This window comes from Nilaparvata lugens, chromosome 6, assembly GCF_014356525.2.
Source record: "Nilaparvata lugens isolate BPH chromosome 6, ASM1435652v1, whole genome shotgun sequence".
In the NCBI taxonomy this organism is placed as follows: domain Eukaryota; kingdom Metazoa; phylum Arthropoda; class Insecta; order Hemiptera; family Delphacidae; genus Nilaparvata; species Nilaparvata lugens.
This window is the reverse complement of record NC_052509.1, coordinates 19,845,155-19,963,058: the sequence shown is the minus strand read 5'-3', so window position 1 is coordinate 19,963,058 and position 117,904 is coordinate 19,845,155. Positions and strand designations below refer to the sequence as shown.

At 33.5% G+C, this 117,904-nt stretch overlaps 3 protein-coding genes and 1 long non-coding RNA gene across 7 annotated transcripts in view; 2 read left to right on the top strand and 2 right to left on the bottom strand.

The window, feature by feature from the left end:
• LOC111052781 (PP2C-like domain-containing protein CG9801) overlaps positions 1 to 26,792 on the top strand; it is a 44,199-nt gene extending 17,407 nt beyond the window's left edge. Inside the window, exons 4-8 of the mRNA XM_039431382.1 lie at positions 5,913 to 6,216; positions 8,497 to 8,771; positions 16,877 to 17,078; positions 18,972 to 19,160; positions 19,904 to 26,792. Of these exons, the coding sequence (XP_039287316.1) occupies positions 5,913 to 6,216; positions 8,497 to 8,771; positions 16,877 to 17,078; positions 18,972 to 19,160; positions 19,904 to 20,250 (1,317 nt within the window). The 3' untranslated portion in view covers positions 20,251 to 26,792. The remainder of the gene's footprint in view (positions 1 to 5,912; positions 6,217 to 8,496; positions 8,772 to 16,876; positions 17,079 to 18,971; positions 19,161 to 19,903) is intronic.
• Positions 26,578 to 36,517, bottom strand: LOC111052782 (myosin regulatory light chain sqh). The gene is made up of 4 exons (XM_022339564.2): positions 35,934 to 36,517; positions 33,444 to 33,642; positions 30,591 to 30,820; positions 26,578 to 27,818 (listed from the first exon to the last, which is right to left on the bottom strand). The coding sequence occupies exons 2-4, from the start codon at positions 33,631 to 33,633 to the stop codon at positions 27,714 to 27,716; spliced, it is 525 nt and encodes a 174-aa protein (XP_022195256.1). The 5' UTR covers positions 33,634 to 33,642; positions 35,934 to 36,517; the 3' UTR covers positions 26,578 to 27,713.
• Positions 36,518 to 38,824: 2,307 nt separating this feature from the next.
• LOC111061266 (anion exchange protein 2) lies at positions 38,825 to 88,689 on the bottom strand. 3 transcript variants are annotated; one of them, XM_039430348.1, is made up of 21 exons: positions 88,430 to 88,689; positions 79,077 to 79,291; positions 76,559 to 76,700; positions 72,716 to 73,022; positions 71,513 to 71,690; positions 70,224 to 70,429; positions 68,994 to 69,050; positions 66,525 to 66,674; positions 65,653 to 65,850; positions 60,968 to 61,072; positions 58,561 to 58,774; positions 57,458 to 57,676; positions 56,028 to 56,176; positions 54,759 to 54,953; positions 54,067 to 54,200; positions 50,624 to 50,801; positions 48,801 to 49,057; positions 47,621 to 47,835; positions 44,744 to 44,952; positions 43,462 to 43,632; positions 38,825 to 42,260 (listed from the first exon to the last, which is right to left on the bottom strand). In XM_039430348.1, exons 1-21 carry the CDS (start codon positions 88,672 to 88,674, stop codon positions 42,183 to 42,185), a joined length of 3,822 nt encoding a protein of 1,273 aa, XP_039286282.1. In that variant the 5' UTR covers positions 88,675 to 88,689; the 3' UTR covers positions 38,825 to 42,182. The 3 variants fall into 3 exon arrangements, with proteins under 3 accessions (XP_039286282.1, XP_039286283.1, XP_039286284.1); XM_039430349.1 differs by having other exon boundaries at positions 79,110 to 79,291; XM_039430350.1 differs by lacking the exon at positions 68,994 to 69,050.
• Positions 88,690 to 94,843: 6,154 nt separating this feature from the next.
• On the top strand, positions 94,844 to 101,089 carry LOC120351829. Of its 2 annotated transcripts, XR_005571563.1 has the most exons (4): positions 94,844 to 95,116; positions 95,786 to 95,971; positions 97,646 to 98,157; positions 98,691 to 101,089. It is a non-coding gene; the product is annotated as an uncharacterized LOC120351829 (long non-coding RNA). The 2 variants fall into 2 exon arrangements; XR_005571564.1 differs by lacking the exon at positions 98,691 to 101,089 and having other exon boundaries at positions 97,646 to 98,675.
• The last annotated feature ends 16,815 nt before the right edge of the window (positions 101,090 to 117,904 follow it).

Genomic DNA, 117,904 nt, shown 5'->3' with positions numbered 1-117,904 from the left:
GTCATTATAACGTGGACCTCACTATATATTACATTGCTACCCTTTCTTTCAAGATGGCGGATTTTGGCATCAGGATACTAGCCGACTTTCCATTCTGTGGTTCACTCTGTGATCAGGTTTTTTCTGAACTAAAAAAAACACGATGGAATGGATCAGTGGCTTTGAACGCAACCAATGATCTACTTTTTTGTTAACGATTCACAATTTAAATAATATAAAACTATTATAATATGAAAGTTATACGGTCATCAGCAACGTTAGAAAAATTATAACATCTGATTAAAAAATTATTAATAAAACTTCATTAAAAGAGTTGGAACATAGTGTCTCGAGAAAGAGACCTTCCGAACATAGAGTTTGGAAGACTTGTCATTCATTCAAGTATTTCATGGTCAGCCACAAAATTTACGTTTACCAGTTATTTTCGTCTATTCGTTAAAAAAATAAAGTGAAAAATTAAAATAAGATACATTTTCATCAAGAAAACGTAAACTGTTGTGTAAATGCTGGAATAACTTGATTGAACATTTTTCCCATGACTTGACGTTCTATGCATTACAAAAATGGAGTGACAAATTGAAATAAGAAACTCTTATACCAAGAAAATGTAAAATGTTGAATACATTGTAAATGCTGGAATAACTTGATTGAAAGGTTGTTTCAAGTTGCTTATTTACAAGATGATGACTGTGAATCACATGATGAAAGGGTATTCCCAGCACACAATGATTAGGAATCCTGTGTTATGCCGGGATTCAGAATAGCATAATCGCTACACAGTGTATGGTAAGAGTCCATAATTGTGTCTTTTTCTTCCTGTAGCCTATTTTTCTTGGCCCTTAATCTTTTCAATTTTCGATTCTTTCCTGTCTTTGTGTAATGTTCAGTAAATTTCTTGTATGATGCATATCTTAACCAATCTTGTCCATAGTCATTTAAATTAGTATTCTTCTGAAATAATATTAGAAGTTAAAATAGTAGCTTATTTTCCTAATCTTTAAATTGTTGATAAAACTTAACTTTTCTAAAATCTATCCATTGCTGTGTAATAATTGTTTGCTTGCGGTATATTTTTTCATCATGTATTACATATTTAATCATGTCTATTTTTTTTTTAGGTATCATATTAGGTAATTAGGTTTTTCAGAGCAATTATGTCCCATGTTCTCATCTTTCATTGCATATTGTGCCATAAGCCATATGTAATTAGGTTATAGTTTTCTTCTGGGCTTTTAACCCATTTTGCATTTTATTTTTTCTTTGCTGTCCAATACTTTGGATTTTTGGTAGACAAGTAGGTGTGATTCTTTTAGAGGTGTGGGCGTGAACCACATACGGCTGGACTCGATTATCTGACCTACTTGTTTGCGATATAAAAACCTTAAGACTGCAACATCAAATGTTTGTAAAACCTTTTGCATACTTTTGTTTTTGTGGTCCGATACTAGAGTCTGCTATCACATTGCCTTACAGACATCTAGGAACTATCCACCCAGTCACAATAGTCAACATTTTTTCCTTCACCAGTTGTTTTTGTGGGAGTGATAGCTCACAATTATAACAAATTAGAGTCATACTTGGAATTTACAAAATTCCATAGTAGTATATTTTATTAAATATACTTCCTCATGAAAGTTCAGTACTGACATGTAGGATAGGCTCTAATTAATCTTTCTCTTCTTTGTATTGTTTTAGGGAATTTATTTACCCAGTTTTCTTTTTCTCTTTTTTGTATTTTTTAGGGAACTTATTTACCCATTATTCATCTTGATCGTCTTTGTATTATAATCTTGAAATGTTTGTACTTATTATACAGTCTTTAAATTATAAATTATTTTTGTTATAATAAATAAACTTCAAAATTTGAAAGTATTAATGAATTCTGTAGCCATATATATGTGATGTATTAATGAAAGTTAGCTTGAATAATAATGTTTTCATTAAATAAAAACGTTGTGTTATATTATAAATTGAAATGAGTTAAAGGCTAAAATTTTTCTAAAGTGTTTTGTAATATATTTTTTTTAAATTTTAAAACTGTTTGTTCTATAAATTTTGATATGATTGATTATCGTTTGAAATGGATGCTGGAGTGTATGTAGAATTTTTAGTGGGGTTTGTTGATTAGAATTTTGCTGGTATGTGATTGTTTTTTGAGATGGAAACCCATTATTGCCTAAAGAAGGAATAACAGAGGTTATGACTTAGAGAGGCAGTAATGAGATAATATTTTTTGTGTTGATTACTTATGTTGATTGCCGTAGATGCAAAAATAATGATTAATAATGTTGATTGCCATAGATGCAGATTACTTATGAATATTGTTTGCCTTTGAAGCAAAATATTATTGATGTTTTGAATGGTTTCTTGTTTAATGATTGATAGTAAAGTTTTGTCATGAAATGTAGCTTGTGTTCAGAACATTGAAAAGTCGAAATAAACTATAGTATTCAACAAACGATGATTAACAATATTAAATAATTTGCTTTTTATACAAATTTTGAACACAAAATTAAAACTAAATAATTTTGAAACCCTGAATGATAAATCATAAATGTGAAATGAACTTGCTATATGCTATAAATGAAATGTTATATTAAATGGTAATGAAATGCAGATATATTATGAATGATTGTGAATAGAAGATCAATTGTCTGAAATTATTGAATATATATTGAAATTAATTTTGTTGTGATGATCTGATGTTTTTTACAATTTTGATAATGATACAGGGTGTTATGAAATTCTATTTCTATTTTGAAGAATGGATTAAATTTTGATATTGAACAGTGAATAGATGGAAATGAAATTTTTTTTATAGTGAAAATTTATAATTGATATCTCCATATTTCACAATTTATGTATTGCTGACTGTATAATAGGATGTTAACAAATTTCATTTTTATATATACTTAAAAATAATTTTCATGTGTATTAGATTGTATTGATAGCCTAATCAAGATTTTCTTCTTAGTTTATAAGCATTTTAAGATAACAGGTACAGCACAGACATTAACATTGAAATAGTTATCATGTGAATCTCGAAATCAGCAACAAGTGAACGCCATGAAGAGTGTTAAGAACATTTGGGTGATTTTCGAACTAGTGTGACATAACTACACCAATGTCTACGCCAATAACTACGCCTAAATCTACGCTGATGCCTACACTAATAACTACGCCAATGTCAACGCCAATAACTACGCCAATATCTACACTAATATCTACGCCAATAACTACGCCAATGTCTGCGCCAATGCCAATGCCAAAATCAACGCCTACGCCAATGTCAACACCAATAACTGCGCCAATGCCAATATCTACGCCGATGCCTGCGCCAATGCTGATGCCAAAATCTGCGCCAATGCTGATGCCAATGCCAAAATCAACGCCGATGCCTGCGCCAATGCCAATAGCTACGCCAATGCCTGCGCCAATGCTGATTCCACCGCCAATATCTACGCCAATGCCTGCGCAAATGCCTGTGCCGACACCAAAGCATACGCCAATAACAATGCCAACGCTTATTGCTGACTTTGTATCTCAAACGTCAACACTACTACATTACCTGGAGGTAATTGTCATCCATGTTCACATTTGCAACTTTGAATTCAGAAGAACAGTCACAGTATCATGAAAGAATTGATTCAAAAATCCTCTCCTAAATTATTCTGTATGCAGAACTCTAAACCTTGAAAGCCGAAAATATCAAAAAACCAAACCTTACCTAAATTAATCCTCACCTAAATTAATCCTGTATGCAGCGTCTATCTCTTTTCCAAAAAACGAATTACATTGTCATTTCAAGCCTGAAATGTACATTGTATAATTACAAATATGATACAAAATTTACGTGACTCTGTATCGAGTTTGGAATGCAGCCGTCTACTACAAGCATGAGGCAATGCTAACTGAGATGTCACCTGCATCGAGTTTGGTATGCAGCCGTCTACTACAAGCATGAGGCAATGCTGAGATGTCACCTGTATCGAGTTTGATATGCATCAGTCGACTACAAGTATCAGCCCAACACTACATGCATTCAGATCAGCCCAACACTAACGTCATCACATTGGAGTCACACTTAACTGAAAATCATACTGAGTGCCTTAACGGACTGTTTTCCAAAATGTGCATCGAATAAAATCAACCGCGTCAATAGTGAAAGAAATGAACATTTTTTGATTTGTTGAGGTTTTGTGTGAAAATTAAATGTAACAATTCATCAATTCATTTAAAAATAAAAATATATAATAATAATAATAAATTTTTTATTCAACATACTAAATTTTTTTTATGCAATAAAAATTAAATTTTTCTATCTATTAAATTTATGTGCAATTTCAAAAAACTATTCTTTACATATTAAACTTTCTGTTGAGATATTTTCCTTTAAATTATAAGCTAAATCAAAAGTAATATTGATATTCTATATTTTGAAATATTGTTTGGAAACATATAACAAACGCTATTGATGAATTTTTATAATAATTTTCAATATTATTGGATGCCATGTAATGTTTTTCTAGAAAAAATTGTTACTGTTCTCAAATTTAAATTTCAACAATTTTCATTAGGGTCAATGTAATTTTTTTTCTTTAAATTTTCAAACAGTAAAATTTTTTTATGTCAAGAGGGGGGTATTTGTAATATTAAATTTTTTTTCTCACATTGAAATCGAATCTTCAATTCGAGATCTATGGAACTTTATAGTAAATATCAGAGTCATCAATAGACGGACAAACTTTTCGACGGAGAATTTTTTATCGTAAATGATTGTTGCATTGTTCCATGGTGTCACCGGGGCTGAGAAACAGAATAAATAGTTTATTTAAATAGAGAATATATATGAAAGTTTAAAATAACAGTTTCAAAATAAAGTTTTATTGAGAACAGATGTAGAATGTGAATTCTAAACTTGTAAGTTATAATTTTTTGGTGACGTGTCTGTAAAATCTATACCGAACAAGGCGTTGGCTTTGTGACTTGTAACTTAGGTTTTTCCTGTTCTTCTTCTCTAGAAAAATGGCTGGCTACGTGTGTTGTTGTAAAATTTTGCTCTGAATCATTTTCGTTTATTAATGTTTTAAATTGAGTTTTAAACAAATTTTAGTGTTCTATTTTGTTCGTAATTTGCTATTTGTGTATTCAAGCCAATAGCCACTGTTTTTCAACTGTAAACTAGATAAGTATTTTAGTTCGTAGTTACTCTAAAAAATTAGGCTTATAAGATATAGTTCTTTGTGTATTTGTATAAATTCATCTGAAGATTATAAGTTCATTTGCTCTGAAAACTGGATTTCTCATTCATAGGCAATAGATCCATTCATAATTTATCAAGAATCTATTACATTGGAGCCGACAACTATCCTTAGGTTAATAGGTGTTAAATGCTATTCCAACCGATTTAAGGAAAAATTGGTTGCACGGCATAATAAAACAAAATAAATCTTATAGCACCCTTTATTTTTAAAAAACTTTAAAATAGTTGAACAATAGTTTATAACCTGAAGATGGTGTAAACCGAAACTAGTTGATCAACTATTTTAAAGTTTTTTAAAAATAAAGGGTGCTATAAGATTTATTCTGTTTTATTAATTTAAAAGTAGCCCATGTCAATAAGTGTTTTATTTTATTATGTAGTATTTTTATTAATATATCTAGATTGAACACTGTGTAAACAAGGTAAATTAGCACTGGTTTTCAAACAAGATTGATAACCAATCATAAATATTTATTTTATAAAACAAATTTTATTGTATTTTAAACATCATCATTAAATGCAATTCTTAAGGTTAAAATGTGTAAAATTATTTAATGATTATTACAATCTTTTAATAGTTGAAAGTTTTGATAGAAGTCAATTTAATTTGTTAATAAATTCAAATCATTTGACAATTTGCTACGCACAGTTTCAATCTAGTTATTATTCTGGAAAAAATAGTATGATTCTTTTTATTCCTTCATTTTTTATTTCAGAAACAAGTGTCGCTGATATCGGTGACTCGAAGCCAGACACTAAGGTGATACCACCTCCGCCAGAGTATGCAGTCGACTCGGCTGCGCCTGACATCAATGAAAATGCGCCAACCATTACCACGTCGATGACACATATCTCCGCTCAATTAACACCCACTGATAACTCTGTGTCAACTCTCAATCCTATACAGAAATCCGAGAGTGTGCCGAACGCTAGTGATAGATTCCATCAGGATGGTAAAACTATTCATTTATTTATTGGATAAATATTATATAAAATGAGAGAAGAGTACTGGTATGTTTATTTGCTTATTCAGACTGAAATTGTAACTAAAATTTCAAGAAAACAGGAAACATCATTTAAGCTTCCTCAAATATTGAATTGTTGCAACACGTAGAACTCCAATATTTCTTCTAGATATTTTAGAATTTATGCTAAAAAGTCTCTAATCTTAAATTGAAAATTTAGTATTTTGTTTTTGAATCTTTTCATAATTAGCATTATTGTCCTGTACTCTAGTTGGTAACGTCACACATAGTGATAGTTCCTCACTCAGAGACCTGTTGTAAACGGTGAGACCGGTCAGTCATCGTGGCTCTGAACGAAGCACGTTTTGGTCGTTGAACGATGCATACACTCACATGCAGCGCTACTGTACTTGGAATTGAAATCGGCCATTGAGGAGACAACCTGGAAGATTTTTAAATAACAAAGACCTTGAATATTTTTACATAACAAAGACCTTGAAGATTTTTACATAACAAAGACCTTGAAGATTTTTGTAATCTACAATATTACAAATATTTATATTAGATAATATTTCACGTTAAAATACCTTAATGGCAGCTTTTAATTTCAAGTAAGAGCTAGCATTGGGAAGGAGGCATAGGCATTGTGGGTCTATACCTCTTTGGTCTAATTGATAAGACAAAAATTATGTCAAATCCGGTTCGTTCACTGATCAGCTTATTGTACTTTTCTACCGATTGAAAAGAACGTAGAGTACCTGAACGTAAACAGACATTACTGAATACGAGGTTGTTTACAAATAATTAGCTCCATTATAATAATGTATTTGGGAGCAAATAAATTCCTAATTACAAAAATTCAATAACATTCAAAATATCTTACAAAGCATTTAAAACATTTCCAATCACTTGATGGTTTTCCATTTTAATTGATTATACAATTAAATAGGTTAGGTTCTAGTTTTGTTTACAAATATGAGCAGCAGAGGAAACATCTGTCAGTCATGACTCATGAGCCACCGTTCAGCCACAGAGTACATACAGAGTGGAAAGTATCAATCTAACCAAGACTTGAGTGCACCTAGACCACGACACGTGACTGCACCATATTGTTAGAAATTAAAACTACCGCTATAGTGAGGTCCACGTTATAATGACAGTATTTGATTAACTTTGGTGTTCTACCCTCGTATTCTACCCTGCTTCTTCATTCGAAAAAGCAGGTAGTACTATCCTTTTCTAGCTTCACAACAATGCCAATTATGTTTTTGACTATGTAGATATATAATTAATTGAGGCAGAGAATAGGCAACTTTATTCTCCTATCTTTATCCACTGTCATTATAACGTGGACCTCACTATATATTACAATGCTACCTTTTCTTTAGGATAGGGCGTCAGGATACTAGCCGACTTTCCATTCTGTGGTTCACTCTGAGATCATGTTTTTTACTGAACTAAAAAAAAAAAACACGATGGAATTGATCAGTGGCTTTAAACGCAACCAATGATCTACTTTTTGTTAACGATTCACAATTTAAATAATATAAAAATATTATATGAAAGTTATAAGGTCATCAGCAACGTTAGAAAAATTATAACATCTGATTAAAAATCATAAATAAAAACTCATTAAAAGAGTTGGAACATAGTGTCTCGATAAAGAGACCTTTCGAACATAGAATTTGGAAGACTTGTCATTCATTCAAGTATTTCATGGTCAGCCACAAAATTTACGTTTACCAGTTATTTTCGTCTATTCATTAAAAAAATAAAGTGAAAAATTAAAATAAGATACATTTTTATCAAGAAAACGTAAAATGTTGAATACAATGTAAATGCTGGAATAACTTGATTAAATATTTTATTTCCATGACGACGTTCTATTTATTAAAAAAATGGAGTGAGAATTGAAATAAGAAACTTTCTCCACAAAAAGGTAAATGTTGAATAGTTACACTTCATTTATTTGGGCTACTTTTGTTCAAATTAATAAAAACAATATAAAAAATTATAGTACCCTTTATTAAAAAAAACTTTAAAATTTAATGAATAATTCTAAGTTAAAAAAACTTAAATTAAAAAATTAAAGTTTTTTTAATAAAGGGTACTATAAGTTTTTATATTGTTTTTATCATGTTGAATAGAGTATAAATACTGATTATGGTAGTGTCATATTGTAAATGAGAATATTTATTTTATCAATTTGTATGTAATTACTTTCATGTCAAATAAATAAATTAGAATTTGTGATGTGGTTGTGTGCAGTGGCGGGTGCGAGCGACTGGTTGGCAGCAGGGTCGGCTGTCGCCTACGGCCGATCGACGTCACTGTACGAGCGCCACCCCGCGACCGGAGTGACGGCCGGCTCGCCGATCGCCGACTGCTTCGCGGTGGTGGCTCGCCGCAACTCGGCCGTCCTTTGCCTGGCCGACGGCGTCAACTGGGGCAGCAAGGCCTGTCTGGCCGCCCGCGCTGCCGTACACGGCTGTGTCGACTACCTCAACCACGCCATATTCTCCTGGCCCATCACTACTACCACTGTCAGTCTGCTTTTCATCTTATCATCTATAATAATATCTAACAATATTGATAGATAATAACATTATATATTATAGTAATATATAATATCTACCACTTGAATTCACATAAAATTTAAAAATTAAAGTACCCTTCATAACATACATTTTTTTTCTTCACAACATGTTTCAACTGTAAAGTCATTTTCATATATCTATCAGTTTTTGTACAGTATATTCACATTTTCACAATCATTTTGTACATATTCAACAGTTTTAAGTATTCAGTAGTCCAGTCAACAAAAGATTATAGAGGGAAAAGTTTGGAACACAATTTTTGACCCCGCAGCTCTTTTAAGGATAGTAAAAGTAAACTTATCAAAAGTCGTCACTACTACCCCCTGTGCTAAGGGGGTGGGGGTGGTTTGAAAGCACCATATTTTGTTTTTTTTTGCACATATCTTGAACAATATGCGTCTTCCGGAAATTTGATTAGAAAACAAAATTGAAGCTTACAAATTAACCTAAAAGTTTGAGTGTTGAGTGTAAAATCTACAGTTTAACAACAATAGATCAATTGAGAGGGAAATTTGGAGGAAACGTTTGGAACACAATATTCGACTTCGCAGCTTTGTTTGGACTAGTTAGAAGGTAAACATATCAAAAGCCCTCATCCCTACCTCTTGTGCTTTAGGGATGAGGGTGGTTTAAAAGTTTGGTTTTCTCATTTCTGGGTTATAAGCATGTATCTTGGAAACAATGCATTTCAGCGACATGACTAACTGAACAAAAATGAAGCTAGATAAATTTCCTACAAGTTTCGTTTAGTAGAGTTTTGTGATATCTGATATCTCCTTTAGTTTTCAAGATATTCACTTTTAAAAGTGTAAAATTTTTGAAAATACAGTTTTTCTTCCAACCTTTGGCACTTTCAGGGGTTATTACTCAACAACAATGCATAGAGAAATTGAGTTTTGGACGTTGGGTTGTAGAGGATTCAATTCTCGTTAATTTGATATAATAAGTGCGTTTTGTAATTTGTTATAGTGCGTAGATTAGATTAGGATGCAAGTGTCGGGTGGGGTCCGGTGCACTTGTTTCATGTCTGGGTATTGAGAACTATAGAGATTTTTCAGACGTCGCCTTCATCTGGTATTCTGAAGACTATAGTATATTTCGCACCTAGGGTCGAAAATGAGACTTTTCCGGCTCGAAATCGATTTTCAAGTCCGAGGCCGTAGGCCGAGGATTAGAAAAGATTGAGAGCCGGAAAAACATTTTTTTCCTACAGTTACGTTGAAAAGTGGCCATTGCTGCACTGATTACAGAACGCAAAGAATCATTTTTCCGCTCTAGTGCGGGAAAAATTTTTCTGCACTCCAGATTTGCAACATGGCAACGCAAAATACTTAGTAGGTTATATGGAGCAACAGTGCAGCAAAATCAAAATGAAGTTGGTAACAGTGACTGCTGTGGCTGCTATAGTGAGCAGAGGTGCAACGAAGCACAACGCGCTAATTATTATTCATTATAATTATATTATAACCAAGGACAACGAGGACTTTAGGATTTTAGGATTAAGGTTTTTATCAATAATAAAATTACACAGAAAAACATTTGATGTATTTCAGGCAATTTTACCCATAATTACCCACTTTTCATATTCAATGGTAACTGTAGGAAAAACTAAATGTGAAATACGTGCGCAAAGTTCCTCTGCTTCACTCAAGAAACCATTCCGCCCTCGCCTACGGCTCGGGCGTAAACGTTTCTTTCGGTGCAGCAAACTGACACTTTGCGCACTAGTTGCACAAATAACTATTGCCCGTGGTGCGAACGCTATTTTTCGCCACACAGAAAAATATACAATATATATATGAGAATAATTTATTGTTCATTAAGCACTTCCGGAAGCAAAAGTGGAAGGTCATAGCTCTAGCAAATCTGAGGTAGTCTGAATATCAGGAAATTGTCCAAGTATTTTTATTTTTTATTCTGATTTGTCTAAATAACTCAAAAGATTATGTTCAATTATGTGGGAGGTTGAGTTTATACTTTTTTATTCTTTCATATGACAATAAGATGATATTATTATAAATGTTTTAATTATTTGAATAATAAACACAAATAATGAAAAGTTTTTTGATCAGCTGTTTTAGCACACTTGAAATTTGGCCAATCTGAATGTCAACGTCAACAATGCTTGTTGTCATCGACTTGAGAAGTTTAGGTTAGAAGTTCTATCCTACTCTGAAAATCAAATTTGGATAGTTTGTAATATATATCTTATCTGTATTTCATTCATCCAAATAAAATGATAGTACATTATTGCAGAATACTTTATTCAATCCTAGAAGCATAAACTGATTCCGTTTCATAAATTATTTGTAAAAACGTTCAGCACCATGGATATTGCCCAAGTAGTTCCAAAATTATTCACCATGTTTCGTGATAAACGAAGTACTATGAGGTTTGAGGTTAGATTCTATTATACTCTAAAAATTGAATTTGAATAGTTTATAATATCTTATTTGTATTTCATTCATCCAAATAAAATGATAGTATATTATTGCAAAATACTTTATTCAATTCTAGAAGCATAAACTGATTCCGTTTCATAAACTATTTTGTAAACACGTTCACATCAAATCAGAATCAGCTGACTTCAAGGTTATTTTACAGCCCTAGGGCCGTAAAAATTTTACCGGCCTGGTCAGAAAACAATCATTTTCGGCCTCCATATGACGCACGAAAACCAGCTCATTACATCCAAGTGTGGCGAAAAATATTTTTCGCCACACTTGGATGTAATGAGCTGGTTTACGTGCGTCATATGGAGGCCGAAAGTGATTGTTTTCCGACCAGGCCGGTAAAACGTTACGGCCCTAGGGCTGTAAAATGACCTTGAATAACAGCTGATCGTGTCCGATCTCACAAAAATCATAGAGATAATCTCATAACGACTGTAATAATCTATATAATTATGTATCGTGAATCGCGGTATCATGTCTATAATATATTTTATGAATTACTGTTTCATAATTTAATATTTATTATTGCGTTCTTGATATCAAACAATAGAATACGATGATATCTCCATAGCCTCAACAATATAATGTTGGCTGCATTGTCCATTGTCACAAAGGTAAGTATCGCAAGTCTTTAAAAGTGAAGAATCGAATTTGAAATCAAAGTACAATAATTGTATCAATATTTAAAAGTGAGGTAGAGTAATAATTGTTTCTTTTTTATTATCGAATTCCACTTCTTAATGCAATACAATCAACAATAATAATAGGAAAATACAGCAGAGATCTAAAGTTTAAGGTAAGCCTACTGGTGAAACTCAGCCTTGACTGAAAAATTCCTAGTAATTTTTCCGTAATTCATTATTAAAACTTTTAGATAATTTTTCTTCAATATCAAACCATATAGAGAAAACATTAGGCCCACTCAAGATTGAATCTTCGAATGTTTTCTCTATGATTTAACTATTTTCAGAGCAATATTTTGTTGTGAAAATGCCGGCAAACCGACTTCAAGTTTGCCGCTATAGGCTACACTATATTATAGAATTATAGTAGCCTACATACGTTACCTGACTTACAGGCCTCTTCGATTAAAAATATGCAATGGCCGAGAGCGTAAAGGCGTAAGACATCAGAACTCAAAGCTCAGTGAATTACAAACATGATCTAGGTTCGAACCTCGGCAGTGAATTACAAACATGATCTAGGTTCGAACCTCGGTCAGTGAAATTTTTTTTTGTCGATGAATTTCGACTTTTATTAGCTATTTTTTATATTAGTTACCGTAATTTAAATTTCAATCAATTTTTTAGATATATTTTGAGACAAAACTGTGAAATATGCAATTATATTGATTTTTTAATCACATTATTTCAAAATAGTAATGAAAATTCTATTCGTCCATCTATCCATGAGATATTGCACCAGGCGCAAAGCGCGAGCTATAAAAATTCAAACAATTATTCGAAATATTAATAGTATAAAAATATTGTCACTATTGTAATTATTAATTAGTAATATTGAAATTATTGACAGTGAAAGTTGTCATAACCAAGATTCAAACTATCAAAATAGGCTGTTTGAATTTTATTTATTTTTTATTTCTTATATATTGGGAAGTTTTTTTTTGGTGTGGCGAAAAATAGCGTTCGCACCATGGGCAAAAATGTATTTCCGGCTCTCAATCTTTTCTAGTCCTCGGCCTATGGCCTCGGACTTAAAAACCGATTTCGAGCCGGAAATATCTCATTTTCGGCCCTAGGTGCGAAATATACTATTTTGTACTTAGCCTGAATACTGAAGCCTGATTTAATTGATCGATGTACTTTAGCCTTGAGTTCGCATGTGTTTCCTACATGAAGGCTTACCCCAATAAGGAATGCACTTGATATTTTTTTTCATGTTTGCTATAAAATGTTTGTATATTGTCTCATTCCATTTAAGGCTGTTCGGTACACCTTTTTATTTTTATTTAAATTGGATAATCTTTCTCAATATAATTGTTGAGATCATTATAAGAGTGAGAAAAAGTGGCAACTGAAATTTTTAAGTGGTTTAAATGCGTTTAAATAAAATAAATACACCGTGATTCAAAAAGAATACCACAACTTTGAAAATCTGTATTTAATCAAGGAAACATTATAGAAATTTGGGTTATAAATCAAAATGAAGAGTATTAAAATAAGTTTTCCCCCACTAGAAACAAGTTCACAAATGTTCAATGTGACCCCCTGCAGACACTCGAGTGATATCAATAAGATACTCGAACCCGTTGCACACCCTCAGTGGCATATCGGACTAGCAACCACAGTAGCAGCTGTCAATGGACTAACCTATCTAGAGATGGCGGAGACTTGGCTGTTCCCTAAACTCGAAGAAGAAGCACGTGAATTCATATTCCATCCAGCAGGATGGATCATCATTGGCACTCATCTGTCCGTGCCTATTTGAATGAAAACTATCCGAGGCAATGGATCGGCCGCCCAGCAACTCGAGACAGAGCACTTCATCACTGGCCTCCAAGAAGCTCTGACCTCACCCCCTGCGATTTTTTTCTATGGGGGTACGTTAAAGGTAAGGTGTATCGACCGCCTCTACCAGCTAACATTGAGAAGCTCAAACAAGAAAAAATCTGGTGTGGTACACTCACACTACTTTCCTTGCTCATTGATCTATAAGCCTCATTCTTAAACGAGGATAATCTAGGGGAATAACATTATGCCGATTGGCGGCTTAATAATTTTATTAAAACTACGATTATACTATTGTTATTGTTTTCAGAGTACATTTTCCTTTGTTTGAATTATGAAATTTAAGGATTTTTTAAAAGTTGTCAAAACAGCTGTTCTACAAATAAAATATCGACGTGTGTGTTCTTTTGAATAAACTGCTCTACCCACCTACCTCAAGCACGAGAAGGAGGTTACAAAGTAAATTTCTCAAGAATGGGGTGGACCCCCTGTTAGTTTCTCAGGAAGGAAACTCATGCTAGTTTATAGAGCTGATATATAACTATACAGGGTATGAATTTGAAAAAAAATCGGTCAAGTCATTTTTGAGAAAATCGTGAAAAACATGTTTTTATTTTGCGATTATCCGCCATTTTTCTCAAGAATATTACGGAGCTCCTGCAATTTTCCAAGAAATGAGACTCATGTCAGTTGATAGGGCTTATAAATAGCTATCCATGGTAAAAATTTGAAGAAAATCGTTAGAGCCGTTTTCGAGAAAACCGTGAAAAACATGGTTTTTTAGTGATTATTCGCCATTTTTCTCAAGAATATTACGGACTTCCTGCAATTTTCCCAGAAATGAGACTCAAGTCAGTTGATAGAGCTTATAAATAGCTATCTAGGGTATAAATTTGAAGAAAATCGTTAGAGCCAGCCGTTTTCGAGAAAACCGTGAATAACATGGTTTTTTAGTAATTATCCGCCATTTTTCACAAAAATATTACGGAGCTTCTGCAATTTTCCCAGAAATGAGACTCATGTCAGTTGATAGGGCTTATAAATAGCTATCTAGGGTATAAATTTGAAGGAAATCGTTAGAGCCGTTTTCGAGAAAACCGTGAATAACATGGTTTTTTAGTGATTATCCGCCATTTTTCACAAAAATATTACGGAGCTCCTGCAATTTTCCCAGAAATGAGACTCATGTCAGTTGATAGGGCTTATAAATAGCTATCCATGGTATAAATTTGAAGAAAATCGTTAGAGCCGTTTTCGAGAAAACCGTGAAAAACATGGTTTTTTAGTAATTATCCGCCATTTTTTCCGCCATCTTGAATTGAATTTTATTGAATTTTTTATTGTCGGGTCCTCATGGTATAAGGACGTTAAGTTTAAAATTTCAAGTCAATCGGTTGATTAGGAATGGAGTTATCGTGTTCACAGACATACACACACACACATACACACACACACCTTAATTTTTTACTTTCCTTGCCCTATTACCATAGGTAAGGAAAGTATTGCTTTCCAAAAAAAATTAAGGTACCCTGATTTCAAGTTTTCTATACGTTTCAAGTCCCCCTGAGTCCAAAAACATGATTTTTGGGTGTTGGTCTGTGTGTGTGTATGTGTGTGTGTGTGTGTATGTGTGTGTGTGTATGTGTGTATGTCTGTGAACACGATAACTCCATTCCTAATTAACCGATTGACTTGAAATTTTAAACTTAAGGTCCTTAAAAGAGTGAGAAAAAGTGGCATCTAAAATTTTTAAGTGGTTTAAATACGTTTAAATAAAATGAATAAATGCACCTTGATTCAAAAAGAATACCACAACTTTGACAACTTTGAAAATCTGTATTTAATCAAGGAAACATAATAGAAATATGGGTTATAAATAAAAATGAAGAGTATTAAAATGAGTTTTTCCCCACTAGAAAACAAGTTCACAAATGTTCAATGTGACCCCCTCCAGACACTCGAGTGATATCAATACGATACTCGAACTCGTTCCACACCCTCAGTAGCATATCGGACTAGCAACCTCAGTAGCAACTGTCAATGGACTAACCTATCTAGAGATGGCGGAGACTTGGCTGTTCCCTAAACTCAAAGAAGAAGCACGTGAATTCATATTCCATCCAGCAGGATGGATCATCATTGGCACTCATCTGTCCGTGCCTATTTGAATGAAAACTATCCGAGGCAATGGATCGGCCGCCCAGCAGCTCGAGACAGAGCACTTCATCACTGGCCTCCAAGAAGCTCTGACCTCACCCCCTGCGATTTTTTTCTATGGGGGTACGTTAAAGGTAAGGTGTATCGACCGCCTCTACCAGCTAACATTGAGAAGCTCAAACAAGAAATAACAGCAGCTATACAAACTGTTACGCCCGATATGCTACTGAGGGTGTGCAACGAGTTCGAGTATCGTATTGACATCACTCGAGTGTCTGGAGGGGGTCACATTGAACATTTGTAAACTTGTTTTCTAGTGGGGAAAAACTTATTTCAATACTCTTCATTTTGATTTATAACCCAAGTTTATATTATGTTTCCTTGATTAAATACAGATTTTCAAAGTTGTGGTATTCTTTTTGAATCACGGTGTATATAAATAAAATATGCGTTTTTTTCGCGATTGCCAAAATAAACAAGTTATCGAATTTACAAAAAATGTTACTTTTTTATTCATGAAAAAAATGGGGAATAGAATGTTTTAGTTTGGAAAAATTCATTTTTTGAATTTTTAAGAGAATAATATAGTTGAAACTGTTTATGATCTGGAAAGAAAACGGAATCTGGAAAGTTAGCACTTCAACAACCCATAACTCGCTTATTAAACCACTTAAAAATTTCAGTTGCCACTTTTTCTCACTCTTATAATGATCTTAAAAATGATATTGAAAAAGATTATCCAATTTAAATAATAAAAAAAGTGTTACGAACAACCTTCAAACTTGGAATTGTATAAAATGAATTTGATGTTTGTTTAATGATGCTGCTTCATCAATTGAAGTCAACTCTTATAGTGTGATCAAAATTAAGTAAATGCTTCTAAATCTAAAGTATTATTCCTTCAATCAACTTTGTTTATTTTTAATATAATATTTTTTCATCTCAATTTATCAACCATTGATTGGTTTTGCAGGAAGTGTTTGTGGCTCTGCTAAGATCGTTCCATGCGGCACATAACCTTATTCTGCAAGAGGAAGGCTTGCTGACCACTCTGACTGCTGTCATAGTTCTACCTCTAGCCACTCCCGACCGTTACGTTGCTTGCGCCTGCAATGTCGGCGATAGTCTCGCTTATGTCTACAGTCCTCGGCATGGTGTCAGAGAAATAACTCAAGGTCAGTTCAACAATAACATTTCAAAATATTATATCAGTCTGAATCAATTTTCAACCTCATCAGTTATGCAATGAAATGATGGTGGAGTTGCGTCGATTCATTCAGCGTCAATGAATATTATTTTGATTACCCGCTTGATATTTTTAACAAGTTCATAAAATTTGAAAAATCATCATACTTGTAAATGTAAAAATATATTAAACTCTTTTACAGAAAATATATTTTATAATATTTTTTTAATGTCAAATATGTTTCATCTAAAATGAAATGTTTTGACTAACTCTTGCTCTAGTCTGAATTTTATGTCTCATGTGAACGCTGTAAGTTTTAGAAACGTCTTGGTGTACAAGTGGCTGAGACAGTCCACCGGCCATGATAGGGTCGTGACATACCAGTGCTTTCGAACATTTCTAATAAAACCTTCAATTTTGTTGTCAAGTTGTTATTGTAGATGTTAGTCAAACTTTCTCCTAGAACAGTGCGAGTTATGGAGATAACTAGTTGAAAAATATTTGAATTTCTAATTTATCAAAGAAGGTACACTTAAACTAAAGTTTTTAATATACAACTCGAATATATGTTATGCAATGAAATTATGTTGAAGTTGCGTCGATTCATTCAGCGTCAATGAATATCATTTTGATAATTAACTATAATTAGCCGTTTGCTATTTTAGTTTTGCAATGTTCATAAAATTTGAAAAATTATCATACTTTGTATTTTTTAATATTCGGTCGGCCAGGATAGCCAAGTTGACTAAGGCGTTGCACCCTTCAGTCTGCTAGTGCTACCTGGTCGCGGGTTCGAATCCTACCGAATCCCATCGAATAGGCAAGGACGTTCGATTATCTCATATTTCACCCTCTCACTTCCCATTACTCAAGCACAAGCAAAAAGCTCGTGTGGGCATCATCCGCAATAAATACATATTTAGATTGTTTTATAATAATTGAAATTCAATTAATTCAAATATTATAACAAATTTATATCATATCAAATAATAATAAAAGCACTTTCAAATTGAAATTCAATTATTGTGATTCAAATGCATTATTTCTGAAGACTTCCACACACAGCAAATATTGTATTGTATTGAAAATTTTATAAATGTTAATGCAGTAGCAGCATAGACAAAGTAAGAAGATTTGTGGTAGATCTGTAGATAGACTAAGGTTAGATCTGTGATAGCAGTTATCAATTTGTTATAGTTATCTCCTCTGTTGTAAATATTTACTTCAGAGGCTTTAATAACATTTCTTTGTAATTTCGTTCTAATTATACTTTTTATACTGAGGGCCATTTGCATTGTAAAGGCTTAAACTTGATTGAATCAACTGGTGGCTTAGGCCGGTTGCAGACGAACCATAATCGCATGTGGGATATGGGAGCAATTATTTTCCTTCTGTGCTACCACAAACGCGGCGCATACGGAATGCATTTTGGCAGGCATGGCAGTGGTACTGATACTTCCTCATGACGTTGCGCGCTGTGGTAGCGATTATTCTTCTTACGATTGTGGTACCACTGGTTTTGAGCACTACGCTTCCCCTAGATCTGTACCACAATCGCAATCGCTGTGTCTTTGAAAACACCCGAGTATTATAAAAACACCCGAGTATGATACAAACATGTGAAAACTGTTGCACTAATGAGCGTTTTCTCGAATGTAGTGTGAAAGTCTCTCCAAACTCAAAATGAACCACATTATAACAACGATTTTATATGTTTTCAATCCAGTTAAAAATGAATATTATCGTTAAAACTGGCACTGTGCAAAGGGTACTAATTATGCCCAAGGGCACTAATTGTCAGTATTCTGAACTTACATTGACGTTGTTTCCATTTGTGGCATGTTTTTATACGATTCCTTATGTATTGTTGTGTTTTGTTCAGGTTCGCATGACCTGAACCGGATGCGGGACATGCGAGACGCCCTGGGTGCCCTGGGGCCGGTGGACGGCCTGAACCCCGAGTTGGGCAACCTGACCTGCTCCATGACAGAGGTCGAGCCGGGCGACATCGTCTTCCTCACCTCAGACGGCGTCTCCGACAACCTCGATCCCGTCGTCGGCAAGTTCACAGGTCAATTTCAAACTTATACCAACCCTACAATAGTAACATACAAGAATAAAAAGTTCAATGGCATGTTAATGAATGAGGACGGTAGCGCTACCTGTTGCATGATACATATACAAGCTAATACTTTTCTATTCTTATTCTGGGATCCATCTAATTACTGGTATTATTTGAATGAAAGAATTTATTTTTATTCGCCAAAAACAAAAATCTTAACACAATAATAAATACTACTGCACTAAACTAAAGCACGTACATAAGAACAATACAGGTGATTTATTTTATTAAAAATGACATTAAACATTATATCATTAGCCATTAATATCCTTTTTTATAACATAAGTGATAATAATTATGAAATAAAGATTTGATTATACTACAACAGTAACTATGGTTTATAGTTATTATTATTATAGTCCCACGAGTACTGTAGGTGAGGCAAAAGGAAGATTTCTTGTGTGCCAGTGTGAGTCATAATATATTCAGTTTAAATATAATCAAAGTAAGATAATAGCTTGAATGTTTGCTTCTTACTTCATGATATTGTATTGAGAGTAAGGTTGATTATTATTCTTACTTATTTTCTATCTCCAAGTTACAATTATTTATCTTTTGTAATTCAGTTTTTTTTATCTTCTTAATATTGTACAAGTTCACGATCATACATTAGTATTGTGAGCTTCAAGTTCTTTTGTACAATTGATTTTATTCTTGTAAACATTATGTGATTATGATTTGGTTTGTTACAGGCCTTCCGAACGTGGAAGCGCACCAACGCCACAAACTGTCGCTGCTACGCACTGAGGACCTGCTGCGTAACGGCGTGTCGGGTCACGGACCGCCCTGCTCGACAGCGCGCGAGGTCGTCTCGCTGTTGATCGACTTTGTGACACGACTGACTGCCGCCAAACGCAAGATGCTAGAAGACGCCGAGCTCTACCAGGACAACGCCGAGGGACCGCGCGGGTCCCGCGGCAAGCAGCGTGCCCGTCGCAGGGAGGTGTGTGCCAAGCTGGCCATGGTCCCCGGAAAGCTGGACCATGCCACCGTCGCTGCCTACAACGTGGGTGACCTCGTCACCGAACCGGTTAGCTGACCCACGTCCATCGACAGTATCGATCAGCTCTCTCTCTAGTAGCAAACGAGGAGTTTTAACGGTACAGATCTTGACTTTAATTTGGGAGATATAATTCTCTTCTTGAGTGGATAGAGTTTTCAAAATGAAACATGCATTTTGGGTCTCTGATACGTCGATAGCATCAATGAGCTATGTCTCTCTTTCTCTCTCTCTTTCTCTCTAGTACTCTAGTAGCGTACGAGGAGTGAAAACGGTACAGATTCTGTCTTCAATTTGGGAGATCTATTTCTTTTCTTAAGAGGATAGTGTTTTAAAAATGAAACATCTATTTCGGGTCTCTGATACATCATTTGAGTTTAGCTGACGTACGTCTGTTGATATATCTATGAGCTCTCTCTCTATTAAGTAGCCTATTTGGCTTACCAGAGACCAAAAATTAGAGTTTCTTTCTTTAAAATTCCCAAATTGAAGAGAAAAAACTTCTACAACTTTCACTCCTCTGGCTGCGTACAGACTTTAGCACCAGGAACACGCGTGTTTCACTTTTCATCGGCTGATGCTTATTCTATCTTTACCTTAGTGTTTCTGTACAAATACAGATATAATAAGAATAGCATCAGCTGATAAAAATTGAAATGCGGGTGTTCTTGGCGCTCAAGTCTGTATGCAGCTAGAGGAGTTTTTTCTCTTCAATTTGGGAATTTTAAAGAAAGAAATTCTAATTTTTGGTCTCTGGTAAGCCCTTGCAGGTTAGCTGACGTTCGTCTATCGATATTGTCGATGAGCTCTCTCTCTCTCTAATATCGTACGAGAAAAGTTGAAATTTGACAAATTCGAACTTGAGAAGTAGTGAAAGTGGTACATATTTTGTCTCCAATTTGTGAGTTTTATTTCTCTTCTAGGTTGAAAATAGACGTTGAAAGAAAGTATACCATATTTTACTGTACTAGGCAAGAAGTACAAAAATAAATACTAGGGGGAAGACTTGATAATTTCACTGTCGCCGCTGAGTAGGGTGATTGAAATTTTCAATTAGGAAGAATTTAGACATTATGTTCTATGAATGTCATCTCCTCAATCTGTTTCTTCATGCTTTATATAAAGTTTGACTTTATGGTTACCATCTAAATTGCTTGATGCTCCATTGCACTTTATAAAGAAAAATAATGTATTTAGCAAATTTACATTATCCATTCGATAAGAACCTTACTTTGCTATAATGCTGACGCACATAGTATAGCTTTAAAGTTGAAAAACTTTAAAAACTTGATCACAATGTTGATGATGAATAATAATAATAATGTGTTCCTTATTAAACGTTGAACAATAATAACAATTATCTGCCCTAAATTTTACCTTCCTGTAATAATTTATTAAAGTGTTGGTTTATTCCATGAAATAACTTCGATTATACTTTATAAAGCAAAAATTAGTGTGTGAAATTGCTGTTCTGTTGTGTAAAAATTATATTGATACAAAATAGTATTTCGGTGAAATATTGGTCATAGCTGATAAGAGTAGTCTTTAGGGCTACTCTTGTATATAAATAAAAATAGAAATCGAAGTACCCTTCTTAAAATTAGGTATTTAGTGACAACATGTTTCATGTCATTATCATCACTTGATAATGGCATCATAGCCGAAACATGTTGTGACTAAATCATTTTAAAAATGGTACCCACTTGGATATCTATTTTTACTGATAAGAGTACTATATTTCCAATATATTAACGTAAGAGAAAATATATCAGCAATAATATTGCAAATCTATTATTAATAAATTGATGTTCTATGTATATTGTTTGTAATTTAGGTATCGTAAGTGTATGAAATTTCGCATCTTGAAAATGATGTTTGATGTTACTTTTTTGATTTGAATAATTTTTGTCGCATTATGTTATTAGTTTAGTTAATTAATTAATCATTAATTTAGTTTCTGTTGAGTTCAATGCATAGTTTAAATGAATAGTCATACTCCATAGCCGTCCATTAATACTAGTCTATAGATTCATGCAACAGTTCAAATAGATTTTATATGTTGAATTATTTAGTACTAATATAGTATTTCTATAATTTTATTTTGCGAATTACCGTTTTTTCTAAAAAAAGTTAATCTGTGTTTGTACACTGTATCCTTGTAGTAATTATTAACCACATTATTTCTCTTTCAAATTTGTACATTTCTATTCAACGTGTACAAATATTCAATGTTATAATTGAAAGTATTGTGAACATTTATATTATTGATGTTAGATATATTGACATGTATGTTCGTCAGAAACTTGTTTATATGTTTATCCCGTTTAAAAATGTATTCAATGTTCAATTCTCTTTCTATTGTTATGCAGACTTGAAATAGCTGCCATTAATAATTATATTGAAATCCTATTGTTATAGTATTAATACTCACTGCCAATAATTTGAAATATATTTTTTTAGAGATCTTCTATTAATTCCAGTCTGACACTATGTTCAGTCAATTTCCTGGTTGGTTCACAGCTATAATTGCGGTTATAAAATTGTATCAAAAATCTAATTTTTCAAAATTAATTCTACTTTTAATATTTACATTTATTAGAAGCCGTCAATTCTGATGAATAATTCCAGTCATTGTGAAAATACTGTGTATTTGAGTGTAACTTATATACTGCTAAGTCACCTACATTCAATTCGCAAGATCATTGTGTGATAGCAGTGCAAAAAGTTGGTTCAGTCAGATAATATTGGGGCTGTGCTACTCTCATTGCAAAAAACATCGCTCACCGAGACATGAAGTGTGAGAATACCCTGTTGTTGACTAGAGACTACTAGTAGAGATTCGCTGAGTTTGGGATCTCTGGTATTGTACGAATAAATGGGGGAGGCGAGTTGTATGGGAAGGGCTTAAAATCCGCAGCTAGCCGATATTTGGTATGTGGCGATGATTCTCTACATCATGCTAAACGGTATCTTATTTAAGGGTCTATCAGTAATTAAATATACTCTAATTTCTTCCCCATATTGAAATTTTCCAACAAAAATTGAATATTTTTTCAGTCCAGTGATTTGCTTTCATCTTGAAAGTTTTTCATTCTATTATTGTCCTGAAAACAATTCTATTATTTCTTTGCATTTTAATATCGTATAAATAATTTTATCTTGACATAATTTTGTTGATAATTTGAAGAACTGAAGAATCATGTTTCTACAAAGAAGTGTTTCGCGCACTTATGTCAGGTGTACTTTTGTGAACCATATCCTCTCAAACAAGTATTTAATTGTTTAAATTCGACTGCTTGATTGTTTATTTAAGTTTTCATCTTTGTGGTTGTTGAATTTGTTGATTCTAGTTACTTGGCATCATTTCTATTCTATGGTTATGCTGTAAATGTAGAATACAACGTGAAGATCTCTGTTTTAGTTTTCCGCAGGTTTTATTCAGTTCATCTGAAGATGATTATATGAGTGTGATGATTATATTATAATATTTGTGTAAGTGTCGTTGGAGTTTCTTTAAATTTAGTCTTTTCTTTAGCTCCTGCTGAAATGAATAACATACTAGAATTATTGTCAAGAATAAAACTAAAATTCAAGTACTCTTACCAATCATGTGTTGAAAATTATCATCTAATTAATGTTAAAATACCCTAAAAAGTTGAATCATTATAGATTATGTTATCAATATAATGTATTAAAAATGTAACTATCGTTTCTATATTGAGATTTTACTTGAGTAATATTATTACACTATATTTAAATATTTAATATGGATATATTTTGTAGGAGTAGATTTATCGTGAAATAGTTATAGTAGGCTATATAAAAATTATTGTAATTTTAGACTTTATAGTTTATCGAGGCTTACTCGTTAAAAGAGTGAAAGATTTAGCTGTGATAGATTGCGAGATATCCCATATTCTATACCTTTTTTAAAGTACGGTATTTTAAAGATGTATATTTTCTAATGAAACTCAGGATTTACGGATAAATATCAGTTAGGATACAAAATATATTCATAGTCTCCTTGAAATATAATAATCTAATATCAATAATATAATTACTCTATAGTTGAAAAATATTAGATATTGGATTGAAGAATCTATCTGACTTGTTCAACATTCCGAAAAGTGAATATAAAGAGGATAGGACATTGTTCATACAGCCAATTGCCGTTGTTCCATTTTGAGAAAAATAGCAGCTTACCGAAATTTTCCAGTTTTTATACTCTTTAACATTTAAGCACAACTTGGACGATGGTTTTAAAATTTATCTTCTAAACTCTACAGCATCAACAAATTATTTAAGGATTGAATGCTGTTCGATATTAAAATCTTCTCTATAATAAAATTTAGTGTGTCATTTAAGAGAGAAGACTCAATTTTAATTGATAAACTGTATATCAATATCTTATTCCAATACGATATGTTCAACTTATTATATTAGCAACGCAGTATAAAATCCAAAATGTGCTCTTGATGATTTTAGAACTTGATGGATAATTCAAGTAATAGTGATAAAATAGTACTGTAGATAAAATAAATTTAATTCAACAATTCCGTCACAAACTAATAAGTACCTACGTTTTCATGCATTATGAATGAAATAATATACTATAAAAAAGAACGTTTAAATAGGGATGTTAAATGTTCAACTTTCTCTTATTACAAGCTTTGGGCTTTGTTCCTTATTTCAGAGCGATAATTTTGCAATGAAGTTTTCTACCTTTAAGTTTCATATCAAAAGATTGTTTGGAGGTTTCAGATTCAGTAGTAGGCTATTATGAAGCTCAAGTTCTGCTTATGGATAGCTTCCTCCTGCGGTACCTTTCAAACTGCTTGTGAATTTTATAGCTTGTTTAGTACCTGTGATTTCCAAACATTCCTATCACTTGCTGAGCGACTAAAAATATTACAGGCTTATCCTAAGAAATAGCGAGATATCAAATTAAAAAAATGTCTTTGATAAGTTGACGTGTCTTTGTAAAATTGCACTCTCTTATGAAAGTACGATATCTTGAAAATTTTCCCCATGAAGTAACATTTGAAGTTTATTAGTAACTGGGCCTTTTGGAGAGCGGTTTTAAACTTCGATTTTTATCAGCATACTGTTATTTTGAAATATTTAAATTTTATATTTATTTTCAACATTCCATTTCTCACCTTTGTTCTTCTATAATATATTATTATATTATGATTTTCCAAAAGTTTTGCCTTATCATAAACTAATGCTTGAAATAATAGTCATCTTAAAAAAAAAGATTTCTCCTACTTTTCATAAATGTTCTGGATTCAAATCGATAATATAGTCTTGAAATTTTAGGATCAACACAATTTCAATGTGTCTTGAGAAAATCTTTTGAAATATTTACTTTGTTAATAAACAATTTAAATAATGCAGAATATTTAAGAAATTTAAGATGATTTAGATTCTGGATTTTCAAATAATCTAAGCCATTATCACTAGTCCAGAAAATATAAGAAAAATTATTTTCTATTAAAAAAGTATCTCTTTTTAGAAAAACTATTTCCGTTATAACTACTTTCGTTTTCGATATATTCAAATTAAAAAAATAAAAATATAGCCTATATTGAATACCTAGTTTGAACATCCCTTTTGGGAATAATTAGGTGTTGTTCTCAATAATATTTTTTGATGAGATATATCCTTTATCATTTTTACCTTAGTGTACAAGTGAATAATAGGCCAAGTGTCATTTTTTATTATCTTTGAATCAATGTTCCTGGTGAATGCTGAATTATAATATACCTGCAATACACTAATAGGCTAAATGTTTTATAATGATCATTTACTCAAGGACAGTTCAAAGGGCATTTATTTTAAGAATTTTATTACAATTCAATTCGAGAAGCGTGGGAGATTTACTGTATAATGTTCTGAGTCGATGCTTTTTGCTTCTATAATCATTTCACGTTATTATTATACAAACTAAACCAGTAAGCTCAATTTCTCAAAAATAGAAAAATGAGTATAATTTGATACAAACTAATACAATCTGTGTAAGGACTCAGCAACTACAGTCTGTACCCATTCCAAATTTGTTTGAAAGAAAATATAGTTATACACAATAGTGATCAGGCGTATAATATTACAACCAAATTTCAATATTGGAATAATATTTTCAATAGTATTGAGATTTTATCCGAGGGTTCCTTCTGAAATAAATTTCTTTCAAGTTTTTCAACTTCTTTAAAATTAGCCCTACAACTGTTCTTGATTATTTAATTGTAACTATAATTTGTATAACTTATAATATTGCTCTTCCAAATATATACAGGTGATATTATTTCATTGATAGAACTCAAATAAATATAGGATATATCAATATTGTTCATTCATTACTGTACCTTGATGGGAACTAAAACCAATTTATTGGTTAAAAGCACAACTGATGAAGTACTGTAGTTTATTAATATTTACTCAGTTTCTCAATATTTGTTAACAAAACGTTTGTATCCTTCTATATTGTAACATTTTTTTTTATAATCAGTTACTGTTATGTAAACAAGTTGTAACAACTCTGTATAATTTTTGTGTTGAATAAAACGTTTTTTATTATAATACTATAGTGAGTTTCTTTGTTAGCCTAAAATATACTGGAATATAATATTATAAGAATTGAAATATTCATTGTAGTGAGACGACTTTGAACAGTCAGCATTTCCAGTGCTAAAGAACACTCAAGTCAAGTTAAACTGTCCAAGCACAAAATAATTGAACCTAAATAGAATAATAGTTCGGTAGGCTTGCTTATCAATGTCTCGGCTATGTAGGTTCTCATTAGAAGAAAATATATATCAATATAAAAATAACTTAGAGTGAACTATTAGCCTCTGGGTCTTGATATACTTTCTTTTATTTTAAATCAATACCCAGAGAAGTTTATTCTGTTGGTAATTTGGAAGCTTGAAGACCTTTTGATAATACACATCAATTATTTATTATAAAATGAGTACAGAATACCGAAAGAGGATAATGAGAAAGGTAAAGGTAATGAAACATATTTAAAACACAATCTCATTATATTATCCATTATAATGTATAAAATATTTTTCATAAATATTTTACTAAGATAAGAAATATATAACAATATAGTAGATCAAAGTCTAATTTTATATTAGTAAGTATAATTTTTCAATAATACATTATCAAAAAGTTGATGTTAAAAGCCGGGTGAATCGTTTGGATGGAAAGAGAACATAAGTACAGTGGTAGTGAATAAAACATCAAGTTTCTCATAGGAAAATAGACCATAAAGTGTCTGGTAACTGAATAGAAAAAATGAGAAATACTTAGAAGGTGGCTGAGTTCCAAGTGACAAAGTAGAACCCTAATAGAAGAAATCTTGGCAATCAGTGTAAAAGTGTGAAAATGTTTTCAAAGATATACCCTCCAATAAAATGAATTTATAAATAAATGCAAAAAATGATTATTGCTTGGCTTTAAGTAATAAACAGTTGGATACATCCAATAAGGTTTTACTTCTACTGTTCGTCCTTATCCTTCGCTCCATGCTTCAGAATGCGTGTGAATTCAATGTAATCGAACATACCGTTCTTGATTGGAGCCTCCCGATACATTTCATCAACCTGTAAACAAGTCACGGCAAATCAGACAATTTGATTATTATTATTATTATTCAATAGGCATCACTTCATCATCATAATCATCATCATTATTATAACATAATAATAAGATAAGCAAAGGACATCACTTCAACATATAACCATATAATGGTTAACATAATAATGGGATAAGCAAAAGATTTCCATAATAAGGACAGTTAAAAAGTAGAATGTCTTGTTAAGAAGTAGTAGCTCAATGCTCTTTATTGAGTGCATTACGACATTAATGAGAATAATGTTAATGCTATCTAAGCTAAATTATAATAACGAAGAATATTGCAAGTTTAGCAACTTTCACCAGTTTAAATATTTAAATTCAAGTTATCTCCATATCACAAGTAAAATAGTATTTATCATTATTAATTTGTAAATTCTAGAATAATAATAATTGATGTTTTAACACTTATAATTATAACAAAACAGTAGTGTTGCTTGATTGCGTTATTTGAAACTACTTGTACACTAGGTTATGAATAAAAGAATAATTATTGAAAAATAAAATCTTTAGAAAGTATTTTAATAAAGTTAGGCATGGAAATTTATTATAATACTGCAATAGAAACAAGATTATTTGTTGGGATAAGCTAGGCCCGAGGATAAAAATGAATTATTTCATTTCCGATACGGAAACAGTCAAGAAATGAAATTAATATTATACTGTCAGCATTTATCAATAACATCAATGCTAACAGTTTAAAGCGATCTGAGGATGAAATCGCTCCTTTACTGGGGTGATTTCAAATAGCTTTATTCAAATTAGTTGTGAGCATTTCTCTTACAAATTCAAATAAACGCTCATAACAAACTAACTGAAGTACCATCTTATGAATACTAAAAGATGCAAGAATAGATGAAAGTTCAAAAAATATTATGAAAGAAGCATGTAATGAATTCTAAGATATGCTGGAATATATAAACTTTGAGAAAATATTTGAAAGGAAGCATGAAGTCTAACTAATAACAGCGACGTTTCAAGTGATGTAATAGAGTTTTGTGATTTTGAGTAATTAATTTTGGAACAGACTATGATTGTTCAAATGAAGAACCGAACTCATGGGACACTTAATACAAGGACTGTCACAAAAACACGGAACCGTTCGCATAGTGCTTTATCTTCCCGAAAATATCTGAACATGCTGAGTATGAGTACTACTTAGAATCGTCATAACCGTTTGAAAGGAAACATTTGAAAAACTAGTTTCGATTTTACATCACCATTATCAATCTTTACTAAACCTACTAATATTGAATGTTTCGGTAACCAGAAACTATTTTCTAGTTGGTGAATTTTTTGAATTGATTTCTTTTATTAACATTCAAGATGCAAACTTTCTTGGCAATGTTTTGGGATCAAAAATACCTGTGTTTGAAAATGCTGACGAAAAAACCTTTATGAACCAATTTTTAATAAAAATTCTGGAATGAATTAAGCCCGTTTTTCATTCCTAATCATTCTATCATTACGATAAGATGAGATATTTTATTCCCACAGCACATCCTCCAATATACAGTTAAATAACGTCAAAATGTATTTATAAATTAACAAGTGGTTGGGACAATTTCAAGTTTTTTTATTCAATTAACTTTTATTGCAATTTGAAAATAATCAATGCTTTAATTTGAATAGATAGCAAATGCGTCTTACGTTTTCGAAGTAGATAGTGAGCTGATTGTTGCCTGAGGAAACCCTTTTTGGGATAATTATTCAGAACGGACCCTTACGTTATTTTTTTTTCAATCAAATGGAATGCAATAATTTACTATATTACAATCACGAGTTTACCAAGGGGTTCTGAAAATGAACAGAATAGTCCTCTAAAAGCTTTAAATTATAATATATATTATTAAAGCAGCATATTTTACAGTGTTCCATGAAAATTGTAACAGCCAAAGATCATAGCTTTTACATTAAATTTGCAACAATGTTTTTGAAAAACGCAAAATAATATAATTATAAATGTTGCAGTGCTTAATAATAAAAATATAAAAGATATACAAAAAGAAAATACAATTGACGAGATATTCTATAATACTGTATCATACCCAATGATTGCAGTGTAACAACTAAAAAAACTATATATAACTATAGAACAATCAGCCAAAATCTAATTCTAAGGATATGGTTGGAAAGAGGAAAAAATTCTTTATTTATGAACGATCAAACTGTTTGAAATTTGGCTTTGAACTCGACGAATGTATTTTCTTCAACTTTGAGCGCTCATGAAAAGTTCAAAACCGACAAACAAAGGAACAAATTATAAGAAACTTACTTCCTCTTTCCAACCTCTTTCTTTAGATTTAGATAGTTTTCAAGTTATTGACGTTTTTCAAAAATATCAAAGAATCTATATATCTCGAAAACTAAGATCGATATAAGAAAATTTTACTGGACATTTTCTGTTACAAATTTCATGTAGAATCTATGATCTTCGGCTGTTACACCTTTCTTATTTTTTTAGGAGTGACAGTATTCGAGTGGATTAGATTTATAATTAAGAGGCCTGGGTTCAAATCCTGGCCCGGGCCAGATATTTTTCTCGGGCCACTCCCGTGTTTCGAATGGACACGTTATATCGTTATACAAGCAGTAGTTAGGTAATGTCAGAGGCCCTGATATTGATCAGTTGCGACCTGAAACCTCTTACGCCAGACCTGAGCCAGCCAGGTCACTCGATATTATTATACACTTTTCTTGGGTCACTCTGTATAGTATTGTGAAAAGACGTTTGCACTTACATCTTCGTCGGTGAATCGATCTCCCATGGTGACGAGGAGCTCGCGCAGTCGCTCCTCGCTGAGGAAGCCGGTGTTGTCCTCGTCGAAGCAGCCGAACGCATTCTTGATGACATCCTCGGGGTCAGTGCCCTGCAGCCGCTCGCCGAACAGCGTCAGGAACATGGTGAAGTTGATTGGGCCTGGCGCCTCGTTCATCATGCCCTCCAGGTAGTCGTCGTTCGGGTTCTTGCCTGACAGACAACAATTAGAAAATAACACAAACAACTTAAATAAAGAATAAAGAATAAAAACTAAATAAATAAAAAACTTAAAAATAATATAAAAATTGTAGTACCCTTTTTATTTAAAACATGTTATACTTTAAAAACTTGTAGTACCCTTTTTATTTAAAACATGTTATACTTTAAAAACTTGTAGTACCCTTTTTATTTGAAACATTTTAAAACTTTAAATTGGTACTAAAACTAAAAAAGGGTACTACAAGTTTTATATTGGTTTTACTCTGGTCATCTCAAAAGTAAGTTGCAATATTTTTTTATATCCGCGCAGTTGGCAGGAGACGTCTGGCATTCGCAGTGAACTTTTGTCTGGGTGTTGTTAGAGCACTGTAAAATTCCTAAGAGGCCGCCATGACTTATTTGTCAGTTGCGATCAAACCACTATGGAGCTACCACTTACTCCTACCGCCGATTGCAAAGTATGCAGTGTTATTCGTTTTTTAACGAAAAACAATAAAAATGCAACTGAAATTCATCGTGAGTTGTGCAGTGTGTAGGGTGAAAACGTTATGTTGAGGCCAATGGTTTCTCGTTCGCGCCAATCATTTATTGAAGGCACACGACACACGACGAACAACGAAGCGGCCACCCATCCACTTGACGCATCACGAACATTGCCGAAGACAATGCTTGAAGGGTTTGGATGGGATGTTTTCGGACAACCACCATACTCCCCTGATCTCGCTCCAAGCGACTTTCATCTGATTCCACAGCTGAAACAACACCTTGGGGGAATACGCTTTGCAAACGAAGGAAATCTCATACAAGAAGTTCCGACATGGCTAACCAGTTTGGCGGCAGAATGATATGACACTAGATTGAAAAAACTTATACCACGATACCAAAAATGTATTGAAATTAAAGGAGATTATGAAGAAAAATGACTGATACATGTAGCTTCTCAAATATAACCTCTTGAACAAACTATGTGCGTTATTATATTTTTTATTTAATAGTGCAACTTACTTTTGAGATGACCCACGTATTAATTTGAATTAAGTAGCCCATGTAAGTGATGTTATTTTTACAACAACTAAAATACTTAGTGCCGGTTACACAAAAGCCGGTTAAACTTTAACCGTGATTAATTTCACGAGAACCAATCAGAGAAGGACTTTTTTATAAGACGTCCTCTCTGATTGGTTCTTGAGGAATTAATCACAGCTAAAATTTAACCGGCTTTTGTGCAACCGGGCCTTAGGCCCGCTTTCTAGAACACTTATCAAATCAAATAGGCCATTAAATGTATATTGAAATCTACAATGATTACAATAATTTATTAGATTTAGTAAGTGTTCCAGAAACCGGACCTTAATTCAAGGACAAAATATAATTATCTATAAGTTTAATGGTTTATACGATTTAATAAGAAGTGTCTCAGGAACCGGACTACAAATTGGTTGGAGGACAACAAATACATAAAATTTTAATGGAAATAATTTATTCGACCAAGAATTACACACTACATTGTACAAACTTCAAAAATAGAATCAGAAACATATCTGGTGTGACAGATTATGCAAATATTGGAAATTATTATGACAAATATTTTGAATGTTTCCGAAGTTAAGTGTTGAAGTTCCTCCCTTTCTCTCAATATTTAATTTAATACTAGTTAGCCATGACTCACTCACCAGTGAGTCAAATTTGTATTTTCTGAAATATTAGTTGAACTGTTACGAGTTTCATGTCGGACTCAACATGATATAATAATTCTAATTATATATTAATAATATTAATTATTATTGATTTCATCATTAATCAACATGATTGTCCTTTGTGGCAGTGTAAATTTCCCAGGATAAATTACATTTAACCAAAAGGGAGGAAGGTATTCAACAGATATAAATAAATTGTTTTGGCTCATCAGGTAAATTAATAAACATTGTAAACATTGATGTGATGTAATGATTATTTGATAAATAATAAATAAATAATTTTATTCATCCGTGAAAAGTAGAGTAGTTCTATTTGGTACAATGAATCAAATCATTCCAGTTTTTCTTGAAGAGATGGAGAGTTCTAAAAAATTTTGGACCATTAGAATTATTAAGAAACAAGAAGGTGACCCGTGCTCCACAAGGGTTTGTTTATATCACGTGACAAACTGGAATAAAAGCTTAGCGTACTGAAATATTGAAGAATTGAAAATAGGCCTATATAACCAACCTCGTAAATTAAGAATCTTTATGCAAAATTCCAAGTTAATCAGTTCAATAGTTCAGACGTGATGATTTCCTATCCCTTACATGTAGAAGATGATTTTTTATTTTATTGTAGATTAACCATTATTCTCAACGAGTATTCTTGGTTTGTTATCTTCATGGCGGAATCATCTTCAGTAGCACTGGTCATAATATGAATAAATTGACTTGCGATGAATCATCAAGAAATGTTTAAAACTAAATTCCTAATTTAATGCTTTGACTCCAGATGAGATACACGCCAGTATATCACAGATATTTTCATTTTTGAAAGCACTATATGTTACCAGATACAAATTATAATTAAAAGATATCTTAACTCTATGGTGATACTACGGTAGACTGAAGATTTTGATTTTTTTCAAACTGACCAAGAGATGCAAGCATATCATGGAGGTCTTCCTTGTCGACGAATCCGTCACGATTCTGGTCGATCATGTTGAATGCCTCCTTGAACTCCTGGATCTGCGCCTGGTCGAACATGGCGAACACATTGGATGTGGCTCGCTGTGCGCGCTTCTTGGTAGTGGCGCGGCGGCCGGCTGTCTTTCTCGACGACATCGCGATTAGCTACAACCGACAAATCTCATATGAAATACTAGTCACATCACAAACATCACAATAAACCTTGATTTGATGGAGTTAGGACTTTCAAGTCCTCTCTACCACTCAATCTCAACCCAGTATTCGTGGTAAAGGTGCACCTTAAATTTTCTTATATATTTATGTTTATCTTGTACGAGTTTTAACATCAAGATATTTGTTCATGAGATTTTTGTTTAAAAAATTTTGTGACACCTAAACTATATTATAGGTAAAATTTATATAGAATTTTTTTTTCTGTTTACACAAGGTTACTGTATAAGTATTGATTATGAAGCCCCCTGTGGGTTGGGGAAGCTTTGAGTCGAATATCGTACTTAATCGAATTTGTTGAAAACCTGAATTCACCCACAGTATCCCTGCTTGTCGTAGGAGGCGACTAAAATGGACCCCAAGGCAACTCCAGAAGTTGCCTTGCCTTCAAACCCACGGGATCTGCCCCATCAGGGCAGTTTCGGAGGGGCAAAAAGAAAAACCCGAGACCAGAGATGAGTGAAACTCCAGGCACAATTGTGGGTCAAGAGGCTGAGTCGAGGGTGGCCTGGCGCCCTAGAGGCAGTTTGGTGCCCCCTTTCTCAGCGGAAGGACCTACAAAAAGGCTAGGAGTGGAACTCACGTAGGTCACGAGTTTGTGGGTGGAGAGACCAAACCTCACCACTGCTCAAAGAAGGGCGGCCATTCAGGCAAAACTTCTTGGTAGAGGTGAGGCTTTTGACCCTGCGAAGTTTCGGAGGGGAAAAAAGAAAACACCCAAGAGACCAGAGATGGGTGAAATTCCAGGCACAAATGTGGGTCAAGAGGCTGAGTCGAGGGTGGCCGGACGCCCTAGGGGCACTTTGGCGTACCCTCTCTCAGCGGAAGGACCTACAAAAAGGCCAGATGTGGAACTCACGTAGGTCAAGAGGACTAATCAGTCTGAAGAGACTGCCAAGCATTTCACACAGGATAGCGACAAGCAACCAGGTGATGAATATTTTTGGACTGAAATTTTTGTAGAAATCTAGAAGAGATAACCTTCGGACTTTTAATGTTACCTAAATTTGGGAGAGAAAAACTAAGAATACCTTGTACTATTTCTCTCTAGAGGCCAAGTTGCCTCTAGGGCGCCCGGCTACCCTTGACTCAGCCTCTTGACCCACATTGTGCCTAGAGTTTTACCCATCTCTGGTCTCTTGGATTTTTTCTTTCTGCCCCTCCGAAACTTCGCAGGGTCAAAAGCCTCATCTCTACCAAGAAGTTTTGCCTAAATGGCCGCCCTTCTTTGAGCAGTGGTGAGGTTTGGTCTCTCCACCCACAAACTCGTGACGATCTGTGCTCCATTGTAAAAAGAATAAATAAAGAATAGGATGCTAGCCTAGGCAAAAACTCCTTGTTCTTGTAAAGGAACCTTTGAACCTTTGGATCCCTGAATCAGTCCCTTCAAAAATAATAACAATTGATTATGAACTACTCAAGAAGGTAAACATTGATCATCTTGAGGATAGGCTCAAATTGGTTTATGAATGATAAACTGTCTTTAATAATAAGCAAATTAGCAGAATAACCTAAATTTGTCATTCATCAATAAAGAAAACTTTACAGTAAAAGAATGCCTATCATATTTTAGGCTATTAATGTTTTGCAGGATCGACAATTTATGAAGGCCTACAATTGTAGTCAGCATAAATTTAATAAGCAAACACAACAAGCAAGATTCAAACTTTCAATCAATAGAAGTTTTTTATTACATTATATTGCTATTCAATCACATTATGCGTCAGTGGTGATTCAGATAACCTCAAGATTATTATGAATACCTATAAAAATTTTTATTGTAAACTTTTTGAAACAAATTGAAATTTAGTAGGCCTAAGCTACAGGTAGAATTTAAGTGAATGTGTTTTCTGAATTTAGATAGTCTATCAATGTATCAAATGAGACAACACACAAAAAACCTATTGAAAATTTTAGCCTAATAATTAGTATAATAGGTCCTAGATTCCTGATAAGGTTATGTTTCAAAAATTTAATATTGAAGGCTACAAACTATTGCAACATTTAATATGAAAATGTTTAAAACCACTTATGACAGTTGACAATAGAATGTGAAACAACAAGATTTAGTATTGCTTTGAATCAGAATCTTTCATTGTTCTACAGATAGGCTAATATTTACCAGCTCAATCAATATGTATTTCTATGTTCTCGGTAATTATTCGAGCAAGATACATTTATTCTATATATAACCTGAGGCAAAATAAAACTTATATAGTACTTACATGAATTAGAAATAACTAAAAACTAGAAATTAATAAAATTAAAACGTTGAAGGAAGGAAACACGAAACACGTCTGACTCATACAGCTGTCAACTACTTTAGTTAGTTCGCTGACGACACTGATGCTGATGCTGCTGCCCTGCTGCTGTCTTGCGTTGTGAAACAAATTCCGACCCCCACCACACTGCCACCTGAATCCTTGTTTGAAAAAACCACGCCTAAAGAGATTTAAACACAATTTTGTTTGTTTATGAGTGTTTAATAGAATTAAATATAGTTGAATACTACTGTTTGAGCTAACACAAGTAGCAACAAAGACTATTTTGAACTTTTTTATACGAAATCTCTAACAAAATCTCAGTGTAAATCTCTACAGCATTCTGTCAATGGCGGGAGACGAAGAACACCTGTTCAATTTTTGAATTCATATTTTGTACTGAATCAAATGAAATTAAGATAAAAATGGAATTTGAATTAGTCAATATTATAATAGGATGAATCAATTGAATATTTCATTCTTTCTCACATCCCAAAGTTCTTATTTTGACATGTGCGATGAAAGCTGCCCTACTTTCCAATATAACATTATCCAGTTGCATTGCCTTATATGGAGATCAACTTGCTTTTATCATGACCATATTGGAATGATGCTATTTGCTGTATATATAAGAGAGATAGCTTTCGAACATGAAATTATTTTGCAATAGAGTGATAGAGATAGACTGCGGTGCCGTAAGAGAAAAAAATACTAGCTTTTCTCGCAAAAATATTAGTTTATTATTTTGCGAAATTTATCAATTGCTGTGATATGAGAAACTTAGTACCGTACCTACTAAGTTACAGTACCCTACCTCACTAGGGTATACTAACTTATTTTCAATTTCAGATTTAAATTACTGTACCCACCAGGCTACCATATTCATGGGATTTTATTTTTTTTAAAATCAAATCGATGTTGTTATCTAACTTATGATAGTCAACTACGGTATTTATGTACCGAACTTTGTATAGCAGGAAGCAGGATCTAGTTTTATTTATTTTTCTCTCATTAGAAAGTAAGCAGTAGTAGGCCTACTTTGCCACATTCTCATTAACAAACTATTGTATTATTATCAAATGCACAAAGTTGATTATTATTTGTAATATAAGACAGTAGCTCAACCCAGTGGAGGAGCTCTCAATATTTAGGCTACTTACCGTATGGAGTATAATCACAGAATAGGTAAACTGTGGTATAATACCCTGCAAACATGGACAATGGTAGCAGAGTGCTTCAATGAGTAAAGTATGATTGAAGTAATTAAAATTGTTTATAATGAATCTTAAATAATTGACTGCATGTTGCTGTATAAAACAGTGTGTTATTACTTTAACCAATTCAGACGTTAAAAAGCAAGAGCCTATATTACAGAAGATGTGATTTGTAATGATATTTTTCTGTAAGTTACTATTTTTTTCATATGATGCACACACTTTAACCTCTTAAATTCTCAAAAATCTGGTGTGGCGCACTCACACAACTTTCCTTGCCGTTATGAAAATTGATCACCTGACGCTAGTGTTCCCGCGCATCTCAAGTCTACTATTCAAAGATTTGAGCCAGCTGGTGACAGGGCAATAACGCTGAAGACACACGACGTGTGCTATCTCTTCATAGTGAATCATTCAGTTTGCAATTGAATAATCACATTTTCTCGAATTTCAAGCTTATTTTTAATTTGAGGTGAAAATGTTACTGAACATTAGTTGTAGAGATTCTCATGCTGAATCTTTTCCACTCAAATTTTTTTGTTTAAATTGTATCTGAAGCCTGATAATTGGAAATCTAAAATCAAACTTTGTATAGATGGGACGGAGCTCCTGAAATTTTTACAAATATGGGACTTGTGGCTGTTGATAGAGCTTATCAATGATTAATTTAGGTATAAATTTAATCACAATCATTGGAGCTGTTTTCGAGAAAATCGCGAAAACCCTGTTTTTGACAACATTTTCGCCATTTTAGCCGCCACCTTGAATCGCATTTGATTGAAATTGTTCGTGTCGGATCCTTATATTGTAAGGACCTTACGTTCCAAATTTCTAGTCATTCCGTTGATTGGGAGATGAGATATCGTGTACACAGACGCACATACACACACACACACACATACAGACCAATACCCAAAAACCACTTTTTTGGATTCAGGGGACCTTGAAACGTATAGACATTTAGAAATTGGGGTACTTCAATTTTTTTCGGAAAGCAATACTTTCCTTACCTATGGTAATAGGGTAAGGAAAGTAAAAAGGACGAATGAGCGAATCGATTTTGTTAGCCAACAAACTTGATCTGTAAAATGGATATGAAGTGATCAAAATTTGGAATCGATTTGTAAAAGCGTTCGTTAGTTAATGTGAAACATATAAAAGAAAATCGAGTTCAAACTGAAACTTTGCTCGTTCAATTAATTAATTCAGAGTAGTTTCACAGTGTGTTGGCATTTTTAATAACTTGATCATTATTCAAAGTTTTGTATAATAAGCTCAAGTTATTGTTCTAATTTGTGTCAGCAGTTTTATTATCTTCCGTCAAGCAAATCACTCTTCAATAATCTGATAACAATAAATACAATCGTTGTGATAAGAGAGTTAGTTTTCAATTATATTTTATTTTAACGATCATATATTTTATACAGCCATCTTCAAAGATTGATATAAAAGTAGAAAGAGTCCAATTTAATTATTGTTCACAATTCTGAAATTATTGTAAATTGTTCTGAAGATATAAATCAACTTCTAGCTTTCTAGAACCATCTACTCAAATCGTTGGAATCGGACAATTGATCTAAAATTAAAACTTGAGAGATTCAGGTTTAAGGAATGGTCGAAAAAGCAATAAGAAATGCAAGATTTTTACTCAGTGATAATATTATTATCTTATAACTAAACAATATCAACAAATTAATGATCAACATTATAAATTCAATGGAATATAATCAACTTTCAAGATTCAACAGTTATTTCAATTATAAGGAATTCCTGATTCACAGCACTTCATTGTTAATCACTACAATCACATTCCAACTTCCAAGTGGCCAACATACAACATAAATAATAGAATTTGAAAAACTAACATGATCTTTGCTAATTCTCATTGAATTGAGAATCAAGAATTCCACTTCATTTTCTCAAGGAAACTAACAATATTGCATTTTGAATTTTTACAATTAGATAATGAAATAGATATCTTATTATATAATTTTGATTTACATGTAATAGAATTGATAAATTTAGCAAGAGCTTCCAACAGAATATCATAAGAGCAAGTTATGCAAAAATATTACCGCTCATAACAAATAATAATGAACGTATCTCTGGTTAGAGCAATTTTATTTTGGTGTATATTGTTTTCTTTTCGAATTCATTTTTAATATCTAATGATTTATTCATTGAATAGTTCCTACTGTAGTGATTAGGAATTTCAGTAGACTTACAATAAGCTATATAAGTATGATCTCATTATAATTGAGAATCATTACATCAGTAATTTTAAGAATCACTTTGAAAGAGAGAAAAATCAGTATTTTATAGAGAAAAGGAATTACTTTATAAGACCCTACTTTTTCATATTACTCATTCGTACTGCACTAGCTATGAGTGAGAAATTTATTTTAGGATTCGTGACAAAAGAATACGTAACTGTTCTTACTGGGATTTATGTCATTTCATAAAAATATCAAGTTGTTATTTTGTATGACGCAAGAACTATGACTTCATACCCTAGCAATTCCAATTCTATGATTATGATCATTTTGGAAAAATATAGATCAGGTAGTGATGGAGGTGAAATATTTCTACATCGTCATCAAAAATTCAACATATAGTTAAGTAGGAGAAACCCTATAACACTATTTATTTACAAAATTCGCACATATATTAACGTTTGGAAGATTTCTTATGTGTTAATGCCTGGGAAGGCATTTTGCAATTTCAAACATTCTAATTTAAACCTGTCGAACAAGTTGCTGTTACAGAATTAGAAAAATATTTAATCTTACTTGTCTATGATTAGAGTTTTAAAATAAAAATAATAAACCACCTTATGAGGATAATAGGAATTTAGATATGAATGAGGTGCAAATATATGATACAACACTGTACCGGCAGGCTACCAATACCAACGAAGCTGTAAAATAAAATCTACCACAATTACTTCAACAAAATATCAGCATTAATTAAAATTCTCAGCCTTTTTTTGCATTAGCTTTCGGGAATCACTCCACTTCATTCCCACTTCAGCTAAACGACTCATACGAATTGTTAACTAACGTAATTCAATAGTTTGTTCCAAAGTTTCCAAATCCACCAAATAGGTACCTATTAAGAAATCAACAGTAAAGCATTGTAGCACCGGTATTTGAAAAATAGTTTAAAATTTGAATGCTAAACAATTTCTAAAATTAGAATGCTCCACCAACCTGGCTGTATAAAGAACTGTTTTTAATAATTTGTGCTTCCATTTTTTTTAAACGAAAATTAGGAAATTTCTACAAATAAAAAGTTTTAAATTTGTTAATTTCTGTTTCTTATAAATTATGGACGAAAAAAACAATCTATATAAACTGTAAACATTCGGAATGAATTAAATTCATTATCACAATTTTTTTCCGTACCTATCTATCTACCTATCTTAATCAATGATTTGACACTATTAAGTATTTACATTATTTATCAATGTACTAAGAATAAATTAACAATACATATATTTTCTATATAATTGATTAAAATTTATAATATAAGAATAGGTTTAAAAAATATTGTTTAAATCATCATATATTATTTACACATTTTCATAGAATCGTTCTAGTTATTACTTTACATTGCCATTCTTAATTAGTACATAATTCTTATATCTAGCTACCCCATGCTGCTTTTGATACGACAATTTTTTCTATTTATTAGAGGCTTATTTACAAGGAAGATTGTAGAATAAGTGCCATGAAATTCTATAGATAACTGTGAATCAGTGGATTTGATAAGCCTTGATAGCCTGGATACTTTCAACTTTCTACTAGGCTATTATTATTTTCAAATACTATTAATTTTCATTTTGAAAAAAGTGAACTAAATTTGAAGAACTGATTCCTGTGCCAAAAAGGGGCTTTAAAAAAATTATCAGTTGCAAATATATTATTCTGGGGGGAGGAAAATTAAACAGTAAAAGATTTCTTATGAACGGTAGCCTTGATAAGGTTAAGGTTGACTAATCATAAAACGATGAAATCATGCGTGTAAAATCCAAATTGAGAGGTCAGATTACTAATGGGCGAGTGAACACTGATTATTTTCTTAAGTACATGTTTTAAAAAAACTTCCAACAATGGTAAATCGCAAGAATTTGTTTAAATGTTTCAAGACTCAAAAAATTTAAATCAAGAGAATTAAAAACAATAAGAATTATTAACGTACTTTTTATAAATAAACTACTCATCATGTTCCTAAAAATGAGACAATGTACATCTATCTAGATTATGTGCAATAAAAGAGATGGACAGTAGATTGCTATAATCAATTATAATTCTATTTCATCTTACTTTTGGGACAAAATCTTACTTTTACTGGGACAAACTTGAAGCTCAGCTTCATAAATAATTTTAGAAAGAATATTCATATCATGTACCTGAAATTCAGTGTATATCTGATGCCTGCACAAGAATTAAGAGCCAAAAGCTGCAGACAATATCAGGATTTAAAAAAAAGGTTTCAAATTTATCCAAAAATCGGATAGACGTGTGAATGGGAGATAATCTGTAGATAACATTGTCCAAACTTATAAGAATAACAGGATATTGAAATAATGTCGACACTGATAACACAATAACTAAAACATTGAATTTGAGTGTTGAAAAAAGTTTGTGCTAAATTTTAAAATAATGAGATTTGCAGAGGTTTTACGTGAATTTTTCATATTGATACGCTATAAATAGTTCCTGAAATAGTATCTTCTCAATATCAGTAGAGAGAGAATAATTCGACTGTTGCTTATGATAACAGTTTATTGAAAATTACTTTGACACATTTTTATACATTTGTTTTAATGTAGAATGTTACAAACTTTGATCTTTCAGATCACTACTTAAAAATACTCGATAGTTTCCATTATATTGATTCGCGGGTTTTAAGCAACAAAGCTTTCAGTAAAAATGTAATCCATCAACTTTATTTCACACATATCTTACAACGCAAGAGACTTTGTTCACATCACACTCTAACCAGGAAGGACTGATTCAGCATAAAAGTCTGGTTCATCTTCCCTGTCATCCAAATCAGGCTCATCACTATCCAGCTGCAAAGAGAATACAATTTTTAGCCACAATAAAATAAACTTTAGTATGAAATACTAGACAGAGATTTTAAAAATTGTGTTGAACCGCCTTGACTTGCATTGACTTCTATGGAATCAAGCTTTTAGAATTTAAGACGATCATATTAGTCACTTTTTAAAAATTTGACTAGAGATTTTTAGAAACAATTTTTTTTCATAATAAAATAACTAATTCAAAATATAAAATTCAGTCTTGAAGGGTTGTAGATCTTTACATAAATCTGCCATTGAACTCAATATTCAATAAAAAACATAGTTTTGTTCAAAGCTTTGAAGGGTCATATTATCGCTAAATTTTACCGAGTAATTTTGACTTCTGATACTGTAATTGGTGAGACATAGTGATACTTATCCATAATAAAAATATAGAATAATGTCTGATATCACGTATACTTTTAAAAATTACATTTTATTAATATTTAGCATTGCTCTCCACTAGTCTCATCTATCAGTAATACTGGTTTAGGATTGAAATAGTCAAAGGAAATCTTTTTCTGAGTAGAAAAGTATTCTCTGAGATTTACATCCCAAGTCATAGTACAAAACGAAGTATTAGATTGTCCTTTTATCAAACTAGAATTTATTGGAGATAATCGATTCAATTTAATAATGTATGAAGTCAAATTATTTTCAAATATGAATTTTCGTACATCAGAAAATGTGTAGGATTTTTTTATTGTTTTGACTCCTTGATATTAATTTATTAAATTAAATTGAAAGGAAGAAACATACTACCAAAAAAGAGTCCACTATTTTGATCATATACCATTTTTATAAAAATTACTCTATTATATCATTATTATTACCTATATTTGTAGTACATAACAGAAAATACTTTACAGTTTTATAATCCTAATTTTAAACAGGAAACATACGACATAGATAGATTAAAAACACTTGAAAGCTTACATTATTGTTTGGAAATTTTCGACGAGCTGTGTCGTCTTCTTCAACCATGTAGGGAGTGGTGTTGATTTGAACGTTCAAAACGTTCCCTACATTGTTGAAGAAGACGACACAGCTCGTCGAAAATTTCCAAACAATAATGTAAGTTTCTAAGTGTTTTTAATCTATCTATGTCGTGTGTTTCCTGTTTAAATTAGTATTATTATTATTATATTCATATTGATGAACATTATTGTATTGTACTACATGTACTTACTGCTCTGAGTTCAGAAGGTGTGAATATGAAGCGTAATTGAGCTCGAAGAGGCACCATGAGGATGAGGAAGAAAGGAAACGCAAGCGAAATGGGAGACGACTTCACCACCCACAGAATGCCCAGACACAAAAACTGAATAACTGTGTACAAGTGCATCTTGTACGTTGGAACCTGCAAACAAATTAAACATAATTAATTAAATTTTACATATTTACATGCCTACAAATACGAGAAACACCTAAAGGTTTCAGATAGGCTTCATTGGTGGTTGGAATTTTTTTCTAATATTTACTTCCTTGACTACTGAGTCTCTCCACTGTTCATGTATTAACATGACGCTTGACTACCCACCCAGTATTTATTTCTTTGAAACCTGTTAAGGAACATCAATCTTATTGATAAAAATAAAATAGGAATCGGATGATTTACTTGCAATATTACATAGATATACTGATATAGGCTTATTTTCATTGCTATTTATCAATTTATTCTAATTTAATAACTAAAACAAATTTATTCAATTTGAGATCCAAATTTTACGCAGCTATAAAAACCTAACCAAACATTGCTTTCTCCAGGAGATTCCGTAGCTTAATTGTTAGTATGCGCGACTCATGAATGAAAGGTTGCGGGTACAACACCAATTGAACTCTTTATTTTCCTGGAAATTTTCAACTCTATCCACGTAATAAAAAAATTAGATTTTTCAATGTTTCCTGGACATAAGGAGATTGCATTTTACAACACAGAATTTTACATGGATTTGCCAGGTTTTGTGATTGTTTCCCCATATTATCAGTGTTGTACTATGTATGCCAGCGCACAAACCTAGGTTTTGCTGAACTTCTCAGATTGAAAATTTGTTAGTTTTTTCCCCAGTGCAAAGCACGGGTTACCAGCTAGTCTTCTATAATAAGCCAAATCTTTCTCTTACTATATTATTATTATTATTATAAATAAGAGAAAGATTTGGCTCATACACGTACGGGATAGAAAATTCACGAATGACCCATCATCACGTCTGAACTACTGGACTGATTAACTTTAAAATTTGCATATAAATTCTTAATTTACCGACGATGATTATAGGCCTATTTTAAATTATTCAAGTTTTCAGTTTGTCAAGTTTTTAATCAAACCGTTGCGGAGCACGGGTTACCTGCCAGGAATAAGATTTTTCATGAAACTCTTGATACCGTAATGAAGTGGATTTAAAATAGGAAGTAGACTCTCCTCGAAATCTTTTCAATTGATTCGATGATGTAATTACATGACTACTCACCCTCCTACAATAAGCGGCATCGGTGTGATGCTTGACGGGCACAAAGAAGAGGCGACACCTCTCGAAGAACTGGATGCCGTTGATGGAGGAGATGCCCATGTAGAGGAAGACGCCGAACAGCACCGCCATGGGCACCAGTCGCAGCAGGGGCGCCATTGTCACCGACAGGCCTACCAACACACTCACCAGCAGTGCGCTCACTCGTTGCTCTGCAACAAACACCACATTACCAACATCAACCAAAGCAACAGTCACATTCATTATTGCAATACATTAGATAAAAATTTTAAATAAATTGAACAATCCGTTAGCAATTCAAAGCTCTTTTCAGTTTGTCGTCATTCATTATTGCAATCCATTATAAAGATTATTAAGAGTAAAATTGGATATAGGAATAAATTCGAGTTATACAGAATAAGGCTGCGCTCACAGCGCTCACGCGAAATTTATCCTACGTCAATCTACTGTTCAGAATAGCGAATAATGAGAACTACAAATCGTATTGTACTAATTCAATATTGCTAGTCACTCCACTCAATATAAGTACCATAGAAAAAATAAAGCTCAAGAAGATATCCCATGGTATGGATGTTTTTGGAATGTTCCAAATTTTAAGTCGAATTTATAACTCAAGCTGATTACTGTTGACTACTGTCTATTACTACTGATCTGGTCGGGCGAACGACACAGTATGAGAGACTACCAGCGTCACATAGATTCTCGAAAAATAACTATAATTATAGGAAATTTGGTTTGAGGATTTCCTATGATAAAATAGATTAAATAAAACTGGATGAATGATTAGATGTTTTAATTTAGAGATGGCAAAGTTGAACTGACAGTCCGGCTTCTTATGGCTCAAAAACAGGGTTTCAAGGGCACTTCGTGAAGATGAGACCCAAATATTCTGATTCTAGGGTACCTCAGGATATCCCAACCACTTGATACGCATTTGGGGTTCGCGACTGGGCCGCGTAATGGCCGATTCAAAATGTCGGATCCAGCATTAATTAAAACGGTCATAGAATGGTTACCGTCCATGATAGAGACCTCTAGTAAACGTGAATCGAATCACAATGAACTATTCTACCAAGTTTGTTATTACATATTTCCAACTAAATCATGATTTTAACCTACAAAAATACACTTTTTCAAAAACATTCAATTTTTCACGAGAATTTTTCTGAATAACTACTTTCAATGACAATATTTTTGGATATAAAGTGCCAAACAAAACTTCTTTGAAATAGAATTTATGATCTAATCCCGTTTGTTTCAAGCCTTTATCACCTTTTTTCATGATTTATGATTTTTTTATGACGCCATTCACTTTTTTCCTGGAACAGGGTGGGAAGGCTGAGGTGAGTTCTGTTGAAGGATGTATGCTGGCTTCACCCGGTCGATGGAAACAAAATTTCCACGAGGAGCATGAACTTGTCGAGTAATGTTTGATCGTTGACGACCAGTACAAGCACGAGCCCAATCTCGACAGTTCTTGTTCATGTTTGGCCAAACAAATCTGTTGCTGACCAACTTGAGTGAAGCATTGGGTCCGGGATGACTCAGGTTATGAAGGCTGTCACAGATTTGTCGTCTAAAAGGTTGTATAATAAACGGTCAAGGTTTCCCTGTAGATACATCACAGAGCACAGTAAGTGGTGATCCAGGAATGGGGTACACGTTCCAATGATAGAGAAGAACTCTCTGGTGTTATCTTCTGAAGTTGGGTACCTTTGACTTATTGTATATCCGTCGAAAACTCGGAGATGAATGATAATTGGTTGAGTTGAATTAGTGGAAGTTGATTGGTTAAGTTTGTGGAGTTGATTGGTTGGTAAGCATAGACTAGAGGCTTGTGGTCTGTGCAGATAGTGAAGGGATGTCCTTCTAAGAGGTGGCGAAAATGCTGTAACGCTACATTAACAGCAAGTAGCTAGCGATAGTATACTGGCCAGCAACTTTCTTTCAAAGATAATTTTTGAAAATAAAGTAAAAGGTTGCAATACGCCTTCAACCAGTTGTAAGCATTCTCCAACTGAGTGGTTAGAAGCATCAGTAAATAAACCAAGTGTTTAATTCTCGAATGATTACTCTTCCCATTCCTGAATTACATAGTACTGTCATTTATCTATGCTTCATCAGGAAATATGGCTCTCTCCCAGTCCAGATGTTTGGCGGTATTCAAAAAGTGTTTTCCTTTTTTATGATCACTACTTGATTCATGCTTCCGAAGTGTAATTTTCATTTCTGTAGAAATTAAAACTAGCGATCCATCCTCAAAAAATGTTTAAAAACAAACTTGAAAGTGTTCAATGCAAAATCTCATGAATAGGTATTTGGAAACTTTTTATGGGTTAGCCTAATTAAAGTTTTAAAAATATGTTTTTTTAGAATTTTAAATTCTCGGCAAATTTATCCAATGGATGCTGTTATTGTGAATTGTAAACTGTTCACGTCAAGCAGAAATTTGTTCTTTATCCATCGTGGTGGATAACTTAAGTAACGTATCTAGGTAACTTTACTCACAAGAAATATTTGTAAAAATGCTTGCTGTTGATCTCGTCGGGGTTACCAATATAGGAAATTTGGTTTGAGGATTTCCTATGATAAAATAGATTAAATAAAACTGGATGAATGATTAGATGTTTTAATTTAGAGATGGCAAAATTGGACTGAGAAAATATTTAATAAACTAATGCAAGTTGAAAACAGGTTGTTAATCACAGGTGGCAAATATCAGATGATTGGCCAAAACTACTAGGACTATCGGCTTGAGTTAACAATTAAATTTGAAGCGTGAATGCCCAATACCATGGGATATCTTCTGCTATCTTTTCTCTATGCAAAATTCAGTACCAGTTAAGTGTTGTCTAGTACCTTTGACATCGGTGATATGCGGCTTCTCTCCGGGCGCATGTGTGCGCGACATGACAGTGAGCGCCGAGACGTGCGTGATCGATCGCACAGTGGCCGCGCACATGAAAGGTGCGCCCATCAGGCCAGACATGACGTTGCAGGCGCACACCAGCACTATGTCCAGGTGGAAGCCCGCGCCCTTCTTCAGTTTGCGCTCTTTCTTCGCTATTATCAGCCTGCCAAAAAAATATATTATTCAAAGATTAATTTTTATCCAAATAATTAAAAAATTAAAGTCACTCTATTAAAATAAAAAATACAAAATACACTCTAATACAAAATTTTACTACTTTTCAATACTAATTATGAATTCAATTAAAATAAAATGAACAGGTCGATTTCTAATTAATCAAGAACTCGGACATAAACATTGTTGGTAACACTTTTCATTCATGGAAAACATTGTTGACAATTTATTATTTTTGCATCCAAGCAAAGAATTGGATATCTACCGAGGGAAGGAAATCAGGAATTGAAATCGAGACAATAATTACAAAATTGGTTTATGAAAAAATTAATTTCTCTATTTTATATCAATCTGGTTCTTGTTCAAATCACTTGCCTCACTTCTTAGCTTTTCGAGTTTGAATAATATTCCCATGCACAATGACATTTTGGCTTATAGCAATCATTTTTAAATAAAATTTTTATAGGAACACGACACGAATGCAAAAATTGAAAGAGCAAGTTTTTTAAATAAAGACCAATATAAGAATCTATTCATATTGATTTACCTAATTTCACTGCATTCATACTGCATTACATTCCATTCTACTTCATTTAGTTTAGTTTATTCTTCGCCAGTCTATTGACTGGAGAATCGTCAAATTAGTACTTCACCCATAATATGCTGTCGTGGGGTGACCAAAGTATGATCAACTGATAGTGCTTAAACCTCAAAAGGTCTATCTTAAATGCTGAAAAGTAGGTTCTTGAACATTTTTCGAAATGTGTTTGAGGTTTTTGCAATAGATAGTGCTTCAAGTTTGAAATAAGCCGACTTTTGCTATCTATGGATAAGACAAGGTAGGAGAAGGTTAAAAAGCCGTATTAAACTGCATTCTATTTAATTTTATTTCATCTATACTTGACATATCTAATGCTTACATTTATTATGAGTGAATTAAGAGGCGTTACTCACTCGGTGATATGAGTCTCCATGAACACGAGGATGTAGACGAGCAGGGCGGGGACAATGGCGGCTATCATGACCCAGGGCTGGACGGGCTCCAGGAGGCCGGACGGCGGGATGAGCCAGCCTCGCACGGCCGGATCAGACGGCGACAGACCTTCCGGCACTTTCAGCTTCTCCGAGTAGGTGCTCGGCACACAGTAGTCCAGCATCACCATCGACACTATCGAGATCGGCACACCAAAATCACCCAGAGCTCTTCGCACCTAAGCCCAAAACCATCCAATTAGTTACACAATCCCAAACAACGTTCTGAACTTTGATTCAAACTCTGGATAGAATAGAATAAAATGGAATAGAATAGGTTTATTGATAAACAAATATATAACATAGAAATGGATCTTGTCATGTTGTCAAGTAGGTGAAATCAATATATTTTGAACCTGTATCCAATACATATAGTGTTTAGTCAGTTCACATAGGCTACTTGTAGCAATTTATTAAAAAGTTGTACAAATCAATCATTTTTCACATAGTAAACTAAGTCCAAGGTGTGGGTGGCTGGACCTAGCACATGATTCATTGGCCAGTTTTTCTTTCTTTTTCTCAGAACAATTCTATATTTATTATTTCTCTCTCTTCCTCTTTTTCTTCTTCTTTTTCTTCTTCTTCTTCTTCTTTATCTACTTCTTCTTTTGTAACATTGTATTATTTTTCAGTTTTTATTCTTTAATTTCTATTCATATCTTAATTATAATTTAGGTTTTGTTATTATTTTTTTTCTCCATTGATTATTATTATTTTGTATTTCAATAATATTTTTTATTTCCATTGTTTGTAATATTGTATATATATATATTTTTTTCTAAATTTGATTTGTTTAATCTAGTAATTATTTAGCGTTGTATTGGAGGGTTGAGTGTAATAGAGGGCCGGCTGCGCCCTAACTCCGCCCTCCTAAGTAAAAATAAAGGCAGCTATTCTATTCTATTCTATTCCAATTTATCGGGTCTTGAAAAAATAACGAAAGCTTCCCAAATAATCAAGTGACTTTCTCAATGTTGCGTCTATAGTGCTAGAAATAAATCATTGGAATGAATAGAAAATTTGGATTATAATAATAATGATGGCATAAATAATAGTTGAATAGGAAATACGTAATTCGGTGGTTGAATAATCAATAGTACTTGTCCTAACTAGTATACTACGAATGTTTGTATGTGAAACAAGACCAAGCGATCACAGGTGAATATAAATCACTAATGAAGACATTGAGATCTACTTGTAGAGGTAATGTTAGTGTTACTGGCTTGGTTGATAATTATTTTGATCACACTTATAAACAATTTGTCTGTAATTTACGGAGTTATTGAAATGTCTGCTATTACTATTATGAACGGTATATTATTGTATTTTCTGAATTCAATCTCTAAAATTCCAAACAAACTACAACGTTTCGAAATCATAGTAATTTTACACTACACCTCAATATACCAACGCTAAGACTCATGTCGGCATCATACACAGCAAAAAAGTATCAAGCAAAACATTGATAAGCACAATTGATCACTAATTGTATAACTGAAGCGAAATAGGTGATTTTTCATCGGAGAGAAGCCAAAGCAGAATGTATTAAATACTTTTCTCAGTACGATTCATTGTCTTTGAGTATCAAGTAGAAATAGAAGAGAACATTATCAAAAGACGAAGACGCTTGTTGAATTGTTCAGTTTGAAATATTTGAGTCGATGAACTCTTTCAAATCATAGAACACATACGTTAGTTTTAATTTTTATCGATAATTTTTCAAGGTAACAATTAAATGGACTTACGCTCCTGCCGAGAAACTTGCTGTTACGAAAGTGTCTCAGGTAGTAGGCGATGAAGAACGTTCCGAGTGCAATGATCATGCAGAAAAGGGCAGTGTTCGGCTGGTTCTTGGGCGACTCGGGTGGCTTCGGCATCACGCCTGCCAACGAGTTGCTACTGTTGCCTGAGCTCGCATCGAATCTGCAATCAACGCCAAACTATGCTCAAAATAGTTTTCATGTTCAAACAAGTACAACAGAGAACATTTCACCGTAAATAGCAATGAGTTTACTGTCATCTGCACATGTGAGAACATTTTTATCGAAAATAAAAGTTGCTTTTTGAAATAACTATGAGCTAACTGTAATTTACATAATGTGAGAACATTTTTATCGGAAATAAAAGTTGCTTTTTGAAATAACTATGAGCTAACTGTAATTTACATAATGTGAGAACATTTTAACAGAAATTAAAGTTGCTACTTGATATAACTATGAGCTTTCTGTAATCCACACAGTCATGTTTGATGTCAACAGTGGCGTATTCTCAAGGCTAGTTAGGCTACCTGCGAAGCCCAACTAGTTTCAAGAAATTATTATTATTATCCATATATTATTCAGAGAGGTAAAAAATTACGTAAAAACAGTTATGGCTTCATGCTTCAACTCAAATTTAGCGTGTGTGATGCGGCGCGATGAGGCCGTATTCGCAAAGCTGAGCGCTAGCCTATCGGCCTATAATGACTCAAAGGAGGAGGGGTGGTGAGCGAGTAGGTTCCTTTTGCATTGCAGCGAATCGGAGCGAAGGCTTCGCTGATGGGAGAGCATGACTTCGAATATTGGCGATAACAGCCGAAAGAAGCCGATACGAGTTGCGTGCAGGCTTGAAATGTTATTGTTTGAGGTTATATTTTGTTTTTGCCAGTTTTTGTTCGATCTGTTGAAGCTTATTGTTTTTACAAGTTTGTTTTATTTTTCAATAGCAGGTAACCCGTGCTTTGCAAGAGCTGTTTTGAAGCACAAACTGGTTGAATTTAGTTTGATAGTTCCATGCTTATATTGAAAGTATTAACAACTGTAATAATTTACAATAAAGTTTTTTTACTTTTGAAAGGTAAATTACCTTTGAGTGCTGTAGGTGCAAAAGTCACATTCTTAATTTTTTTGATAAATTGAGTTATTTATATGGCTGTGTTCGTATTTTAAAGGGGAATCAGACTGTCTGGTTGTTTGTAGCAAAAGTAACATTTACAGACCTAAAAATGGTATTGAAAATCACGATTTGGATCAAAAGTCACATTTACCAGTAGATGTTTTGCAGCAAAATTCACACTCTCCAGTTAAGCCAATCACAGGGCATCTGGAGGTTGCAAAGCATCATGGGTGTGCTCAGTTCACTGCTCTGTTTCGTCTGCAGGTCTGCACATTTGTTGGTTAGATTTATCAACATTGTTTTGATCGTCCACTTTAATTTGTTATATTATTATTTTGAATTAGTTCAATATCTAAGTAGAGAGGAACTCAATGGAATAACAAGTCAAGATTTCTACTGGACTGACTAGGAAGAAAAAAATATCTCTTGATAACTGGAAGCGAAATGCTGCAAAAAATCAAGGTAAGAATTTGTAAGCTTTAGCCTTTAAATGTTTTAGCATAGTTTTGAATATGTTTCTTGATTGAAATCTCACATACGACTGCCTAGAAAAACAACATAGAACCAAGGGAAATATTACTGACTTCTTTCTCACTAACATTGATGAGAAGCTAGTAATATTTTTCTATTTTTTAGGTATTCAGAAAATCGCATGCCAGCATTTCCCCATCTATTATTCATCATGCCAGTATCCCATCTATTTTGGTACAAAACTTACATTCTCCATGTAAGTTTGCTTCAAAATTCACATTTAACCAAGTTTTGCTGCAAAACTCACTCTTTGTGTATTTTGAATTTAAATTCCTGTTTTATTGAATTCAACAACTTATTGAAGCTGTGTGCAAGTAGTTGGTATGGTTTCAAGATTTGCTTGGAAAAAAAACTTGCAGCAATATCCTTTTTTATAATTATGAAACAGTTTTTTGTGGTTTCCCAAAAATTTAGAAAAGTGGAGAGTGTGACTTTTGCATCTATCTATACCCTCAATTTTAAAATTACTGTGCGGGGGGTTGGATTTGCCAGAAGAGCTAGCCTTGGGTAAGTTTTTAGGCTACGCCACTGGATGTCAACAATACTGTATATTTAATCTACAAGAGATACCAAATAAAGTATGGAATATTGTAGTTTCATGTTCAAACAAGTACAACAGAGAACATTTCACCGTAAATAGCAATGAGTTTACTGTCATCTGCACATGTGAGAACATTTTTATCGAAAATAAAAGTTGCTTTTTGAAATAACTATGAGCTAACTGTAATTTACATAATGTGAGAACATTTTAACAGAAATTAAAGTTGCTACTTGATATAACTATGAGCTTTCTGTAATCCACACAGTCATGTTTGATGTCAACAGTGGCGTATTCTCAAGGCTAGTTAGGCTACCTGCGAAGCCCAACTAGTTTCAAGAAATTATTATTATTATTATCCATATATTATTCAGAGAGGTAAAAAATTTCGTAAAATCAGTTGTGGCTTCATGCTTTAACTCAAATTTAGCGTGTGTGATGCGGCGCGATGAGGCCGTATTCGCAAAGCTGAGCGCTAGCCTATCGGCCTATAATGACTCAACGGAGGAGGGGTGGGGAGTGAGGAGTAGGTTCCTTTTGCATTGCAGTGAATCGGAGCGAAGGCTTTGACTTCGAATATTGGCGATAACAGCCGAAAGAAGCCGATACGAGTTGCGTGCAGGCTTGAAATGTTATTGTTTGAGGTTATATTTTGTTTTTGCCAGTTTTTATCTGTTGAAGCTTATTGTTTTTACAAGTTTGTTTTATTTTTCAATAGCAGGTAACCCGTGCTTTGCAAGAGCTGTTTTGAAGCACAAATTGGTTGAATTTAGTTTGATAGTTCCATGAAAGTATTAACAACTGTAATAATTTACAATGAAGTTTTTTTGACTTTTGAAAGGTAAATTACCTTTGAGTGCTGTAGATGCAAAAGTCACATTCCCCATTTTTTTGAGAAATTGAGTTATTTATATGGCTGTGTTCGTATTTTAAAGGGAAATCAGACTGTCTGGTTTGTTTTGTAGCAAAAGTAACATTTACAGACCTAAAAATGGTATTGAAAATCACGATTTGGATCAAAAGTCACATTTACCAGTAGATGTTTTGCAGCAAAATTCACACTCTCCAGTTAAGCCAATCACAGGGCATCTGGAGGTTGCAAAGCATCATGGGTGTGCTCAGTTCACTGCTCTGTTTAACATTGTTAGCATAAAAAATGCTACTTGAAATTAATATAACATTAATGTTACCTACACATGTTTCATATTTGAAAGTTTTGAATAAGAATGTCAATGAAGCACTTACAATGATTCATTGAACGAAGAATTTCCCATCATAGAGAGAGGAATTGTAGCTAAATCAGACATCCATCGTGAGTTGGATTCGTTATTTTCGGCACAATAGTCATTTAAGCTGAGCAATGGATGTCTTTTGAAGAGCTGCAACAATGAAGATTCATCAATAGACATAATCCAAAAACCAATAAGGCAAAAATCAAGCTAAAAAACTAATTATTAAAGCACGAGTTTGAGAATAATTTTTATAGAGTTGTGGTTTTATTTTAAGAAGTTTGCTTGCAAGATATGATTAATGAATATTTGTGTTTGGTTTTCAAGAAAAAAAAAACTCTATTTCATACACTATACAAACATAAAGAAACATAGAGCTTAAAACTTGGGTTATAATCAGGGAGATAGTTACACCATTGAATGAACCATTTAATAATGTAAAATAGTAATAAATATTGAAATAGTAGAATCTATTGAATTATGATTATAGATTTTATTATATCAATAAGAGTATTCCACCTCAATTCAGTAATGAGGATTCAATTAAATTTTGTTTGAAAATATAACTTTGGCAATGTCTGCACCTGAATTACAGTATATAAAATTGAGGAAAAAAACAAACTACAATCTGTAATTTAACTAAAATCCATGCAAAAATCTAACATACTTCATGATCTTATTTTTCTAAGAATGAATTTATTTACTCACTTGACAAATTTTCATGACACTCTCAAAAATGAAGAGTAGTGAGATAAGTGATGCAAATATTTCCTCAGTGAATCGAGTGAACAGTTTGACGAAGACACTGCCCTCAAAACAACTAACAACGAGAGCAATGATCCCCAGCCAAATGCCTATGTACACCCTTATCGTCAGGTACTCTATCCCATTGCTTTGGCAAAACTGAAATGCACACAACATCATCATAATTTTTAGTAATGTGTTAATATTAACTTTATAAAACATAGAAGTATTATCATCACATTTGAGTACTTCATGAGTAATCAAGTTCAGGAAAATCAAGCAATCGCCAAAAAAAATCTTGAATTTAGTCTTATAGATAGTTCAAAGTAAAAATCATTGTTTATTAACAAGAAATTGATGAGAAATTCAAAATTATTAGTTTATGATATCCGTGCAAATTCAGCCTATTAACACAGTTGATAGCTTTAAATTTGAGATCGAAACAGTTTTGGACATAGACTAATTTAGTATCGGCTGATATTTGTAATTTACATAAACAAGGAAACTAGGAGTATACCGAATTGTCCATTTGAACAAATTGAAACATTCAAGAGACCAATAATATACAAATTATTCATGACTCCAAGGAATTTAAAAGAACTGAAATAAACGAGCAAAAATCTTAATTAATCTAAATAGTTTTTTTTATTGAATTGAATTTATTGCCAAAAATCACATACAGATACTTGTACAATACAATCACTATAGTATGCAATAAACAATTACCTACAAATAGACATTTATTGTAACTTGCACAACAATAATTATCATGGTAATATTCGGCACTGCCAACATAAGAGTCCTTGCGTGTTGGCAGTGAGTTGCAGTTCACTTATTCAATTCTAGTTAATTAAGAAGAGATATACAAATTAAATTAAATAGAGATAAAGAAAGTATTACACCAATATACAAAAGTCTTTTGAATGAGTTGTATCCAATTTTGGTACCACAGCAAAGATCATCAGCAGATTTTTGAACATTGAAAACATGATTGGAGAATAGACCATCCATCTTTGGTTTAAAACATTTGATCACAATATCTCTTGAATTTTATAAAGTAGCCTAATATCCTTTCTTCATTCTTATATCTATCTACTATATCTCTATCTATCACTAAGTTATCTATCTTTTTCTCTGTATAAGTTATTAGTTCCCTCAAATTTTTTAGCTTTTACATTAAAACTTAAACGTTTTACAAGAAAAACTGATTGAGATTCTGAATTGACGTCTTACTTGATACAAAGATTCGTCGAAAAGTAACAATGGTCCGGTTGTTCCTATAATAATGAGAGGCTGCCCTGAGATGAGCCCAAACAACACTCCTGACAGACTGGTCGACACCAGTGTTTCTGATATGCCAATCAGATTCCCCGTTTTGTCAGCTGAAACAAACATTGCACAAGCTTGAGTTGTTTATTATGTTCTACTGCGTTAATTTGCAAATAAATAATATTGACGATCAACTAATAGAATAGATACTTAATTCAAACTTTAAAATTTAAATTCTAGCTCGATGAATGAGAAATTCATATTCACTTATATGGGGGTGTGAATCAAATAAAAAAATGAATTTGGAATAATTTTTATTAATTTCATTTTTCAGCATTAAAAATGCCTCTTATATAAGGGATACATGGATTTGTCAATGATTTTCAAGTTACAATTTGAAATCTCCTATTTATCCTGTGCATTTCACAATTCAAAAATTCCTCACTGGAGTAAGGACACACATCTAACAACTCATCCCTCACATTAAGGGCCAGACCATATTAAGCGTTTTTTCAGGCGCCAACCCAATCAGCCAATCGGAAAGCTTCCTGCCCTGGCGACTCTAAAAACGCTTAATATGGTCTGACCCTAACTCAACACTTCTCGCCTGTAAGAGCCTAAGATGTTCTGGCAATGAATTGTAAAGCCAAATTCCAGCAATTTTCACCCTCCTCCTATTGATACTAGCTCGATGGATGTAATCTCTAAGGTTTTGTCTATTTTTAGTGTTCGAGTGTAACAACTCCCCTGTGTTAATCCTCTTTTCTATCAATGAAACAATGGGGTTCTAAAATGTCATTGATAATAAAGACTCTGCATAATACACTACTAATGAATACCGATGAATCCTGTCTTTGTCCGAGGCTTGGTTAGTACACTTGCCAGTATTTTAAATGTCCTCCAGCCGGGTTACGGGCCCTGCGTGAAGTAAGACCAATAGTGGGACCGCCACTTCAGAGCACCTGGACGCACTCTGGGTTTCATTCAGAGACCCACCTCCTAGGTTCATCTGCCTCTTCCGCTGTTGGGGAAATAAATTCCTCTTCCATTGACCATGTTCCGTTTTAGTTCACTCAATCCTATCCTTCTTTGGATTGAGTTATCCAGCCGCACCATCTTGGAGGTACACATCCTCAGGTTATATAAGATGTTAAATGATGGATACACTCTGAGGATGCCGAAACAAAGCGGCCCTAATGAATACTCACTACAATAAATATGAATTGTCTGAGAGAATAACAAATATTAGAACAATATTTCGACCTACTAATAGAATATAAACAGATCAAAAAGATAGTAAATAATGAAAAAAATATTGACTAATTGGAATAGAAACTAGACCAAGAGATTTGAAATGATAGTCAAAAGCATTGACAGATAGAATAGAAACTGACCTAAGAGACCACCGAACGTGATGGCCGCTGACAGAGCAGCGAAATAGATGAAAATGGCGCCAGCAAAGCACTGAGCGTTGAGGCCGTCGATGATGTCTGACTTGTAGTGCGGCCAGCGACGTCGGATGTCGTTGAACAGGCCGCCGAACGGACGGTGGGTGCGCCGCAGGGGGTCGAATGGCGGCGGTTTCTTCTCACCTTTCTCGTCCACTAGCAGAGCTGTGAAACACATGCGATTTCAATTGAAAGTAACCCTGTAGAAGATACGTTTGAACACGACCTATATTTATACAAACTGCATAAGAAAACTATATATATGAAACATAATTATTATAACTACCAAGGGCTACTTTTGATAATATAAATAAAATGAAAATAGTAGCCTTTAAAAAGATCTTTTACTTCTTATAAATAACAACCAATTTTTTGAATTATTTAAACCATTATAAACTAACCATTAACAAACAATTGCAATTATTCAAATGCTAATGAGTTAATTATTATTAAACGAGAATCCAAATTAAATACTGTAATTGCAATATCTCAGTAATTTCCATCTGTAGACTGGATGGCCGCTGTGGCTTCGTATAAAATGAGCGCTGCTGTCCAGAGATTGTCAGTTTGGTGTAAGCATTCCTGACTGGCAATTGGGAGGTGCTGGGTTCGATTCCCGGGCTGACAAATAATTTTTGAATAGTAGCGCTCATCGAATTTCCATCTTGCTGTTAACCCTGTTGTCAATGTTTGCAGTAACAGAAGTCTTCAGGGTGAATTACAGCATTTAATTTGGATTTTCTTTTAATAATAATAATTAATTCATTAGCATTTGAATAATTGCAATATCTTGGTAATTTTCATTATTTGATAGGAACAACATGCATTAATCTTACAGCAGAAATAAGCGTAATTAAGGCAGGTTCCCACACATCAGTATCGAAGAGCCTGTCCAGTACTCGCTCGGCCGAGCTGAGTGAAAATAGACCCATTAGAATTCAGGGAATTTATATTTTCACTGACTCTGATACTGATATGTGAGAATCCGCCTTCAAGAGAAAATTGAGACAAGACATTTCAAGTGAATTATGTGAAAATGTTGTTGTTACCCTTTTTCTCAGCAGCGGCAGCCGACGCAAAGGACTTGCTGCGACTCTGACGGCGCTTGATGGCTTCGGTCTTCTCCTTGATCTCGTTGAAGTGCAGCAGCGCCTGGTTCTCCCAGTCGCCAGGGGGCAGCACGATACTCGAGTCCAGGAACCCGTTGATGGCCGACAACAACTCCTTCCTGTCGATCGCGCGGTACGCCACGTTGTGGAAGTCCTAACACCAGCCACAACACACATTAACAATATTATCGGCTTAGGCTTACAATACTTCCCCTGATTCATTATAAAGTTGGCTGCACAATTGAAAAATACTCACAAAATGAATTCCAAGTAACTGATTGAGTTTAAATTGATGTGTGAACGGCCCATTACATGAACAAACATCTCAAGAAGGACGTTAGCCAATTTATATCCAAGATTTGATTTTATAATAAACTATCAAAAATATTTATGTAAGATGGCCTATTACAGCATCAAATATCTTTCCTGAAAATGTTTTGGTCGAGGAATGCTGACCACTAACGGTAGAAAATGTTTAATAAACATGTGGTCAAACATTTGTTGCGTCATAACAGCCTTAGACCAGTTATAGAATAGACACGCTGGGAAGTCTAGCCTCTGCAGCCAACATCTACTGCCATATCGCCAAATCGTGACGTCTTCATGGGATAGAAAACTTTCAGATTGTGTCTATTTCAGAAGGATGTAGATTATTATTCATTAAAATGGTAAACTCCTGCTGAGCTCCCGCTGGAATAGACACAATCTGCTATGGAAAAGAATGTAAACAACCTCTACAGGAACGTTTTCTTTCCGATGCTGACGTCACGATTTGGCGATATGGCAGTAGATGTTGGCTTCATCGACTTTCAGTATAAATATACAATGGTCCGTGTCTATTCTATAACTGGTCTAAGATAACAGCGAATGGCTTCGAGCAACATTTTTTTGAGGTTAGGTTTTTTGACCGAGCGAAGTGAGGTCTAAGATTCAAGTCGACGGTTTGGCATTTCTCTTAATGTTTAAATGTTCAAATGTTTATATGTTGCGCATTTACGGCGAAACGCGGTAATAGATTTTCATGAAATTTTGCATTTCAAGGATAATATAGAAGGGAAAAGGAGCCTCCTTCATACGCCAATATTAGAGTAAAAATCAGACTATAGAATTATTCATCATAAATCAGCTGACAAGTGATTACACAGATGTGTGGAGAAGCCAGTCTATTGCTGTATTTCCATAAGGTCTATAGTTTCAATCAGGTACTTGCGGATGAGAATACTGCGTGAGGTCTACTGTTCACAGAACTACTAGTGTATCTTCGATTTTTTGTTGTTAATTTTTTCTTCGCTGCTCTATTTGAGGTTGAATTATTTTCTATCATTACAATTTGTAATTTTCCAGTGGTTTATTTTTATCGTTATTGGTTGTTTATTTTATGTTAGAAGCCTCTCGCTGATGACAAAACATGCATGATGAACATGCATGTACATGTATGTTTATCATATATATTCTACCGTAAATGGCCAGCCTTGGACTATCAAATAAATGCTTAATTATAAATGCCTAATCAATTTTGCAGACCAGAAAAATTTAAATTTCAAATTCTTCTTCTTAAAATAGGCTTGCTACCTATTCTCTTTTTTTCAATTAGTCTATTTTTTATTATTCCTTCAGTCTTTTTCTATTTTCTATTGTGTCTTGTGCTATTTTCTATTTATAATGTTTCTTCCAAACTATTTTTATTGCTATTTTTCGTTTTTTCTTTCTAACTAATTTAGTTTCAGTTTGTGTAAACAATTGATTTTCAATGAGGCTTGTTTTGGCATAAAGCTGTAAGCCTCTATATGTTGTTGTAATTTTTCTATTGATGTAAATAAATATTTTATGAAAGATAGCCATCAAACATTACACCATCAAATATATTTGGTCGTGTAATATAGGTCACTTTGGCACGAGAATAATTCTTTTTTATACATTAATTGTTAAAATAATATTGCTACTTTATTTACTGAATAAATGAATAAATACAACGATCTAAACCCATCCAATAACAAAGCAACCCATCATGTAGGATATTGTATGTTAAAGTTATGAGATTGGATATGGTGAACTTTATGTTGTTGAACAGAAAATGATTTTCACTTTTTTGTGCCAAAGTCACAATGATATGCATTATAATTTATGATCTGCAAAGATATTGCTGTCCTTTGTTCAATTTATTAACTTCTTCTTGTTAATAATTGTTGTATCTTCTTGTTGATTGTCTGAATAATTGAAAGAAATCTTCCATACTCTTTTATTGAGCTTTACTGCTGAAATTCAATTGAATTTGGAATAGTCACTCACTATTTCAAGTGAGAGGAGGATAAAATTTGAAAATATTGCAGTGGTAAGTTCTTCTTACCGCATTTGACATGAGCGTTGATATTGACCGACCGACTTCGTGATAGTCCAGATCAGCATCTTTTGGTCCCAACAAGATGAATAGAAATCTAACTGGTATTGTAACCTACAAGTATAGAGAAAAAACAAATATAGAAGGAGTTGAAAGTGAAATGAAACACATTAATATAATAATTATGTCAAATATATTAATATATAATTTTCAACTAAATAAACATGATAATTAAACACTATTTTTTTCTCTAGATCAAGAAAAAATAATCAACAACCCTCTGGAGGTTGCTTTTGAATGATGTGTATTATCGTAAAATATGTATGAGAAATTTCCAATTTGAAGGTACAACTTGTAATGGTTCATTTAATGACCTCACTGGAAGCGTTCATGTCTATATTTTGCCAACAGAAACATACTTCATACGTCATATTTTGAAGTATATCTTTCCCGCAGATTTTAATTCTTCCTTGTTTTATTGACCTTCTTCTTGAAAACGTAAAGTAAAGATGGAATGATACCATATAAAAAACTCTAAAATAGAAAAAAATTGAAAAGAACGAGAATTTTATTCTACAATGCAGCATCCAATGATCGAAAATATGCTTTATATGATGCAGCATCCAATGATGATGTTGCTTGAATATTAGCAAAATTTCAATGAAGACCTACTCAAACTATATTCAAGCATTATTTATAAGTCCTATTCGAACATTTTGAAACTATTTCCAAATTGGAAATTATCGCCGCATGATTTAATGAAAGCTATTGTTGAATGAGCTTACTGTATGGTGGTGATTGAGCTTCGACTCGGAGCCGATGGGAAAGTGATTGTTGTGATGATTGTCCTTGGCTGGTACTTCCAGCGAAGATGCCGAAGGCACGATCTTCACCTTTTGCCCATGGTCATTGAAGTAAGTGAATATTTGCTTTTTCTGTATTATTGTAAAATTATATTTTTGTACTGCATCTAAGAATTTTTTGAGATTCAAATCATGTTCCTTCTGATTCTTACCACATATTGTCACATCATCCAGGTATGCATACGTTTTTTCAAGTTTTTCATTATTAATAACATTATCAATGACTCGCTGAAAAGTGGGTACACCATCTGTCAGACCAAAAGCAATCCTTCGAAATTGATACAAACGGCCACATGCCTCAAATGCAGTGAAAGGTCGATCTTTTTCTCGTAGGGGTACCTGGTGGTAAGCGCTTTTCAAGTCAATAGTGGTGAATACAGAGTTTTTTGAGACCTTAGAAACAATATCTTCAAGACTAGGGAGGGGATATGCGTCAAGATGTGTGTATCGGTTAATAGTTTGAGAATAGTCTATTACCATTCGCTTTTTGCGATTTTCGTTCTTCACTACAAATGCTTGAGCTCTCCAGGGAGACCTGCTTTCTTCAATAATTCCATCAGTTAGCAGTTTCTCAATTTCTTTCTCCATGAAACTAGTGTTTTCAAGAGAATGCTTTCGGGATTTAGTAATTATAGGTTTAATGTCTTTAGTTAAAAACTCAAAAAGTGGTGGAGGTTCTATCTTTGCTGGAGCCAGATAATTGATAGTCAATGGGGGTTTAGTTCCTCCAAATGAAACTCTAAGTTCAGAGTGTTGATTAAGTGAGTCATGTCCTACAATAACATTAGCACACAAATCAGGCAATACACTGAATTTTGTTTTGGGGTAATGTTGACCTGAAAATTCTAAATGAGCTACACAATAAAAGGAAATGTTCTTTCTTAGTGATGTTGAAGCCATGGACACTGCACCAGTTGTAGGGTACATTTCAAGTCCACATTTTTTAGCAAAACAGTGTGAAATAAATGTCTCAGAGCTTCCTGTATCTATCAAAGCAGAAGTAGGAATGTTGTTTACCTGAGCTTGTACTGTAGCATTTTCAAGAACAGTAGAGGCTGCAATAAGCGCCGAAGATGAAGAAGTTTTAGTAGATTTGCAGACATTTTCCAATGACCTATTTTCTGGCATTTTTCGCATGAGTCATTTAGTGCAGGGCACTGCTGACGTGTTTTATGTCGCTGACGACCACAAAAATAACATTTTTGAAAACTTGAGCTTCCAGTTTTTACAGCTGACAGATTTGTTTCTTTACATGAATTTTCTGAAGAATTATTTGAAGTGGCATTAAGAGTTATTTCAGAAGAGTAAGAAGCTGATTGATTTCTGGCAGATTCCAAGGCACGTGCTTTTTCAATAGCTTCATCAAGAGTTAGCTTGTCAAACTCCAAAAGTCTCAGTCTTATCTGATGAGAGCTGAGGCCCCGGATAAATGAATCACGAATGTATGTTTTCCTATGAGTTTCAGAATCAACATCTGCAAACCCACAATTCTTACTCAGTTGTTGTAAAGCTTGGTTATATTGGTCAATTGTCTCATCTGAAGACTGTTTTCTAGTTGCCAATTTATGTCTAGCGAATATTTCATTATTGGTTTTACATATGCAGATTTTAGTGCGTCAATAGCCGAAGTATATGAATTTTTGTCGGCAATTGTTTGATAAACAGAATGAGATAGAAAGTTGGTAAGCAATCGCAACTTACTTTCATCATCGATGTCTTCTTCGTCAAAAGATGCGATGAAATTCTCAAAAGTCTTTAGCCAGAAGTTCCATTCTTGTAGAGCTGTTGGAGAATTCGGATCACCATCAAACTTGTCTGGTTTCAAAAATTTGTCCATCGTAACGCGAATTTTCAGTTTTCGTTTCCAGAAAAGATTTGAAGATTATACATTTGTTGTTGAATAGAAATTGTGAAATAGAGAATAGAAATTGATTGACTCGTATTTGATAAGATGAATTGATTTTATGATTTTTGATTACTGATCAATAAATTGTAATGAAAAACCTCTGCATTCTAGGCTTTATTGATCAGTAATGAATTCATAACAGATTCAAAATTAGAATAAATAGTTCAACATCTGATAACAGAAACATAAGAAGAAAACACTAGTCATATGATGATTCAATATCATCACAATGAGTATATCACAGAACATTTTAAATTAAGGAAAGAATTTCACTCCATTATTGTATTACATATCACATAATTTGAGTGGAGACTAGAGTTAAATTGGCATTTATTTATTCTAATTTAGATTTTCAGATTGTGATTTGGTGTAGAAATTGAAATGGACATAACCTATGTATAATATTTTGTCAATTTGAAACTAAATTAGGGATTTGAAGAAGTTTTGGTCAATAGCCTGTTTTTTCTTTTCCGATCTCTGATTGTTTGTGCTAACCTAATATAGTTATTTGTGCAACTAGTGCGCAAAGTGACAGTTTGCTGCACTGAAAGAAACGTTTACGCCCGAGCCGTAGGCGAGGGCAGAATGGCTTCTTGAGTGCAGCAGAGGAACTTTGCGCACGTATTTCACATTTAATATTTCCTACTGTAAGGAAATATGTACCCTCACCGAGTATGTAAGGGTGGGAAAATGAAAAACAAGAAATGATCGTACTGGTTTTGATAATTAAAACAAAACAATAAATTATTAGTACAAAAATTAGAATTATAATTATAAATTATGAAATAACAATAAATATATGAATATTTCAAGGGCTACTCGCTTGGCTGCTAGTGAAGATTAAATTTGTTGTGGTTATGGGAAAATTAAAACAATGACTCAGTAGTCACCTACCTTTATGATAATGGCCCCCAATTTGGCATCCACTGGTTAATCGCGACGTTAATTATTAATGAAAAATAAATAAAAAAACTGATCTAATGAAGTGGGTTCAGATCCCTTCCTATTCAATAATACAATTCTCTTTAAACTGCCCGAACTGTGACAGGAAAACTGTATTATAAAACAAGAACAAAATCTATCCCCTTCACCAGAACAGCCGGACTTTACTCACAGTCCTAACGAACGAGCTCACACACCACAAGTAAAATTTTGGGTATTAATATATAACTCAGTCAATGCCAAACATGAAGCCATTTCAAATACATATTTTTACCGTCGCACAAGCGAGCACGTTTGTTATGAAAAACAAAAGAGAAGCTACAATAATTTTGATAACAAGTGAAAAGAACGAGAATTTTATTCTACAAAAATTTTCTCGTTCAACTGAAATTATAAAAATCAAATTAGATCAACCCAATTTGAATTAGTGAAAGGAATTTGTAGCAAAAATAATCAAGTCTCCTGAATTACACTTATTTACAAAATAACCAGATATCAAATTAAATTGATATTAACATTTATGTTATCATTAAAGACAAATTAATTTAAGATCTTAAATTTTTGGGAAACGCAAAATGATCAACTTTTAAAATTCTTTTATCGTTCAAATATGGAATAGTCTTTCTCATGAGCATTCCTGAGAATGAGTATATCACAAAGCATTTTAAATTAAGGAAAGAATTTCACTCCATTATTGTATTACTTGATCACATAATTGAGTGGAGACTAGAGTTAAATTGGCATTTATTTATTCTAATTTGGATTTTCAGATTGTGATTTGGTGTAGAAATTGAAATGGACATAACCTATGTATAATATTTGGACAATTTGAAACTAAATTAGGGAATTGAAGAAATTTTGGGCAATAGCCCGTTTTTCTTTTCCGATCTCTGATTGTTTGTGCTAACCTAATAAATAAATTTCTGGCATATATTACAATATGATAGTGATTGTTAGGATTGATAGTAAGTGGATATTCTGACCTCAGTGATTGTGGGTATGAATATGCCCTCAGCCAGCCTGACGAATGCGATGGTTGGCTGCTCGAGGAATTCGACGGCTCCTACCAGCACAGTGGTGGCCTCGGCGCCAATCGGAATCCTCTTCAGGATGCTCTCTTTGGCGGCGCGCCGGCTCAGATCTTCGGTCGACGATGTGTACACCTCCTCTTTCATGTCTACCTTCAAACATACAAACAATTATCAGCTTCCGTTTCAAAACACACACATTTTAAACACCTAAGTACAGTAGAGCACCGATTATCCGGACTAATTGAAGCATGACAGTATCCCGATAACTGATAATCCAGATAATCGATTTTTCTAGCTCTAAAGAGAAGACGTAATTAAAACTTTGCATTCTGACCTATAGTACTTGGTAGTACGTGTTGTTATGACTTGTATACACTTCTTTCATTCCAATTCTAGTATGTTGAAATAGACACTAGATTGTGTAATTCAATAAGGTACAGAAACTAAAATATTCTATTTATTAAAATAGTGTACGTGGACCAATTAGCTCCTTGAAATGCAGAACAGATTATGTTTTTAGGGGATTTCATTTTTTTTATATCACCCAGCAGACGTTCGGATAACCGGTGTCCGGAAAATCGATGCTCTACTGTATAGCTAACGATCTTGATCCTAGAATGCAGCATCCAATGATCGAAAATATGCTTTATATGATGCAGCATCCAATGATGATGTTGCTTGAATATTAGCAAAATTTCAATGAAGACCTACTCAAACTATATTCAAGCATTATTTATAAGTCCTATTCGAACATTTTGAAACTATTTCCAAATTGGAAATTATCGCCGCATGATTTAATGAAAGCTATTGTTGAATGAGCTTACTGTATGGTGGTGATTGAGCTTCGACTCGGAGCCGATGGGAAAGTGATTGTTGTGATGATTGTCCTTGGCTGGTACTTCCAGCGAAGATGCCGAAGGCACGATCTTCACCTTTTGCCCATGGTCATTGGTCACTGAGTTCACTGTTAGATTCTGCAAAAACAAATGAATTGTGAGCATCACGGAATCGGGACGGATTAGACACTTCGAATAAATTATTTATTACGTATACTGTAATATTCTACAAAATCCAAAATTTTCACATGTAAAAAATTCACATATAATAACATTTATTAATAACTAATTTAGTCAGAAAGGATATGAAACAAAATCGAGCAGATCTCTGACAATCAGAATATTTTCAACACTAATAATTATGCCAAATGACTGTGATAAGGTGTAGAAAATCATGATGATGATGATGATCAGATGAAGATGATATGTTATTAATTGGGGTAGTATTATTGTTATTTTTATATTTATGAATGAATCTGTAGTTTTAAGAGGATTCCGAACCATCAGTTCAACTTTTATGGTTCTTAGAACCATGAACCATCCTCATCCTTTCGAGAGTCTTTGAACTTGTTACTTGAAATAATCTCAATTACATGATTTCAATGTCAAAGAAATACTGACTGAATAAATTCTATCTGGATGACGAACTTAGCCTTTTAATTGACCAATTATTTATGTATGATTATAAACAATTTCAAAATTTTACATCATATTCAACTGTTACAATTATACATTCTTCAAATTAAATTATTTATAAAAAAAATCCATCAAATTCATTCTTCAAGAATATTAAACTTGCACTTCTTTGAGGATTTTATAACAATTGAATGAACATAATAAACCTAATTGAAAACATGAAGGTAGCCTGAAACAAGAATTACAAGATTTTTCCAATTATATTTAATCTAACAAGCGAAAAAAAAATTCTAATGGGAGGAATAAATTCCTGAGCACTATGAGACCATGCACTCTATCCAAGAGGACCTATTATTGATGATCTAGAACCTAGCATTTCTAAGATAGGCATGCAAGAGTTCATACATTCAGTTGAATACGGCTGATTGTAATTATTGTATCTACATCTAAAGATTCCATCTATAATTCAAATACCATATATTTTTTTAATTACATTCCTGTATGAGATACTAAGTTGATGTATAGCTCCTAGACACTTTCAAAAAATTATTCAACAAAAATAATACTCACCACGAATTTAAGGCTAAGATAATAATTATTATTATAAGTCGAGTTTAATGAATGATTTATAATTTTCTTACGTAAAATGGATTCCAATTTTGGAAGCATTGAACGATCTCAAAAGTACAAACTTACAACTAAATATGAATATTATCAAGTTAATGTAGGTAGTTAATTAAAACCAACCCACTATGAAAAACTTCAACTGCAAGGTTTCACCACAAATTCAATCATATTTCATCACATTTCCGGATGACAAGTAAATTGAAAAAAAAAACTGTTAGTTTTATGAAAGTTTCATGAATCCATGTAAAACTATGGATTTAATGTCTCATAGAAATGCCATTATAAGTAGAATGGGCAGACATCATTTTCATACTAAGACTAATTTCTATATATTAGCGGAGAGAAACTGAAAAGCTAGTCTCAAAACTGTACAATTTAGTGAAATAAAACATTTTATTTAATAAAATTCAAAGCAGCATTGCGCATAGCATGAATTTATCTTTCTGAAGAAACAATAATGGTTGAAGGCTAAGAATAGTGACTAGTGACTAGTGACTAGGTTGCATTGCATAACCAGATGTGTTTAGTATTATACTGCCCAATATCACAAGTAAAATTCGAAATTAATCCAACAGGTTAGAAGGATGGATTTATTTATAAGAAACTCGTGAAGTATTATTATTATTATTATTGCGATTTAACTGATGTAAAAATTATATTTTATGTTGCACAAATATCAGTCCCAGCCTCCACTCGATTTAGAGTCGCATAATTTCACTTTCGTGATAATAGAAGCAAGAGCTAAAACAGAATCAAGCCATTGAGAGGAATGTATTTCATTTTCACGGCAGTAAAATTGTGCGACTAATCTCAGTGAATGCTTGGTCAAGATTTCTACTAACTTAGTAAATATCATCAATGAAAATAAGATGCGTTCATGAAAATATCAATACTCAATTAATATATTTAACACATTAATACATTAACATGATCGATATCCATGAGAAATAATAATTGAAATGATTTTATTTCAAGATACATGGAATGATTCTGCACGAAATCTAGTCTACTTTTTGTACACCATCACACTACTCTGTTGGATTTGAAATTAATAGCAACCACTAGGACACTAGAAACCAATTTCTAGTAAATTAGTAGTAAACAAAGTCACGCATCGACAAGCAACAAAACATAACGAAAAACTCAAAGAGCAAAGAAGAGAGGAGTTTGATAAGGGCAAAGAGTTTGCTTTACATGGTTACGATCACTCCAGTCGGCTTCACTACAGTTGCTGCTATCCTCATCCAGCGACTGGAGAACGAGAGTACAACACCATTTCAATCAAACGCCCAATAAAAACAATAATTTGAGTGGAGAGGTTTACATAGTATAAATGTCTCAATTGAGGCAAATCTACATGCTACAGAGTACCAGAAATCAGATATAATGAGATAATTATAATCAACGAAATTCTAATTTCTCATTGATTTCCATATAGGCTACAATGAGGATCGCTTCAATTTATTGTCAGCATTCCATTATCAATGCTGATATTTTAAAGTATGCCTCACTATAGATGTTCTGATCAAGTCAACTTACAAATACAAACACACAATAATTATTTCAATCTTCTAATTAAATGATATACCATGAATAATTATTTCAATTTTCTAATTAAATAATATACCATAAATAATTATTTCAATTTTCTAATTAAATAATATACCATGAATCTCATATACGAAGTAAAAAAATGAAATAATAATGAAAACGAAATAATAACGTTCAATGTAGCCGTTACGAGGCTTTCCAGAGAGAAAAGGGGATCGTTCACTGTTATCTCCCAGAAAATAATAATACGATTTTCGTCACAATGAAGTTCAAATGAAAAGAATATAACTTGAACATTTACATAAAACACGTTCCATACGGGGAAAATGGAAAATATTAATTTTGTCCTTTGTCCAAAAATTTCAAGATTTCCATATAAGGGAATTTCATTGTATTCTTCACATTTGAGAAGAAAAATTATCAGTACAATAATTAACCTCTGATTTTCAGGTATAGATCAAAAGCTTCATATAATATTTTTTCATAAATAGAAAAACTATGATTTATAAGGACAAATGTCTCAAGAAGTACTTCATCGATACAACAGCTTCATAGTGCTGGCTAGACGAGAAAGAAGCTAATATTGATACTCGTTTATTCAATCAGCGATATTTTACACGAATATGGTTCGTTGGTCCAACAAGTATTTCTTATCAAAGAGAATTCAATGACAGATAAGATTTACTCGGGGGTAGCAACTGATTCAACTAATATGAAACTGACATTTTTTAGGAATTCAAATTTGATTGCTGAAAACGTTACAAACTAATTTTGTTGAAGAAATTTCAATTTCCCAATAATTTGAATGAATACGTGGTTTTTTTTAATGATAATCGAATTCATAGATTACAACTAGATAGATTACATAATTACCTGTAGACTGGTGTAGCTGGCGGTGTTTTTGCGGACACTGAAGCGGAAGCGGTCGTGTTCTTGGACATGTCGATGCCTGAGCAGCAGCGCTCGCATCACAGTCGCCTTGTTCTCGGCAGATATCAGCTCATCGATCACCATCTGCTCCACCACCCTGTAAGCCACTCCCGGCAGGTCTTTCTCCTCCAGATCAAGCAGAATCACACCTAACAAAAGGATAACAAACTTTATTAGACCTGCAATATTCATTTACTCATGAACAAGTACATGAAAGATAAGCTACGAGTACACAAATTAAGCTATGGTATGGAAGTTGGTATAAAAGTTCTAGCTATAGCAACCCCTCCCCCCGATTCTGAGGTAAGTTCATTTTTTTGTATATTATATGATATCACTTTTTGTATAAGTTTACTCCTAAGTCCCAGAACAAATTTCAGGACATCAAACTAGCATTTTAACAGTGTGGGACAGTATTCATGTCTTTGTCATGATATTCAGTTTTTCAGACTATTTTCTCTGGACGAATCTTCATTTAATTATTCATATAACAACTAATTTCACAAAAATTATCTCAACAGGGAGTGATTTTATTGTTGAGATGAGTGAGTATTTCTCAATACATTACAAAATCAGATATTAGCACCATCGGTTATCAATTGAAATAAGTACGTGTTGGTACGGACATGTAGTTATCACATTGATTATCATAAAAGTTGATGATTCATTTATCAATGTCAGTATCCAAAGAAAGCACGAGATTATTCAAGTAATTACAGAGGTCGATTAAACATTTCGGCACTCAAAGTAAAAAACTACAAAACTTTTGAGTTTATAGGATTTGATAGCTCGACATTTCAAGTAAAAATCATTAATATTATCCAAGTTTTAATAAGGATAGAGTTGAAAAATCTGTATTATTCATTTCTAAAATGTTTACAGCTTGTCTGTCAATCTTGAAATTTCAAGGTTTTCTGATATAATTCTATTCAAGTTATGTTAGGGATTGTTAAGAGAAAAAAGGAATGAATTGAAGAGAGAAAGAGTTTATTCATAAGATATTGAGAAAAAATTCCGCCTTATACTATCGAAGTGATTTTTTTTTGAATGTGTTTCCTTTCAATTCTTGACTTGTTTGACAACCTCAACAGAATTTGGACCCGGTTGCTAGGCCACTAATTAAATCTAATGGTCGAGTCTTTATTATTATTATTAATGGACCAATAATCCTGTAAATTTATAAATGTCCAAGAATGCCTTAGAATAAAGGTGGAGTTGAATTTGGTGCTGACCAGTTTCAAGGCATCTGCGGAGATTGAGCAGCGAGTGGAAGCTGAGCGACGCGACATGGGGTCTGCCCCACCGGTCGGCCCCCTCCTCCAAGTCCTCCTCGTACTTGATCCAACGCGCCGTCTCCTTCCACTCCCTCTCCTCTCCCACTCCGCTCAGCTCATCCAGTTGCACGAACACCTAAAACAACATTTCACAATATATAATTAGAAGTTTAATGCAGGAAAGAAACAAAATAAATTCATCTATGAAAAGATTATGATTTCCCAACAAATTCTTCGCTTCCAATCATTTTGATAATTATTATTAATGGTAAGAGATATTTGTAAAAATTGAATTAAGAGAGTGAATTGTCAATTGAAGGGAAAAGTGTATAGATCAGTTGTGAGGCCAGCTATGCTGTATGGAACAGAAACATGGCCCATTTCAAAGAAACAGGAACGAAAGATGAAAGTGACTGAGATGAGAATGTTGAGATGGAAGTGTGGGGTTACAAGAAGAGATAAAATAAGAAATAAATTGATTAGAGGCACTGTAAAAGTTGGACCACTGGGAAAAAAATACAGGAGACAAGGATGTGGTGGTTTGGGCATGTGCAGCGACGGGAGGAGGATCATGTTGGACGAAGAGTGCAGGATTTGGTTTGAATGGTGTGAGAGGACAAGGTAGACCTAGGATGAGGTGGGGGAGATAGAATAGCGACTGACTTGCGGGAGAGTGGTTGGAGGAGAGAGGAAGCATTGGATAGGGCTTTGTGGGGAGGCAGACTAAGAGAAAAGAATGCCGACCCCATTTAAATGGGATAAGGCACAGCCATAAGAGATGTTTGTAAAAATTAATAAATCAAACTGAAGGTTTTTTACAATTTAGGATTTGTTATTGTAACACCAAGTTTTTAATACACTATTTTCTGTTTGAAAATTATTATATTATTATGCTATCTATGGTCGAGTAGTTGAAGATTGAATCCATAATATTTCCAGGATACAATCTTGATTATCATTATTCTGTCAGAATATTTGGAATTATTTTCATTGACAAATAAGCCTTGAACAGCCTTAAAGATGTGGTGATTAATACAGTGAAGTTTTAAAAAAATGGTACTTCGATTCTTCAATTTCCAGGAAATGTTCATTGTATGAAGCATTGGCAAATAAATTGGATCGAATGAATGAATAGAAAGAGCAGGTGAATAATGGCAGTACCTCGTGCGGACTATGATCGAAGATCTTCTTGTAGAGCGGATGGTGGATGGAAGCACCGGTGTCGCGACGGGTCGACAGCGACGGAATGGAGTTCTTAGACTTGGTGCTGAAGCGACGCTTGCCGCGCGGCTCGTCGAAGCGGTGGCTGGCCAAGTCGTCCTGGTAGACCTCCTGCAGGTTGGACAGCTCCTCTTCCTCGGGGCGGATGCTGTACTTCCGCTCCTCGCCGACCGACCGCTTCCGCCAGCCCGGGTCTTCCGCGGCACCCGCGCCCACGCCGCTGTACTTCCTGCTGCCTTTGTGTCGGCTAACAGCACAAACAACGTCGGTTAGCAAATGTTGTGTTACATCGTCTGGTGCGTATTACTTCAGCTAATAAAATCAGATCTAAATATGTCAGCTTGATGATGTAACCTGTGTGGCCACGGTAACATGGTCAACAAATTACAAGTGGAATTGACAAAATCCACCAGTTTTTCAAGTGTTTTCATTTCAAAATAAGATGTGATAAATAGATTCAAATTCATTTTATTGAGCCAAAAAAGAACATACAGACCAAGTCAAAACATAAAAATAGACAGAATAACAATGTAAAATTAAAAATTTAAGCATATAACAATGGTAAGAATACATTTATAATACAACAGCAGAGTTCAAGTCAGATCTTATATAGATAGTTCTAGATAGATCTAGTATCATAGAATATGAATGCATCGTGCGAGTAGTTTATACAAAATATTCAATGCCGCATTTTTACTTAGTATGGAAAATGAACATTAGTCCAGGCAATGAATGCTCAGAAAAGGGTATAGAGGGAAAAGTTGGGAAGACAATTATTGACCCCGCAGTTCTGTTTGTTTGGGGTAGTAAGGAGGTAAACATATCAAAAGTCCCCACCCCTACCCCCTGTGCTGAGGGGATGGGGGTGGTTTAAAGGTACCATTTTTTTGGTTTCTCGCATAAAACTGAAAAACTATGCTAAGGACTTGACTGTCATATAACAAATTAAAGCTTACATAATTTAATACAATATTCATTCCGCTCTAGATATCCGCTCTTGAAGGTGTGACATTTTTGAAAAAACACAGGGCTTATAACTCTCCAACAATGCATCATAAAAACTGATGCTTATCGTAGGTTTGAAGAGCATTGAATTCTCTTTGAAATGATTTATTATTCAACTATTCCAAGTTTTCCTTTCATTGTTATGAGCAGCTTCAATGTAGGGGGTGAAATTTTTATTGCTGCAACAAGTGCCAACTCAGAGGTTCCACAACTTCAACAGAGGGGATAAAGATGCGCACTTTTGCTATGTTCACCTACTAACTAGTCCAAATCAAGCTGCAAAGTCAAAAATTGTGTCACAGACACCCCCTTCAAATTTCACTGTCAAACAATCAATTGTTGCAGCAATGAAAATTTCACCCCCTACATTGAAGCTGCTATAACAATGAAAGGAAAACTTGGAATAGTGAAATAATACACCATTTCAAAGAGAATTCAATACTCCACATAACTACAATAAGCATCAGTTTTTATGATGCATTGTTGGAGAGTTATGAGCCCTGAAAGAGCAGAACATTGGATAAAAACCTGTTATTTTAACAATTACACACCTTCAAGAGCGAATATCTGGGAAACTGTTGGAAATATCACAACATTTCACTGAACAAAAAGTGTAGAGAATTTCTCAAGCTTTATTTTTGAATAGTTATTCAAGTTGGTTGAATGCATTGTTCTCAAGATATGAGCGTGATAGCAAAACGCTGAAAAATTCAACTTTTAAACCACCCTCAACCCCTTAGCACATGAGTTAGGAATGGGGACTTTTGATATGTTCACCTCCTAATTAGTCTCAACAAAGCTGCAAAGTCAAAAATTTTGTTTAAAACATTCTCTCCAAATGCCTTTGTCAATTAATATTGGTCTATTGTTGCAAAAATGGAGATTTCACACTCAACACTAAAGCTTCAGCAAAAGGTGTAGGGAAATTCGTAAAAGTGTGAAATTATAAATCAAATTGAAGAGAATTAATGCCCTATTAGCTCATAATCAACATGGATTTTTCCCATCGATTCTTAAAAAGCTAAAGAGCAAAAATAGAAAAAAATTGGTGGCAAACGTGTTTTTTTTTCAAAAATGTCACACCTTCAAGAGCGGATATCTCGAAAACTAGAGATATAAAAAAATTTTCAGAATGAAAAATGGAGTAAATTATGTAAGCTTTAATTTGTTATATGACAGTCAAGTCCTTAGGATACATAGTTTTTCAGTTTTATGCGAGAAACAAAAAATGGTACGTTTAAACCACCCCCACCCCCTTAGCACAGGGGGTAGGGGTGGGGACTTTTGATATGTTTACCTCCTTACTACCCTAAACAGAACTGGGGGGTCAAAAATTGTCTTCCCAACTTTTCCCTCTATAAACTTTCCTTAATTGGACTACATAGTCAGTTAGGTATTGTCTAAACTGCGAGATAAATTACTTTTAACACGGCTCTTTCTCGAAGACGGAGAGGTCCGATGCTCTATCCTCCACTAATCACTCCCACTACCTAGCAGCATTCTCCTTCTTTTGTGTCTGAGTGAGAGAGCTTCGTAACGCGACGCGGCAACACTCCCCTCCCATTGCTGGCAATGTTCCAAGAAGTGAACTGGTCAGCAGGTATATTGGTTTGTGTATGCTACGCAGATGTGTTCATCACAAGAACATGAAGCAAAATGACACGGTGCATCCAATTGTGCGCAGGATGTCCGTCTGTGTCTACACTACAAACTGTGGAGGGAGAAATGGGTTTCTCCTCTTCATGTTAAAAGTAATTTATCTCGCACTTTGGTGTTAATGTATAATTATTTCTCAATAATTAGCTCATGACAAAAATGTGAGCTTTGTGATCTTATTGCTTATCATTTTTAATCGGAATAAATAAAATTTGAATCTGAATGTGGTGTAATATTTTATATTAAATCATAAGGAAGTACTATAAAATAATTGTTAACTATCACATTTATTCATACAAAAATACATTCATATTAATTTCAGGTCCATTGTATCATCTTCAGTGTTATTCACAGAGCTTAGTAAACCAACTCTTTTCACATACTATGTATACCAACATGCCAAGTGAATCTTTCAGTACGAATACCGATGCACAGTAGCCATTATACGCTTTTGTCGTACAGTGATAAATTATTGGAAAGTGCCTTTCTCTCTACAGGAACAAATTTTCAATATGATAAGATCTGATTGCAAAACAAGAATCAGCGCAAAAATCGATGAAACCCTCCTGAAAATAATAACAGGGGCGTGTCATATGCAGTTAAAGTGTGATAGTATATGAAAAAGCCTTCCATGCAAAAGACGCGAGTATTACAGTAGAATTACCGTAGATTGCATCATTTTCTGACTGTCAAATGTTTTAAAGCCTGTTTCAATTTCAAACTTGAGAAACTTTTAAATGTACAATATTAATCCATTTATTCAGTGTTCTTTCTGTTATTGACATATGTTAAGACAATGGTTATTGTTTTTCAATAATTATGGTTGTCTCAATTCATTTCTAAGTTTCAATTACATTATTGTAATTTATGAAAGTCAATCTTACAAAAATGGGATACAAAAAATCCTCCAAGAGAATTAGAGAGTAATATACAATGTAGTAAGAGTCAGTACGAATGAATTCTAGTAGAAAAAATTACTTTTTTAGAAAAAGTATACATTTCAATGAGGAGAAAAAACTTGAAATTGCAGCGGCCTCATGGAAACCGAGCTGTTTCTCTTGGCTGAACCATCTATAGAAATAAAAGTGAATAAATCTAAATTAATTAATTCGAATAGGCTACCTATGTCTTCGTTTGTGCTTTCTATCTCCATATTCGTCGTCTCTCCTCTCACTCTCTGATCCTTCCCTAGCAGCTGCGTCTTCTCCCAATTCATCTTTCTCTTCCTTTCCGTCTGTGGTCACAGATGCACCAGTCGGCTTTTCTGCAATAATCAAGTATAAACATAACTGAAACTGACAAACGATATTGAGACTGTACAGTTTGCATAAGTTTTGATTTTGAACACTATTCAGTTTTCCAGCAATAATCAAACACAGTAAGTAACTGAAGAATGTGAATTTCACAAAGGAAAAAACGTAATGAAGGAGCTTCATTGGAGCTAGGATATTCAAATATTATTGAAACTGCAGATTAGTTTACATTTTTATCATATAATTATTAGATATAGAAATCACAATACGAGTAGAGACAACATTTTTTACAAAGTGTTTTCTGTGCTGGATAATAAAAACATGATCTGACGGTAATTTTGCAAAAAACATTTTTCGAAATACAAATCTAATAACGAACATTCACTGGTGTTGATTATAAAATTAAATGTAGAATTGAAAATGAAAATACGAATACTTAATACGAGTGAATACTGTAAAAATATTGAAATACAACTGATGTTCTATGAATGAAAATGAGAAATATCGAATGAGATAAAAGTGAAAATAAATTATCATAGTGTAACAATACGATAAATGCGTATATTGATTGAACATGCATGATAATGCTGAGTGAAATAACATGATAGTAATGCAAAATAGTATTTTACATTCATAATAGTATCATAATGATTCATAATGTAAGATGCAGATTATTTTCAATTATAGCATGCACTGCCGTTACCCTTTTACCATGTTTTAGTAATAGATGATCTGTACTTTATTCTTCAGTTGACAGCAGAAAACCAGTTTGGTTCCCAATAAAATAGAAGATTTAAAATAGCGCTCACAACGAATATAATATTGCATGTCTTCTATGAAGTATTGCATTGACGCATTGAGTACTTGCTAAAAATTGACAACCTGTAACTGACGATATAATAATTGTTTTTAATTTGTTTGTTAGTGTGGTCAATTTTGATTCGTTCTGTTTGTTGTTTGCATTATTATAGTATTGTGAAGTGTCTTTATTTTCAATGTGTTGTAAACAAATTCGATATCGAATTAGTCAAGTAAATTGATACAGAATTGACCTTTTAGAACAAATTAAATATCGAATTGGTCATATCTTACTGACCTATCACTGAGAAAGCGAACACAAGTAAATTTATCATTGATAAGGGAGGCTGACCTGATAGCAACGTTTAAATCTGTATTCCACGTAGATCTGTACGCTAGGAGCGTTGGAGGTCTTGCCTTTAGAGCACATACATTTTTCAAGACTCTAGTTCAAGTAGAACCTCAGAGTCCCAACACGTAGCATTCCAACGGTTCCAAATGGCTTCATTCTTTGACAAGATGAAATTTCTACAAGCTTACGCCTATCCTACGATACTATCCATATTGCTCACTTATTGATAGTGACATTGGGTATTACGGCGTGGAAGAACATCCAAAAGGATTTCACTGCCAATTAATTAAACACTGTAAGAATAATTATAACCATTTTTAGTTAATAACCATTTACATGCAATTAGTGCCCTACGGTAACTTGCTTCCCCATCATGACTCGTGCAACAGCGTTTGCATTCACGCATTCAGGACTGATTTGAAATGAAAAACTTGTAAACGACGATATAATAATTGGGGAGGCATTTTGAAACAAAGTAGATAATTCGAGCACATACTATGTATATAATAATAATCCTTCTTTGTTGTTGTGAAGGTGATATTGTGGTAGATATCCATATTGAATATAAATTATAGATATTGTCAAACCCACTAATTTATCAAAACAATTATTAGCTTCGGTTGTTACATCATCTATCTAGTAAACTGAAGAGTTTGAGTAAAATTGAAAGAGATTGAGAATGATATGGCAGCTAAACCTAGCACCGTATCTCAAATTGTTTTAATAGATTAGTGGTTTTGATAATATCAAGTCGCTTTCATTCATCCGTAGTAATCAATACAATCACTGGAGAAACCATGTCAAACGAGGAATATACCAAATTGCTTTTCTTCGTTACTGGTACCACAGTATATAAGAAAATACCACATAATATGCTCACGCATAATGTGTAGTACAACCATAACTTTTGTGTCCATGATTTGTGCCAACAGATTCAGCGTATGAATTTAGCCATTTCGAAGGACACCACATGATATTTCCACGCATAATGTGTAGCATAACCATAATTTGCGTGCCCATGATGAACTAGATGGAGGCGACATACTATCATCATGCAAGTAATGCCTTAACTTGCTTAGCCATTATTCAATTTTTGGTGCCAACAGGTTCAGCGTTTGAACTGGATGGAGGCGACATACTATCCTCATACAAAAGTAGTGCCATAACTTGCTTGGCTATCATGACTCGTGCAGCAGCGTTTGCATTCGCGCAGGAGAACTGATTTGAAATGGAGCACCTGTGAACGACGATATAATAATGGGAGGAGTACCGATGTCGAACTGCACGCGACGGTCAGGCGACGATCCGAAGAGACTGCCCTCAGCGATGGCGGCGGCCCGCTCCGACCGAATCGCCTCCGACCCACTGCTCAGCAGCGTCACGTCGTCCGCACGTGACGTGTTGTCATCGTCGTCATCGTCATCTGCGTCCGGGCTCGAGATGAAAGCGCCGCTGCAAAAACAAACAACAATGTAAACATCAAGTGATAAAAGATGAATTTTCATCAACTATTCTTCAATTTTTGTTCAATATTTTCATCAGTGTTACAACATGTATATTATGTCATCATGCGATGAATTGGAAGTTTTATCATCTCATACACAAATTCTGAATATAAAGAAATCTTAGAAATCTAAGTACCCTTTTAAAATTGACAAAACATGTCGTAATTGAACAGTTTTAAAACGGTACTGAGATTTTTATTTATATTTAAGAGTTGCCCTAAAGAAAAAAAGACAAGTTCTGAATTATTTTGACACTATTCTATGTATTTGATGAATAAAGAATTGATGCAGTGGCGTAACGTACACCTCCGCTGCCCCCGCGGCGCGGGGGGCCCGGGTCCCTAGGGGCCCGGATAATATGTAGGCTAATATAGGTTTTCTGAAAAAAAAATTATCCGGTCTAGGGGGCCCGGGTTAGGACCCGAAATGATAATTATATATTGCATACTTTAAAAAGAAAAATTAAATAATTATAGAAGTAACTTTTGATAAAAAAGCAAAAGTTTTATTATGGAAAATGACAGGTTTCATTCATTGTGTAAGAAGAAATGTGCAATAGAACAATGTTATCAATCTGGTTATAAATTAATATCAAGAGAATACAATTAGAAAATAATGAATAAGGCAAGAAAGAATAATAATTATAGTTCCATTGACAGAGCTTCAATAATTGTGTGCTGGTAGTGAGCTTATTGAAAAATTAGGAAGATTGTTTGTTTACAAATCATTAAAATTTATACATCCGGTGAGACAATCCAGACTGAGACTATTCAAACCACTTACTTATAGATAAGATTTACTTCTTTTCTCTCTGATTCAAACAAAGATTGTCAGAATGGTTTTAAAGTAGATCATTATCTTCATTTACTATCTTTAAGTAAGCATTGGAGGAAAGAAATTATTTTCCCATTGAATTCCTGAACATATATACCATATAGTGTGGCAGGGGCGCCGCAAATATAAATACTATATGATAGCTTACTCAATTCATTATTAATAATTAATTCTTGACTTGAATTGTTGGATTAAATCGAGAACAAGTTTTATTTTTTAAACTAAGCTATGTAATTCACTCATGAAAGATGTACGTTCACATTAGAGTTTAATGCTTGGGATTAAGGGAGAAGGGGGCTGGAGAAAGATGGTACGATTTTAGAAGAAGGGCCCGGATTTTTTTTTGCGGGGGGGCCCGGTTTGGAAACGTTACGCCACTGAATTGATGAAATGAATGTAGGGCAACATCACCATCAAGTTTCTCTAGTTTAGTGTTTCATGCACTCGCCATAGTCGATAGACTGGGGAATCGTCGAAGTCGTTATGGTTTCACCCAGGATGCCCTGTAGTGAGACTACTTCTTCAATACTAGTAAATAGTCCAGTCAATACTGTGATGTGGAGTTTTAGCACCATAAAATACTTTTGAAGTGAACAACTGAGCTTTAGTAGAACTGTAAAATGGAAAGAATAGATAGCCTAGTCAAGGTACCACTCAAATAAAATCGAGTATTATTTATGATGAAAAGTAATCATGTTATCTATTAAGCGATAAGAGAACCATACAAAATTGTAACTAAGCAATAATGAGAATTCTTTGGCAGAAAATAAAATTATAAAGTGGCTTGTTTATTATTGACAGATTATAAAAAATAAAAGATTGCATGAACAATTTGAGGTTAGAATCCTTTGTTTTGATTTAATACATCAATTGATCTTAGATCAATCGACAATTTATTGAATCGATATCTAACAAATCAGCTGATTGCTCGATCAACTATTATGAATTGAATTATAATTTCTACTCACAAAATATATATTACTAGCCGTCAGGCTCGCTTCGCTCGCCATATCCGTCTAGCCAGGGGGCTCCGCCCCCTGGACCCCCGACTGGATCGTCCAAGAATGAGATCAGCAGGCTCGCTTCGCTCGCCTGCATTTTTCATTTGAGCATTTTTATCATATGTTAGGACAATCCAGTCGGGGGTTCAGACTAAACGTCTGGCTAAACGGATATGGCGAGCGAAGCGAGCCTGACGGCTAGTAATATAATATTCCCAGGATTGAAGTAGCAGTGCCCAATCAATTATTTTTCCGCTATAAATGCATTCAAATCTTCAACTTGGTGCCAACCTAACAAAGTCAACTCAACTTAATGCCAACCTGACAAAATTATTAATTTAGTTGCCAGTTAACAACTGTTTCGAAGAGGTACTCTATCTAGATTATAGTTCTATAGTAACATATGCTATGGAAATTTCAATTATAATTAAGAGATTGGGAGAAGAAGAATATACATGCTAAAAGACGAACTTTAAACCCTTAAAAACAACCCTTAGAGTTTTGAAATATTCCCAAAAGATTTCTTAGTGCGCCTCTAAAGGGCCAACTGAACATACCTACCAAATTTGAACGTTTTTGGTCCGGTAGATTTTTAGTTATGCGAGTGAGTGAGTGAGTGAGTGAGTGAGTGAGTGAGTGAGTGAGTCAGTCAGTGAGTGAGTGCCATTTCGCTTTTATATATATAGATATATACTAGGAAGGTTTATGTAAATAGATAAGAACGACTATTATTGTTACTCAAATATTTATTGAAATCTAAAAAAGTATGAAACCAAGAGTACACAAAGCTCACATAAAAAATTAAATGTATATCGTATTATAGCATCATATATTTGAGATTTATTTATTGGAATACTCTCAGACTATTACCTAATTTATTTATTTGTAAACTTTTATTTATCTTTGTATAACAAAGTTGGAGAAACCCTGAATCTTAAGTAACCAATTACATCATGTCTTACTAAGATGAGAAAGCCAATCAGAGGAAAGCTTATAAATCGTTTAAGGAAGAGATGAGAATTTTTCTGAGAAATGCTCTCTCTGGCTTGTGATCTCGACCTGTGAGGAGAACATGGAGATTAGGGTTCTTTCTTCCAATTAATTTTTAAAAGCATCAAGCCAATCCCTTTTTTAAATGTCAAGTATATGTAATTAATGTTTGATTATTTGTGAACTCAGTGTTGTTAAAGATTTCTTAACTGTAACTTATTCCCGTAAATATATCTTTAATACTGATAGAAACTTGTAAGAAACCTGGACCATACACGAGCCCTGCAGAGACGGAAGGATCCGGCTAATTAATTATTGGAGATAATTAATTATTCTACGAGAACTTCATGAACATCATTATAGTGAGTTTGCAAAATATTGTAAATGAGCTCATTTAATAATAAGGCCTTTGTCAGTGAATTGGGGAATTAATCAAAGCGCTATATAGGTTTTTATTCAAATTTAAGAAATTCGCCATGTGTCGAACACTATCATATAGTTTATAAGAAATCTTTTTATGAATTTATTTGGTTTATATAGGAAGCTTATTTCCATGCACGGCACGAACACACAAACCCTGAGATTGTAAATTATTATTTTTATCAATTACTATTCATTGATCAAAGTATGTTCTATTAAATCTGTAGACTGAACAGGTTTCAATTTGTCTGATTCTGAACTGACTTGAAGTCTATATATTAGTATTGAGAATATATATATTTTTACAGCTCACAACACCGTGAATGCTAATAAACCTTGTGATAATTATTAAAATATTGAAGAATTTATTTATATTGGAATTATAGATATAAGGATATTTTATATATATTATTTTATGGGAATATATTTTCTGTTTTATGTCAGCATACAAGATCTTAGAAGTTTTTATTATTTCCGAATTCATCTCTTGATATACAGTTTGAGCTGTCTTGGTACCAAGTATTTTTATTCCGCAGCATATATAATTAAGGAGTTAATTAATATTGATCTCATTCACAGCCTTTCTTACTTATCATCCTTTGATGATAGTAATACTATTCAACCAGAAAAATCTTACTGATAGTTACATTAATAAGTCTACAGTATATCATATAAGGATCCAGAGAACTTCAAGAACTGGCGTTGTAAGTTTCAAGGAATTTCAAAAGGGTAAAGGGTGGTGCATACCTATATTCATGACAAGTGTTTTAAAAATCAACTAGAAAAACCCTAGTTGATCTTCATTATTCTCGATTGAATATATGGTTACTGATAATCAGTCACCAACTATCTTTTTGACTTCCTTATTGGTATTCATCAATAAATTCACGGAAGCAGCGGTAAGAATTATTGATCACCAGTTATTGAACCCTATGGTGATTCATTATATTTGGAATGTTCATGCATCTACTACTGAGCTAGAGCTGTGATCTGAACCCAGCATATTTGCGAGCCGGACGGCCATACCTTATTGCAAATTTATTTGCAAAATAGGGATTTTAGCAACCGCTCCAGTATATATCCAATATACTATTTCTTGTAAGAATATCACTCAACAGGGATATCAATATACCGCACCACAAAACATACATAAAAAAGGGGGTGTGCTTGCAATTTATATTGTAGTTCTGATATTTTAATATATTATTTGGATACTTGAGTAATGTCCAGAGCCAATATCTTCATGCAAAATCTCCTTGTGCTGGATACAGAGTGTCCCAAAAACCCCATTTTCATGTCATTTTCCAGTTTTCAACTATTTCTGCCAAATCCAGTGATCGGACAGAAAAATTTGCTTTCGCCTTTTTTTAGATTATAAAATTCTGAATAAAATGAGAACATTCGAAACTCTCTATCTCCATTGAGTACTGAGTTATGATTTTTCATAAATGAGTAAAACTTGAAGAAAAAATCAATTTTGATAAATTTTAGTTTTTCATCTTCCGATTGTTACCATTTAGATGTATAATTCAAAATCCCTCTGAGCGTATTTTTGTGCTCTACAATCTGAGATCAGGTAGAGCGCTCATCTCATACAGATTTCCAGGTTCACCTGACAACAATGCTCCTTGTATTATAAAAAACACTTAATTTTCAGCTTCAACCATCATCACAAACTACATTGCCCTCACATTGATATTTCGCACAATGATATAAATTCATGAGATTATGTTATTTGAGAATCACCCGTTAGATGGCCTTCATTTCAGTATTTCCTAGTGGAGAGGCGCGCATAAGGACACTTCAAGAATCAAAATTTCAAACACTTGTAACTTTTGACACAATGCTCATATTTCATCGTACTACATTTCATTCTTCTCGGCTCGTCAAGGCGAACCAAAATCATGCATCTTAAGTCAAATTTGGTCTAGCATGAATTTATCTACAATTCTATATAAAATTCATCAGAATTGATTTTTTCTTTGAATTTTACTCATTTTTGAAAAATCATAACTCAGTACTCATTGGAGATAGAGAGTTCCGAATGATCTCATTTTATTCAGAATTTTATAATCTAAAAAAGGCGAACGCAAATTTTTCTGTCCGATCACTGGATTTGGCAGAAATAGTTGTAGACTGGAAAATGAACCGAAAATACGAGGTTTTTTGGCCACTCTGTATCTAGCACAAGGAAATTGTAATATCCAAAAGGATAATACACCAATGTATATAGTGACTAGACTAAAAGCAATATTCTAGTATTCAAGTTTTATAATAGTAACAACTCGAATGTTGAATGAAAAGAAAACTCCTTCTATGTACTCTTAACTGCATTGTATGAATTTACAATCAGGAACTGTTTTTATGTCTTGTGTTACAGCTATGTTTATTGCAACTCAAGGGAATTATTCGTTTTAAAGGCCCTAGTTATAGTTAATAGATGTAGGTTGATAACACCGTAAATATTTTGTTTCAACAAATCGGAACTTACTATGCTGGACTGAATTTGTTAAAAATATTATCATGATTGTCTTATTTTTCACTGAATTTAACTTCACTTATTTTTCAAAGCTCTCTTACTAGAGACTTTATATAAGTTTCTGCTGTTTAATGGTTTGGACTCAGGAAGTAGATCAAAGGTCTGAGTGAATGAAGCAAGAATCAACCACTATAAGGTGGTAAGAATGAAAAAGAAGATCATTTATTAGAAATATGATATTCAATTCTCATGGCTATTTCGAGTCTATAACACCTCTGAAAACAGTACTCAGTATTTTCACAAAATATACTTGATAAATTACAGAATTATTGAGCGGAAAGTTTCATTCAATCAAAACTAATAATGCTCCAATTCTCTAGACAATTTCAATTCAATATATCTTAGAAGACTACAGTACATTTTTAAATATTTTCTCCAGAATGGAAAATCATTCCATGGAAGTCTTGTGCTTATTGGAACTAACAACCAACGTGAGAAAAGCAAAATGTGAATGACCAATCTATAATATAATAAAGAGAAGAATTGGCTAATACATGTACGGGATAGGAAGTACACGAATGACGCATTATCATGTCTGAGCTAATGGACTGATTAACTTAGAATTTTTCATAAAATTTTATTTTTATTTATTTATCTATTTAATCATTTAGAATTACACAACTTACAGAAAAGTACCACAGGCTTACGCCCAAAACGGTTCCAATTCTAATTTATACAGCAGCCCAAAAATGTAGTTAGATTTAAATTCTCAATTAACCGAGGTCAGTTATAGGCCTATTTTTAATTCATCAAGATTCTAGTTCCTCAAGTTTCCAGTTGGACAAGTTTTTAATTATACCCTTGCGGAGGGAGCACGGATTACCTGCTAGTCTCCAATATTAATTAAAAGATTTAAAAAGATTGTTGTAGTGAGAATCACTTTACATAAAACTGTCACCATTTTACGAATGGAAAGCATTGCTGTTATTTAAGCAATGAATAGTTTAAAATGAATCTCACAAAATAAGAAGATAATAGTTATTATTGTTGACCAACCTCGGAGTAGCACTGCTGAGAGGCGGGCTAGTGGCGGGTTCTGAGTCGGCGGGTGGAGGTGGCGGCACACTAGGGGAGGCATCGCCCTCCTTGGAGGCATCAGGGGGCCGGGGGGCGCCTCTTCGTTGCTTTCCTTGGCGGAGACTGACGAGTGCTTTCTCATCGACCGCGAGTGCATAGCTTTAAGCGGCACGTGCATGTGGGGGTAGCTCTTCTTGCGGTGAACTGCAACAAAATAGAACATTATTAGAGTTGATTCATTAGGCTGGCCACTGACGGTAGAACAAACATGATAAGCAAGCATGATACACAGCCAACATACACTGTGATACACAGTGTCCCACGAAGAGGTTTACACGTTTTATTATATATTACGTGCCCATTCATGCACCAAAATTTTTGAATTTTAAAGTTTACAAAGTAGGTTTTTAGCAATTCAAAGCAAACATTTTACCAATCAATTAAAATTTTCAATAAGCCGCAATTTTGTTTCTACGATGGTTAGGGAGCTGAAATTTTCCCAGAATATTTCTAGAACCTACTTTGAAAACTGTGTAAAATTTAAAAAAGTTCGGTGAATGAATGGGCAAGTAGTATAGAATTAAAAGTGTAAACCTTTTCGTGGGACACAGTGTATATTATTGTGTCATCACAGCTGTAATCACAGCAGAAGGCTCACCAAAATTTTTGGGTATAGGTTTTTGTATCTCCGATTTTTTGTAATTTTATCTTCGCTGCTCTAACGATTTTCTTCAAATTTATACCATGGATAGCTATTTATAAGCCCTATCAACTGACATGAGTCTCATTTCTGGGAAAATTTCAGGAGCTCCGTAATATTATTGAGAAAAATGACGGATAATCACTAAAAAACCATGTTTTTCACGGTTTTCTCGAAAACGGCTTCAACGATTTTCTTCAAATTTATACCATGGATAGCTATTTATAAGCCCTATCAACTGACATGAGTCTCATTTCTGGAAAAAATCCAGGAGCTCCGTAATATTATTGAGAAAAATGGCGGATAATCACTAAAAAACCATGTTTTTCACGGTTTTCTCGAAAACGGCTCTAACGATTTTCTTCAAATTTATACCATGGATAGCTATTTATAAGCCCTATCAACTGACATGAGCCTCATTTCTAGGAAAATTGCAGGAGCTGCGTAATATTCTCGAGAAAAATGGCGAATAATTACTGAAAAACCATGTTTTTCACGATTTTCTCAAAAATTACTCGACTGATTTATTTAAAATTCATACTCTGTATAGTTATTTATCAGCTCCATCAACTGGCATGAGTCTCCTTTCTGGGAAACTAAGGGGGGTTCACCCCATCCTTCAGAAATGGACTTTGTAACCTCCTTCTCGTGCATGTGGTAGGTAGGTAGAGCAGTCTAAAAGTATAACAATAACACATAGCAGTATAAAAATAACACATAGTCGAGATATTTCATCTGTAGAACAGCTGTTTTGACGATTTTTAAAAAATCATCGGATTTCACAATTTACACAAAGGAAAAAGTACTCTGAAAACAATTATATACACACATATACAGTAGTCTGATCGTAGTTTCAAATAATTATGTTGCCGCCAATCGTCATTATGTTATTTCTCTAAATTATTGTTGTTTAAGAATGAGGCTCCCAGTTTAATGAGCAAGGAAAGTTGTGTGAGTGTACCACACCAGATTTTTAAATATTTTTTCCAGAAAGGGAAATCATTCCATGGAAGTCTTGTGCTTATTGGAACTAACAACCAACGTGAGAAGAGCAAAATGTGAATGACCAATCTATAATATAATAAAGAGAAGAATTGGCTAATACATGTACGGGATAGGAAGTGCACGAATGACGCATCATTATGTCTGAGCTAATGGACTGAGCTAATTTTGCATAAGATTTTATTTTTATTTATTTATCTATTTAATCATTTAGAATTACACAACTTACAGAAAAGTACCACAGGCTTACGCCCAAAACAGTTCCAAATCTAATACAGCAGCCCAAATGTAGTTAGATTTAAATTCTCAATTTACCGTGGTTAGTTATAGGCCTATTTTTAATTCATCAAGATTCTAGTTCCTCAAGTTTCCAGTTTGACAAGTTTTTAATCATACCCTCACGGATTACCTGCTAGTCTCCAATATTAATTAAAAGATTTAAAAAGATTGTTGTAGTGAGAATCACTTTACATAAAACTATCACCATTTAACGAATGGAAAGCATTGCTATTATTTATGCAATGAATAGCTTAAAATGAATCTCACAATATAAGAAGATAATAGTTATTATTGTTGACCAACCTCGGAGTAGCACTGCTGAGAGGCGGGCTAGTGGCGGGTTCTGAGTCGGCGGGTGGAGGTGGCGGCACACTAGGGGAGGCATCGCCCTCCTTGGGGGCATCAGGGGGGCCGGGGGGCGCCTCTTCGTTGCTTTCCTTGGCGGAGACTGACGAGTGCTTTCTCATCGACCGCGAGTGCATAGCTTTAAGCGGCACGTGCATGTGGGGGTAGCTCTTCTTGCGGTGAACTGCAACAAAATAGAACATTATTAGAGTTGATTCATTAGGCTGGCCACTGACGGTAGAACATCCATGATAAGCAAGCATGATACACAGCCAACATACACTGTGATACACAGTGTCCCACGAAGAGGTTTACACGTTTTATTATATATTACGTGCCCATTCATGCACCAAAATTTTTGAATTTTAAAGTTTACAAAGTAGGTTTTTAGCAATTCAAAGCAAACATTTTACCAATCAATTAAAATTTTCAATAAGCCGCCATTTTGTTTCTACGATGGTTAGGGAGCTGAAATTTTCCCAGAATATTTCTAGAACCTACTTTGAAAACTGTGTAAAATTTAAAAAAGTTCGGTGAATGAATGGGCAAGTAATATAGAATTAAAAGTGTAAACCTTTTCGTGGGACACAGTGTATATTATTGTGTCATCACAGCTGTAATCACAGCAGAAGGCTCCACCAAAATTTTTGGGTATAGGTTTTTGTATCTCCGATTTTTTGTAATTTTATCTTCGCTGCTCTATTTTGAGGTTGAATTATTTTTCTGTCATAATTTGTAATTTTCCTGAGGTTTATTTATAAACATGTTATATTTTTTGTCATTGGTTGTTTAGCCTATGTTAGAAGCCTCTCGCTGATTACAAAAGATGTGTGTGTGTGTGCGCGCGCATGATGAACAAGCATGTCATCAAGTCTATCATACATGTCCTACCGTGAGTGGCCAGCGCTATGGATTGCGATGAGAAAGGAAATTGTTAATTGTTGAAAAATGCTTTTACAGTATTTGAATAAGTCGGGTGATGCTTATTTCACACTTTTGTTCCCATGAATGGAATTTCGAATCATAGAACAATTAAATACCAATAATAAGAGCTAGCGAGGAGGATAATCCAAACTATAATCACATGGATGTGGGTAAGTGGAAATAATATTTGAAAATTAGATAAATTCCTGAGTAGCCCTGAATTCATACATTTTAAGTAGATAAATTCTATACAGAATATTGTAACTGATTCAATTTTAATTTGAGAGTTTGCATGCATCATTCAATTATGGATGTGATCTTCTGTCAAAGTATGCGGGTCCATGAATATTAAAAATGTTATAAAAAGTTGTCAGATAGACATGACTATAATAATTCACATTTGACTTTAATAGCGGAGTTTTTAAAAATTGAAAGTGAGAAAGAGGCAGTGAAAAGAGATAATGCGCATTGATCCGATAACCCCAAGTATTAAATGAAGCCAAACAAAGGTATGAAAATAAGATCAGTATTTTTGCTTATGCAACATTTGGCTGTATGATTCAATGCAAGGTTTTAGACGACTTCATATTTGAAAGAAATTTCCGTTTCATTTTGCGAACTGTTGAAAAAGAGGGAAGATTTAAAAAGAGTGGATGAGTATCTTATTGAACTCGAATCTTCTCAAACTCAACCTTCGCTTCAGTGCGGTTCCAATCAAAAAATCAACAATAGCCAATATCCTATACAAGTCCAACAAATATCGAATAGGCCTTGTAGGCCTACAGCATTTGCTTTATTTCAAGCTTCATATGAACTTATAATTTCAAGTTGAAAGTCCTCTTGTATGAACATAATTGTGAACAAGATATAGAACTATTATATTTTCATTAACATTTTTTCATTAACATTTTTATTGTTCGTTATTCTTATTATTATTTGAATGATATGAAATGATTTCCCTTAGGATAGAAACCTCTGTTTTTCAATTGAATCTTTGTCATTGTAATAGTATTGATTTCAAGCAACGCCATACTGCTTTAAAGCTCGACTCGGTTAGGAAAATTTATATATAAAAAATACATTTTCTGCAAAATTGATGGGGTAATGTAATTTAATAAATTGAAATATCAGAGTAAAAATATTTTCATTCATTTTACTCTGAAAACGGAATTCATTATATTGAAAAGATAGTACTGAACGTTATAAACAAGGGAAACATAATTATTAATTTTTTGTTTGTTAGATGTTTAAATTTATTTATATCTCATTTCAGCCTAGCCTATATAGAAATGTTATTTTACATTAAGAACTGAAAAATACACTATAAAACTATTATTTGATAGAATTTCGTCTGTTTCATCATTTAAAAAGAAGAAGAGTTTATAAAATTGCTTGTAGTCATGCTTTAATTGTTTGTAGTTATCAAGTACATTATTAAAAAAATAAAACTTGAAAATCATCCTTTTTAATGTTGTTCCAATATAGGAATTGAATTCAGGACAATAAGCCTCATACCTTGGAGATATCCTTTGTGACACTCACTATGAATCATTGCGGCTTATCAGTTATTATAAAGAGATGGAGGAACTCGAGAAATTATTGACAGTAATCAAGAAATGTCAGCACAAAAATGAGAATAACAGACAGACTGTAAATTGACTTGCTGAAGACAGGAAGAATCGAAACATAATGGTTGACAACGTTTAGGAGAAGTGAAATAAATCAGAGAAGAAAGATAAAATTGGGAGACATAATTGAATTTAATTACTTATTGTCGGTTTAAAAATTGAATTTTTTTGTAGATTACAAACGTGGCGAAACCGTGCTTCATAAATCAAACATAATTTTGTTTATCGCATGTAGAAGAAATATTTAGAATTTTATGTTTAATGCAATTATTGATAATTATTTCATGTAATTGTTTCCTTCTACAGATAGTTCCATTCAAAATATGAACCAAATGAGAGTTTGTCATCCCTACCTTCCAATCATATAACTTATAAGCTTGGAAATAAAATTATAAAATGTTACTTGTTATAAAAGATTAAGAATAATTTATCGCTGCATTTCTAAATACATTTTTTGAATGAGTTGAACAATAATTAGAACTTTAGATGTTACAATATTAACCAATGAGCCTGAGAGAAATGATAGACTGTAGAAATGAACCCAAGAAAGGAAATTACAGGTCAAGAAAATGATGGGTTCGACAGTATATAATTTTAGATAAGTGATTCCCTTGAGGTTTCGACGGTTTGTGAGCAGTGCCAAACGATTTTGAAGCAAAATAGAAAATAATAGCTCTTTGATGCATTACCATGAACTTGTTGAACAAAAATCTCAAAATAAAAACATTTTAGTTGCCAAAAGCAGTTTTAAAATCAGCGAAAATAGGGAAAAGTTTAAAACATTAGATTGTTTGAACTAATCATTCAGCATCAAATAGTATATCAATCCGAGAATATTAGAATTGAATATAATATAATGGTCCTTGTTCGCATAAGCGTACTAGCCATACGAGTATTCAAGAGCCTAATAAAGCATTTAAAATTAAACTTATTCCTTGAAGCTTGACTATCGAGAATTATTCATATAACAATAATTTTTTTAGAAAAAGCTTTAATGGTGTAATATTGATAAAAGAGCTATTTATTATAGGATACCCAATCCATGATTTGAATTAATACACTCGTAATTTTCCAATGTGGCATAAATAATCCAGTCAACGAAAGATTACAGAGGGAAAAGTTTGGAACACAATTTCCAACTCCACAGCTCTTTTAAGGATAGTAGGAGGATTAACATAACAAAAGTCCTCACCCTGTGCTAAAGGGGTGGGGGTGGTTTGAAAGTACCATTTTCTCATTTTTTGCATATATCTCGGAAACTATGGATATTATGAACATTTATTTTCTTTGCAATTGAAGCTTACAAAATTACCAACAAGTCTTGTCCTTTACATTTTTTCCATATCTCTTATAGTTTCTGAGATATCCGCTCTTGAAGGTGAGACATTTTTTGAAAAAACACTTCGGCCTCCAATTTTTTCATCTTTTCAGCCTTATAATTTTTGAACGATTGATGAAAAAAATCCGGGCTGATTATGAGCTGATAGAGCATCGAGTTATCTTCAATTTGATGTATATTTACACTATTTTACGTATTTCCCTACCAGTGTTTTCATTCCATGTATAATTCAACTATTTCACGCATTCCCATACGACTGTTGCAGCAGTTTCAGTTTTGAGTGTCTTAGAAACAACCCCTGTATTTAGTTCCTCAGACGTTCCGATAGGTACTCAATATAAATGTTCATACCGAAGCACACTGCCAATTTATGATGACAGAGTAGTGTGATATTCGAAAAAAGTCACTTGTTGCAAATCTTGAGATTTGACACTCAAAACTAAAACTGCTGCAACAGTCGTATGGGAATGCGTGAAATAGTCGAATTATACATGGAATGAAAGATAATTCAATGCTCTCTAAGCTCGTAATTAGCACATTCTTGTCCCACCAATTGTTAAGAAGTTATAAGACTTGAAAGAGCGAAAAAATAAAAGAAAAACTGGTTTTTCGAAAATGCATCACTTTAGAACATAAATATCTCGGAAAGTATCGGATTTATCGAAAACCTCTACCAAACAAAACTTGTAGGAAATTTATTCGGCTTCATTTTTATGTAGTTGAATATGTCAATATAACGCATTGTTTCCAATATATAAGCATGTAAGTAATATGTGGAAAATGCAACTTTCAAACCACCCTCATCCCTTCAGCACATTATGTAGGGGTTGGGATTCTTGATATGCTCACCTCCTAACTAGTCTCAACAAAGCTGCGAAATCTAAAATTGTGTTCCAAACATTCCCTTCAAATTTCATTGTCAACTGATCTATTGTTGCTGAACAGAAAATTTCACTCTCAACACTAGAACTGCTGCAACACTGGTAGGGAAATACGTAAAATAGTGTAAAATATACATCAAATTTAAGATAATTCGATGCTCTATCAGCTCATAATCAGCACGGATTTTTTTCATCAATCGTTCAAAAATTATAAGGCTGAAAAGATGAAAAAATTGGAGGCCGAAGTGTTTTTTCAAAAAATGTCTCACCTTCAAGAGCGGATATCTCAGAAACTATAAGAGATATGGAAAAAAATGTAAGGGACAAGACTTGTTGGTAATTTTGTAAGCTTAAATTTTGTACAGAAAATAAATTTTCATAATATCCATAGTTTCCGAGATATATGCAAGAAATGAGAAAATGGTATTTTCAAACCACACCCCCCCTTCATCACAGTGGGTAGGGGTGAGGACTTTTGATATGTTAATCCTCCTTCTATCCTTAAAAGAGCTGTGGAGTTGAAAATTGTGTTCCAAACTTTTCCCTCTATACCATTATTTGAGCATTCGTTGCCTGGACTAAAATAATTAAACTTGGAATTCGAATTTTTTTATTCCAACATTTTCATCAACACATTTTTCATTCTACCAGCTGTAAGTTCGTTTCGAGTGGATAAAATTTTTGCTAGATTTTTAATTTACGCACCGTATACAATAGGCCTACATATTTGGATATTTTGAAAATGTTTCAAGAGTTCAAAATTCCAAGTAACGGTTTTTGGAATGTTATACGTATAATTTTATTCTACAATGGAATTCGTTTTGTTTATTGATTTACATTTCATATCAGTTTGAAACTATTGCTGGATAGTAGTAAGTTTTTTCAGAGAATAATGCCTCACAGTGTCAGCAATAATATGAGCCACAGGGACGTGATTTTCATGTTTATAACAAAACCAATGTCTTCAAGCGGAAAAATTATGTTCTTTTTATAGTAACATGTAAGATATTTTTAATAAATACAATCTAATTGAGGAAATCCAAGACTGATACTGTAGTTTTCTATTTAAAGTATATTCCTTTCTATTACACAATATTCTCAGTAAATAAAAACGTCTTGTCATATTTGTAGCAATATTTATTGTTACAATTGTGAGCGATGAGAATTATGCAAATTAGCCTGAGAAGTTAGCCTGTTATAAAAATGGATTTTGCTGTTCTGCTTTTCTGTGTTGTGTTGTGTTGACTCTGTAAGTGTGTGCGTAGAAGCTAGGATCCTAGGAATAACATCAATTTTCCTGGAGCAACAGTCTAGTTCATGAACCTTGCTTTTTGCGTTGTGTAGTGTCGACTCTATAGGTGTGTGTGTAGAAGTTGTGGGAAGATCAACGATTTTCCTAGAATATAAGTCTGGTTCACAACCTTATAAGGCAAGGAATTTATAGCTGCCTAGGAAAAATAGCTGTCACTTGGTGGGAGAATGTATCTTAAATTGTAGTTGTAACGTCCCTTTCTATTGGTGGAAATTTTTCTAGAGAATAGTAACTGCCAATCACAGTTGGTGTTGGTTAGGTCTATTTAGTATGGACGATCTCACAGCTGTCCACCTCAAGACGAGAAAAGCGAAGTGGCTTCACTCAGCGTCTGTCCTCCGACATAAGCAGTACTAAATAATGTAGTCTGATCAGAACTTGGTGTTAATCATGGCTTCCATGCCAGCTTTAGGCTTTTTTTAGTATTTGGCTCTGGAACCTTTTGTTCCAGCAGCATTTTTAGTCTTTTGCCTATGTAGTCGCTTTAATTAAGAAGAGAGAGAGAGAGTATCAAATTGTCACCTCACAATGGAGATTTTTCTCCTATAACCGCTACTAAAGGTACGTCATAGATTTATAATATTATTAAGGAAAATATCTTCAAAGAAAGCTTCCATCAAAGTATTTATTGTAATGTAAGAAAATTAACGATATATGTTTTGTAGAAATTTAGAATACCTATTAGTAGGAATTAAGATATTTGTTTGATTTAAACTATTTTTGAAGAGGAAGCTATTAACCTAAATTTCAATTACTGTTGTTTACACAGATGTACACAGACTGTGTTGACTGATGTTTACAGTATATTATTCTATCAGTATTTTTTGGTTATAGATTTTATTTGTCTTTTGATGCTTAGGAAAAGCTTTCATGATTATTTAGGAAACATCTATCATGTAATTTATTCTTTTAAATTACACCATAAATGTGATTTATGTAAGAGAACTGACTAAACTAACAACAATACTCGAAATACCTTATTATGAAGTAATTCAATCAACTTGTGAATTATGTAGGCCTATTATGGAATACTATGTACTCATCGCTTTGTGTATAGGGCGTAACCCTTATTACAAATAAATTCTATTCTTTTATATCAAGAGATTGAAGTAGGTAATGCCTACTTATGTTTTAAAGTAATTGAGCTATATAACCTAAAGTAGGTTGTTTTTATTATGTAACTGAAGTTAAGTTAATTGGTTTTATCCTAGTTTATTTTTATTCTAACAGCGGTGTAAGTACGGGGATCAACGTACGAATCCATCATTTCATGGGTTCATGAACGTGTGTCTTTAAGCCGCTGAGACGCCTCTGAATCGATGGCCGTCCTAGCTTGGGGTATGCTGTCTCCTGTCCATCTGGACGTGTAGAGCTCGATCACCGAGCCTAGATTCAATTTGAAGAAACAGCTATGAGGTAACAACTTTTTTCCAAATTAAACGAACGTCCCAGGAACTCCGGATGTGACAAAATGGGTTTTAGTGACGACAGACTTTCAATCAAGTAAAACGTGCGGAATTAGACTTTTGTTAAATCATAATTTTGAGATATTATTGGGGATAGATAGATTATTAATTTTATTAATTTGGTTTGAGTAATAGATTTTCGGTTGTATCTTTACATTGAAAAGTGAGGCCATATTTTCTCTGTAAGGATCCAGCTGGGAATTTCAGTTTTCTTTAAATTTATAAATAATTATAATCTTCTAAACTACTAAAAGTTGAATGAGTACATGAATTTTTAAATGTCCCTTATTGATTAAATTAATGTTTTAAAATAATTCTCATCTTAAAGTTGTAAAGGATCAAATGAAGTTTCAAGGACCCTAACCTTTCCTAAATTTGTTTTGATGACATATATTTTTGAATAGTTTTTTTTAAGGTAGTATACCATGATGTGATACTTGAGGAATGTTTGTCCTTGCAGCGTTCATGATATAAAGATACTGAATAGTTATTATTGGGGGGATCATTAATATTTGATAATGTTTTGATAGTGTTTTAAAGTTTCCAAGTGTGTTCAAAATTTAATGTTCTAAGAATTTTATGAATTTTATGTGGATCTTTTCTTAAAATATTTATTGTTATTTATGATTAACTTCTGAGACATATCGATGATAATTTTCAATAATTGCTCTTTTGAAATTAGAGTCCTTTAAGCTTTTATGATTCAATCTAAAACGTTTTCAAATGTAGAGCATACAGAGTAGGTTATTACCGAATTAAGTATATCAGAGATAACTTTCTAAATTTAGTAATTTTATTTTCGGTTTTCATGATTCTTCTTCTTGTTTTATTTGTTGTTTATTGATTTCTTTGTTTTATTAACTTCTTTGTTTTATTAATTGTTGAATTTAACTGTAAGAGGTGACAATATAATTGATACCTTCTCTCTATTTCGTTGTCTCTCTTGTCATTTCTGGTTTCCCGTTCTCTAGCACTAGGTATGTTTATCAAGCATCCCTTTTATTAAGTTATATTGTGTGTGCTTCTAAATTCTAAATTCAAAATTAACTTTCTAAATTCATAGCACGGCACAATTCGCTGCGCCACTCTGCTACTTTTGCTCTTTTTATTGACTTATTATGTTAATTTCAAATCAGTTTATTCATAAAATTGATAAACATTCTTATGGCTAATGAATGCTTGATTCCAGAAATGAGTATTGAAGTTTGGAGCAGCATACAAATGCTGAAGATAAACTAATTGAAGTTGAATTTTTTATTATTTTATTAATGTGATCAATATTAATATTTTCCCTGTCTGTGTTTCCATTTAGCTGTGATGCCCTAGCTCAAGGCATTATACTGGTGTAGGGACAATTTTATTTTTCGAGATTCTTATAGAAAATGACATGTTAGGGACAGTCAGAAATTTAGTGGAAGTTATGATATGTCAGAAGACTGTAGTGACAGTAGCATTGCAGATTGTAGCCTGGATAATTGAGAATAAAGTTGAAGGAAGGTTAGATTTGAGGAGTATAGCAGAAAAATAATAATTGATTGATTTAGTTGAATTTATTTTGTTTGTTTGAGTTTTGATTTTGTGTTTAAATTAGTCCTTGCATCTTCTAATGAAAACCTAATTTCAGTGTTGCATCAAAGACCACCAAGTCTTGTGAATGGCGATTTTGCGTTTGATTGAGCTGATAGACGATGGCTGCAGTGTTGAGTCTTGATGTTGTCCGTGATGCTGATCTTCAATAGCGGGTCTGGTGAGCCAACATACTGTAAGGTTGGTGCCGAGACAAACATTGTCTATCCTTTATTATATTGTTTGAGATGTTCGTCTATCAAAATTTAGTTATCTGATTAGTACTGGAATTTCAGTTGTTTGATAATATTTCATTGGTAGGGTCAGTAATGTGCTATAAAAATATAGGGTGTATTTTGTGGTCTGGCATTGTGAAGAGAGTTGTCAGACGTGATAGGGTTTGTTAACGTTTCCTTTAGGCTGTGGTAATTTTTTTTTGAGCTTAGATAGGTAGATGTGAGAAATCTTATCTGTTGAAGTTGTAGTTTTGTTTGATGAATTAAGTATCTGGAGTGAGTGTCGCCAGTTGTAAGGGGCACTACTCAGATGAGGTCCATATGACAAATCAAGGTTAATAGCTGGGACTATCCTTGTTGTATTTGTGGAATGGAAGATAGAATTTTAGCAAAAGGTACTCAGAGTAGTATGAGCTAAAATTAGGTTTTATTCTGGTGACTGGTGTGGTTCCTTTCTGAAGATTTATGGGGGTCTGAAGAAAATAGATGGAATGCTAACCAAGATCAGGATTTTTTTTTGAAATTTTAGGGTAAGCCTCAGTTGAAAGGTTCGTTAGATTGATAGCTGGGAATGGCCACAATACACTGTCAAAATTTATTATCTAATTTCTTGGGATAAAATTTATCTAAATAATGTGGGTAGTGAAAATCTAAAGTTTTATTTATTAGGAAAAAAGGTTATATTATTAATAAGTCAATGTGAATTTGAAATAAGTATAATGAATGAGAGAAAATTTAGAAAGTTTATAGAGTTCGAATTTGGATTTTATAATAATAAATATTATACTGCTATAGTTAATTTGGTGATGCAGACAGTGGAAAGTAATTTATTTCAATACAGAGAAATTGGGGAAATTAAAAATAAAGGTTAATAGCTGGGACTATCCTTGTTGTATTTGTGGAATGGAAGATAGAATTTTAGCAAAAGGTACTCAGAGTAGTATGAGCTAAAATTAGGTTTTATTCTGGTGACTGGTGTGGTTCCTTTCTGAAGATTTATGGGGGTCTGAAGAAAATAGATGGAATGCTAACCAAGATCAGGATTTTTTTTTTGAAATTTTAGGGTAAGCCTCAGTTGAAAGGTTCGTTAGATTGATAGCTGGGAATGGCCACAATACACTGTCAAAATTTATTATCTAATTTCTTGGGATAAAATTTATCTAAATAATGTGGGTAGTGAAAATCTAAAGTTTATTTAATAGGGAAAGTTAAATTGTTAATAAATAAGTCAATTTGAATCAAAATTAAGTATAATGAATGAGAGAAAATTTAGAAAGTTTATAGAGTTCGAATTTGGATTTTATAATAATAAATATTATACTGCTATAGTTAATTTGGTGATACAGACAGTGGAAAGTAATTTATTTCAATACAGAGAAATTGGGGAAATTAAAAATAAATAAATAATATTTGAATTGTATGGTGATAATTGATTATGAGAATTAATTTTACTTGGTGATAGGATAATTGATTATTTTTTGTTGCAGTATTGTGAGGATAAATTAGGGAGATTCAATAAATTATAGTGTTGGTTTAGTATGGTGACCTTGAATTTTTATAGATATTATTTGATGGGTAATAATAAAGTGAAGAATAATAATTGAATAAGATAGACAGGATATAGAATCATGTCCTATATTAATTGCAGCAAAAGTTGATTAATATTAAAAGGGGAAGAAACGGGAAATGTAGAAAAATAGGAAAAGTAGTTCTTTAATATAACATAAACATGGAAAAATGATTGAATAAAACAAAAAAATAGAAAATAGGAAACGGGAAGAAAATCTAGGTAACTCAATTTTTCACAACTTTTGTGATGATAAAAAAAAGGGAATATGTAACGGGAAATGGAACAGGTTTCAGTACTATAGAATATGGAACTATTTTTTTATTAATCTTGAGAAAATGCTTATGTTGTTTGCTTTAGCTTGTCTTTGTCAATGGAATTCTTAAAATAAAGGTTTGAGTTTCTGAAGGTTCTTCTTTGAGTGTGGTAGGCAGTATAAAATTTTGTTCAAATATTTTTTGTGGAGCTTAGTTCAGTTATATACTAGTCGATAGTGGAAAATTTTCTTTATGATATGGTTCAGTGTCTGTTATCATGATCATTGGCCTAGGCGTTTGTACTGTCATATTTCTTCATGTGCTGGAGAAATGAGTTTAATTGAGTATACAAGGAGAAGATAGTAAGTAGTAATTTGATGTGTTGAGAGAATATTGTAGTAAGTTATTTTTTTTGAGTTGCCAAGGTCCATTAGTTGTGATACTGTGGTTGTACCAAGGTGATAGGAAGCACAAATAGTAGGTATACTGGTGTATGTATATTGTCCTCAAATGTTGCTGTCCCAAGTGAGTAATGAGTAACGGAAATTAAGTGGTAATGATGTACTGAATAGTTGTATCTCTGTTTGTGAAACAGTGAAGATCTTAGTCTTTTCCAAAAGGGAAAATTCAGAATTGTAGCGTAGGTGTTGCTAGGTAATTGTGGGACAATTCGCGATGTCCTTTATCTTCAGCTGTAACCGACGTTATTTTGTTGCACGAAATTGCAAGGAACGAGATAGAGAGTATAAATGGGTGATATGAGTTTTATTGCTAAGTTGATACGTGTATCTAGGTCAACGTGTATCATGATACGTAAGCTGCTAACATCGTTGCATGTGAGTTAACTCTGTGTAGTTATTGGCTTCATGACATTGAAAAGCGGTTGCATACGTAGGTCAGGGTTGCTTTGACATGAGGCGGCCGTCAGCTGTTTCAGTGGTGAGATGCGTCAAATGTCAGTTGCTCGATTTTAACAACTTGTCGAGTTATGAGGGTCTGGTCATATGATTGTGATAATTTGATAATTTTTTTTAATTTGTTGTTTCTATTTAAAATTTTTTTGTTGAGGTTAGCTATGGGATAATCTGATTATGAACTTAACAGCAGAGGATTGATTGGAGAGTCTCTTTAAATATTTTGGTCGTTTTATTAATTTTGATTTTATTTTGTCACTGTTGATTGATGTCTATTACTGGTTGTTTAGCTTCATATGAGACAGGGCCCGTCTAGATGTGGAGTTTGGCAGCCGGTTTTGCACAATTTCTAGTTGACTTTACAAAATTTTTTGGTGTCTTATGTTGCAAAATTTTACGAGTTTTCCACAAGGTTTTCTTAGATATCTTGATTATTCCAAATTAGTTGATTACCTTCATGGTGATTTGTCTTAACTTTTGTGAGATCGAAATTTGTTGCTAGTCCACTTGGTTAGTTAAAAAAAAAAATTGTGAACTTAGTTATTTTGCTTGTTCCTCTTGATGTTTATGGCTAGTTCTTTGAAATTCATTAAAAATTTTGTTGCTTTCACATGATTGTAGTTCGAGTTTGATTAGTTTGAGATTCATTATTAGTATTTTATTTGAAATTTTGAGGTGAATAATTCCTTTTTGTAGTTATTGGTCTTATACAGGGTGTTACCGATAGCATTGTCATGTTGTTTTCTGCCAAATTTTTTACGACTTAACCCGGTGTTCCACACTCAAGAAGGGGGAGTATTGTAGCAATATTTATTGTTACAATTGTGAGCGATGAGAATTATGCAAATTAGCCTGAGAAGTTAGCCTGTTATAAAAATGGATTGTGCTGTTCTGCTTTTCTGTGTTGTGTTGTGTTGACTCTGTAAGTGTGTGCGTAGAAGCTAGGATCCTAGGAATAACATCAATTTTCCTGGAGCAACAGTCTAGTTCATGAACCTTGCTTTTTGCGTTGTGTAGTGTCGACTCTATAGGTGTGTGTGTAGAAGTTGTGGGAAGATCAACGATTTTCCTAGAATATAAGTCTGGTTCACAACCTTATAAGGCAAGGAATTTATAGCTGCCTAGGAAAAATAGCTGTCACTTGGTGGGAGAATGTATCTTAAATTGTAGTTGTAACGTCCCTTTCTATTGGTGGAAATTTTTCTAGAGTATAGTAACTGCCAATCACAGTTGGTGTTGGTTAGGTCTATTTAGTATGGACGATCTCACAGCTGTCCACCTCAAGACGAGAAAAGCGAAGTGGCTTCACTCAGCGTCTGTCCTCCGACATAAGCAGTACTAAATAATGTAGTCTGATCAGAACTTGGTGTTAACCATGGCTTCCATGCCAGCTTTAGGATTTTTAGTGTTTGGCTCTGGAACCTTTTGTTCCAGCAGCATTTTTAGTCTTTTGCCTATGTAGTCGCTTTAATTAAGAAGAGAGAGAGTATCAAATTGTAACCTCACAATGGAGATTTTTCTCCTATAACCGCTACTAAAGGTACGTCATAGATTTATAATATTATTAAGGAAAATATCTTCAAAGAAAGCTTCCATCAAAGTATTTATTGTAATGTAAGAAAATTAACGATATATGTTTGGTAGAAATTTAGAATACCTATTAGTAGGAATTAAGATATTTGTTTGATTTAAACTATTTTTGAAGAGGAAGCTATTAACCTAAATTTCAATTACTGTTGTTTACACAGATGTACACAGACTGTGTTGACTGATGTTTACAGTATATTATTCTATCAGTATTTTTTGGTTATAGATTTTATTTGTCTTTTGATGCTTAGGAAAAGCTTTCATGATTATTTAGGAAACATCTATCATGTAATTTATTCTTTTAAATTACACCATAAATGTGATTTATGTAAGAGAACTGACTAAACTAACAACAATACTCGAAATACCTTATTATGAAGTAATTCAATCAACTTGTGAATTATGTAGGCCTATTATGGAATACTATGTACTCATCGCTTTGTGTATAGGGCGTAACCCTTATTACAAATAAATTCTATTCTTTTAAATCAAGAGATTGAAGTAGGTAATGCCTACTTATGTTTTAAAGTAATTGAGCTATATAACCTAAAGTAGGTTGTTTTTATTATGTAACTGAAGTTAAGTTAATTGGTTTTATCCTAGTTTATTTTTATTCTAACAGCGGTGTAAGTACGGGGATCAACGTACGAATCCATCATTTCATGGGTTCATGAACGTGTGTCTTTAAGCCGCTGAGACGCCTCTGAATCGATGGCCGTCCTAGCTTGGGGTATGCTGTCTCCTGTCCATCTGGACGTGTAGAGCTCGATCACCGAGCCTAGATTCAATTTGAAGAAACAGCTATGAGGTAACAACTTTTTTCCAAATTAAACGAACGTCCCAGGAACTCCGGATGTGACAAAATGGGTTTTAGTGACGACAGACTTTCAATCAATTAAAACGTGCGGAATTAGACTTTTGTTAAATCATAATTTTGAGATATTATTGGGGATAGATAGATTATTAGTATTTTATTTGAAATTTTGAGGTGAATAATTCCTTTTTGTAGTTATTGGTCTTATACAGGGTGTTACCGATAGCATTGTCATGTTGTTTTCTGCCAAATTTTTTACGACTTAACCCGGTGTTCCACACTCAAGAAGGGGGAGTATTGTAGCAATATTTATTGTTACAATTGTGAGCGATGAGAATTATGCAAATTAGCCTGAGAAGTTAGCCTGTTATAAAAATGGATTTTGCTGTTCTGCTTTTCTGTGTTGTGTTGTGTTGACTCTGTAAGTGTGTGCGTAGAAGCTAGGATCCTAGGAATAACATCAATTTTCCTGGAGCAACAGTCTAGTTCATGAACCTTGCTTTTTGCGTTGTGTAGTGTCGACTCTATAGGTGTGTGTGTAGAAGTTGTGGGAAGATCAACGATTTTCCTAGAATATAAGTCTGGTTCACAACCTTATAAGGCAAGGAATTTATAGCTGCCTAGGAAAAATAGCTGTCACTTGGTGGGAGAATGTATCTTAAATTGTAGTTGTAACGTCCCTTTCTATTGGTGGAAATTTTTCTAGAGAATAGTAACTGCCAATCACAGTTGGTGTTGGTTAGGTCTATTTAGTATGGACGATCTCACAGCTGTCCACCTCAAGACGAGAAAAGCGAAGTGGCTTCACTCAGCGTCTGTCCTCCGACATAAGCAGTACTAAATAATGTAGTCTGATCAGAACTTGGTGTTAACCATGGCTTCCATGCCAGCTTTAGGATTTTTAGTGTTTGGCTCTGGAACCTTTTGTTCCAGCAGCATTTTTAGTCTTTTGCCTATGTAGTCGCTTTAATTAAGAAGAGAGAGAGAGAGTATCAAATTGTCACCTCACAATGGAGATTTTTCTCCTATAACCGCTACTAAAGGTACGTCATAGATTTATAATATTATTAAGGAAAATATCTTCAAAGAAAGCTTCCATCAAAGTATTTATTGTAATGTAAGAAAATTAACGATATATGTTTTGTAGAAATTTAGAATACCTATTAGTAGGAATTAAGATATTTGTTTGATTTAAACTATTTTTGAAGAGGAAGCTATTAACCTAAATTTCAATTACTGTTGTTTACACAGATGTACACAGACTGTGTTGACTGATGTTTACAGTATATTATTCTATCAGTATTTTTTGGTTATAGATTTTATTTGTCTTTTGATGCTTAGGAAAAGCTTTCATGATTATTTAGGAAACATCTATCATGTAATTTATTCTTTTAAATTACACCATAAATGTGATTTATGTAAGAGAACTGACTAAACTAACAACAATACTCGAAATACCTTATTATGAAGTAATTCAATCAACTTGTGAATTATGTAGGCCTATTATGGAATACTATGTACTCATCGCTTTGTGTATAGGGCGTAACCCTTATTACAAATAAATTCTATTCTTTTATATCAAGAGATTGAAGTAGGTAATGCCTACTTATGTTTTAAAGTAATTGAGCTATATAACCTAAAGTAGGTTGTTTTTATTATGTAACTGAAGTTAAGTTAATTGGTTTTATCCTAGTTTATTTTTATTCTAACAGCGGTGTAAGTACGGGGATCAACGTACGAATCCATCATTTCATGGGTTCATGAACGTGTGTCTTTAAGCCGCTGAGACGCCTCTGAATCGATGGCCGTCCTAGCTTGGGGTATGCTGTCTCCTGTCCATCTGGACGTGTAGAGCTCGATCACCGAGCCTAGATTCAATTTGAAGAAACAGCTATGAGGTAACAACTTTTTTCCAAATTAAACGAACGTCCCAGGAACTCCGGATGTGACAAAATGGGTTTTAGTGACGACAGACTTTCAATCAATTAAAACGTGCGGAATTAGACTTTTGTTAAATCATAATTTTGAGATATTATTGGGGATAGATAGATTATTAATTTTATTAATTTGGTTTGAGTAATAGATTTTCGGTTGTATCTTTACATTGAAAAGTGAGGCCATATTTTCTCTGTAAGGATCCAGCTGGGAATTTCAGTTTTCTTTAAATTTATAAATAATTATAATCTTCTAAACTACTAAAAGTTGAATGAGTACATGAATTTTTAAATGTCCCTTATTGATTAAATTAATGTTTTAAAATAATTCTCATCTTAAAGTTGTAAAGGATCAAATGAAGTTTCAAGGACCCTAACCTTTCCTAAATTTGTTTTGATGACATATATTTTTGAATAGTTTTTTTTAAGGTAGTATACCATGATGTGATACTTGAGGAATGTTTGTCCTTGCAGCGTTCATGATATAAAGATACTAAATAGTTATTATTGGGGGGATCATTAATATTTGATAATGTTTTGATAGTGTTTTAAAGTTTCCAAGTGTGTTCAAAATTTAATGTTCTAAGAATTTTATGAATTTTATGTGGATCTTTTCTTAAAATATTTATTGTTATTTATGATTAACTTCTGAGACATATCGATGATAATTTTCAATAATTGCTCTTTTGAAATTAGAGTCCTTTAAGCTTTTATGATTCAATCTAAAACGTTTTCAAATGTAGAGCATACGGAGTAGGTTATTACCGTATTACCTATTTCAGAGATAACCTAACTTTAGTAATTTTGTTTTCGGTTTTCATAATGTAACTTCCTTTTGTTTTATTAATTGTTGAATTTAACTGTAAGAGGTGACAATATAATTGATACCTTCTCTCTATTTCGTTGTCTCTCTTGTCATTTCTGGTTTCCCGTTCTCTAGCACTAGGTATGTTTATCAAGCATCCCTTTTATTAAGTTATATTGTGTGTGCTTCTAAATTCTAAATTCAAAATTAACTTTCTAAATTCATAGCACGGCACAATTCGCTGCGCCACTCTGCTACTTTTGCTCTTTTTATTGACTTATTATGTTAATTTCAAATCAGTTTATTCATAAAATTGATAAACATTCTTATGGCTAATGAATGCTTGATTCCAGAAATGAGTATTGAAGTTTGGAGCAGCATACAAATGCTGAAGATAAACTAATTGAAGTTGAATTTTTTATTATTTTATTAATTTGGTTTGAGTAATAGATTTTCGGTTGTATCTTTACATTGAAAAGTGAGGCCATATTTTCTCTGTAAGGATCCAGCTGGGAATTTCAGTTTTCTTTAAATCGTCTGGGCTCGGCTGGCTCTGGTTGGTCGGATGAAGTGGGTGCGGAGGGGTGGGCTTGAGGCTGCGCGTCAGAGATGCGCGTGAGATCGAATCGGTCATCCTCGGCTCCCGTCGACATCTCCACGAACACCTTCTCCATCTCTTCATCCAGGTCGGGCCCCTGGCAGCCTCCATCCCGGTCACCCTGTACACACATCAACAAATCCATTTTAAAACTTTACAAGTTACTTTCTTATTTTGATGATTTCCAGAAATGTTTTACATACTTGAAAGACTCCTTTCCAGGTATTCTGTATATACTATTCTTTGAAATTTTGCAATTTAACTTCTATTCGAACATTTGCCAATCACTATTTGTATACTCAAAAATCAAATTGTTTCAGAAAAATGCATGAATAATCACCTAATTAAGGATCTACTAACTTTCCAATGAATTTCTGCTTTGCTGAGCAGAAAAAGAACCACTGGCTCTTATGGGAGTGATTGAACATTGGCAGAATGAACATGTGTAAAAGGTTTCTTAAAAACTAATGGGATTATTTTTATACCTAGCAAATTTGTAATTCATTTGAAAGCAAGAGCATCTGTACCCTTATTATTGCATTATGTCTACTTGTCTTGTATTTCTTTGAAAAAAATTGATAAAGGGATAGCCTGTAATTCATCGTGTTTGAATGTTTATGGGTTTGTCTATAATAATTGCTTTCCATGATACTATTTGCTTCAAAGTTTTGGTCAGATCTAAAATTCATGTAGAAATTTACTTCAGGCGCTCACTGAACAGGAGTGAACAGAGCTACAGTAGGTACCATACTAGGGCAATCACACGTTCATTCATTATCGACTACACAATTCAAGGTTGAATTGCCACATTATTCAAATAAAGGCTCCATATATTTATTCATAAGTTCCATGACATTATTCGAAATGCATCACAGGCTATTAGTGTAATAAATTCATGCGTTATGCAACCAATACACGAAGAAGACAAATTTTTAAACAATAAATCAATTCATTCGAATTAATTAATGTCACAGACGTTGCCTACTTATACGGATCATGATAAGGAGCACAAGATTAACATCCTAGTACAACTTTATAGAACTTGTATAGATTTGCTGTATCATGTATTTCATGAATAATTATCATTAATCTTGATGGATAATGACATTAGAATCACTATTATGATACTGAATTACTATTTATTCTTCTTTTATCTTCGAGCATATAACTCGTTCATTGCACTGGGGAAAATTTTGTGTTGCAAAATGCATTCTCCTTAATGCACAGGAAACATAAAGAAGTAGAATAATTATCTATTATTTTGTCAAAATTACTTGGATTCAGAGTTTAAAATTCTCAGAAAAAATTAGTTTAATGATTGACCTCAAACCCGCAACCTTTGTTAACAGATCTGTTTGGTTGAGCTGTTAGCGTAAACTGAATCACAAATTGAATAAGTCTGTTTTAATTATTGAATTGAAATTCATTGATTAATAAGAATGAAAATATGCCTATGAACATGCTCGGTAAATTCAGAATGTGAAATTTCAAGTTAATCAGTTCATTATGTTCAAAAGTGATGATGTACATTCAGTGATGAATCGTGTATTTCCTATCACATACATTTAGTCTATAAGACAATTCTTTTTTCTATTAATAGGATTGATATGAATCTGTGAGAATAAATAAATTTAAATTTCTCTTTCCAATCAGAAACATCTCACTAGTTGGCCCATTTTCATAGAAAAAAGGAAATTGACTGTCAGAAATGAGACTGGAGAAGAAAAGATGGAATTGAACGATTGAAAATGACTGTTCGCTTTTCACAATGCAACTCGCTGAACTAGATTTTCGCGTCACAACAATAAATCTAAGCTTGCTCTTCGCTGACATTGTGTCCCACTCCCACTGACATAGTGAATAGGGTAGGCCATAGGCATGAGGCTTTTCGATTCAAGATAATATGAAATAGCACAAGTGTTGTCAGCCACAGGCTTGAATGAAAGTCCCATTATCATCAACGGGGCGAATGTCTTCTAACCACCTTCTTTAACTCCATTCAAACGAGCAGACTAGTGGAGTCAAGTCACAGACAGAGACAGTCTTTCTTCAGCTTCTTTGGATTATGTTAATGAGAATACATTCCCTTGCGGGCACAGTAAAAACAAGATCATTTCGTTCAGGCAAAGATCAATATATTCCAGATTCTAGGCCAAAGTAAGATTTTATAGTTTTTTGGAAGATTCTCAGTGGGCTATATGTCTAATTGCTAGCTTCATAAAATGGGATGAAGAGATAACTATACAAACAATGTGCACATAGTGCACACAATTCCAAATTGATGCGAATCATAAATGAAGTTCTTTTAATAAGATTAATTACTATGAGCAAATTGTATTACAGGAAATCTTTTGCTATGCATTCTTGGATGAATCATTGATGCTTCACTTACATGAATGATCAGAGTTTAATGAAAATGTAGTAACCTCTAATACGAATTCCCTACTCAAAGTTATACTTTAGTTATTTGTACATTGAGATACAAATATCATTGAGTAAGGATCAACAGACTGAGCCCAAATTTTTATTCTTTCTTTTTTATTCATCAAAACTTGATAGAATAATCCCAAAAAATAAATGGTATCAGTCGTTCTCCAAAGAGCTCAAACACCAGTATTTATTCAATTACATAGACATTGCATAAGAAATGTGGATTTAGTAGACTTTCAACCACAGGAAAGTAAGGAGATCTGGATAAAGATATTATCAAACAATCTCAACTTTCATCATAGCAACAACATTCGGATGAATTCTCAACAATACAAAGAGGAATAAGTAAAATCAACTTAGATTTATAAAAAGTACTCAAATTTTTAATTTTTAGATAGATGGATAAGTAAACTTATATTACACTGATGACATCATGATCAAATTAAACCAATCACACAGACAATCCATTGTAATTTGTAAGACATCAATCAACATTTTTCATTTGCTTATTTCCATGCAGAAGCTGCCAATCTTAAATTATTACAGGTGATCAAAGATCGAAGATCACGATTAAAGATCGACAATAATTGTATAAACAACAGTCAGACTATAAACCAACCCTCACTAACAGGTGATCGTGTAGTGGAACCAGGCACGGCCCTGGGGACTTTGCCGCCCTGGGCGAGATCGGCAACTGCCGCCCCCCCGCAAGTATCCCGTCTTTAATTGTTAATCCCGGGTTCCACCCCTCCTTGAGCGATTGCCTAACGCCGGTTACACATTGGGCGGTTTCTGCCGGGGCGGTAATTTCGCCGTCGCCGCCGTTCAAGCAGTAGTCTATGAACTTGAATGGAAGCTTACACACTGGGCGGCAGAAACGCCGCGCGGCTATATTGCCGTTGGCGGCAGCTGTGCAGCCGTCCACTGCCACTGCGGCTGGCGGTGTTTTGCTGCTCTTGTCTACGCAGTGGCGTACGTGACCAAATGGGCGTTAACATATTTGGCGGTTGTCTACCGTCGCCGCTGATCAGTCGTCTTTCCCAGTTGCTCCAAGTCAGAGGTCTTTGAAAATCAGCCTTTTAATTTGTGTCTTGTTGTAAAGTTTGTAAGTTGTTTATAACATTTATTTATTGTTTTATGTGTTTGTGGTTGACGAGTGTGAGAAAATGAGTAAGTTAATAGACAATGAGTTGTTAATATCATTTGTAGAACAGAGGCCAGTTTTGTGGGACAAACCCCTCGACATATTTAAGGATCGAGATGCAACAAGGAATGCGTGGAAGGAAGTGTGTATGGAGATTAGGGGGATTTTGAAACTCTGGATGACAAGAAAAAAACTGTAATATGTTGTATATCGCTGTCGATTTAATAAAAACGTTCATTTCAATGAATCCAAGCAAGGCGATTTCTCTGCTGTCTTCTTCTCCTTCGACGGCACAACAAACGTGGTAAAAGTTGTTGCCTTTCCATTTTAAGTTAAACACTTAATAATATATACTTTTGGAAAATGTGCAAAATACAATTAACTGAACACTCATGAAACAGTGAAGTCACAACACATTTGCGATGAAGAACTACAACAATTATTTTGGCTACTGATCATACGATCATACGATCATACTGATCATATTTTGCCGCTCGATGTTTGGCGGTATTTTTTCCGCTGAATGTGTAAGCTTGACTTTTTTTCGAGGCTGTGACGGCAGTTTCGCCGCCGCGGCAGAAACCGCCCAGTGTGTAACCAGCGTTACTATTGTTTCTCTGTGATGCGACACCACAGAGTCTCAGTAAACTCTAAAAAATTATGTTTAACACTAGTTATTGACATTTAAACAAATATTTGACAATTATAAATATTGGGGAACAGTAAAGTCCAGTCAATATAGACATAAAAATGGGGGTTTGCTTGCAATTTATATGGTAGTTCTGATTTTTTAATATTTTATTTGGATACATGAGAGAGGTTCAGAACCAAATTCTTCATGTAAAATTCCCTTGTGCTAATACATAGTGGCCCAAAAAGTTCGTATTTTAGGTTCATTTTCCAGTTTTCAGCTATTTCCGGCAAAATCAGTGATCGGACAGAAAAATTTGCTCTTGCCTTTTTTAAGATCATAAAATTCTGAATGAAATGAGATCATTCGGAACTCTCTATCTCCAATGAGTACTGAGCTATGATTTTTCAAATATGAGTGATATTTTAAGGAAAAAAATCAATTTTGATCATATTTAGTATTTGATCAACAATATATCCCGATTACAATCTAGATGTAAAATTCAAAATCCCTCTGGGCATTTTTAGCTTCAACCATCATCACCATCTATATTGTCCTCACAGTGATATTTCGCACAATGATATAAGCTCATGAGATCATGTTCTATGAGAATCAACCGTTAGTTGCACTTCATTTCAGTATTTCCTAGTGGAGAGGCGCGCGAGGACACGATCAAGGATCGCTTAAAGATCAAGCTATCAAAATGAAAAAGTTTTCTTTTTTCAATCATTACTTTCTGAGACATGAGCGCCTAAAGTTTAAAATTTTGGGACAGAACATTTCAAATTCGGTACGAGATGAATCCATAAAATTCAAAGGATAAATTCTTCATGGTATTTTTGATTTAATAAAACAAAAATTTTCTGAAAATATCAATTTTTGAGAAAGTTTTTCAATTTACTAAAAATGTAGTAACCTCTAATAAGAATTCCCTACTCAAAGTTATACTTTAGTTATTTGTACATTGAGATACAAAAATCATTGAGTAAGGATCAACAGACTGAGCCCAAATTTTTATTCTTTCTTTTTATTCATCAAAACTTGATATAATAATCCCAAAAAATAAATGGTATCAGTCGTTCTCCAAAGAGCTCAAACACCAGTATTTATTCAATTACATAGACATTGCATAAGAAATGTGGATTTAGTAGACTTTCAACCACAGGAAAGTAAGGAGATCTGGATAAAGATATTATCAAACAATCTCAACTTTCATCATAGCAACATTCGGATGAATTATCAAAAATACAAAGAGGAATAAGGAAAATCAACTTAGATTTATAAAAAGTACTCAAATGACATCATGATCAAATTAAACCAATCACACTGACAATCCATTAATGATAATCCATTGTAATTTGTAAGACATCAATCAACATTTTTCATTTGCTTATTTCCATGCAGAAGCTGCCAATCTTAAATTATTACAGGTGATCAAAGATCGAAGATCACGATTCAAGATCGACAATAATTGTATAACCAACAGTCAGACTATAAACCAACCCTCACTAACAGGTGAGCGTGTAGTGGAACTCGACTATTATGATCTACCCCTCAGTCAGGTGCCTACATTGACACCACACGCTGATCGAAAGGTGTGAAATTCCAATCAAATAACTCGCATCGGCTCAGTTTCGCGCTGTCTGCATGGGACGCTGACTCACGGACCCACCCCAACAGTGAAGCATTTGTGGGGGACTCGGCAGCATCCTCACTGATCGATAAACCCCCTCCACCCCCCCCCCCCGCCATCACCGGGCAAATCTTTGCCTATGGGCGAAATGAGAGTCGAATGTAGGCTAAATCAACTCCCTTTCCTGGCGACCAATTTTTTTGTCTCTCATACCATAGACATTCCCTAGGCTAGGTCAGCAGCTGTCTCTGTCTAGACCTGTTGCTGATTTCTCCAAGACGCTTGCGCTCTCCATTACATTACTTCATCACTCTCACTCTTCTTCATTCACTGATCCGCTCTCTCTGTTGAGTGATTTAGCTGTATGTAATCTCAGGTAAGTCTCTTAAGGTCAGGTATTCATTCCTTCATAGAGTGGGAGATTTATGACCTCTGGCCTTTAGCGAACCCCGAGTTATGCTCATACAAAGTAACAGAATATAACAATACAATTGTGAAGATAGGTTTCTATTCGGATCCTGATTGGACGTCTCATGAGATTGGACTCTCTGATTAATATTATTGAATCTGTTTACATGAAAGATTTTTGCAAACCGATAATTGCAACTTTTTTTTAGCACTACAGCCAAATATGAATTTTGGCCGCCTCCACTAAAGCTCTCCACTCTTCTCGGTCCTCTGTTATTCGTTTCCATCCTCCACATCCCATTTTTTGGAAATCGTCTATGACTTCATCATCACACCTTATTCTTGGTCTTCCTTCTTGAATGTAGCCTCTCCTTGAATATTATTTTAGACATTCTGTTCTCATTCATTCTACAGATATATCCAAACCACCTAAGCCGTTGCTCCTTCATGCATTTTACAATATTTCGGCCTTTTATCAATGCATCGAGCTCTGAATTGGTTCTTCGATAACAGCAACTGATACCGTAATATTGGATCAATTTTATTGCAGTTTGTCCTAGAACAATATTGTTAGACGCCTTTTAACATACAGGTTTCATTTGTATTATGAAAAAAAAGATAATTGAGCCAAAAATGTGAAATAAGTAGAAAATGATAATGCTCCTAAATGGGTAAGTTGATAATAATAATAAGAAGAACAACAACAAAAATAGAATATAATAAACCAATCACTGACCATTCTCAACTATTGTTACCAAACAGCCAAAGGATTATTGTGTTGAATGAACAATACGATATGTGTAATTAAACGCTGAATTGTAATGAATACACTCAAAGGTGACTTAATAATTCCAATTCATAGAGCATCCTACGATTGCAAGCTACGCGTATGATTTCTTAATCAACAACAAACATCGATAAGTTAAAATGGAAGAATGATTGGAAGTGAAAATGTCACGCCCGGAATCTACTTCCCATTGTAATTGCAAATTTGGCAAGCTGCTCACGCTTCAATAACATTGAGAAATCGTCGAACTCGACTACTTGATATGCTGGTCATAAATAAAACATGGAATCTTGTTTTTTGCACATCTAATTTAAGAGCGATGTTTACATACGATCAAAACAAGATAAGACCAATGAATTAAATAAATCTTGCATTGAATGTGCATCTGTAGTCCATCAATAAGGTAATCTGTACATTGTATCAGTAAATTATTTAAAAGTATTGTGGAATTCCATGGAATAAATTGGAAAAATAAAATCAATGATTTAAATGTGTTCCTACTGGAAAGTCTATTTAGGATCACTTCAATGGAATAATTAATCAATTATTTTTTTAATGCAACGTGGGAATTGACATTGGATCGAAAGTTCTTGATTGAATCACCATCTTGACTGAGCTGTCAAACAAGACAATGCATAATTGTATCATGTAGTTTACAGATGTTGTTTCCTTCAATATGCATTTCAGATGCGGACTTTTCAAATTAATTGAATTCAGTATCATGTAGAGAAATCAGCATGTGGCATAATGTTTTCCAATATAAAGCTCTGTTATACACTAGTATTATTCTATAAGAATGTATTGGTACTTGAAGAATTATTCAAATATGCATAAATTATCATCAATAGGGACAAATTCAATTATTGATTTCATTCTTATAATGCCCCCAAATTCATGTTAACGCGGGACTAATAACTATGTCATTAGAGGCACCATTATAATGCCATAAGCTCCTGAATGATCATATATGGTACTCATGTAATTTTGATCTCCACCAGTTCAAGGAGATTCCTCTAGTACAATGGAATTTCTCAACATGGTGATTGTGCGTTCAATAAGGAACCGAGTTCATTCTAATAAGGATGCTTCACATTCATTCACAAGTGAATGGAAATTTGGGAATTCACCCAGAGAGATTATAGAGTTAATGTTCTACTCTAATTGATGACAAGCTGCTCAAACCAATGTTTTTACAGATTTAGTAACAAGTATCATTTTACATTTCTCTAATGTAAAAGTAGTCTGTAGTCTCTCATCCATAAGTTCTGATCTGAAATCAAATGCCAATTATTCTAAATCTCAATTCAATTATTTATTTGAATCTATTTTTATCTTTTGACATAGGCCTACTGTTATCAATCGTTTTATAGAAGTATTTCAGGTAATCTTGTAGGATATTTATGTACATAAATTATTATATAGACTAATTTTTGAAGATTCAGTTCGTGTATAGGCAAATATATAATTATTATAAACTATCAATCAACAACCAGAATAATATGAGCCCATTAGTTTCTATCAATCTGTCGATAGTTTATTGAACTTTCGATAATTTATCACTATAATGAAGGATATAGTTGGGAGGTTATAATATAGACATTATACTACCACAATTCAGAAAATCAAAATAATTATAAAATCATAATAATCCATTAAACATTACTAATTTATATATATTATACATTTTTTCTAATACTACAGAAATTTAGGGTTGACAGTACTCTCAACATCCTTTAAAGAAGACTTTCTATTTTTTCACTCAACAGTACCTTATTTTTTTATTCTTTTGTTTTATTATTCATTGTGAATTTTCAACTGTTATTGTTAATATAATGCAGTTCATAGAACTCATTCCCCACACCCAGACTTGTTGTCTTTGTGGGCAATATTCATTATGCATATATGTCTCTGCTGCTGTATTTTTTTTCTTGTGTGAATTTGAAATTTAGTGTTTTGTGTATTTCATCTCCTTCAACATGAAAAATTAAATTTAAAAGTTGAAAATTTTAATTAGATTGAGATACAATATCGAGCTTTGTACATAAACAATTAACTCATCACTAAAACAAATGAAAATTCAATTCTAAATTCTATGAAGTATTTCATTATGAGTGCCAGTGCGAGATGTTTGGAGTTGGGGTGCTACATAAAATCAATAACACCCGGAAAAGACCTGAAGGTCACCACTATGCAAATTCTTGCAGTACTCAATCTGTACACGTAAACTTCACTCCATTTTTATTTATGCAATTTCATTCATTCTATCTGAATACTTTCCCATGACTAGAATCACACCATAAAATAGCAAAGAAATGAGTAGATAATACTTGCCACTCTATTACACAATGCAACTTCCTTTTGCGATGCTTTACACAAATCGTGAAGTTTTATCTAGTGTTTCCTCAAGCCATAGACAATAAGTTATGGATTGTCAACAATTTACGTCAACGTAGTAGTGAAGAGATGCAAAATACCACTGCTACAACAAATTAGTCACAACAATCATTCTGAACACGGATTATTTCCACGCTATTCTATTTATTTATTGTGTCGGCAGCTGCTTTACGACGTCAACTTCTCTACCGAACGGTTAGTTCACGCCTAGTTAACGACGATAATTGTTTGAGTATACCTATTTTACAAGTCGTTAAAGATGACATTTCGAATGTCCAACATTATTTCTATTTTTTCTCTTTTTCTCAACAAAAGGGAAAGTTCACTGTCAAATGCGTTGGACAGTTCCGATAATGTACTTGTAACATAGTACAGTTGTTTGAAAAACTCTCGAAAAATGGAAGACGATTGATTAAAACAGTAAAAGTTGGGGCTTGGGATATATCGATTCTCCAGAATAGAGAATTTTGACTATTGACTGTTGCAACTAATCCTTCATCTAATCTAACCTATTCAATAATATTTTAAAATAGGTCTACCTCAAGTCAAACTATCAAATCCCCGATATTTCGTTGAATTTTTTGTGGCAAGAGAAAAGATAGGAATATGAATCAAAGAGCCTCTTATTTTGCAATCCATGTCCTTCATAACTCTCCATATTTATTAAAGGGATAGTGAGTTCACAACTACATTTTACACTCTAAAATCCCACACATATGCCATTCTCGCAGCTTTTATTTCCTTAATACCTCTCTCTTTGTCACCTACTTTGGTGACGTCATTGCAAATGGTTTCTTGGAAACGAATCAATCTGCCTTTGGTTCGCTGCGAAATTCAATTATCTTGCCAAGAAGAAGATGGAGAAGAAGAAGTTGGGAAAAGAACGGAGATGGAGAAGAAGAACTTCAGAAAAAGCTTGCCTCGTGGGTACTGCAGACAGGCTGACGCAAGATCACACCTTCACGCCCATTTCAATTTCATTGGTTACAATGCAATTTTCAAAGATTGCAGCCAGTAGTGACGCATCTGCTATAATGCTTCAAGATAAATCTAATTGAAAAGCTCGTAACTACAAGAAGAAATCCCAGTCAGTTCCTGCGATTCACATCAAGATGAAAATATATTAATTCGTCTTTTCTCTCGTAAATTTTGGTTCACTTGCAAACATAAACAATGGACAAATAGATGGTTTTGTCTTTGCATTAACTTAATACTGGATATAAGGATACTAGAGAATCAATCCAAAAGTCTCCATGCATGCAAACCATACAAAGGAGGATGTTATTTGATAAACTGATAGGATCTGCTCAGTGATGAAAACTAATTTACAAAGAAAATACTGTACGTACTTTCGAGAAATGATTATGTACAACCATTACAACAATTATGATTATGTACAACCATGATGATAATTTACAACAATTTGGGGAGTGTTTAGGGTTTTGAATGAAACAGCTTCATGATTCAGTCATCATGTAAGGATCCTGATTGTACTTATTTCTAATTATTAGGGACAAAACAATTATTATCGATTTTGTTAAGCAATTAGATCTGGCAATTTTCAGTACGAGAATATTTAATACATACTTTTGAAAAATGGATTACATAAGTGGATCACCTTAACATGATGAATCTCACAATAAGTGGATCAAAAAAACTTGACTTTCAAATCTTCATCGAATAAACTTTGGCGAATCAAGAAATTCTACCTGCAAAAACATCTATTGTAATCACCAAGCTCCAAAAAAACGTGCAAACTCAAATTGGCAAACTTATTCTAACGAATGGCAAGTTTCTTATTGCCATTAATTGGAAGAAGTCGAAAGGGAATCAGCATTTTCGAGGGGTGAGGCAGCAAACGATGCAAATCTGAGGAGGAGATAAGGGGCACAGCACAGCATTCTAACACACTAACCAATAACGAAAACCTGCGAGAATTTCTACGAGATGACGTCATCGTTGGAAGAAGAAGGAAGTTAACGCATTGAGACGCAAGTCACAACTCGCAGGACACAAATCCGCTCCACCTACATGGCAAGCAAAGCACAGGTTAACCACTGCCTCTAACGGCAACAAACTTAGTAAATAAGTTTCATCAATTGAAATCAATTCATAACAGTTTATTATAAAAGAAGTCAAGTTACGTTAATAAAATCAAATAAAAAAATCTGGTGTGGC

Coding starts and splice junctions, on each gene's coding strand:
- LOC111061266 (XM_039430348.1), bottom strand. CDS start 88,674: ATGTTCTATTTTGTTGCAGTTCACCGCAAGAAGAGCTACCCCCACATG. Junction 69,051..70,223: donor CCAGCTACACCAGTCTACAG/GTAATTATGTAA, acceptor CTCGTTCTCCAG/TCGCTGGATGAGGATAGCAG. Junction 61,073..65,652: donor TCATACCCACAATCACTGAG/GTCAGAATATCC, acceptor CTATACTTGTAG/GTTACAATACCAGTTAGATT.
- LOC111052782 (XM_022339564.2), bottom strand. CDS start 33,633: ATGTCGTCGAGAAAGACAGCCGGCCGCCGCGCCACTACCAAGAAGCGC. Junction 30,821..33,443: donor TGATATGCTTGCATCTCTTG/GTCAGTTTGAAA, acceptor GTTGTCTGTCAG/GCAAGAACCCGAACGACGAC. Junction 27,819..30,590: donor ATCGATTCACCGACGAAGAT/GTAAGTGCAAAC, acceptor ACTTGTTTACAG/GTTGATGAAATGTATCGGGA.